The sequence below is a fragment of the Limanda limanda genome, chromosome 20 (genome assembly GCF_963576545.1).
Source record: "Limanda limanda chromosome 20, fLimLim1.1, whole genome shotgun sequence".
Taxonomy (NCBI): domain Eukaryota; kingdom Metazoa; phylum Chordata; class Actinopteri; order Pleuronectiformes; family Pleuronectidae; genus Limanda; species Limanda limanda.
In genome coordinates this window covers 14,156,890-14,278,542 of record NC_083655.1, presented here as the reverse complement: position 1 = coordinate 14,278,542, position 121,653 = coordinate 14,156,890, and the positions used below count along the sequence as shown (strand labels likewise).

The following is a 121,653-nucleotide window of genomic DNA, read 5'->3' as shown; positions in this document are numbered from 1 at the left end:
AAGCCACTGTCCCGCACCTGAATGTTCTGGCCACTGTCCCGTATTCATCAGACCCTTTGTGGACATTTTCACGTCTGAAATCAACTTAAAAATCTAAAATATGCTTTAAGATCCTGCAGGTTTGAACCAGCTCTGCCTGTGTCTGCTCTTCTTCTCTTCTTCTCTTCTTCCAAAGGACATGGGGCGTTTTGGGCGCTCCGTCACATTGCGATGCCGATAAACTGCATGACACACTGTTGTTCCACAACTGCCCTGCACTGACCCACAGCTGTAATCAAAGCTCCCAGCTGATGGGTGTTGCTGGCACATGTTTTCACGATATTAATTTCATTTTAATTTAATTCCTGCAACATTACAGAGGGAGGAGGATTTTTATGAGTCCCCGCCTGAGCCTGTGACATAGTGTTTGTCAGGCTCTTGGGCAATGCTGTAATTACCACATGAATTCAGTGGAAGGGGCTGTGGTCGGAGTATGTTTGTCTTGCATTAATGAGATTATTGTGCATCTGCATTTGTGATCTGCACATGCATGATGATGTGTGACGGTACATTGGATTTGGGCTCTTTAAGGGAAGAGAAGCTGCCAGCCAGCCCAGAGCAAGCTTCTGTCCAAATTGCAGCCCTCAGACTCCAGCTCAACTTGTTGTTTTTTACATCCTCATCATTTTCCCTTCCTCTCTGACTTTCCAACTGCTTTACTTTGTAATTTTGTGGTCTCCTCCAGGAGGAAATTTCTGTGCTGGTTATGATCTGACAGAGCTGGCCAATCACACAGCCTCCCTCAAATTGGAGCAAGATGTCACCAAGGGTCCCGGTCTGATCGTGAGTGCTGTTAGATCTGTGTGTGTGTGTGTGTGTGTGTGTGTGTGTGTGTGTGTGTGTGTGTGTGTGTGTGTGTGTGTGTGTGTGTGTGTGTGTGTGTGTGTGTGTGTGTGTGTGTGTGTGTGTGTGTGTGTGTGTGTGTGTGTGTGTGTGTGTGTGTGTGTGTGTGTGTGTGTGTGTGAGGGATATATCTATGCTGCCTTATGATGTTATTGGAGGCTCATGGTTTCCATAAAATGTAAAAATCAGGTAGGGGTTAAGATTCGGCTACAACTTGGATCATTTGTTTCTCTTTTGTTTGACACTTTTTATAAATGAGTCAGGAAATTGAATGTGGAACATTTTAGTGGATAAACCAAAGGAAATCAGAGAGGCACAGAAGTATGAAAAGTGTCGTCCAGTCGTGATTTCAGTGGCTTGTCCTCTTCCAATAGTCGTGCTGCTGCTGCTTGCTCTTTCTTTATTCTTTCTTTTAAGGAGACATTAGGTTTTTCACTTTTCCCCTTTACTTTAGCTTGTTGCATAGACTAAGGTAAAAGATACACAGATTTAAAAAGTTGTACGTCTGTGGTTAAGGGAACTGTTCTGTCCCCAAGCTCATGCAACAGCTCCTCAGTACTCCAGTGACCTACATTAACATTATGAACCAGGATTATGAATGTATGAAATTAGGAACCACATATGGATGCTCAAACCATCATCTCACTCTTTCTGTCCTGTCAATAAAGCCTCAAAATATATATATATAAAAAAATCATGAACCTGAATATAAAAATAATGAAAGTAATTGGCATTCTGTTTCTCTTTTAGTACCGTGACTGTTAATATTGCTATTACAAGCCTTCCGCTGTTGGCACTTGTCACACTGGTGCAGCAGAAGAGCCAGGAGCCTTTTTTTTAAACCATCTCTGATCCGCCTTATTTTCTGTTTTGCTGCTCCCTTTGCATGTCTGTATTTGCTTAGCCAGTTATATCTGTCCATGAAAGCACCCCTTGTGCTTTCCTTTGCGTCCGGACACAGATCATCTGTCTCCCGATGCCAGGAAGTCCACACTGTTTCTATTTTTCAGCTTTGTTAATCTGTCCTCCGTTATCTCCCCCCCATCCTCCTCCTGTTTGTGAGTGTAGGACGGAGTCGAGGCGAGATAACACCAGTGACCGTGACCTTTTGGCATCTCGGCGAGAGTCTGCTGGGCAGTCTTGATAAGTCCAAGAGGAAGCATCTAACTGCCAGGTTTCCACTGCAGGGCCAAACACAGCTTACATATTATTTATGTCACACAATATCCCTCATAAACAACATTTTCCCTTTTTGGCGTCTCGCAGCTCACTGGCATGGCTCGCTCGCTGACTCAGCTATAGTCTTCAGACGAACAAGTAGTACTTTGGATCTTCTGCTGTAAACATTTTAAGCTAATCCTGATCTCAGTGAGTCGTGCTTGGCCTCACTAGGGAAAAGTGGCTTGCACTGAACCATTGCATATAGCTGTCGCTGCTTCAGCCGTGCTGCTTGGGGGCTTAAGATATGACCATGTTGTTTATAAATACAGCTGTTGTATTATAGTTTACGGTCAGTACGCGATGTAGAGTGTAAACATGCAGGGCTTATCATCCCAGGCCTGTAATTTAACAGGAGAACATCCTGGCAGTGCCCTGGCAGTGTCTATCTGTCCATTCACCCAAAACTGTGTAGTGGCAAATCCTCACTGCTCGATGATGCTCCACTTCTCTCTTCAGTGCAAACGCCATTTTGTCATCATTATTCCGGACGCTACTCTGTTTTTACATATATTATAGTATATTTACATTGTCATTTATTTGTGCAATTAGAGCTTATGATGTTTTTCTAGATGTTCAATACTTTCACTTTCATTTTTAAGAATATCTTTTCCTGATGTTCCGGTTGGATGATCAAGGAGTATTGTTTACAATAAATAAAGAGTTTATGATACATCACTGGCAAAAACAAAATGATCAGAGGACGAATTTAAGAGAATCACACGATACAGCAGTCCACATTTAAATTTAAACACTACATCTGGATTCTTATTTGGATCTGCACCAAAGTGCAAACATGCATGAATATCAGTCCTTTACAAAATATCCAATATTTTTCTTTAAGGACCATGAACTATTCTATAAAAAAAATCGAAATGTTGAAACATGCCCTGTCACAATGTTGAGGAAGTGAATCCTGCATCCACCCCCTGATTTGGACCCTCACTGAAATTCAATGAGATCCTCCTTAGGTCATGCCCCTAAATAGAATTGCATGGAAATGGGTAGTTTTTGCGTGATCCTGCAAACTAACTAACAAACAAACACAGGCAGACAAAAGCTAAACAAGGTATCACTGGTTTATTGTGCACACGTCACAAACTGACAAACATCTTGCATCAGATGCAAACGTCTTAGTCTTCACTCTGCAGTCGATCCAATAGTTGCACTCAAACCTCCTCCATCGGATTGAAGCTATGTTTAGGAGGGAGAGATGGGCACCACCGTGGTTTCGACACATCAAGCTGCACATTTCCTCCCTCTAATTAATTCACAGCCTTTTGATTGCCTCACATCTTCAAGTGTTGTTTGTCAACACGTTTTAGCCATTTCCTTCAGCCCAGTCGAAACATCTGTAGCCTTTCATTCGAGTCTCAGTTGGCAGAGAGGTTACGACTTTGTAAACCCATAGGCTGAGAAGTTGTATGCTGCCCAACCAGCATCTTCACCTTTTCAAGCCTGTAGCCTATACAGACTGTATATAAAGATGGACGACATTTCTCCACTTCCTCCCACCGTCCAGAGATAGTGGGAATATCCTGGAAACGAACGCCACCATCGTGAGTCTTTGCAGAAGCTATTGGGAAATAGAGCGGAGTGAACTGTCAATCACAATGTCTACCCTGTGTATATGACATCAAATAACCAACTAGTTCCTTATCCCATCCACTAACATGGAGGAGGTAGGACTTATAACCTGGGTGACATGACGTCCATCTTTACAGACAGTCTATGTGCAAAACCTGGTATATATCTGGAGCATATTTATGGTCACCATGTGAAATCGAGGTTGTATTTGAAAGCTGTGGAAGCAGCTCTTTGTCTCAATCAGCTCAATGGGATGTTACACAGATTTGTGTGAGGGAGTAAAGTTGGTTTGGTGTCCGACCCAACTACTGTTAAACATTTTCCTTCTCACTCGCAGCTCCTCTGGAAACCTTCAGGGTTGCTGCGCCTGTGTGAAAGCGGCTTTGGTCTCTCACACTGCACTGTCTCTGTCTCTGTCTCTCTGCCACTCACTGAGCAGAGAGGACGCAGAGTGAGGTGTCACTGTCCTCTGTGGAAAGGAGATAAGGTTTGTCCAAAATGTCCCTCCGTCTGTTGCTAGGTGCTTTTTTCGAGTCCAATAATAGAAAAAGTTTGTGCCGAGTCATCATGAGCGAGCGATGGATAAAAAGGGAAACTCCCAAAACATGGCCAGCCAACAAAAGGTGGGATTTGGGGATGTATCACTGGACCATGACCATTAAAGCGGAAAAAGACACAGCATGGATTTAAATCTACTTAATCTTCCCAACATTTACACGGTTGCAGACCTGAATTCTCTCCCCTGTTTAACGCTGCTCTGCGGGACGCACCGTTTATATAAAGATTCTGTGTTTCTTACAGATTACTTCCTTTTTAATGGTTAAATCCTGGAACTGTTCTTGGGTTGGGCACAGATGGCAGCAGCCGGAGGGAATCCCTGGTGGAGTCAAAAAAAAAAACAACCCTCACAGGCTCGCTCCGCGCTGCGCTCTGATGTGGGCCAATGGCAACCACAAGGATCTGACAGCTTACTGACATGCGATTGGCTGCTGAACCTGCGGCTTCCTGTCTGGGGTCCCGCTGCCTCGCCAAGAAGGAAATGAGAAGGACCGGGATGGTTGCGTCACAGGAGACTGGTATTAGTGTCTAATACTTTTAGAATTTTGATCGAGGTGAATTGAAAACCACCATGTTTAACTAATTTCCTCATGTTATTGAAGTTTCTTTGGAACAAAAAAAGAAAGAGCTGGCAAAAGAGAGGCGAGCTCCAGTGATATTTCACAATGTTGCTCAGTTGTTAGGCCACTTCCTTCAATTACTTTCTCCAGTTTTCCTCTTGATATCATTTAGGAGGCCTGTCTCAAACCTGGTTGAGAGATAGATGAAGAAAAACGCACATATTCAATTGAAAATCTGAAGAGTCTCACTTGAGCTCATCCGGACATTTTTTGGAGTTTTCTTCTGGAGGGCCAGCAGGAAAAACTCTGAAGCAACAGAGTCGGATGTTGGCGTTCTCAATTTTTTCCTTCGGGAAAATTTAGGAGATTACCCGGAGTTCAGGGATGTCTGAGTTTTCCATAGAGATGCAGCATTTGAGTGAAATAGAAAGAATTGAACATTAAAAGTGGATGTTATAAAATAGCTTCATATAAAGATTCAGCATAACAACTTGAGTCTTTACCAAAAAACTGAACAATTTAAAAATGTTTGAGCTCAAAATGTAGTGACTCTGGTGCACATGTTTTAGCTCGATAGTCTCATCACGTTAAAACGACTCTGCCATTTTAAAGGGTTAAGGCTGTTAGCAACCCTGCTGGACTCATATATTATGGTTTCCTGCAAACACTAGAAGACACAGCCCTGTTATTACCTCAGTGAGCTAAATACACAAAATCACATTAACTGCGTGGCTCTCATCTCTGAACCATCTTCACTGAACTCATTTCCTTGATTTCCCCCCAGTTTCAAAGCGAGCTCCACACTGAGGGTTTGCTCATTTCCCTCTGTCCGTTTGGTCTGCAGTTGTCCGGAAACGGTTAATCCACATCAAACTAAATCACATTACCCTCATAGGGGGGGCGGGGGTCTCAGTGGGTCTCACTTTGATGTGGTGAGGATGCCAGCAGCACCAGCAGCACCAGCAGCAAACCACAACACCTCAGTGTGTGTCCTGTTTCACACTCTGTTCTCACATTATTAGACGCTGTAGATTGGTGATTCTCAACTGGCTCCCTATCAACGATAAAGGTCCATTACCACTCCCATCAAATACAATGTAGATGGTAAACGATTTGTTTTATAAAGCGCTTTCCTAATCTTGATGACCACTCTGAGTGCTTTACAGTTTTTTCATGCTTTTTGACACACACACAGACACGCAAACACACACAGTATCTTGCCTATGGACACTTCGGCACGGATATGAGGGAAACATGTAACTTTTTCAAATTAACTGCTTATTAAGGATCTTGAAACCGGACATTACAGATCGGGTGGACAAATGCAAATAGTTTTCTTTTTCTATTCCAGACTTCTCCTAACTTTCAGTCACATAAACTGTAATGGCATCATGATGCAGGAAGCATTGTCTCTTACATTGCATTAATAAACACTAGTCTTTGCTGCGTCACGTACATCCCTGTTAATAACACGCCTCCGTCCTGACAGTGAGCTCATCTGTCTGGAACAATGAGGCAGGGTTCCTCTCCACGTGTTGAGCTGATTACTGGAGACCAGAGGAGACAAACCCTCACTTTAGTTCTGCAGATGCTGACTGTTTATCTTGTTCCATTATTATAATTCTCAATCACTGCCAAATATTTCCCTCTGCAAGGAATCGGAAAACCACGGGTCTCTGCATCTCCGCCTGACTTTTCAGGCCAAACACGCCTCCTGAGTTAAAACTACTTCAAGGAGGTGCCCTCCAACCTTTCAGCTCCCGTTTATGTGGGCGCATGTCTGTGTAGATTCCTGCTAAAGGGACACATCAGAGACGGAGAGACAGAGAGAGAGAGAGAAGTGGAAGTAGAAGAGACGAGAGCTGTGGATAAGAGAGGAGATCTTTCTGGTAGCTGATAGCGGTGGTGCCAACAACAGCACCAAAGGCAGACTGGCGGGGGGTCGACCTGGCTCTTTATCTGTCACGGCTCTGTCTTTGTTTCTTCATTCCGGCTCTGTGTGCCTCTTACTGTCTCTACAGACAAACCTCCTCTCTCATCCTCGCTCTGCGTTTGGCTGCAATCAGGGGTTGATAGAGTTGGACACAACAGAGAGAAGCTCTTTGCACCAGTCAAAGCTCCAGTGCTGATTGATTTCCAACCAGGGATCTACATGCACACCAGGGGGATGGGTGGGGTTATCCTGCAACTGCCAGGGGTTATGTTGAAAGACTGTGGTAAAAAATTGAAATAAACTTTGGCAAACAAATTAATCCAGATACTGATTCAGTATTAGTGAGCATTAGAGTCTGACACATCTCCTGAATATTAAGTGTTTGATTGAGAGTGAGTGAAAAATCAACACGAGGGCGAAGACGTGTCTAAATAGTTTGCCAAGGGGCAAAAACTATAGATTATTAAAAACTTTCATTCCCATTATTCTTTCTTTGTTTCTTTTTTCAAAATTCATTAAATCATATTTTCTCCTATGGACTTTTAGTCTAAGATTTGTTAAATTTTGCCACTGACATTTTATTCTTTACAATTCTATTTTCAGTAACTTCATGGAATATATAATAAGCCAATGTGTTTTGAAACTTTTTATTCCTGTGTCTGAGGCCAACATAGATCCTGACAAATCGTAAATCTGAATGATAACCAGTGAATAATAGGATGTTGTTGACACAGTCACATCTTGTGCTCTTGTCTTCCTTTTAACATTTTAAGGTGAAGACACGATTTGAGGTTAGGTTAAGATCAGGCTTAGGTTAAGGTTAGGTTAAGGGTTAGGCGAGTGATAACTATGGTTAAGGTTAAAGTAAGTCTCCAGGAAATCAATGTAAGTCAATGTAATGTCCTCTGAAGCCATGACTGTGTGTGTGTGCGTGTGTGTGTGTGTGTCTTTGCTGAACAGACATCCTTGTAGTAACATGAGGTGCAAGACAAAGCTCCACAGAGCGCAACCGCAGCTGAAACACTCTCAGTTGTTGTCTCAGTCAATATTGAAAAGACCTTGAATCAGACACACATGTACACACATCTGCGCTACAAGTATCCCGCCTATTTTTTTTTTTTAGAACTGAACTACACCAAAAGCAATTAAAGTGTCATTTGTTTCACATTTCATCGGCTCGACGTGTAACAAGTAGTTCACATTTGGGCGCAGGATGCACTGCTGCAATGTGGGACAACTGAGAAATTGAGTGAAATCTAGTATTTTGCAGACGGCGTAACACCCCCACCCTCCCCTCCCCCACCTAATCACAGCGTTCTGTCCGTCATGGAGCCATCTGCGCCGACTGTCAGAGCCCAGACCAGGCCCCGGGTCGGCCGCACGCGCATTAACACTGGTATTCCACGTATCCCTATTGAATTTATTTGAGAGAAAGACTAACTTTGCAGATTATGAATAGAATCGCGGTAATTCCACGACTCCCGGCAGAATGAGAGAGGGCCGGGGTGGGGAGAAACAGAGAGTGAGTATGATGATTCGAGGTTATGAAAACATGTCTGACACATGTGCTCCCGAGGGGCGGTCAAACAGAATCAGCGACTTGGAGGAATTGGGGAGTTGGGATTGCGGCGTGGAACTTGGGAGCGCTGAACAGCAGAAAGTATGCCAGTCGGCAGCTGGTCCTCTTTAGAAATTAGGACAGATGCCAGAAGCTTTACCGTACTCTGCAGTGCGTTCTTTTTTTTCCTCGTGTAACCCTCCCCTCCGTCTTGCTCCCTGGTAGACACAATAATAATGCAAATATGTCCAGCGAGGCCGAGAGGAAGGAGGAGCTGCACAGATGGAAAGAAAGCAGAGGTAAAGCAAAGGGCTTGGCTCCCCGGGCAGCTGTAACCTTCATCAATGCAGGGAGCGTGTTATTGTGTTGCTTTAAACTGTTGTCACCCAGTTTAAGTGACCTGAACGCAACACGCTGGCACAGTGGCCTAAGTTTCCTCTGACCTTGCACTGTTAAGTAATCTAAGTAAGTCCCCCACCCCCATGGTCTGGTTATATTCTTCATTGGAGCAGGAATTTCCAAATGTGGTGGAGCAATAGTGCAGCAGGGGGGTGTAGAGAGTTTCAATGAGTGAGAACAGTAACTCAGACGGCTGTTCTGCAAGATGTGGCTGCAATTAAGAATTACTTTCATTTTTTTTCTTCGTTTTCAGCTGCAACAAAAAACATGAATGTCTCTGACCACATTTCCTGTTGCTCAAACGTGGCATTTTGTTTAATTTCCATCACTCCAAATATCCCAGATCATGGATCTATAATGATATAAATCAGCATTCAAGAAGTCAAATTAAATGATGTTTGAAACGGTCTTTAACTTTGAAGGTTATCACGCCCGTCTTGTTTGGTCTGGTCCTTCAGATGTTTCACTTTAGGCCGAACCAAAATAACAGGTGTGAAGGTGCCACGGTCCAAGGTCTGGACCAATGAACAGAAAGAGGTGAGCTCTGACTTTTGAGCCAATTGTCGAAAGTTGAGACAGCATTAAACAACAGAAGAAGAAAAGGAAGCAGCTCACAGGAGTGTTCGCTGTCTTCAACTCAAGATAATGTTTGAATGAGGTGGATTCTCACGGTGAATTCAAACTACTGTGGAGCCCCTGAAGAGGGTGTTGGTAGTTATACCATAATGATATGATATGACAGTGGCAACAACAGACGTGACAGAACAAATCCTGTTTGATCCATTTTGATTATTTAGGCAAGAATTTTCAAGTCTTATGGCAAAGACCAAAGTAAACAATTTTTATTCAGAGGTTTAGAGCACTCTGTAATTTGCACACTGTAATTGAGAGAGTCTTTCCCTCCCTTAGGCACAACTGGAATAATGGCTTCTCTCCATGAAACCAAAGTTTCCCCTGATGTCAGGATCCAGCTGAACGTCAGAGCAAAATAGGTGTTGAAACATTTCTCTGACTTTGGTGTTACTCTGTCAAGAATCAATCTGAGTCATGGGGTTTATGGCTATAGAAAAATGTGCGAGTGAAGAGTAAATTATTATTTTTTTGACTTTATTTTCAAAATTTCTGTTACATCAGTGCTGTATTTTTTATTAAATATAAGCTTTGGTAAGTCAAATTATTTAACTAGTTTCTCCATTTTGGTTCCCTGTCAATTTAAAGTTGTGAATATACAAATTGATAGTATTTATTAAAATATTCTTTTACGATTTTTCAAATTTTGCATTTTGAAATAAACTTTACATTTTAAGATTCAGGTCAATCTTCTAGCGTTAGCGCTTATGACTGCTTCAACAAAATGCAGTATGTTAATAACTTAGTGAAATTGTACTTCAGAATTGATTTTAGTAACAAGGGAATTATTACTCTTTTAGTGCATAAACACAGATTTATAAGATTTAGTCATATTCAAGCCAACAGAAGTAGCTGGTATTGGACAATTGCAAGGTTATTGATTGTTACACCATCTTTTCAAGGATTTAAGTACATAGCTCCCGTAACTGATTTGTTCTCCACTTTTCCTCTTGGATCATTTTCATGTCTCCATGCAAAAAACATACATTTGAATATCTGATTTTCTAAATTTGTGAATTATAAATACATTTAAATGATTTAAATAAATACATTTGATTTTATATTGTTTTTAAATTTTGTAACCAACTTTATTTATTAAATTTTCTTACAGTCAGACGCCCGTAGGGATTTTCCCTCCCATATCTTTATGCTCAGTATAATGCAGAGCTGTAGGAAAGACGCCGGCACAAAAGTAATTCATCCTAAAAGACTGCAGAGGCATCAAAAGCAGCAGAACCTGCAGCGGCCATTGTTCATCTGACTGAGTGCAAAACACTTGATAAGTGGGATAAGACGTATGGGCCTGTGTACATGTGCGTGCGTGCCCGTGTGTGAGTGTGATTTAGTAACCGTAGGAATATAATTATGGCAGAGGGTTCAGCACCTCCTGTCAGATCTGTGCCAGGTGGAGGAATTCCTATGGGTTTGGAGGACAATTACCCTTAATTTTGTGTGTTAGAGAGATGTGTATGTGTGTCATCCTACTTAAGCACATAAAACACACACACAAAGCGCACATGCACACACAGGACTGGGTTGTCTTCGTACAATTTTCCGTGGACTCCTCTGTGACCTTTCAAAGCTCTTTAAGAAAAATGTTTCTGAGGAAGAACTAAAACCAATATGTATAGTGAGTATTACGATTGAGCGTGTGTGTGTGTGTGTGTGTGTGTGTGTGTGTGTGTGTGTGTGTGTGTGTGTGTGTGTGTGTGTGTGTGTGTGTGTGTGTGTGTGTGTGTGTGTGTGTGTGCGTGTGCGTGTGCGTGTGCGTGTGCGTGATAGATACAGACAGACAAAGACCTCATTAGGTCTAGGAGGTGTCCTGTCTAGACAGTTTGATGACAGGACACAGAACCTCTGTTTAATGTTTCCTCCCCCTCCCTTTGCCTCCATTTCACCTAGCATGCACACACATCACCTGCTCAGCGTCCTGGGATACACAGACAGTTGCTTAATGTCAAGCGAAAATGTTAAGGACAAGTATAGGTATTAAAATGCTGCAAGTCTTTGCAACTTATGAAGAAAAGAATGCAAGATTTTAAGTGAAAGTCCAATAACATGTCATTTAGTTGATGGTATATGAATGTGAATGTGAATACAACAACTGCTAGTACTACTAGCACTATGACTACTACTACTTTGAATACTACTATTTAGAATAATAACTTTATTTGTTAAGTACTTTTCAAAACAAATAAAACAGGAATACAAAACATAAAATACAACACGTAAAAAAAACACAACAGCATCAAAGGTAGCAAAATGCACAACATAATTTAAAAGCAACATAAGCAAAAGTGAAGAACAATCAAGTAAAAGCTATTTGGTACAAAGAAGATGAAGAAGACGGGCCGACAGACCGAGCAAAGAAGGTGAAGGAGAAATATAGTTGGCTGTAATGCACATTGATGTTGTTTGCCAACCCGGAATAAACCGAACAAAGAAGAAGAAGCTATTTGGTAAAAGTCTATTTTCAGAGTTGATTAAAAAACCTAAATGAACTATTCCAGTGGGATAAGGCTCTGACAGCAAAGTCAGCTTTGGTCTTCAGTCTTGACTCAGGACTATCTAACAGGCCCTTATCAGAAGATCTCAGGCTATTAGGTGATTTAGAAACAAACCAAGCAGCTTGGTACCAAACCCTGCAGTGCCTTAAAGTGAACAGCAATATTTTGAAATCAATTCTAAAACGCACAGGCAGCCAATGAAGGGAAGCTAATATAAGGGAGATAAGATCATGCTGATGTGATTTGGTTGAGGAAACTGCATTTTGAACCCCCTGAAGCCGAGTAACCACATTTTGGTTAAGGAACATACATACAGCATCACAATAACCCAGTTGAAATGTAATAAAAGCATGAATCACTGTCTGAAGATCACTAATGGGGAAAAAAAAGCATTTGTTAAGTGAAAAAAACAGACAACACAAGAGTTGAGAGTAATGTTATGGTCCAAGATAAAGGATTTTAGCAGTGAGTACCACACACTGAGATACAGGAGACAGGAGTGTAATCGGGAAGCCACTCAGCCCTCTCTCTGCTTGAGTGTGTGTGTGTATGTGTGTACATGTGTGTGTTTGGTGGTGGTATGTGCTTCTTTGATGCTGCATCTCACTCGTCACATACAGACCCGATAGCAGCGGTGGCAGCGGTGGCAGAGAGACGGGGAGATACGAACACCTCAGGGGCCTTATCACCAGGACCATCGCAGTCTCTGGGCCGCATGAAGACATAACACATGTTGGGGTGAAAAGAATCCGCGGAGGAAGAGGAAGGAGAGAGAGGAATAAGGATTGTGAAGAATTCCTTTATCAGCATTCTTTTATCTATTAAAGTGTGCTCTGGTATTCCATCCTACCTGCAGAATCTAGGGGTTCTGTTTGATAGCCACTTGTGTTGTTGGGAGCAACATGTCACCGAGCTTGTCCAATCTTGTTTTGATCACTTTAGAAATTTGACCAAAATAAGACCCAGATGATGATGCAAAAAAACGTTGCGCACATACTTTCCATTCCTGCTCATGCTTTAACCAAAGAACCCTGGAACAACTTCAGATTGTCCAGAACTCAGCTGCTCGACTTCTAACTGGGACTATAAGCTTGATCATATTCAACTGTTTTACCCAAGTTACACTGGATCCCTGTCTGTTTAAGGATTTGATTTTAAGATATTATTGAAATGCACTTCATGGCCTAACACTTTCTTCTAACTATTATTATTATAAATTTAGACCTTGTAATCCCTTACGAAGAGACCCTCTCTCTTTTAAAGAGACCAATAACTTAATGGAATAAATATTTGCAGCCAGGAGCTCTGGAATGACCTGCCTGGTGAAACTGTCAGAGACAGCGCCATCTTTAAGTCACTTCTTAAATTATAAGTATCATTCTACATTTAGCAAAATTTCTGGTACCAAACTTCTAATAATGACTTCCTCATCCAACATCTTCTTCAGTTTTTAAGGGTTAAGTTCTTAGAAAAGCCTCTCCTAATTTGATCAAAGCTGTTTGTTTACTCAAATCATTTAAATTTACATTACTTAACTTGTTCTGGTAGAATTACCTCAGAATCTATCTCTACTAGAAAATCTTGATTTTAGTTATTTTCTCATTTTTAATCAACTCTTTTATTTCTTGCAGGCACAAATAGACATACCTCATTATTTAAAGAGAGTCTTTTTATTTCATCTTGAACGTTTATGCTATTTGTTGTCTTGCTATTTGTGAATCACTTTGTAACTGTGTTTTTAAAAGTGCTATTCAAATAAAGTTTATTATTATATTATATTATCACAATGTATGAAACATGTGTGCATTAAGAAGTGTGGTACATCCTACGTTACAAGGCATTTTACTCAGATTTACTAAGGAGAATGATAGCAGCATCATCATGTATCTTCTTCACTGTTTAGTCAAACACTTAATCTGATTCCCTGGGGCTATTTTCAGTGTATTCAGTCGGATCAGATCTCCTCTGGTTCTGTCACTGCTTGCTGTTTCCCACTCCATCGTCAGGGGTCGTGCCTCAACTGGACATTTATTCTGCATGAGAGGAGGACACACACCTCGATGATCCAGGACGAGTCAGAAAACCCAACTTCATGCGAGTGCTCGTTAATCTATATAGTCTGGTGATAAGTTAGAATATGAAGCACAGAGGTCCAAAAATTATTTGACTACATTTTTTAGAACTACACATCAACATTACTATTTGGATTTGGCCAAAATATCAAAACAGGGCTCCGATGGAGTCGTATCACATACAACGTGAGATAAATCAACATGCACATTATGTCCAATACAAATGCGAAGACTTAAACTGACGTGTTTATTAGAATAGACGGGAAATATGATGTTGAAGTCGCCCCTGAAGCCAAAGGAGCTCCACCTCTGGTTAAAGACGCGCGGAGGGGGCGGTGTATGTGCGCGCACCCGAGTGGAGGCGAACACAGACGCACACGCGCGCGCACACGCATATGAAGTGCAACCTGCTGATTCCTGTCAGACCTCCACACGCAGCCTGCAGGAGAAGGTGCCTGAGAGTGAGACCAGTTCAGCTTTCACAAGGCGGTGCGCAATTTTGGGATAATCGCTTCGCTTGGAGAGCTGTTTGCGTAAAATGGCCCATTTCAGAGGAGTCGTTATTCTTTTATTGGCGAACTTGGTATCAAACAGTGTCTTTTGACCGACTTCCCCCCCCCCCCCCCCCACGGGTGCTTTCCACACTTTCACATGGTGCACTTTATCCCGAAGCACCACGGCAGCGCGCTACGGGAATCCGAAATGAAAGCAGCCCCGAGCCTCCTGTGCGCATTTGGCTTTAGGAAGCTTTTCAAATGGCTTGACGCGCAGCTCGTTCCACACTTCTGATCTGTGGCTGGGACGGACAGCAGCTTTGGACGGACTTTTTTTTTCTCCATTCCCCTCATTTCGGGTTTGGGATCAGTCGAGTCGGACACACACTCGGGACTCCGGAGGAAAGGGGGACAGCAGGGGACAGCACCATGACCAGCTGCTGGCTCGCCCTGCTCGGATTGTGGTGGAGCGCGTATCACTGCATGTTCCCGGTGCTGGGGAGCAACTCTTCTCTGGACGGGAACAGCGAGGTGCACCCGGGCTTCATCCACCGGAGGCTGCGGACGCACGAAAAGCGGGAGATGCAGAAGGAGATCCTGTCCATCCTCGGGCTCCCGCAGCGACCCAGACCGCATCTGTCCCTCGGGAAGTACAACTCGGCTCCTCTCTTCATGCTGGACTTGTACAACACGATCTCCAGCGACGAGAAGAGCCAGGTGCAGGGCGTGCTGGAGCGGTACCAGTCCGCCCGGGCGACGCAGAGCCCTCATCTGGCCACGTACCAAGAAACGGCCTTTCTGAATGACGCGGATATGGTGATGAGCTTCGTCAATTTAGGTAAGAGATGGATTCTTCTGTGAGGTGGGTTCCACTTTCATGCGAAGTGGAAAAGCCCAGTTGTTGTGTTTGAGCCGAAACGTGAACAGGTGCTGGGAACAAGCGCGAAGTGGAAACTCCTCTAAACTTTGTCGAACTTATGTCAACTTTATCTGAGTATTATTATTCATATATATTGTTTATTTATGCATGAATAGGGCCTTGTGCTTATCTTGAAATGAGACCATTTCCCCCATCTGGATCCGTGTTTACGCACACACCAGACAACTAGCGCACAACAGGTCCATTACGCACATGTAGTGTTGGCTTTAGAAGTACCTCATTGTGAGAGGTCACATAACTTCCTTATCTGCTCCGTGGGTTAGAAAAACTGCGAGGTGGGTTTTGTTTCTGAGTTATTTATTGTCACACGTCCTCTCTGCGCGAATTGGCACAGCCCAGCTCATTTATAGGAGTGAAATTCATGTGGTCACTTTTTTTTTTGCAGCGCAATATGCTCCATGATTTATATCTTTAGTGTGAGAAAAATAGACTTATATCCTCAGCACAAACCATCAACCACCACCGCTGGTATTTATTTGGATATAAAAGCCTGCTATTCCTGCCGCTGACCTCTATGCGTCAAGCTGCGGTTCCTGTGCGTAAAAACTCTGCGTCGCATTGTTTGCGTTTCACCCGAGGAAGTGCCGTCTTTTAATTAGCTCCAGTGACGATGAAGAGCGGCACTTAAACGAGTTGGGAACATGAAAAGCAAAAAAAAAAAATAAGCCTCTTCCTTCCATTAGCAGCTCCGTGTGTTTACTGGGAGAGTCTAAACAGAGCGCCCGAAGATAAACAGAGTCAGGGGCTGCTGGACAAGGAGGCTTCAATCCAGATTGATAGTCATCCATCTTGGGAGCTGAGGCCATTGTCATGAGAACATGTGGGAATGTGTCATTGAAGTACGAGCTCTCATGTTTCTTCCTCTGCTCTTGAGACAGGAAGTCCTCTGATGTGTTTTACTCCTCACCTTTTTAAACCATTTAATAGTCACTCAGTGCCACATGTGAGAAGGAGAGTCCGGTTGGAGTGGCCGTGCTTCTCCAGTTATCGCTCCTCCGGGTGTCGGTGTTTCAACAGCGTAGTGATGAAAGCAGATATTCAGACAGAAGGTGCTTGAAGATCTGGCCCCATGCCTCTGAATCCCCTCTGTCGGCTTCCCTCTGGGGGGGGAGTGTGATGGCGATGGCGTGGTGTTTGTGTGCCTGTGGTTTTCTGTGTCAGTTTGCGGTTCATACTCCTGTGAAGTTGCACATCTGGCTCTCCACTTTGATTAATCACGTCCTGTGCATCTTTTGACGATTCCCTCAGATTTCCGTGGCGGCCGGGGGGATTAGGTTGCCATCTCTTCCAGCTGTACACGGAGTCCTAACCGCCTCCCCGCAGGAGGAATGGCTTCCTCCCCGAATGTGATTGTAATTAATGTAGGACCAGGCCAAGGCTTTCCATCTGCTTTGCGAATAAGGCCTTGTGCGACTACCGTGTGTCATCGCCGTCCAATTAGTTTTTAATGTGTCTCTTGCTCCATCACAGCAGTTTGTGTGCAGGAACCCAGGATGTTAAGAGTAGAAAGATGCCTGAAACACTCTTGGGTGGTCCTGCTTGTTTAGAAATGTGGATATCATGTGTGGCCAAAGTAGAAATCAGAATCAAGATGAATGAAGGGAGGCCAAACAAGATGTCTGAAGCAATTGGAAAAACATTGGGTAAGATTAACCGACAGACTTAGTCATGAGAAAGCACCTTCCCTGTTTGTCAAATCGAATCAGAGTGAAGAAGCCCACCGGTGATCTGGTTTAAAATGATTCACCTCTTTTGCACGAGCAGATTCTCCGTACATGTCGACGCAGGATCGCAAACTTTAAAGTGACCTATAGCAAATAAAGCGGTAACAGTGATTTAGACGTTGGCCCGAGCTGATGTCTTTCACAGCCAGCTGCAGCAGTAGCACAGATAGAGAGCTCATTTTCTCAGGGTGCTCCCTCGGGACTCGGACAGATTTAAGAGCCCCTGCGTTACATCCAGTCTCAAGTGCTCGCTCTCCCAACCTTGTGCCTCTTCACCCCCCTCACCCCATCCACCTATCTGCGTGATTCATGGAGACCTCTTGCTCAGTCATCTGTTCTGCTTTGCTTTCATCACTTGTTCAGAATCATCCAGCGAAAACCAGAAGCATACTTTCCAGCTCGTTTTTCATCTTCATTCCTAGAATAGCGCGTTCATCATCACGGCCTCGCGGACGTCCCGCTGCCCCTCTCCACAGAGGTGGAGTGTCACCGCGCTGCCGCATGACTCACGCTGTGTGACACGCTGCAGCTTCCAACATGTCCTGTAATGCACAGTGGTGAACTCCAGTAATGGCAACAGTTACTGTTAACTACAGTTTAGGGCTTGTTCCCACTTGTTGTATGTAGATTTTTGTTTTCCTTGTGGCTCAAAGAGACACACTGACCTTGAGCACAACATCCAGGAACTCAAATATTTTACTTTTAATATAGAAAACTAACATTAGTGATACTGGACACTTAAATGAGTATAAATCATACGACTGTACTGTAATGAAACACATTAATCCTGGTTTTAATATCACATTCTTTACCACATTTATGAAAAAGTGTATTTTTGGGGTTGAACATGACACATTCCCGAGAGTGCCCACCAACACACCTGGGTGTGTCTCTCTTGATCTATTGGACATTTTCTGTTATGTTATTATATAGTTTGACAACTTCAACAACAATCAAACGTGAGCTATAAGCATTCTAGCAAATAATCTTCCTCCCCTGCTCTCTCTCCCACTTGCATGGCCTCGGCTCTGAGAGATCCAGCTTTGAGCATAACTGATCTGGATCCAACGTCTCGAGCTGATGTGGCTCGGGACCACCATGGTCCTCCACCACAGTAATGCCCACTGCAGGGAATCCTGGAGGGGGAAAGTCCTCCACTTCTAAAGAGCTCTCTGCAGCAGAGGTGTCTTGAGATTCTGTGTCGCACTTTTTAATGGCCTGCAAATGTTTGTGTCACATCGAGCATCGCCTCCCTCACCTCCTCAGTCCCCTGCCCACTACTTTAGATAATGGGCTCAGAGCTGGAGGTGAAGTGACACTTTAAAAACAAACTTAAGCGAAACTTAACCTGAATAAAGTCCAGTTTTTTTTTTTTTTTTTATATTGAAAGTGACGTCATTTGTAGAAAAGGGAGAAGCTCATCTTTTTACTTTTCACTTCCTGATTTGTCCCTTTTTACAAGATCATATATTAAGTAGGGGAGATCCTAACCCCAATCGTAATCCAATATTTTAAAGGTGCATCCCGGTGGAAAACAAATCCAAGCGGTCAGTGATCTGTAAGTGAACAAGCAGAGACATTTTGCTGTACAAATATCCAAAGCTTCACTGTGAGAACTGTAATAGCCAGAGGGAGAAATTTCGCTATTCTGATCAGGTCTGGTTTTCTGTGGTTCGAGCTGTTAGCTTGTGGTTGCGGTGAGGGAAGGATGCACAGAAATGGTTTCGGTTTCACGGGTCACAGAACGGGATCTCCCCAATGTGTTACCTGTGTCATCTACATTTAACTGTGATGAGTTGGCTTTGCTATAGCTCCGCCGTGCCAGGCAGATCGACAGGTGTACAGGGGCCAACCAGGGGCCACTCAGGGGCTCAGAGCACTTGTTCGCTCTTCTATCCTTTACTGTTTATTTGCTGGGTTTTAGCAGAGGAAAGATCCCATAATAACCCAGGAAAATGTTTCTGTGGTTTTTGGAGTCATTCTTGTTTGACTTTAATAAATCTCTCACGATTAACAGGTGAGCTTGACCCTTAAATCCAGATGAGTTTCATTTGGTTACCACTGCCGCCTCACAGCTAGAAAGTTCCTGATTCAAATCCCAGTTCTTTCTCTGTGGAGTTTGCATTTTCTCCCCATGAGTTGATGGGTTTCTCCAGGTATGGGATTAGGTTAACTTGGTACGGTTTAAATTAAGATTTACTTAGATGGAATATAAGAGAATATGTTTTCCTTGTCCTCACAGGCGTTTGCATCCTTCTCTCACCAATGCACATGGTCGGACTGGCAATCTAGACCATCAGATAGTGACGCTTCTCTTTCCCTGCGAATGAGCTGATGTCAGGCGGTTCAAAATTGTCGTACCATAGCCGGTTGCATTTACACCTTGAATATTCTCTGGCTGTTTACGTTCATCATAGCACGTCATTTCAAAGCTGTTTCGGTGTCTGGAAACTTAAATCACGCCTGCCTCCTCTACCTCAAATATTATAAAGTCATCGTATGCTTTTGTCTACTTGTCTGCCACCGTGACTTTCCTCATTTTCTTTTTCTCATATGGCTCTAGCTGAGCTGTCACGAGCTCTCTTACCTCAACAGTCAACCTACCTCCCGCACTCTGAAGGCAAACAAGCCCGAAAGCGCTAAGAAGTGGGTTTTCAGGAGCTTAGTTGGGTTCAGTCGTCCCTGGGCTCCCTCTGAATCGAAGGGCCCTTTAAATGTATTTTTCTTGGTCTTAAGATGCCTGGTTGCATTTCTGAGTGCCTAAGCCTGGATAAGCCGCTTTCTTTTCAGCAAAACATGTCCCAAAGCCCCGGTATGATCAAGCAATGAGTCGTATTAAATCAAAGAGTCAATTGTTTGATGCAGGAGAGAGTTTCAGCATGAAATTTGGAAAAATAAATTCACGAATCCATCTTGAGATATTTCCTGTAAAGCCTCAGAAACCAGAACAGAAGACCACCCGTCACTCCACCTCAGAGTATACCATAAACAGCCTTAGCAAGCAGTTTAGCGAGGAATTCAAGATATGCTGAAGCTGAGTAAAGGATCTTTTCAGGGACAGAAACTTGGAGACTCGGGACGGTGAGAAAAAAAACGACATTAACAAACTACAAAGGACTGTTCTCGTCTGTTTACGGGATCAGATATTTCACCGCCGCAGCGAGTTCACCCGAACTTGCAACAACGTTCAAGAATGGCCCAAGATATACAAATAATTCAGCTTATTGAGTTACAGTGTTTTAAAGTGCTTCCTTTTTCTCATGTTTGGATTGTATTGGTTGTCAGGCTCCCTGGCAAAACATACAGCAGCCTGAGAAACAAACAGGGGTTGATGGGAAAAACATATCCGGTTAACCAGATTATGTCTTTTCCAGTCTTTAAGTCTGTCAAAAAAGACAAGGTGTTACTGGATGTCTCTATTGTCTGTCTGACTTCTATCCACAGGCCTTACAATTTGTATGAGTGCCTCCTAACTGTATTGTCCTCAATAAGGAGTAAAAGTGACGCAAATATGGGTGTTTGCATCGATGTAGATGTACACACACGCTTGGTCGGCGAATTACCATTTAAATCCACCCAATCCATTTACACCTCAGTCATCTCCGTCACACCCCCACACTCTAACATCCCACTACCCACACAATGTCATTCCTCCACCCATCAGCCCATCCACTCTGATCATATCTGGCCCTCTCGAGCCATAGCTGTCTGACTTGACGAGATGGCGGCTGAGATTGGAGCCTAAGTACAGAGATTACATTTCTTGACAGTTTTTTTTTCTTCTGATAAATCTCTGTCTTCGTTTGTTCTCCCGTCCAACGTCTTCATTCCTCTTCAGGAATCATAGTGGCGTGAGATGGATGAGTGTGACGATAAGTCGATAGGGGAGGCGATGGGCAGTGGACCATAACCCTGGAGGAACATCTGATTAGGACCCGATACTCCCACTTATCACCTCTGGGTGCAGGCGGGGGGGATTCGCTCCGATGGCTCTGCAGAGTGTCGGGGTTAGAACGGGGCAGAGCTGTCTCTGCACCTTTTTTTGTTTTGCCACACCACACACTGTTGCTCTATTTCATCTCACCGCATGATATCGATTTCAAAGTGCATCATAAACACCTCAGGAGTCCTGACTACATGCTGTGCAACAAGAGGCAGCTGATCAGAAACAGTCAATGACCTCCTGAAGGAGTATATACTGTATGTTTGGCCACGGACCCTGTTATAAACAAATTGATAATATTATTGTTTTAGACAGGTTCAAAACAACAGAGACATTGCCAGAACATCCAGGTGAGGGGTGGTGCCTTCAGGACATCACATTTAAACTCTGATATGTAGAGCACAGTGTTCTTGTTTACAGCAAATCGCTGGCGTTCGCCCTTATCACCACAAGCTCTCGAATCTCATTGTCAAGTTGACATCTTCGCTGGCGTAGTCTACGCACATGGCTTTTCTTTTTCATCAATATTAATAATTGCATTTTGGTGTTTCTGTCAGGTGGTTTGGGGTGAATATTAAATTGACCCCACTCATATAGCAGTTTTTTTTGTACAGTTTTAATGACAAATTCCAGTACAATACGAGACAAAACATAACAGTACTGATGGCCCAACTTTTTCAAGGTCAAGTATCTTGTCCAAGGACACGTGAAGGCAACACGCTCTCCCTCCTGAGCCACAGCCGCCCTAGGTGAAGTTTGATTGCCCACACACACACACACACACACACACACACACACACACACACACACACACACACACACCCACACCCACACCCACACACACACACACACACACACACACACACACACACACTCAGAGGAAGTAGGAATAATTAACTTAACATTTCCGATCTCCACCGTAAATTGTGTAATCCTTATAAGTACAGCGCTGGTTGATGTGCTGTCATGGTTACAGTGTTTCAGGTCTGCAGCCTTAGATGCTTTCATGATGATACATTTAGGTCAGGTTACACAGCGCAGGAGGCAAACCTTTTTGTAAACACTGGTCGGTATGTCTGTGGAATTTACGGCCTGCCCTGGTGTTAAAAGAGGTTGTGAACCTATGAACCGCTGAACTCGGACCCGGCATGTCCTTGTGTGCCCAGTAAACTCCATTAATTATCATAATGACCCGGTCATTTGCTCGCTCTGGTAATGGAGATGACCATGGCTGACTGGAATGGCGTAAAAGTCACGGTAAACATTCCTGCTGTCACATTCTTCTGCGATGCAATTGGCAAGCCTGCTGGGATTTATCTCTCTTCAAATAAAAAAGCAGAAGTGAGAGAAAGGAGGGAAGAAAAGAAAGACAAAAAGGCACAATCTGAGGAAGCTTGAGGGTTCCTGGATTCAGACCCTACCATGTACGTGCCTGAGGAGAAATGGAGATTCCTCAGGCCAGAATACAGAATAAATGTCACCTCTTTGTGTAAACGTCAATGAATAGATGTTTATTTAACAATGACAAGTGTGTTAGGGTGGAGTTTTCCTTTCAGGCCTGGGTCAAGGGTTAAGGAATGGATGTAGTCACTCATTCATGCCGTACACAAATACAGACGTGAGACTTGACTTATGCGTGTCTGCGCTGATAATCCGTGCATACTTGAAATATACTTGTCAGACAGCGAGGTACTCCCTCCTTGTTATACAAGAAGTCTCCATGGCGTCACGGAGAAAGCCGCCGACCCTCGGCCCCTCGAACTTTCCCCGGCTGGTCGTGTCTCCAAAGAGGACGTGCCTGAAACAACCAGAGGTCTCACGGTGAGAGAAAAGGCCCAGTGTGAGAGCCGATGCGCCCCTGACCCTCCCGAGCGAGTAGCCTCCCTTTCAACCGCGCTGCTGCTGACAAATTTACAAGCCCTCGGCTGACCCATGAGCTGACTTTCCAAACATGATACTCAGGAAAACAGTATGGGATGGGAGGGATGGAGGCAGGCACGGAGGAAGAGAGATGAGAAAAGTAAGACGAGGAGACGGAGGAAGAGACGCAAGATGCATTTTGTTTTCATCAGAGACCAATATATATGTCAGATTAAAATCATAAAAATATTTCATAATTCAACTAACAGTTATATTGGCTTGGACCATGTATTTAGATTTATATAACTGGATTTAAATTTCTACTATTTTCCTTCAATAAATCATTGTTTGGAAAAAAAGTTGTGGAACACAGAAAGAGACAATTTAGGCCTCAAACCAGAAAAAGAAATATAGGATGATGAAAGAAACACAAGGAGGAGATATCATCCGTAGAACTTAACAAGAAAATAAAGATGTAGCTGCCATTAAAATAAGATTGTGTCGCTCTCATCCCAGTTGGAACTACGTCACACTAATATGTCCAGAGGTTTCGGGGATGACTGCCAGTGAGACCACCCAAAACAAAAATGTCTCCACTCCTGGTGATGTGAGCTGCTCTGGATAAAAGGATCTTATCACTAAGGATGTGCAGGGGAAACTCTGCCCACTGCTTCCTTTCCACACCTCCAGGCAGACCAGTCTCCTAGATGCCTTATCTGAACGGGTGTTTCAGAGTCCAATATGAATCCTTTTCCTACAGGAAGCCTCATATCCCTCAGACTTGTGCATGCTTCTCTTTGCCAGTGTCTTTGTTATGCATGTTGTGTGATGGTTGGTATGAACAGAATTGATATTTATACACACAGATGTCCTGAATAAACTGTGTGAGAATAGCTGCTGTCTAAGATCAGCTGGTGTTGTGAACACTCTCAGAGGAATGTAACTCTGACAGTCATCCCATGAATAACTTCATTCAGGTTATAGGATCAATGAGAATAGTCTCTTTCATGGGTTTTCCCTGCAATCTGCTACATTAGCTCCACATGGAAAAACCACCTATTGGCCAGGTTGTGTTCCAGAGTTACTTGTTCACATCCAGCCAGTTAAAGTAAGTGATTTTTACTGTAATTGTTACATTGCATTGAAGATCTTGAACTATCGAAGTCTCCACCCCCCAGTCTGCTCTACGACTTCCTGGCCTGTGGACACCTTCCACCTGCCCTGCTTGGCTTGGCCATTTAAGTTTTATTTTCGAGGGACACCTGAAAACCGTCCCTTTTAGAGGCTGTGTGGTTATGTCCCGCCCTGCTCCTATGGGTATATCATTGAAACAAAAATTAGTTTCTTGTTTTATTTTGAAATCACCTATTGTCTTTTTTTTCTTCCTGGCCTGCATGACTGCCTCAGTTAGTTTCCTTCATTAGTTTGGCTTGAGTTTTGGGGAGCTGCCACGTCGTCCATCTTTATATACGCTTTTTGGCATAATCTGATGGAAGCAAAGGCAGTGTTAACTATTTAGGGCCCGAGCACAGACATCAAAGGTGTCTGGTGAGACCCTATTGAAATTGTAAGGATTATTATTCTTTCTTATTATTATTCAGGCAAATGAATTTGCTTTTTGAGGGCTTTAACATGCTCAACTTCTTACCAAAATTTACAGAAAGTTAGAAAGTGGTGAAAATTTACGTATTCTGAAGGAATTTTCAATGGGCGTCGCAAAATGGCTCAACGGTGCCCCCCGAGACAGCCCGAGACCCCCGGAAGGTGTTCCCATTGACCGATCTTCACAAAAATCAATACACAGGTGTATCATGACCAGACAAACAAAAAAGTCTTTAGATGCAATTGGAAAAACAAAACAGGAAGCCTGCTATTTTGTATTTAGTGGCCATTTTGGCCATATTCCACATTTTTTCTTTGATACACTTGTACCAGGGTTTTCATCGAATCAACATCAATTCTCTTTAATTATATTTGAATCTACAACACATTTAATTTAAAAGGACTGAATCCTTTTCTGAAGACGGCATGCTGACAAAGACATGTTAAAATCCCTAAATGAGAAAACAGTCTAATGGATTTCAACACCAATTTCCTCCGTTAATGCAGTGTTTTTGTAGGTTTAGGAAACAAGTTCCCACTCGAGGTCATAATACTGAAAAAAAACATTTTCAAGTTGTGGTTATTCTTGCTTTCAGCGAAAAACCCAACATGAAGAAAGCCAAATTCCTCTACGCTTTCATCTCAGCAGTACTGTGTTGACCTTACAGACAGATGTATTATTAGGAACATTGATTATTTTTCTTATGATTTTCCTCCACCTGTTTTTCAATATGCAGGTATCTGGTTACCGCCGCTATTGTTGGAGCTGTGCCTGTGTGTAAAACAAGCAGTGGGTCTAACATATATTTCAGCCCAGGGGGAAGATTGAAGCCGGGCCACACCGGATCGTATGCTCATACTCTAAGCCAGTGAAATGCATTGTGGTCACCGTCGACTTTCCAAAGGGAATCCCACTGAGGCTCAACTGTCTACATGTGAAGTCTGATGGAGAGGTGAGGATAATGAGGTAGAGCGGAAAGGATGTGCCGAGATGTGGAGATGGAAGAGAAACTGAGATGTTAATTGTGGGAACGAGGGGAAAATCGAGGCTCAAACAGCATCTCAGAGCGAGCTGGCCCACCTTGCCGCTGTGGAATGCAAAGCCACCAATATTTTGACTTCTCCTTTGGCAACAGCTGCGTTTCCCTTTTTCAAAGATATTTTTTCCTTATTTATCGGATCCCTCAGGAGAGATCCATCTCCTGGCCCTGACACCGGCTTCCTCCTCTAAATCTGGGACCAGACCAGCCGAGTCCAGACTAACACGTATACACACGCTGACATGCACACCTGCTGCCCGAAAGCAGACATTAACCACAGGGTTATTTTTTATTTAAAGACAATTTTGCCCATATTCATAGGACAGTGGGATCATTGAATGGGGCGGGAGAATGTAAAGCAAAGGGCTGGGTCTAAACCAAACCCGAGGCTACTGCGGGAGGACTCATGCAACCATAGAGTTCCAGCGCGCTGCAGGGATTTATATTTGTCCACCAACCTGGACTTTAGCATTTTCCCTGTTCCCTCAACAAACATCCAATGAAATTTTTCCACTGGGTTTGGGATTATTGCATAAATTAATCTGTGATAGACACAAGTTTATAGTACTTGATTTGACCCAAAAAAATGAACATGACTTTTATGATATTTGAAGACTAATCACAGTCACTGGAAGTCGAAAAATGATTTTAGCCGATGAACAAACAGCCTGTAACTTCTGATTTCGGCAAAAGCCTTTCCTCTGAGACAGTTTTAAGGAGCGTTTGTATAAAAATAACAAGGCTGTGAGTAAAAATTGAGTCTTTCTCGTAGACCAGAAAGTGAAGCCAAAGCAGAAGTACCTAAAACCTGCATTCTCTGAAATGACCAGCAGTTGCATTAAGAAGTACACATTTTCTTTTGAAGTCTATGATAAAACGACCCTACTTCTCATTCCTACGGAATTAACTGTCTCAATCGATAGTTAGCTATCTGTAAAGTAACCAGGAAATAGTGATACAGCAAATTATGTAGGTATGAGGAGTACGACACACTTGGTTTCCAACAAGGCTGAAAGGTCAATAAAACTATTTTTGATGGGTACTCATCCAACAACTCTGAGGATTTCATTTGTTGACTGACAGTTCAACACTTCTTTAGCAGAGTGACAGACCCAGACGAGTTCTCCTCTACTGGTCATCCAAAGGTTTCCCCCCCGTATCACATGAGAACCGTGGGACAGCAAATCCTGACAATCTGACCCGCTCTAAACAATGTACTGTATCTCTTAGTGAGCTGTGAGATTAATGACTCTGTCGTAGGATTGTTGACGCTAGCCACATACGTTATGCAGCAAGTGTGCGGTGTCATTGGTTTTGTTTATGGCCGCAGTGTTTGGTTGTGTTTATTTTCTTGTTTCATGTCTAAATGAAAAAGCCAGTCATTTTTTCTGCCAAAATCTGCAGCCCCCAAAGAGAACAAGATGTCGGAGGAGGAACAAAATGGACTCATGATCCAAAGCCAAACCTGCCATTCCAATTTAAAATTAAGTATAGTCGCTATTATGTGACCGACATAGCAGGACTCAATCTTAATTTTTGTTTGATGCTGAAGGATTGTAAAGAGTATTCTGTCCGCTGAGGATTTGAATCCATCCACAAGACCACTTCTTGTTTTAAGACCACTGACTTAATTCGAAGTGAAGTATTTATAATGTACGCCACTATTTGCCTGACCAGAGGCTGTTGTGACAGCTGCTTCTGCTACTCCAGAATCACATTTTTATGAACATCCCATAAAGTGGAAAAAGGGGAATGGCTGCGTTGCTTATTTTCCAGCTCATTTCCATCCTGATTTCATGGCATGTCCTAATAAATGTGAAAAAGACGTGTCACCGTCTTCTGTTGACAGCTCGCTGGCTCGAATGGTGTCCAATGAAACAAACAGTTGTTTTTAAAGGGGCCTTGGGTGAAATCACACCCAGAACTTCATGTAATTTAGATATGGAAGTGGCCAGGCAGACATGTGTTGTACATTTATTGGTTTGAAACATGGCTCTTCTCCTACACTCCTACAACTGACCCAGTTTGTTGCAGTTTTAACATGAAAGCGCGAAATCAAACAATGTTGTATTTGCTACCTAAGGATTAGAATACAAGAGTCTGCCGGATTGGCAATTAACTCAAGCGATGATTCCAATATCATTATTGGTAGCTGGTCACCTGATCCTTTACTCATATTCGGAACCTCAACTCATACACAAAATCTAATGCTGATTTTTATATTTCTTTAAAATGTAATTAGTACTTGTACTACTACCATTACTACTGTTCCATCCACTAACATAGAATATGCAAGGTTTAACTATCGTGAAGGCAGCCACCAGTAGGCGATCTATAATTTAGGCTGCATTACCTTATGCAACCTTACCTGTCCTTACCTCAACCTCACACAACATTTATTTATGCTGTGTTAATAAAATACACAATATGTTACCAACCCTTGTGTTATATTATGGTAACGTGCATTCCTGTATGGAAGAGAAAAGGGGCAAAACACGGACATTAACATACTTGGTGTTTAAATGTCTGAGCTGAGTTAGTGGGTCCAAATCTTAATCCTTAGAAACAGTAGCTAGAATAAAATCTCCTCTTGACACACAGGTATGACATATCCAGCTACCTGGAGGACAAGCTGATGACTGCTACCACTCAGCTGTCAGTTCATCGATGGCAAATACTGATACTGCACAGTACAACAGCCATTCCATGGGTATCTATCTGTTAGCAAAGCTTCAGTAGGGGTGCAATTACAGCAAATTATCCGCCCTCAAGGCTAGACACACACACACACACACTCAGAAACCCACACACATTGCACACTGGCTAAAAATCTGAAAATGACAAAAGATAGATGTGTATCCAGACCTCATTTTATCATCTGGTGTGGAATGCCGCTCAGTGGTGATGGAGCTCAGGGTGGTGGAAACAAAACTCCAATGCTCCACCTCTTTGGACTCGCCTGAGTTTGTGCGTGCTTGTGTGCGCCTGGGACAGTGCGTCTGACATTAACTGTCATGGTTTTGGAAGGGTATTTAGAAGAGGCCAAATGGTTTTTCAGGCATTATATGGAGGATGAAAAATGTGATTATATGGTTCAAATGGGGCCTTTGGTTGTGGGGATGCCTGTCCAGTGAGATCATTATGTATCGTAACCTGTGGGAGGTAGTGGAAGAAGAGCAGGCTGGATATCCAGGCCATTGATTCATGTGTGTCTGTGTGCAGAAGGAGAAAATACAGCCTGAATTCTACACTCTGAGGAAGTCCCTTGTTAAGCTGGGATCAGACTACAGGAGTTTTTAAAATCCTGACCGAGTTTGAAATCCGGTTGCATCACGCACAAGAGGAGAAACTTTGCAGATGTTCCAACTCATTCCAAACACGCACACACTATAAATATTTGAAAATAATGGCACATCACACACAACAGGATATTGTTGAGATTATCGACACGGCGCCTCACGTCACCTCTCTGACGTGATCTCGTGAGGATGAAGGTGCAAACAAAACAAACACGATGGAGTCTGGTGCAGTACGTGATACTGCTTGATACAACACCAAAGAGAAAGAGAAATGTTAACTAGACAGGATCTACATGGCCTGTGTATTCTTCACAAGAATTCAAGGTGAGATTTTAATCGTCAACACACAACAACAATCCTTTTCCTCCAACTCTTCTGTCCTTTGCACTTGGCTCCATCTTCTTCTCCCCAGTTCCGCTTGGAAAGTACTGATGGAATCATACCGTTTTTAATCTGAAATATCAAACATGGCCTAGACGACTCTGCGGCCACTATCAGATCATTTGGGCTGAACGTCAGCGCGGATCCAGGTTCCAGATCAGATTTCTCCTCAGATTCTCACGGAGGCTGTGGACTGAGCCCAGCTTTCGTGTGGTATTTGTTCTCAAACGGTGGTGGAGCAGCCCGTGTACTCTGACACCAATGTTTGGTCTATCTGTGCTAGTAAACGTGTTACCTGTTTGCATATTAAGAGCTCCTGTGATCTAGTTGCCACATCTGAAATACAAAGTGCTTGGATGCTTGGATCTTGAATTTCTACATAACTTATAAAGCTGAAGTCCTGTGGTGGAATGTGACAAAGTACAATTACTTCATTACTGTACATGAGTACATTTTTTTCATGTATCTTTACTTAAGTAGATTGATTTTCGGGTACTATTCACTTAAAAGTGGTCAATAATGAGAGAGGAAGTGGTAAACTTTGACTTTAAAAGCATATTTAAAAGCAAGTACTTAATTTTACTCTAGTATTAAAGTGAATGTGGTATTTTAACTGTTACTTGAGTACATATATATCCATTTATTTCTACTCTTAGTCAAGTAGATTGTTTGAGAGCTTCCTCAACCGCTGCTAAAGTTGCATTGCTGTATCTGCTAGACTAGGCGATGTCTGATGATGATGTTGTTTATTGTCACTATGTGGCGCTCTTTCTTACTCTTCATGCCAAGTACCAGGGTCTTCTTGTATTTATCATAATAAACCTGCTGGAAACATTAAACACACTTCCTGTGCACCAGAGGAATTTCCCCTGGAGAGATACCCTCTGAAGAGCCTACACATTAAATCACAGACATTTCGTTCTTATCTAAAACTGTTGTCCATTGTTACTTTAACGTGAATTATGAGTGTCTTTGGTAACTCGTGTTTTCCCAGCTGTGTGTCAGGGACACGTGAATAAAAAATAACTCTACTGATGTCTGCTGAACGCACACAGTAGAGCTGTCGGCTTCTGTTCTCTGTTTGCTAATGGGACCTGACAGTGAGCAAATTGACCGGTGTCGCTATGGACTGACGCTCCACTGACCTCTGGGACTGTGTTTGCATCAGGAAGCATCACCACGTGTGTGTGGGCCCTACTGTGCACATCTTCTCTCGTGTACGTGTGAAGTTGAATTCTTTGCTTTGACTTTTACATCTGTGCCTGTGGATATTTCGGTGTGTGTGTGTGTGTGTGTGTGTGTGTGTGTGTGTGTGTGTGTGTGTTTGTGTGTGTGTGTGTGTGTGTGTGTGTGTGTGTGTGTGTGTGTGTGTGCGCTGCTGACATGCACCGAACATAAACTGTCACTCCTGCCAGTGGCCCTTGGCTGGTCCTGTGGTGCTCAGTGTGTTGGCTTTGATGCTGGGTCAGGGGAGAAGATCAGAACACAGGATGACTCACACACACACACACACATACACACCACACACAAGCACACACACACACACACACACACACACACACACACACACACTGCTAATAATGACTCCCAGTTGACTACACAAGCACCTTCGTCTGTACCTTGACCCCAGGAGCTACCCTTCCAGCTGCCGGATTACAAAGAGCCAAAAAACACTAAGCAGAAGGCAGAAACAGCTCCTGGTAGCAGCTGAGCATAGTGGCAACACTTTATGTGTGTGTGTGTGTGTGTGTGTGTGTGTGTGTGTGTGTGTGTGTGTGTGTGTATGTTTGAGTACTATAACCTGCCAGTATCCATCTGTTTTGCCAAGATCAACAGCTGTGCCCATCTTTCTTCAGTACATCAATGCGAAAGGTTAAAAGGTTTGAAACATAGAATCTGTCTTGAGTCTTTTTACTAAAGACCGTTGATTACAGAATGAACATTTCCAGATGTTTTCCTCTTTTGATAAAATAGTGACAGTCGGTGAAGAATCGGGACCGACTGCAAAACCTTTAATGAGATGGGACTTCAGATGAATTAACAATAAATAAAAGACATGGACGTGTCTGACCTATCCTCAGAAAACCATCAAGAGAGAAAAACCAGACCGATTACAGACCGTAATTACATAAACACGGATTCTTCTCATGCCTTTCACATCCAGAGCAGTTTTTTTTTATTATCGCCATCTGCAAAGTCTTTAACAATGTTGACAGCTTCTTGGTGCGCAAAAGTTAAATTGAGAGGTGTTTGTGAAAATGTCTCCTTTCTTTTATTGCCATTTCCCTCATTCACTTTAATTTGTCTCCGTTTCATAGCGTCTAAATTACAGATTTAATTAGAAAGCAGAGAATTTTTTTACGAGGGTCTTTGGAATTCAGTTTTTGGCATGCTTTATGCATAAAACCCCCACGCAGAGTGGTTATAGAGAAGGTACAGGAATGTTTGCTGCACAGCAGAGAAAGCTCTTGTTTTTGCTTGCTGTCATGGTGGTTCAACAGGGTCACTGGTTCCTTTTCTCCAGTAGTGCAGCAATCATCCCATTTCTTCCAGGAGACACTGAAGGGAAAAAATGAAATGCCTGCTACGGTGACAGTAAACCCGAGCGCGGGCGTTTAACCCATCTCGCAAAACCAAATGTCAACATCCACTCTTTCCTGTTCGGATGAAGAGGAAGAGGCAGAGTAAACCCTGGGCTTGTGTGCATTATGAGATAGAGCAGGGAGGTAAAAAGATTGATGAGGATGTGGCTTCTGGAAAAATAGGGGCCGTGGAGATCGCGGTGGCGGGTGGGTCGGCTGTGTAAGCATGTCTGACTTTTCGTCCAGCGGCAGATTAGGGTTCACCTCCTGTCACAAACCTGCCTTTAACATTAGGGATTTTTTTTATTCAGCACACCCATGGTCTCTCCCTGATATTAACCTTGCTCTAGTTTCCATGAGCTCATACTGTCAAAAGAAAAATGTTGGCGATGAATTTGGACTTGGGTTTTGCAGGTGGTCATCAAATATTGATCTTTCATTCATATCAGTTTTATTTCTTTATTTTCGTTAGTTTGTTTGTTGGTTGGAGTTTTTCTTCTTTTTCATATGGGCTCTCTCTGCTGGTAACGTATCCAACTGGACCATTGATCTCGGAAATACACGAACAGGATCATTTCACAGCTCCTTGATCAGAAGATTAAATTCTTCTTGTTCCTGATATACCACAATATCATCCTCACTTCTGGACTGCAAATTTTCAGAAAGAATAAGTAATAAAAATAAATCAGACTCTGTTCGTGACCATTTTTGTTAGATGATGAATTTCAAAAAAAGCATATGAAAAATAAGGACCTGCTGTGCAAAGACCTTAACACAGAAAAATGCATTTATCAATCATTTTATCAATAAGATAGAAAGAAAGAATAAAATTCTTATAGAAAGAATAAAATTAATGAATTGAATATGCAATTTCTATTTGAAATCTAATTTTCGAATTTTGTGGAATGTGTCACACGACAACGCCACAAAGGAGAAGTTCATTTCCAAAAGTCCTCAATAACCGCTTTAAAATGGAAAGTATATGACGAAATCATTATTTTTGAGAAAACCATTCATAGCGATCCCTTAAGGTAATTTTAACAACTTAATGTTGATGAAGGGTGAAAAAGTATTTTGGCGAGGCGGTTGTTGGTTGTTTTGCTCTGCGGTTGTGGTGCTTGTGTCAGAAAGAAGGAGGGATTTGATGCGAGACGGCCGTTCGCCATGCAGCTGTCTCTCGGAGGGATTGGTTGGACGACATCAGGAGTGTGAGCGAAAGCACTGACCACTAACCACAGACCACATACAAGCCAGCCAGTCAACCACCGCCAGGCCTCTCCTGCTTTTTTTGCCTCACGTCCAAGATTTGAGTTTGTCTGTCTGTCTTCCTTCCTTCCTTCCTTCTTCTACTTATAGCTTTTCATCCCGCTCTCTGCTCTGGTCTTAATCTTACTTTTCCATCATACCTCCAAAGTCTGCCGTCGCATCCCCACAATTTATTTATCAATATCTCTTATTTTATCGGTAATCCAGAGATTGTGATTATCAATCACTGTCAGACTCCTCTTCTTCATCTTTCTTCTTCTTGCCTGTTTGTGCACTCATCCAGCCTCAGCACATGCAGCCTTCTGGCTCTAACTTTCACTCACTTATCTTTCTCTCAGCACCTTTCTCCTTGCTTTGCCTCTTAAAGGGGAATGTCTCTCAGTCAATGAAAAGCTTAAGTTTCATGTCTGCAGAATGGTTTGTCGTAGATTTAAATAGTTATTTTTTTTTCAAATAATGTAGTTGATTGAAAACGGGGTGCTGAATTTGTTTACCTTATATCATTGCCTTTTACTTTGAATATTGTTCAGCAAGTGTTTTATTTACTAAGATATGATGAAAAGGTTGAATGGTTTTACTGTTTTACTTATTTTACTTTTATGCAGAAAAAATATGTTTATATTGTGTGCTGGTACACAAATGTGTAATAGGGATAATGGCATCGCAGTCATTGGTTCACAGTGTTTCTGGAAAGCCTGGAATTGCAACTGTGTGACTCTGTGTGTCGTGCAGGAACACTTGGGACTTGCTCTACACTACAGGAGAAGGTGACTGAGTAAGAAAACAGATAAGAGCGATTATGGACCAGCTTTTACTCATTGGCAAAAGCAAAATGAGGCAAAAAGATGGAGGACCGATGCTGATCTGGTTAATGATCCGGAGGGGAGATGTCCAGGCATGCATACATACTCCTGCCAGAGGACGGTAAAAACTTTATGTATGTTTGAAAGGCCATTTGTCCTGGTGCTGCCAACAACTGTCACTTTAGTATAATTATGGAACAATGATGTGGCAATGATAGCTTATATAGTGTAAATATATAAGCATATATACAATGCATCCACAGGGTATGTACGGCACCCCCTATTCATGCTTTTTGTGTTAGTGTTTTCTATAAGTTTCTTTGATTTCTGTGGTTGCCGGTTCCTTTTCTTGTCAACATATGCACACATGACATACTGGGCATGTGGAGCAGTGATACAAATGTGAATATATTGAATGCTGGATTGTAAGTCATATCCACAAAACAATGTTATAAAGCAGGACTGTGTGTATAGACTAACAACCACTGCATGTACAGTCTGTGAATAAAAGGACCAAACGGACACATGTGAAAGCTTGTTTGGTGGCTGCAGGGACAGAACAGCATATGTTGTTCAGGTGGAATTGAGAGAATAACTCCTTTGAGAGCATAGATATCACTCTGTGTCTCCATCTCTCTATTTCTCATCATTACGTGTCTTTCCCTTTCTACCTCCAGTTCATTCTCTTCGGTGCCTCTATCTTCCTCTGTGACAGTTTTTTTTCATCTGCTCTGGTCATCTCAACCCATATTCGGGTTTGGTTTCAGGTCAGGGCTCCGTCTGGGCACTCAAAGACTTGAACAAACCGTCTGAACACACAGTAAAAACCCTTTCCCTTGTGGTTGTTCCTATCTCAAAGCTCACATCATGGTGGATTAGCACAGTGTTTATGCTCCCTGTGTAAAGACTTCCCTTTGATTAAAGATACTAAACCTTTCAATTGAACTTCAAGCTGATGATGCAGAGACGTAGCTTGAATCCTTGTTAGTGCGGCTCTCAGGCCTCAGACTGTCAGACTGTGGCTTTCTTCAGATTTCACAGTATTACAGTAATTGTTTGTCCTCATCTGGATGTTCGAAGCGACTCCCTTGTCAGAGATGATAAAAACTGGTTGATTTTTACTTGAACCGGCTCGTGAGTTGTAAAACAAGCTCTTATGTTGAAATAAATATTCTGTGGATTTCATTAAAAACCTGAGTGAATACATTTTTCACCTCAGTGAAAACATTTCTCTTCTCAGCCAGAATCTCTTTCGGTCCACTTGTATGACTCTATGAGGATTTGTAGCATTTCTTTTCAAGAAATGCAAAGTATTAGACGATGCCAGTTGAATTCTGGGACCAGGCTGTTTACAGCCTTGTTACCTCACTGGAACTGGAACAGGAAGACTGTGGTGACACTGGACAACTCCCAGATTTTGTGTATGTGAGTGTGTGTGTGTGTTTGAAACAGACACAGTTTTTACTTTGTGTGGTGGCTACACAAATAAAAACGTCTGTGACGAAGAGGAATGCACTGGCTGCATTTATAAAACATTATACAGACAGTACAGAAGTGTGACAAACTATTAGGGCAACTTAGAGAGAAAAGAGATTCTGAGAAAAACATTTGAGACTTTCATCTCATTAAAGTAGGACTTTGTGCTCGTAATGTTACAACTTTCCTCTCAATAACACTTAGTTCTCATTTAATTAAGACTTCTATGATGACATTATTATATATGTTCTTCAATATGACTTTATTGTTGTAGCATTATGAAATATTTTCCATTACGTAATGACTTAATTTTCAAGACAGTTTCTATAACATTTTGACTTTATCCTTATTAAATTATACCTTAACATATCATTTATTTTCAAGTAGGGCTTTATTTTTTATTAGATTATGACTTTATTCTTGTAAAGTTTCAATTACAGCTTGATTCTCGTATTATTATTTTCTTCTTAGTAACATGTTACTTGGAATACCATGACTTTTTATACTACTTAGATTATACAATCTCAATAATTGTTTTCATCACAATGGCCTTAATACTTAAAATGACTGTCACGTCAGCCTCATAGTTCTAGGCAAAGGTAAATCCAAAAGTCAGCATTTCAGCTTTATGTAATGGTCTCTGAGATTTTCTACAATGAACACACAACACAGTAAACGTAATAAATATTTGAAACATGTGGAACTCCTCCTGAAGTTTTTGTGCCAAAAAGTCAGTAGATTCCCATATAGGGAATATGTAATTTAAAGCTGTTGGTCTTTGAGCTCGGGGGTGTTGAAGGGAGCGTTGTAAAGTCATTTAGAGTTCCATGACCTCTGCCTCCACACAGACACACACACACACACACCGACTCACAGAAGCTTAGCTGATCGATCTACCCTTCAACACAAGACCAGACCAGTCACTACGACATCTGCGTGTGTGTGTGTGTGTGTCTGTGTGTGTGTGTGTGTGTGGGCGGCTCGTGGAGCGAGATGATGAAATGGTCACTGTCGCGTCTGATAGAAGTCCCAGTGAGGCTGATGTGAATAACATGTCCTCCGCTATAGGTGGTTTCCTCTGCTTCAGTGGAAAGTGTTTGAAGAACAAAGAGGAAGAACTGGCTGAGATCTGAGAACCTGTAATCATCACCAGTTGTTTTGACCAAGTCACAGCACACACACGCCCGCACGCGCACACACACACACACACATTTTGAATTCTCTCAGTAATGCGACGAATGTCTTGTCTTTCCCGGCCTCCTCCGCACAGCAGTCTTTGTTACATATAGGTTCAGTGTGTTTACAGTTTGGAAAGGTCTGGGGGATAAGGGCAGCTCTGACCTTCTTAAGTGTGGGTACAAGGTGGGGCCGGCACTTTTGGGAGAGACTGATTGGTTCTAGTGTTCCCACATCAACACAATTTTCTTTTCGGCTATGACTCAGGGAATAAAATGTGTCATTGGTCCATTTTGGGTTGGTCCCCACATCATAAAATTACCAGAGGTTTTTAACAAGCCTGGCTGAGGCACAAAACTCAATTTGAGTTACCTCAGGTTTGGGCTGAAAATGCATCTGAATAAATCTTCAAAATAATATGAAATGTTTCGAAAAAAATTATAAATATATTGTCCTGATAGATCACTACTTTACTTTTTGGAGTATCTCAGATATCTGCTCACTTCAATGTCTCACACTCTGTCCACATTGGTGCAAAAATTGCAAAATATTCTTTTTCGTCCGTGTTTTTCTCTAGTTTTTGATGGATTATTGGTGTTGACTTTATAGCCACCTACTGGTCTGGCATGCTTGTTGGGGGGTTTGCAGTTGTTTTGTGTTTGGATTTTGTTCTCGTTAGGACACACACTCACAGATTAACAGTCTGCTTATCTATAGGCGTATCCTATTTGTTGATTTAAGCTGTTCCAGACTAGTAAGACATTTGGTCATCATGTTTATCAGGAAGGATATTTAACCAGATAACAAAATACAAACAAGACTCTAGAAGGTGGCTCTGTGCACACCTCCACAAGGGCTAATGCGCTTTCCCGATATGTCAAAGATCTCAAAGTGTTTACTCCTGTGCAGTATTGTATAGCTGCATGCTCGCTTGTACTACCATCCATTAAGTTTTTACCCTCCACGCAGACAGTCACCCCTTATTGCGAGTGAGAGTGACCTTCCTGCACGTACTTTACATGTCCACCCTGGCTACTGCTTCACAGAACGTAAAACAATTTTTCTGGATCTGCTCATTTATCCAGATCTGCATCTCCATATTGCATCCTTCCACCAAGTCAGGTGGTAATCTGTTCTGTAGTTTGCATAATCCAGCTCGCTAATAGACAAACAAATAAAAGGGAAACATAACCTCATTGGCGGAGGTAAAACATTTTATGGTCTAATATATCAATTGGCTGAATTGGTGGATGGATATTTCTGCATGTGATCATTCAATTGCATTAAACATCGTTCTCGCTATTCGTTTCCCTCTCAGCGTTCTGTGTGTCCGTCGACACTCTGACTCTTCAGGCCCTTTGCCATGGGAGAAGAAACCTCCAGCCGGGACAGAACCCAATTCTCCGGAGAGCACAGTATCATTATGGTGCATATTGCACTTAAAAGCATAGAGGGGAACACTTCTGTTGGTTTTTGTCATTTCACTCTGTCAGAAGTGGTCGCACAGCGTCTCTTAAGTTCGCTGCCGCTGAAAAAATCAAGGGCTTTTGCTTTGGACTGATGATAACAGGGGTTTATTTAGGGAAACAGGAAGCCATGAAACCTATTAGACCTTAAGTATAAATCATGTGATCGTTTAGAAGGCTTCTTTGGTTGACCTCAGCGCAGTGTGTGAAAAGAATACCCACTCATCAATCACTACTGTCTATTTTTAGACTCAAGCCCTGTTTGTACATATGCAGTTTCATCCCTTTTGTAGTGAAGGAACCATGAATGGGAGAGGAGCCATTGGAAAAGCATCAGATTTAGATAACTTGTAGAGGAGCAAACTTGCATAACAGTTCATAACATCATGCAGAGAGAGTAGATGGGTAGTTTCTCTCTCTCTCACTCTCTCTGTCTGTGGATAGTATTGTGACGCTCAGTGTTTGTGTGTGTTCATCCCACAGTGGAGTACGACAGCGAGCTCTCCCCACAGCGGCGTCACCACAAGGAGTTCAAGTTCAACCTCTCGCAGATCCCCGAGGGCGAGGCCGTCACCGCGGCGGAGTTCCGTCTCTACAAGGAGTGTGTGAGCCGAACCTTCCGCAATGACACCTTCCTCCTCAAAGTCTACCAGGTGGTCAAAGAGCACCCTGACAGGTAAAATACAGACACACACACTTCTCAGTATCACAGTTTGTCATCATTTTATTTACGCTAAATCATTTTATACACATACTTGTACGTCACTGGAAACTGGGGTGAAATCATCAGGCTCTGTGGGCTTTGACGTAGCTTGGCCGTAGGCGACAACATGCGTGTGCATTAATCCACCCTTGGGTGGGTCCAGTAGGTTTGTACAAACAAGAAACAGGGAGTTAATGAAAACAAGCTCATGACTTTTGTCAGGACACAAGGCGTTTTGGATTATGATCACCTCCGCCAAGGAGGTGATGTTTTCTCCCCTGTCTGTTTTTGTTTTGTTTCGTAAGCAAGGTCACGCAAAAGCTACTGCACGTACTGTCACACATCTTGGGGGAAGGCCCAGGGAAAAACCCATTAAGGTTTGGTGTGGATGTTCATCAGGGGGCAGATCCAGGATATTGTGTGATATAGGGAGTTTTTCAACATTTTCCCAACTCTTTCAGGGAATAATTCATGGATCTTGATTTAAAAAAAACAAACAGGCACAATTAGGGGAACTGATATCTATGAGTATGTGAAAATTTGGTTTCTAAAGGTTGCCTCTCTGTGTGGGTTTCAATCTTTCTCTGTCCTTCTCCCTGTGTGTTACAGATGCTGTGCTCATGCTATGTTTATAATGTAAAATCAAGCATAACCACATCTTACAGAAATAGCACAGCTTCAAAAAATCCTCCCGCCCTCTAAATGAGCACAGCTAATACACACCAAACATTTACATTACATCCGCAGGGGTAGATAAACATCCGGCGAGGATTCTGTATGATATTTGTTTTGAATGGAGCAGATTGCCCAGTGAGAAGAAGTTTTTGATTTATATTTTTAGACTAACAGCTTATATATAACCCTGTGTAATTTGATGATCAATGGTTATTCACCAAGCGTTCTCCTTTAAAGCTGTTGATGTTTAGAGAGAGACCACCTAACACCTTAAGGTGGTCTCTCTAACACCAGCTGTGCACTCTGAAGATCCAGGTTCAAGCTGATGCACTTTTTGTCCTTTGAGAACCTCAGATCTAGATGTTAGCGAGATATATTTGGAGTATCAAGAGCTTTATATTTCTGCTGCGCTCCCTTATCCCTTCAATGTGTGGTTTGTGCTCCCCAGCCTGGAGGTAAAGCCTTTTATTTGTACAGATATTTGGAGATTAAAGGGCCCATATGTCTCCAATTTCTCTATTATTACAGGACACGTTTTTTTCTTACCTAAAAGAAAATTACAACGTGGATGGTGCTCTGTCAGGTGGGGGAAAAAATTGCCATGTTCTTATCTACATACTCCTGTGCGGTGAAAGCCCTGGTTTGACTGAGGTTGGGTTTGAGACAATACTATAAAATCTCTGTTGTTGTTTTTCCCCATTTTCCCGCCCTGTGCATCTCTGCTAATTAAGCAGCCAGCAGGGAGCCTGGTAACTTTCTCATTTCTCTTTCCCGTTAAAGGGCTGACTCCTGCTTTGACTCTAAGGCGTGATGATAGAGCACTAATTAGCCTGACACCCTTTGTACTTCTAATTAGACTGGGGAGGTTTTGCCAAATAGCTGACAAGGAATGTGAGAGAATACAATGTCAAAAATGTGGCGGGCCTGGGACATTTAGCCAGCGATGATGCTGTAGCTAACATTACGAGTTGATAATTTATGGTTGTAATAAAGTTATAAATGAGTTTCAATCTCCTGGTATGTAGAACTTCTGTAATCCTTCCTTCCTACATGCCTGACTTACATATTCGTTTAACAGTCTGACGAATAGGCTTTTCAAGCTCTTCAAAAAGATGAAAGCCTTCCCAATAACCAGGCCTGCTGTGAGCTCCGCTCTCCGGCCGCACATTTTAACAACAGCTGCAGACAAGTCTTATAAAGGAGATTTATTGTAGCAAAAAACACAACTGTGACCCCTGACCTCATTATTCCAGTTCATTTAAGCAGTCAGTCAATAAGAGGTTTTACAGTAGGCTGTAGGTAGTTTTCAATCTGTGCACGAGGCTCTTACCGTCCGGACTCCCTCAGCCCGGCTGTGTGTGTCTGTGTGTTTGTGTGTGTGTGTGTCTGTTTGGGTAAATGGTTCATGAACTACTCTTATTATTGTACTTATCTAGTCTAATTGACAATGCAAAGACCTTCACACTACATGCCATTCATGCACACGCACACGTCCACACGCACACAATGATGGTACAACTGTCATTGTCTATTTGGTGTTCAGTATCTTGACCAAGGACACTTAGATATGGGGTGTGTGTGCGTGTGTGTGTGTGATCCAGGTGTTACTCATGTTGTGCGGGCCTAAATCCTTTTACACCGTTGCATTATGGGGACTAAAAGCAAGTCAAGGTTAGACTAAGTCTCTAAATCAATGGTCAAGCCAAGGTAATTTCCTCTGAAGTCATGGAGACACAACTGTGTGTTTGTGTATGAGTGTGTGTGTGTGTGTACTTGTACAGTTATCTTTGTGCTATTCACAAATGACACAGCAGCACAAGAAAGTAGCTGCGCAAAGGGAAAATATAGTAAGAATAACAGTATGAATAAAAAAAGAAATATGATTTTTTTCTCTCTTTCTTTTATCTTCCCCTTTTCTTTCAGTTGTTCAAAAACAAAAAGAGGGTTGTTGAATGAACACTGTCTGTTGCCTGTGTCATTTCTGGCTGCCAATAAAAAGTTGAATTATGGAAATAGAAAAATTGAAATATGATTTACAAAAAAGTAGAAACACTGCTATACACACACAAGATTGTTAAGGGGCTAGGGAACATATCATAGCAGTCCCCATTTTTCTAAGATAGAAGTACAAGGTTTTGTTTGTGTGTGTCTGTGTGTGTGTGTGTGTCTGTGTTTGTGTGTGTGTATGTGTGTGTGTGTGTGTGTGTGTGTGTGTGGGTAGAGGCTCATGCGGAAGCCATGAGAAGCACTGTCATTAATGAGCAATAAGGAGAGGCTGCCGGTGCATCACTGCAGGGGCATTCTCCGAACACCTGGACGATGGCGAGGCTTTGATGTCGGCTGTGTAGGAGGGTCCGACAGAGGCGATGCTATGTTATTACTACTGTAATGGGACAGCCGAAGGACATGTCCTCTTATCACTCACACTCTGTCTTTTCCTTACACGTCCTCAGCTCTTTCTTCATTAAATACGGGGGGTCTTTGACTTACTCAGAGGCCCGGCTGTTCTGAGCTTTAAAGGTCACCTTAGATAACTCAACAACCTAGTCAACTGGTTCGAAGTGGCTCGCTCTTTTACATTGACTGTTTTCTTCTATCTTTGGGAAAATGCAATGGCGAGAAATGAATAACTAAACTAACATATTTTTAAAAATGTGCTTGTTTACAATGATACAGGACTTTCTGGGTTTCCAAACATTTAATTCTTTGTTCAGATTCATTATTTTTTACCTCCAAAATCTTTTGGTGTTTAAAATCTCAAAGACTTGAAATCTCAGAATTATAAACTACTAACTTGAAGATAACCTTAACTATAAGCTTAAACTCTAAACGTTAACAGAGTAATTGTTGTGCATTTCTTCACTTCAAATCCTTGGTTTGTTAAAATATGCTTATTTCTCTTCTATTCATCATATTTTACATCATATTTCTGTTTTACATTGCAGGAAGTAGCTATAGCTAATAAGCTCAGCGCAGTTTGACTTTTACTATTACATCATATAATATCATCCTACAAACTACTTGTTATGAGAAAAGTTCTTATAGATAAAAACGTTTTCAATGTGATATTTGTTTCTTTTGTTTCATCTCCCATGTTCTTCCAGAGAGCCAGACCTGTTCTTGCTGGAATCTCGTAACCTGTGGGCGGCTGAGGAGGGCTGGCTGGAGTTCGACATCACCGCCACCAGTAACCTGTGGGTGATGAGCCCAATGCACAACCTGGGCCTCCAGATCAGCCTGGAGACCAGCAGCGGTAAGAGAAATGGTTTCATACGTCCAGATGTGTTGTGAGGATCTTGAAAAACTGTTTACAAGTTATTTCTGAGTTACGTGGATATGCAGTCCCCTTCATAAATGATTGAAACAATAAGGTCAATTCCAATGCTTTTGTTGTACTGAAGGTCCCTCTTAGTTTGAACCCAGGGTTTCACCTGTGTAGACTGCAGTAGGATGAAACAGCGTGAAGACCAATGGGAGAAAAACGAGGAAAAAGACTATTTGAGCTTTGACACAAACATCGGGTGTGGTCAATACAATATGGAATGTTCTGAAAAAAGAAAGAAACTACTGGTGAACTGAGCAAGCAGCCATCGAGCAGGTCGGCCAAGGACAACAACAGCAGCTGATGACATAAAGAGAGCTGTGGAGAGAAACCAAAAACAGCCAGTGACATCACCACAAATCTCCACGGGGCAGGGGTGAGGGTGTCACAATCCATCGTTTGAAGAGGAGCGAGAGAGCAGGACTACAGAGGCCGCGCCGCAGGATCCAAACCACTCATCAGCAGAAAGTATCAGAGGGCCAGACTGGAATTTACATTTGAAAGCACAGAGACGAGCCGCGGGAGCTCTGGATGAGAGCAAGATAAACCGCAGAGAGGATGTGCGCATGAGCCAAAACATACAAGCTCATCTGTGGAGCACGGCGGAGGTGGTGTCATGGCTGCTCCTGGAACGTGCTCACTAATCTTTATTGATGATGTAACTGGTGATCGCCGCAGCAGAATGAATTCAGAGGTCCACAGAAACGGTTTTGCGTGCCAATTTACAGAGAGATGGATCCACGCTAACGGGAGATAAATTTAATCATACATCAAAACAATGACTCAAATCATCGAGAGGTAAAAGTGGAAGGTTTAAAACAACATGTCAGCTGCTGAAGAGGAGACTGAAGGGAGAAACCCCCTGAAAGAAACAAGAGCTGAGAGGAGCTGTGGTAAAAGCATCACAAAGCTCTTTATGTCAATGGGCCACAGGCTTAATGCAGGTTTCGCATGCAAGGGTTAGGGTTCCACCACATATATGTTATTTATTGAAAGTCTCTTTAGAACGGCATGTTCCTTTAGTTTTTCTTTTCTCTTCTTTTCTTTCAACGCACTGTGAGCACAATTTAATTAAATGAGAAAAACTATGCTCATATTTTGCTTCATCATTTTAATTTGAGTCATAACGTGAAAAGGATTAAATGCCCTTGTGTTCAGAAAAACCTTCTTCATAATGTCCATTGCTGCCACTCCTCTTTTCAGCCTCTGTCTGAAACACTTGGTTGAAGCTCCTGTCTCTTTAAGGCACCCCTATGATAAGTCCAAGTCTCCTCTGATTGGCCAGCTGAACCACTCTGATGTAATTGGTCAGTTGTTTTCAGCGTGTACATGAAAAGTCAGTCTCTCTCACTTTTTGCTGAGACTGGGGTTTTTTAACTATTCAGGACTTTTACAGACACAAAAAACCCTACAAAAAACGGAAAGGAAAGGAAAATTGAAAAGCATAATATGTCTCCTTTAACAAGTTTTTTGTAACCTAATTGTAACGTTGTTGTTCCTTTTTTAACAGGACAGAGCATCACTTCTAAAGAGGCGGGGCTCGTAGGACGCGATGGTGCCCTGGAGAAGCAGCCTTTCATGGTGGCGTTCTTCAAAGTCAGTGAAGTGTACATCCGCACCGCCCGCTCCACTGGCGGCAAACGTCGCCAGCAGCAACGCAACCGGTCCACGCAACCACAAGACGGTTCCCGAGGGCTCAGCCTCACAGGTCAGTCTGATGTCGACTAAACAAATCTTGAATTTAAGCAACCTGCTCTCAAAGTGCCTTAAACAGACAAGGATGGCAGTTCCCGTTTCAGGGATATTTTGCCTTCAGTTTTGCATAGTCCTCCCAATTTAGTTTTTATTGCGTTAATAATTGTTATTATCCATCAGCCCCCATTGGACAAAAAAAATGCAAGCCTAGGGGTTACATCCAAAATCTGTCTGTACTGTAGTGTGGGCTGAGTGTGTGTGGTTCCTGCAGTTCAACAGGAGAAAAATCCTACCTGTGATGCTGGTCCTATGCCATCCATAAAGATTTTACCATCTTCGGCAGGCGAATCATTTCACAGAATTTACATTTTGAGCACGAAATATAGTTTTTTCATTGCAATATATTCAAAATATGTGTACTATGAAGGGGATTGATAGATGGATAGGAGAGGAGGCTTCAAATTTGACCAGTAAACTTCAGTATAAAATAGATTGTGTCAGATTCAGTATAGTAGAGAGAAAATACCTAAGAATTAGGGTCAGGCAAAATGAAAAATAATTTATATGATAGGAAAAGAAGTAGATAATGCTTAAAAAAGCGTGAATATTATATCATTTGACATAAAGACTATCCTCCTCCCCCATTCTCTCGCTATATAGCAGTTGATACAAAGAGCAGGTTTAAGCCTGATGTTATGAGCTCTGCACACTTTTCAAATTAAATCAAACCTTAATCCACTCACCCATCACCTGCTGTGTAACTCTGGCCAGACTTTCCATCTCTTAAAGCCTCGACGCTGCTGTGAGGCTTCATTGTGTGACTCCCGCTGTACATAAAGCTGCTACTCAGTGGGCCTGCTGCTAATATGAAGTCTAATCCCTGGCTAACTTGACAGATGAAGCACAGTGTTAATATTAAGCCTTTGTATCAGAGCTGAGCCCTGTGTGGAGCAGTCAATAAAATGTCTCCTGCAGGCAACCACCTGTTTAGGTTAAATATCTGTATTATTCTACATGTTAATACATTCAAGCTTTTCACTGATTTCATTAAAACCCTTAAAAAGGTTTCAGTTTAATGAGAGAGTGGGTGTAACAAATAAAAGTCAAACTTTTCACCTTTCAATCTACATCCTGTGTTGGTAACATTTATACTGGATAAAAATGATGTGGTACAGAACTGTCCAACAAATACATAATTCCTACAGATACTGTACTCTAGGGTCATAATATCATATATAACTTATACTATAACTCAATCAACTTCACTTCACTTGCTGAGAAGACGCTTTTACAGTCAACATTTCACGAGATGGATTTATTGCTGAAATAAGATCTGAAGTACAGGTTATTGATATAGCATAAAAAAACCCACAGTTGGTCAAACTGTAAAAATATGTGTAAGATATACAACAAAGTATATATACAAGATAGAAAAAGCAATGAATACATTGATATTTTTTATGGATTCAAATATTGCACAGTACTCAAATTGAAGGCCAGTCAGAAGAAGTGGATCTTCAGCAATGAGTTAAATGTTTCTTGGGTCTAAGCCGTTCTTTTGTTAACAAAGTTCCATTTTATTTACCAGTTTATTAGTTGGCTTTTGAAAATCGTCTTTCACCAACAGATCGGTTCCTGTGTGTAAGTTTGCGTATGTGAAAACATATAAACAGAGAGGATGGGCATTTATATTTTATGTAAAATTATCTATATTTATTCACATATGGTTGTATTTCTGTTTTCCTTTAATTAATATTATAAAGTATAGTGTTGTACTTTCCAATATTAAGCCTTAATGACATTTCTGTGGGTTTGATAATTGATTCTTTGACACTGTTTGACCCAGCAGCAGCTTACGTTCAGCTCACCTGTTTTCTGGACCCATGTCAGAGTTACGATAAATTACCATAAACATACTTGTGTTTCTGTTGACCGGAGCTGATGCTTCGACCAAAGACACATACGTCTGCTCCCTCTGAACCCACAGCCAGATCTGGGTCATAGCTGGCTCAGTACACTGACACAGCCACGAACGGCCCGACTTGGCAGACTACCTGAGAAACGATTTACCTCCGCTCTGCTTCTTCTGCTACGTGTGTTTAATGGCTCCACCATCTGTGTGGCACACAGACGTATTTGTTGGACAAGTTGGGATTGTTTTCACTGCTGCTCCCTGAAAGTCCTCCGCTCGGATTTGTTGCCTCTATTTTCTGTTTGTTACGAGCATCTTTATTCCCGGTTGGTTACACTGCACTGCTGTAAAATGAATTCCCTGCCGGGATTTTGCAAGAAAGTGAACATCTACCCCATGAATCAAACTGTATCTGCTTGATGAGAGAGAAAACTTTCTGCAAAGTGAATCTGCCCCCCCCCCCATGAAAAAAAATCTGCTCTAACAAGGACAATCTGTTAAATATGCATCCTGGAGGACTGGACTTTACATAACCCAAAACATCAAGACCTCTCCACCTCGCCACTCGGGACGATGCGGAGTGTAAATATTTAGATCCGACACAGGAAGCGTGGAGGCCCCCCCTCACGGCGGCCGAGGGTCCGCGGCCAGCGAGAGGCTGCTGGGACTGGACGGGATGGGAGGATCCGCCAGGAATTCAGGAGGGCATATGGTTTCAATACCGCATCACTCACTCCAGAGACAGGGAGGAGGACAGGATGGATGGGGAGAGCATCCGTCTTGTGGAGCGCTCATGGGGGGAGAGGCAAAACGTGGACTGTGTGTCTCCCCCCACCCCCACCCCTTAGTTTCAGACCACCACAACTCCAGCTAAAAAGAGCGTGTCACTGATAATTCACTTTCTCCAAAAACACATGTAGATCTGAGGCGGAGAGGCAGCGATCTGTTTGTTTTTAATCACGGCAGCGTGCTAACTTCCACACAGTCAGCGTTCTGTTACTTGACTGTGTGTTTTCTAAAAATAATTTCTCTCCTCTGGCTAAATTGCACACTCCTGACCTGTGGTCAACCACTGCACTAAATTTAATGCAACTTTTCTACAGAGTTTGTTGCCATTTTGTCCGTCAGAGCTATTTTCGTGATTCTGATTTTTTATAAATTTGGCAATAGAGCTTTGCTTTGACATAGATAAGTGTCAGCTCAGCACCAACAGAGAAACCTTATTTCACCAACCCCACAGGAGGTTTTGTGTCTTGCTGTTTCCTCGATTTTGCAGTGTTAATGACTTAGATTAAATATGACGCGATATTAAATGTCTTCCAGATGTCATAAGAGGTAACATTCAGCCAAATAAGTTTCTGCAGCATTTGTCTTAATAATGTGATTATAGGGACAACAACTAGGGCATTAGAAGGGAACTGTGGGATATACCTGTGCCAAGGACCAACCGTCTCCTTATGAAACCACATTTAAATTCACTGGATCCACAGTTTTATTTTGGAGCTGCAACACATTTCACACACAGGCCGCTAAGCAAACCGGATTTTTGTCTCTGAGAAATCAAGGGAAATGTTGAAAAACATCCTATCTTGCAATGTTAAAGCAAGGAAAAGACTAATCCTGTTTCCGCTCCCTAATCCAGATCTGGATTAGAGGTTCTCTCCTCCCCTAAACCACATTTTTAGGCAGGTCAGTAGTTTTTGCATAATCCTACTAACTAACAAACGGAGACATAACCTCCCTGAAGGAGGTAATAAATCAACTGCGTGTCTCGTGTTTTACCCACTAAACAGACAAGTTTAAAAGGGGAACTTCTCCTTTTTTGTCTTTTATAAATTCCATTTTCTCTTTGGAGCTATGAGGAGAATGCAGGAATATTTTCATGGTGTCCAAAACCTCTGATTGTGATGCCGGGCAGTGATTTCTCCTGCGCGCACATCAGGCCCCTCTAAAAGAACAATGAAACACCTTTTAAAAGGTAATTTAGGGTTTTATGGGCAAAGCAGTCCGGGGAGGTACTGGGAGTCGGGCTGGGCTCTGGCTGCGGGGGAAGTTAACAACCATCCAGGGAAGGAATATCACGTCCCAGCGCAGCACAGGCTGCCTGCGAGGCCTGTAATTAGGCCTATCCAGTCATTAGCTGCACGGCTAAAAGACTGACCACGCTAACAATATCGCTTAAAGAATTATAATAACACAGCACTCCGCCAGCTGTGTTTTTTCATCTGTCTCTCCTCCCTCCTCCTCATTCTCCACGCTCCATCCCCGCCCGACCTCCTTTTGTTTACTGTTGGAGTAATTAGACGTAGTGGAGCTCCCTCGCAGGGTTTAATAACCTCTGTGATGAAAGACAGGAAGAAAGATAAAGCTTCAGTAGTATATAGTGGCTGGTGGGAGGGAGACGAGAGACAACAGTGACTTTCTGCTTTCATGTCCTCTTCGCCGACGGGACTCTCTCCTTCCTCCTTACGGGTGACGAGGACCCAGATTTTATTTTAAACGTCTGAACCCAAAGTTTTCTCTCGCCGCCACCAGCCCGATGGGAGTTCATGTAATTTCTACAGTAAAAGCTGCAATCTTTTCTCTAGAATGAGTAATGATATGAAAAATTTGTAGCGCAAACTATAGACTTACGGTAAAGTGGTTTGGGAGATTGTGGCCTGTCAGACGTCACACACACACACACCCATACACACACACACACACATATACTTCCTACGTGGAACACCCAGACCATAACGTCTGTGTTGGCGTCATCTGATTCCTGTGTTTTCCAAACGACGTGTGGTAGATTTCTACTTTTCCTCCCGTCAGTTCGGCTGCTGAAAGTGTTTCAGGTGTTTCATGAATGGCTGGTAGTGCAGCGAAGGGTTAATATCAGCCCGACACTCAAACCGTGCCGCACATCAAAAGTCTCAGTGTTAAAGAGCCACAGTGCTTACGCTCAGTAATGAGTAATGTTTCCCCTGCCATTGAATAGACAGGGTGGGAACAGGCCACCGGTGTCCCACCTCAATGAATTCAATGTGAATGGGTTCGAGTGCGACGTTTCTTTTTTAGTTTCACACGGCCAAGCGGATGTTTGCCCACTCGCAGGGAAACATTTCCAGGTAAAACACAGTTAGGTAAGCTGCTGCGGTGGGGGAGTGGAGCTCAGTGCCAACGCTGCTTTCTTTTCATTTAATAAACAAATATTTGGTCTGGACGTTAGTGTAAGAAAGGGGTGAAATGAGAGTTCATGGTTCTGATGATGCTTCATGAGTTGCTCAGTATTTTAGAAACAAGTATTTTATTGATCAAGTCCATGAAATTTTAACTTCTGCAGTTCCCCCTAGAGACCGAACGTCTCAAGACTGTGTGGCGACACAAGGACAAAGCAGCCGAACACAGACTTATCACAATTGCATCAAAAAATTAAGACTTTATATAAAATGTAACTTTAAGACACAGGTTTAAATATGTTTTATAATTTCAAAACAGATTTTCTTCTAAAGTCTTTTACTAACTTTTTGTCAACATTGTGATGTTTACCAGACTTGTGAGAACCAGGTGATTGGGTGAAGTTTAGACATTTTAATCCGCATCATCGTTAATATAAGTATTCACTTCACAATCAGTCCGTATTTCAAGTTCCTTCCCACCTTCGCTCTCTGTCAAGGAAAAAGAAACGAGTGATGTCCTGAGCTCAGCAGTAACCATGTGGCGTAACATTTCTACAGACAGGAAGGAGAGATGTGGTTTATGGGCACCGCAAATCTGAGCCTTTACACTCAATGAAAGCCCACAGTAAATATCAGCCTTACTCCTCTTAAAGAGACCGACAAACTGTGAACGCTGACGGCCTAGAAGGCTGAGAGGTGCATGGAGAATGAGATGAAAAGGGGATATATATTGCTAAATGTTATACCTTGTACTGTAAAGCGTAAAGTAAAACAAGATATTCCTATATAATACTGTTAGTAGAGATTCTAGTGACCCACCCAAAATGGCCACATGGGACGAGCAGGTGGTCAGGCAACAAAATCCTGAAGAAAGTGTGTTTGGGTCACAGGTTTAAAGAAAAAAATATTGTTTTAAAGTAATAAGAAAATAAAGATCTTCTTTTCCAGCCAGACCCATATAAACAATAAATGTGCACAAACCCTTTAGACTCAATAAAGCACGCAGATTAAACAGCACTAAATGAAGCAGTAATAAAGCCATGCACTCAATACAAAGCTTTATAAAAATGGAAAAAATAAAAACACTAATACTGTCATGCAAGTTTTAAGAAATGTAAAGTAAAACCGGTGTGTGTGTGTGTGTGTGTTTGTTTGCATGTCATGATGGAGTAGAAGCTCATAAATATTGAATATCAGTCCCTTTTACTGAAATTCCTGCAGCACAGTAGAAAAGAAAAGAAGTCGGAGGTGACATTATCTCAGAGCGTCATTTCCTCTCTCTATAAACATCACCTCAAGTTCATGTCAGGCCAAGTCGCACCGCCTTGTTCTTTCAATGTTTCCTGCTTCCTCCTATACAAACACTTTACAAACTGAAGAATGCACCTTACGCTGCAAGAGAAAAATATTTTTAGTGTAATAGCTATAGGAAAGATCAGTGGAATCCTGCAGCAGCTGGTCTGGGACCAGTCTGTTTCCTCATTGGTGAAGGTCTCAGTACAGTAAATCTGTTCATACGGCTCTTACAGCTGTTGAAGAGGCAGGTCAGTCAGTCCACAGGGAGGGAGGACGAAAACACGTGACCCAGTATCCATGTGCATCATTAGCACATGCACACATTTGACCATACACACTCTTGAAAATATAATCCCTGTGTTTCCACATTAGCACACGTCCAGGGAACTCTCTTTCCTTTCAGAAAGGAAGGAACCTGAAACTGGGGGAAACACCTGATTGCATGCGACAGTTATATACGACCCTTTGACCTCACCCCGCCACTCGTCTTGCATAATCAGACTCATCGCCATGGCAATGTGTCTGACGTGGACAGCGGTCAGTCTGTTCGCATTATGACTCGGCTACAGGGGGAATAAAAACTCTCCAGCTTGTTTGTAGGTCTTTAAACCATCAGAATCGTCTGTGGTGGCACTAAGGTCTGGATGAAGTGATGGTGCCCCTGCAAAATGGTGTCGAGGGAACATGTCGGGGGAAATACATGTGAGAAGGTGATTAAGGTCGCTAAAATAGCTAAATTGCTAATTTACAACAAAGAAAATTATACGAAAAAACTAATAAAGTCATATTACGAATGAAATGAATGAATAAAGTCATCATTTTAGGCTCAGATTAGATAATTTCCCCCTTTTTCAGGCCCTAATACTCTGTTGTACTTAACAGCCTAAGCAGTAGTCAGAAACCCATATTGTGACCCAAAGGTTTTCTGACAAAACATTATTTTTGGCTTTATGATTAACTTTGAACTTTGGGGACGTGTCGTCCAAAAAGCCAATGTTATAAAATCCCTTGTGTGCTCAAGGCTGAAGTATTATTTAAGGCATTGTAGGGCCACCAAGACACTTGGTTTGCTTCTGACTTTAGGTGGTCAAGGTTGTCAGAGGACAACTCCCTCCTGGATTACAGTCTTTCAACAATACACGACCTTAGTCGCTGCCATAAACTTAATTTTCTCTCTCTCTTTATTTTTCTCTGGGAGGTTTGTGAAGAAGAAAAAAAAGTTTTCAAAACTATAAAGGCCAGACAGCGAAAGTAAGTGAGAGAGAGAGAGTCCTTGGAGAGTCAGTGGAAAGTTGGTGTCACAGTCTAACAGTGTGTTGACTGATGCCAGCAATGACCTTCTCGACTGTAAAAACCAAACGTATACCTGGGACTGACCGCCCGGCTGCCGGGCAGCTGCAGAGTGGAACAGACATAATTGAGAAGAAAGTGCAGAGCGGGAGAGCCCATAAACACACACGTCACTGCGTCACTGCTTGTGCTTCTGCCATGCAACATTTAAATGCAGATTCTGAGTGTAATGTGGCACTTTCACATGGTTTAATTGGATTCTTTTTTTTAATTGCTGTGTGACCTCCCATTAGCAGTGTTTTAAGGGTCTTTGTGGGACCGAGGCAAAAGGGACTTGCAGGGCCCAACATCAAACTGAAGCAAAGTGCAAACCCAGACCATCATCCCAGGAGTAACAGAGCTGAAAAAATGCATTATATTAATTATCGTTTTAATTTGTATTTGTCATTTTATCATTTAATTATTATTATTTGCACTTTGCCCCTTCCGTACCACATGGGCTTCTGAAGCTCCTAACTAAACTGTTGCTGCTGTGGACAAACGTAGTCGGCCGTTCTCAGGGGCCCCCCACCAGCCGTGGGCCCCAGACAGTGGTCATGTAGAATCACACGTTCATACCTCCATTAAAAGATGCAGTTTCCTGAGGATGTCTGTTCTTTTGTTGCAGATTACAACAGCAGCGATCAGAAAACCGCCTGCAGACGGCACGAGCTCTACGTCAGCTTCCGGGAGCTGGGCTGGCAGGTAGCAAACATTTTCTTCACATCTCCATAGATTCAAACAAGTCCTAATGTATATGTGATGAACCAGTGATCCTCACAGTGACTCTCTTTATTTGTGTTTGCTCAAAGCTAAAACATTTCAGTTTTCAGTTTGGTATCTTGCTGATCCATAGGCACACGACACTGCATTATTTTTCTATATTCACACACACGTCTACAGTGCTATTTGACCAGACACATCAACCCCACAGTGTGTCCGGCTGATATGAAACTGGTACTAACAAACCAGGCTGTGCAAAGCTGGGAGAAAGTCTGTTAAAGTATCCTGAGTAGGAGGAGGGGGTAGATTTAGCATCAGGTACGTGTGTGTCATGAGGAAATGTACAGAGGAAGAAATAGAAGAGGACAAATTGGGAGGGGGGCAATGGGAGGGAGAAGTGCAGAAAGACGAGAAGCAGATGAGTGAGAAGAGAAAGAGCGACAGAGTAAGGGAGGAAGGAGGAGAGAAATATGGCTTTTCCGAGCGATTCCACAGACACTAGTGTTTGAACAGAAACGTGTCCTGAGGCATCGAGGTCAGGTAGACTCCTGAAGAAGATGTAAAATGCGGCAACCTCAATTTAAAGGTTAAAACTTTTACCAAGCCCATTCTACATGTTATCTATTATAATATTTAATTCAATCATCAAATCTTCATCATCTAATTTAATGTCACTGATTTGTTATAATATATATAAATAAATAAATAAATAAAAAGAGACAGCACTGGACCCAAAGGAAATTCAAAAGGATTGCATTGATACACACTCACTTTATCAATTTCTGAAGTTTATTTTAGATAAAACTGATGCACTTTAATAGATCCTCCCATATGAAGATTATAATATTCACTTTTTTTTATTCAGTTTAAAAAGAGACCATTTATTTTGGAGGCTGTAATTTGTGCTGCTGTTGAACTGCACTGGAAAACACTGATATGTGTTCCATCACATTCATATAAATGAAGGCCTTGAGTACTGCTGTGATTAGCCATTATTCAGAAAGAGTTTAGCTGAATGTGATTGATTTAATCTGCTTTTTTTTTTATCATCACATGTCTCAGGACTGGATCATTGCTCCGGAAGGCTACGCAGCCAACTACTGTGATGGAGAGTGCTCCTTCCCCCTGAACGCCCACATGAACGCCACCAACCACGCCATTGTGCAGACACTGGTAAGGCCAATACACAGGAGGTTACCACACAGCTTGTGGTATTTGGTTGAGCAAACAGGATTAGACAACCTAGTGAGGGAGGTTGTTCTATCCCGTTTTTTCAACCCAAGTTAATTTCAAAGAAAAAATATCTCCTAACATTTCATGACTTACACAGGGTTTTACATTCCTTCCTTAAACACTTAAAAAAGCTGGCATGTGTGAGTTTTAATTTGTTTCATGCTACTTACTTTTTATTTATTTCCATTGTTGTTTTAGCCTTTTGTGAAGCATTTCTTAACTTTGTTGCTGTAAAAACAAAGTTTAAAGCCTATTATTGTTATTATCACTTATTATGTTTGTTTGTTTGGTCTGGATTTTTTAAGGCTGGTAAAAACTTTATGGATTTTTGAAGAACTCCTGCTGTTAATGAATTTCTCCTGATGCCCAGTACGACTCTTACAGCGGTCAATGTCTACATTACTTAAAAACTAGAGCTCCAATATTATAACCCCAGTCCTGCAGTAATGCAATAAAATATTATTTTTAGATTAATTCAGATGTGGACTGCATGGACAGGAAAAGGCTTTAATTATTTCCTGTGTTTTTCAGGTGCACCTAATGAACCCCGAGAACGTACCGAAGCCGTGCTGTGCCCCCACCAAGCTGCACGCCATCTCGGTGCTCTACTTTGACGACAACTCCAACGTCATACTGAAGAAATACAAAAACATGGTGGTACGGGCCTGTGGCTGCCACTGACACCTTCAAGGACCAATAATATTTGAACTGATATAAAAAATAAGGGGGGTTGACAAAGGGCTGCAACTGCACCAGCGACTCCTGAGTGAGTTTGACCTCCAGTAGTTTCTGCACAAATCCTCAGCCTGCAAGGAAGGTCCGCCCTTTACGCGTTGTATTCCAAGAATCCTGGACAGCTCAAAAGCTCATTTGTCAACGAGGCATCAAACTAAGTAGGGACCATTGAGAAAACGTCCGACTTCCCCCTACTCCATTGCTGAGTCACCAAAGGGTCAATCGCCCTCTTTACTGGCTTCGGAGTGGAGTCTTTCCTCCAGGGGTCTGCAGGTGAATGAATGATCATGTGTGTGTGTTGCAAGGGGGTCAGTCTGTCTGCGTATTATGTGTTTATGGAAGAGTGTGTATGGATGCCGAAGAGGCTACTGCACCTTCTCCCTCACTGAGAGGGCGAGGGCAAACCTGAACTGTTGGGGGACCAGTCTAAGTGCTGCTTACTTTCCCTTCTCCCATACAAATATATATATACATTATATATATAGTTATATATATTTAAAACCAAGATGCTCAACTCAATGACATAAAATAAATGGTTTGAGTCAGATGGAAAAAAAACACGAGAGCAGTTTCCTCTTCAGATGCCGTCAACCCAAACAATCTAATACTGACTGAACGATTGGACTCGTTTGTTTCATATTTCCTTCCTCTTTTCCTGATGTATTTTCTTCTCAAGCCATATTTGCCTTCCTAGAATATAATATGGACCAAACCAAAGTAACCGCACACTATTTTAGCAGTGCACCGCTGCGAATATCCGCTCCGTGTCAATATTTGCCGGGCTCAAGCTGAGCTGCGACTCGCCGGGCTGGTTCAGCTCCCGATGCATGTTCTGGCTAAACTGGTGTTTTTCCTCCAAAGAACTGAAGACTAAAGCCTTATCCCTCCGACGTACCACAAATGGCCATTTCCACGTTGCTGCACTCGCAAAGTTAACAAACGTTCCAGCCCGGACAGCTCGGGAGACATCATGGAAAAACATTTAGCGAGGCGCACACCGGCCGACAGAACCGTTCCTGTGCCAGCTGTCTGAAATTAGCCCTTTGCTTTTTCACCCCGGAGGGTAAAATTATGTCGAGAAGTGTGTCCAGTAGCAAACACTCTCTCCATTTGAACATGTTACTGTGAGCTTTGAATGGCTTTTAGAGACCATATTATAATGAAAAACTAATACCAGTAAAGAATCAAATTACCTTACATGACTAACCAACTATAAAATTACAAAATATACCTCTGGTAAGCTGCTGTTTACATTTGTGATCATGTTTAGACTGTTTTATTGTAAATACTTGTACATTCTCAGCTTATTTATTGCACCTTTTATTAAAAAAGAAAAATCACATACCTTAATAACAAAGACAGATGCAAAAACACAATGAAAACTTATTTTTGAAAAAATTTATTATGAAATCTCATGTTACAACTTGCCATTATTTACCCTTTTTTGTACAAAATCCATGGGAAGAGCACAACCCATGACTCACAAGGAAAAAAAACTTCTCACTGGAGTTTTCTTTTTTAAGACCATGTGCTATCCATAAAAACTTTTACTGACAAAGAACTGCTGTGTCTTACTGTTTGTATACCTGGTTTGGACAATAAATGGCACCCTGCATTGTGCATTTGCATGGTGTGGGCACGGCCTTGTGGATGGATGCAGTTTGTTACATCGCTACATGTTTAAACACAGGAAAAGGAAATGAAAAGCCTCAAACTGTGAATCCTACTCAAACCTTGGCCTTTGACAGTTAAATACCTCAGTACATGTTGGATTTGAGGGTTCATGCTATGCCTCAGTATGCAGTAGACTAAACATACACCTAACCAATGCTTACAGTGAGAATAGGAAGTTAAAACCAGGCTAATAATGGTTTATTTTGGTTGTATATGGTGAATTAGCAGCCAAGATCAGACCCAATACCCATGTAGCAGAGTCATAGTCCCCTGTTTAGTCAAGATACTGGTCTCACAGCCACCGACAGAAAATATAACATCAGAATGATTATTAAGAACCATTCATCTATTATCTATACTGCTTATCCTTTGAGGGCAACGAGGCAGCAGGAGCCAATCCCATCTGACACTGGGCATTTACACTCAACTGATCACACCTACGTCCAATTCAGGGTCGTCGAGACACACAGAAAGTTCCAAGCATACCGGAAAACTAATGCAACAGGCTGCCCCTATTAGGGACAAATGATAAAGATGGTAGATGCAGCTGGATCAACCACACCAACTAAATCATCCTAAGAGAAGTGATGTGATGCTAGATAGCCTGGCTGGCTTTGAGCTTAAGTTCTTTCAGTACTAACATTGCTTTATAAAAATGTCTGACCGCAGAGGAAAACTCGTAAAAGCTGTCACGCTTTTTCTTGAAAAGATGACTTAGAAAACAGTGCCAGCGAAAAATTACATTCATAAATTTGGCGATATTTTGAAAGGAAAGTTCTACGGAAACATTTGACTGTCTGATGGATGTTTCTGAATGAACAGAAGAAGCAGTAAGTCTACAGATGTTCAGTAACAGAGATATGGAGCGACATGGTCCAGGCATGAGAGGCTGAACACTGGGAGGAGCAGAGAGGGCGGGAGGAGTCGGAAAAGAAGTCCGGTGCATGACTTCGATCTTTGCTAATTTTCTGTACTTTCCAACAAGTATGAATAATTAATCAGATCTTTTATTTTCTCTTAATCACAAAGAGAAAAATGAAGTCGCGTCCCTGTTCCATGTCCGACTCCCTTAACGCAGCCTTCGCTACAGCGCCCTCTAGCCTGGGTTTCCCTGAGTGTTAAGTCAGACGAGCCATTAGTGGAGTGGATATGAGTTTCCCGCAACTTAACTCAAAAATAATAACATTCGGATGACGCAAGCTTTTACCAAGTACCGTAACATTAATGGCTCATGATTTAACAACAGATCCCATGTATAAAAAAATTCATTTATTTAAAAAAAAAGTCAAATGGCAACAGAAGTTTAAGTCAGAAACAATTGATTTTTAACCAGGAACCTTTTCAGTGTTACCCTTTTAATAAACATTACCTGTCTGAGGAATTCTGGTTCCGATCAATTGAGCAGTGCTTGCAAAGTGAATGTCAGACACAGTATTACTTCATGTGCAGGCCCAACTGAAACAATATTCTCCCCATTAGGAGACTTGAGGTCGAATAACAGCAATGACAAATACAACAGATCCCAAACTGAATCATTCTCTCCTTGAACACTGGAGAAAGACCAGACCACCAAACCCGAGTGGAGAGAGATAAAGGGAGAGCTCGCTTCTGTATGAGAGCGAGCGAGAGAGAGAGTGGTGTCCTACTGGTCAGATATGAAGTGTGGGCGCGGTCTTCACAGTTTTTCTACAGCTCGTCTCTCGCCTGCCTCATGATGAAGCTGTGCAAGCTCTCCAGGTCCCGTCCTCCGTGGTGCTCGTCACCCTGGTTCCCTGCCCTGAAGATGATCAGCGTGGGGTAGCCTCGTACCTGGAAGAGAGGGAAAACAACAAAATGCTTCAATGTGCTTACTCAGATGGAGAAAAAAATGAAACGGGGACAAACTAGGGCAGGTCTTTCGGAAAGATCCATAAAAGTTTACGAAGTCTATTTTTAGTAAGGAGAGAGGTTGCACTTTAAAAGCATCCAGGGGGATTTTAATGAAAAAACGAATACCAATAAAAATCTAAATACCTCGCATGGCTATTGTACCTTTTACAAAAAAAAGAAAAATCCCATTCCTTAATGACAAAGACAGATGGAAAAACAAACTTGTTTTTTTGGTGGTTATTATGAAATGTAATGCAACTTCCATTGGTTCGGCACAACCATGACCCACAGGGGAAAAAAATTCCACCACGTGCTATCCATAAAAACTTTTACTGAGAAAAAACGGCTGTGTTTGTGTACCTGGTTTGGACAATAAACGATTCCCTGCATTGTGCACATGGAAGCAACTAGAGGCTTATTTAAAAACCCTGCACATGAAGATAGGGAATTTATAAAAGTTGAGAACCACTGATGGCAGTAATGTGATTTACACAGTGAGACGTCCGCATACTTACAGAATACTTGTTGCAGAGTGTGCGCTCAACGGTGCAGTCCACTTTGGCTATCTTGACATCAGTGAGGCCAGGATACTCCTTCTTGGAAAGATCCTCCCATGTTGGAGCAAGATTCTTACAGTGGCCGCACCTAGAGAGCAGGATAATAAAGCAATTACATCATTTGAACAGTCAGAAATACTTTGGAGAATTTAAGTCAAGGGTTTGACCCAATTTAAGATTCAGACTCTTGACGTTTGACTTAAATTCCTTTCAGACATTTAAAGAATCATATACAACCGAATTTAGGGCAACTCATCAAGTCCTATTACTACTTTGTTTTATTATGTTGAGCTATCGATACTTTGACTTTCACAAAACGTGAAGTTAATCTGCCCAAATCACACACTCTGGGCTTCACACTGTTGAGTGTTGGAGCTGAAGTATGCACAGGATATGACAACGTGAAAATAACAAATGTTAATACATACTCAAAGAGACAAGCCTATATAGGACTCATTATAAAAGGTTCACTAGGTTTCACTTGATAACAGGATGAAACTTGCCTTAATAATGTGAGAAGAATGACGCATCAATGCAGATACAGGCAAATAAAGTCTCTTAAAATGTGATCTCACCATGGAGCATAGAACTTGATAAAGGTGAAGCCCTTTGCCACTGACTCATCAAAGTTTGTCTCTGTCAGGTCCAACACGCTGGTCTGTGGGAAGGGAGAGATTCTCACATTAAACAGTGCTAAATTATAAGTTAGGTTGTTGCGTGAAGAATCTGCCAAGCACTTTAAATAACGCTTGTATATAACCTGGAATTGGTAGGAATGTTGGAATTATATTGATTGGACTCGGTAATCGGAAAAAATGGCAACAAGCTACTTTTTATTTAGAATGTATGGATTTCTGCTCAATCCTGCCTTGCAGATTTCTATAGATCCAGCTTCAAGATGCTTCACAAATAAACCACCACCAAAAACCAGTAGATACATAAACAGTGACATGAAAATAATCCTGTGTGTCATGTTTCCTGTTGTCACAGTCCAGCCTTACCTCCTCTTTGGCCGGCTCATCAGATGGGATCTCGTTTGCCATTTGTTCGATGCTTGGTTCCTGCTCTGGCTCCTCAGCAATGGCGGCCTTCAGCTGATTGTCCACAAAGTCTTTGAAAGAGTCCAAGTCTCTTTTTCCTTTGTACTGTTCCGTCTACAAAAAGACAGACACACAAGCATTTTAGGAAGAGATCAATCATAAAAATAATAATATCTTAAGCAGAAATATTTTGCTGGACAGATGGATGCATGATGTGGCAAAAACTTGAGCTGAATGTCATTGGATGCAGAGTTCATTTAAAAGTTAAAAACCTCTTCCTCACCTTCTGGCCATTGTTGAAGAAGATCAGTGTGGGATACCCCCGCACTCCGTTGTCAGAACACACCTCATAGTGCTGTGTACAGTCCACCTGTGACATGAATAACATGTGTTGTTAAAGTAGAATGGTACAAACAACCGATTCCAGGAAGTTGAGACGCTGTGTGAAATGTAAATAGATCAAAGTGGGATCACTTGTTAAACCTGTTTATCGTATATTCAACTGACAACAGTAACAAATATATTTACTGTTTAACCTATCGAATTCAGTGGTTTCTGTAAATAACGTATGTATATTCTGAATTTTACATCAGCAATATCAGGATATGGTAGAGGGTACGTGGCTATGGCAACATATGTTGCCATCCACGTGTACCGTTTTTATCCCTGATTATTCAAACAAGACGATGCCACATCACACTCTGCAAATGTTATGACAGTGTAGTTTTATGGTTGGAGCGCAAATACTAGATAAGACAAAGTATATCAGGCAAGAATAGGAAAAGGTTTCACTTTCCAAACCTTGATAATAAGTGTTGCTAAAAGAAAAGGTGATGTAACACAGTGGAAAATGTGACATTTTCGGGAATGTGCTGCAGACATCAAAGTTCTAATAAATGTATTTTTAAAACAAAAGTGTATCAGTTTGAACAAAACTTAGCAAATTATCTGTTGTATTTGTGCTTTAAGCAGTGTCCCAATTCTTCTGGATTTAACCCATGTCACATTGCAGCAAGATCCTGTGAACCTTTACACAATCTGCAGGACCCACCTTCCCGATCTTGACATCATCGGCGTGCTCTAAGGTGTTGGCCAGCTGTTCCCAGGTTGGTACCATGGCTTTGCAGTGGCCGCACCAAGGAGCAAAGAACTTAACGAAATGAGCACCTGCAGCAAGAGGAGAAAAGCCAGATAAGAAATTGCAGATAATAAACCAGAAATTTGAACACAAATAGAAATATATAAAAGGAATATAAAGTAACACATAAAATACCCTTTAGTGTGTACTGACCAATAAAAGTACTAAAATGAGGCTGAACAACTTTATGGGTTCATATTATTCATCTGATGGAGCAAGGCAAAAGGTTGATTCCACGACAAACTCCTTACAGCTGCCATAAATTAAATTATGCACCTCTTACACTGAGATTATACACAATCAGTTCCACGTTTATTGCAGCCGTTTCCAAAATATGTAAACGCTGTTTCAAACATGCAGATGCCATAATCAGCTTTTCTTTTTCATTTATTTTTCATAAAAAGTCCAAATATTCAACTTAGGCAGAGCTTCAGTGAGACAATTATTGCGAGCACTGTTTATTTCTGAAAATCCAGGAACCTGAGGTGACAGGAGACAGGTGTTACAGTTGGTAATGCATGACTGGTTGTGATTCAAGTATTTGTGTTGAACTGTCAGTTATGTAAATCATGGCAATGAAGAGTTTCCATTCCCTAACGAATGATCCACAAACACCGCACAGTGTGGCCAAGAACCGAAAGTAGGTTTCAAAATGAAGACAAAACAGAACAAGTTTATCTGTTGGAGGCAGGATACAGCTGTGTAAATACACAAGAAGAAGTTACCTATTCATTTGCCTAGTTCGCTGTTACAACAGTACTCAAGTGAAGCATTAAACAGCAGATTTTATACTGGATCTTTACCTTTGGCTATATGGGCCTTGAAGTTCAGAGCGGTGAGCTCATACATGCCCTGTTTGGGCTCTGGGGCTTTGGGGGGCTCCAGTTCAGTCTCTGGTTCCTGGAGAACACACAAAAACAACCACCTATGAACACCACTGTTCTCAACCACTGTTCAGGGTCACTATAGTTTATGAACTTAAGTTAAAGAAAACAATTCACCCCAGGCTGCTCCTGGAGTGTCTGCAGCATCCACGTCTCCATGGACTGCAGATCTCTGGACCCCTGGTATTTCACTGCCTCCTGGTCTGGCCTGAACAACTTAAGCCTACACAGAACACAAAATATTTCAATTTCTTGATTCCCATCTTAAGTTACATAAGATTTACTCCATGCATACACAAACCGGCTGTTTTGTAAATCATTACCCAGAGTCTGCTGTGTTTGCAGGTGTTGTATTGCAGTGAGCAATAGCCAAGATATAAGAGGATGTCATTAAGATACAAAGAGAATATTTAACTAAATGCAGGTCAATGTGTCACGTCTGTCAATAAGTGATGAAGACAATTGTTTACTTGTATGTAAGACATGTTTTTCCACTAAATATAACAGCTAGTGCCTTATTTTTCAGTGAGTTTTCAGTTTCTGTTCGTGAAGGAAAAATGCAAGTTGTCTAAACTGACTTCATCCATGCCAAATACTTACGTGGGGTAGCCTCTAATCCCATGTTCACTGGAGCAGAACTTGGTGTCTTGGACGCAGTCGACCTTCACCACGTACACCTGAGGATCATCCATGCTGTTGTATTTGTCTCCCAGTTCATTCCATGCTGGCTGTAATCTCTGGCAATGGCCGCACCTGGACACGACAGTGGTACACACTCTTAAAATATATTTTTCAACTGACCCCACTTCCTAAAGAATTACATGCATTACAGCCCTGTGATAACAATCATATATAATGGTTTGATTGGTTTATGGTAGCATATATGAGGCGTGGTATTCCTGGAAATATCCCAGTGCAGATGGTGGCCTACTGCACAAACATCTGCTTTCTCCACTCTCCTCTGAATGAAACAAAGGAATAAATAGACTTGCAGGCAAGTATAACAGGGTCCAAGCACCCTGATGCAATTTGTATTTTCGAGAAGCCAAGAGCATTAACCAACAGGGGCTTCACAGGTGGTCTCCTTCCCCTGTCATCTGCTACTGTGATTCGCTGCCTTAGTAATCCAGCTGTTGTTGATGTTAACTGGCTTTCTGGCCATGTTTTCCTGCCTGTTCACCAATTGATATTGTTTACATGGTGGTATTGTAGCTCCTGAGTAAGCCTGAGAGTCATGATCCTCCAGAATATCTCCGCATTCTGCGTCATCGTCCAATTAACTTAGGTTGCAGTGAGATCTATCAAAATCAGATCAGTCATCTGTGCAAAACATTAAACCGTATACATGTAAATCAATAATATCACTTCCATGTTTCTGGGTCTGAAGATACAGAAAAGTGTGATGCAATTCTCACGTTTACCAACATTCAATGTAAGACCATGCAAGGTGAGTCCTTATGGGGGTACATTGCTTTATACAGTGGGCAACACTGTGGTGGAACACAGACATAATTTTTTTTAAATCGATATTCAATTCCCATACACTCAGAGGATGCTTGAAGCATGTGGACAACTGACAATACATATATGATAGAGGTTGTTGCATTAGATCCAATATAACTGCTGAGAGAATCAAAGCCAATTGGATTAAATAATGGTAAAATAAGAGCGGTAATTAATCATAATGTGATAGGGGAAAAGCTTGCCTGACATACTGTGTATTTTCTCTATGCTAAATGTTTTGTAATTCTTAGCCTTTTTGAAAAGGAGCACAACAGATTCTACGTCTAATTAATTAAATATATTACATAAACTCTAAAGGTTACATAATCCATGTCAGGAACACCAGTCTTAGACAGTAGTATTGAGTTTTAAACAAAGGTTTGGTGGTGGAGCTACCTGATGCTTCACGTTGGAAACTCATGACCTGTATTCAGGGTTTGACAATAAAAGAACATGTCGATCAGCTGATCTTATCTCCATCTTCACTCTCTGTATTTATCACCATCTTCTTCCTCTCTCTCATTACAGAAGATGATCCCACTAAACCAGACCAAGGTCCTCATCCGGGACCTCTGGAGGATCCGTGGACCCCACTTCTGTTACCGCTGACACACCACTAGTCAATCAGTGCCTGCCACGTAAGCGCAGCTCCCCGAACTTGCAACTTTGCCCAGTGACTGACAGTAGCAACTCAAAGTGAATGAACTAATGACAACAAACACTTTGGGTTGTTTCAGTTTGCGGATCAAGACTCACTAGAAAGTTTCAATAAATTCGAGCAGAGAGAAAAGTTGAAGCACCGAGGCCCGACGTGTAGAAGTACCCGAACCCGGTGTGCTGCAGTCGGCTATGCAAACCGGCTCTGCTAGTTAGCAGCTGAGCTAACGACGCCGGTAGGGAAATGACTGTGTAGCCAAACTAGCTTGTGTGCTAACTAGCTTACATGCTAACAAGCCACTTAGCTGCAACTTCACAAGTCCCTCGCTTGCACATGTTCCGTGCACGCTACGGACACACAACTCGGAGTGCACGGCTGTTGTCAACACTTGAAGTCAACGTGTTAACGTCGTTGTGAAAAACTTGGTGACTGTTGACTTACCACGGGGCGTAAAACATGACAAAGTGCGGCGCGGTGGGCACCGCCTCGTTGAACATCTCCACCGTGTACGAGTGCTTGGCGTGTTCATCTTCCTCTGCCTCCGCGTCGCAGAACACACCGGAGAGAAGCAGCGAGGCTAGACAAACACACGACCACAACGCCGGTGTGCGGTTCAGTGCAGGAGCCATGGTGAGTGTGTGCGTGTGTGTCCCTGCTGGTGTACTGTACAAAAAAGAGTGACTGTCCACGTGAACGCCCCCTCCGGCAGCGTCAGTCTAGAGGGAGACACGCTGTGGATGAGGAGCAGACATGGAGATCAGTGCAGGAACAGCTGTGAGTTGCAGTCACGATGTTGTGTAGATCTGCGAATCCGAATCCAGGCTCACTCAAGTGCCGGCTTTCCCGAGAGTACGGAAGCCTGTTTGGTCAAACTTTATTGGAAGGGAGATAACGCGTGGCTTTTTTTTTTACTAAAAATAAAGATGATAATAATAGTTCTCCTCTGACATTTCATGATACAAAATATTTTTCCATTTGAAAAATGTACGGCGGTTTAGTGAGCTCAATGCACTGAAAAAAAAAATGCAAATAAAGAAAACAGCTTCATCTATTTGACGAAACATGTGCTGCAAAAATTCCCCACACATGCAAATACAGGAATGAGCTGCCAGTTGCGAAAATGACACCGAAAAATGATGAACCTGGGAATAGTTCAATGCTTTGTGAAGTAAATGGAGTCTGCTTCTCATCAGTTGTGATGAGAAATACAAAGACTGAGACAAAGACTTATCCAGTGAAAATACCCAGTCAAGGCAATTCTATGTGGCAAGTAATCATAAGCTGTTTTATGACATACACGGAACTCCGGATCATCTCCTGTTATTGTAACAGATGCAAAGATGTAAAAGTAAAGCCATTCTCAGACATGTCCCCCAGAAGAACCCAGAAGAAGGACTTTTTTTCTGTGGTTTTCCTTTCACACATGTTCAATGCAACAGGAGATTCTCTCCTCAGACACATTCACAACAGTAACAAATCCTCTAGGATAGATAGATAGAGTACTTTATTCATCCCCGAAGGGAAATTAAGTTGTCATAGCAGCCGGTATAATTGAATACAATAAAATACAATACAATACAATACAATAGAATAAAATTAAAAATAAAAGGTAGAAAGAATAAAAAAACAGAAGCACAAGATAAAAATACAATAAAATAGGTAGATAAGGTGCATTGGCAAGATGATGGTAAAAGTACTGATGATATGATGGTAATGGTATTGTTAGACAGTATATAAGAATAGTACAGTATATATAGTATACAATATAACATAATATATATTTATATATGATAGTAATTATACCAATATAAAAGCAGTATATGGTAATAATGGCAGCAACAGTATATATAATAATAATAGTAAGGGTGATATAATAATAGTAATTATAACATGTACACATAAATAAATATGTGTATATAGACTTATGTAAACAAGAATATACAGAGAGTATGATATGATATATAGTAGAAGTATGAATATGAATATAAGTATTTGACTATACAATAGGTAATATAATATACTATGAGTCTAAGAATATGTATACAGAGTGTGCAAAAGACAATATTACTGTATAAAATGATATATAATATCAATATGGTTTATATGCACACATATCACATATGATGTGAAGTAAGTGTATAAGGAGCGGTTGTACAGGTACACAGTGCAAGGAGACAGGTTTAGTGCAGTTCTGTGATGGTGGCTCTGACAGAGGTGGATGAGTTGAACAGTCTTATTGCAGTTGGGAGGAACGATTTCCTGTATCGTTCCTTAGAGCAGCGGGGTTGAATGAGTCTGTGGCTGAAGCTGCTCCTTAGCTTGTCCAGTGTTTTGTGGAGGGGGTGAGAGGGATTGTCCATGATTGCCAGCAGTTTTGCCAGCATCCTGTCCTCCACCACCTCCTCCAGGGTGACCAGCTTAGAGCCAACCACAGACTCTGCTTTCCTGATGAGTTTTTTCAGTCTGTTGGCGTCCTTTGCCTTGATGCCCGCACCCCAGGACACCACAGCAAAGAAGATGGTGCTCGCCACAACAGACTGATAGAACATCTGCAGCATCTTGTTGCAGACGTGGAAGGACCTGAGCCTCCTCAGGAAGTAAAGCCGGCTCAGGCCCTTCTTGTAGACGGCCTGTGTGTTGGTGGACCAGTCCAGTTTATTGTCCAGAGTGACACCCAGGTACTTGTATGCCGACACCACCTCCACATCCGTCCCACCGATGCAGACAGGAGAGGGCAGGGGCTTGTTCCTCCTGAAGTCCACCACCATCTCCCTCGTCTTCGCCACGTTGAGCTGCATGCAGTTCTCCCCACACCACTTCACAAAGCGGTCAACCAGGTCCCTGTACTCAGCCTCCCCCCCGCCCTCAACACACCCCACAATGGCCGTGTCATCAGAGAACTTCTGTAGATGACACGACTCAGTGCAGTGCTGAAAGTCAGCAGTGTATGTGGTGAAGAGGAAGGGGGACAGTACAGTTCCCTGGGGGGCCCCGATGTTACTGATCAGACGACCAGACACACAGTTCTGTAATCTCACAAACTGCGGTCTGCCCGTCAGATAGTCATCGACCCAAGTGATGAGGGGAGCACTCACCTGCGTGCCCTCCAGTTTGGCCTTCAGCAGTCTGGGCTGGATGGTGTTGAAGGCGCTGGAGAAGTCGAAGAACATGATCCGGACTGAGGTGTTGGGTCTGTCCAGGGAGGAATAAGCCTTCTGCAGCAGGTAGATGATTGCATCATCAACCCCAACATGGGGCTGATATGCAAACTGCAGGGGGTCTTGTGATGGGGACACCAGCGGCCTGAGGTGTGCCAGGACCAGTCTCTCCATGACCTTCATGATGTGAGAGGTCAGTGCCACCGGCCTGTAGTCCTCCAGTGCAGCAGGTGAGGGCCAGAGCAGTGGGTTGAGGCAGAAGAGCTGCTGAGATCACATGTTTTTGTATATAGCACATTGACACTCTCTGTACATCTTTGTCTGTATCGAGTGTGGCACGGCTTCCAGAGATACACTCCTGATCAAAATCTTAAGACCAGTTAAAAAATTGCATGAATTTGCATTTTGCACTGTTGAATCTTAGGAAGGTTCTAAGTAGAGTTTCTAAATGCAAAAAGAAGAAATGGGAACAAGAGCCCAAAAGTTGTGAGCAGGCAATTTATTAAAAACAACAATTTAACTGAATGAGGCTGTTCATCAGCTGATCAAAAGACCACAGCTAAAAAAAAAAAAACCCTCTTAAAACAGAAATTAAAGTGTCAAAAACTGACTCAGTAAGGAGTAGCTCCACCATTATTGTAGCCTGACGTTGTCATACTCATTATTCTAGTCAGAATATGAGTCTGAGACCGCTCCATTGGGCTGTGATTATGGGGCGTGTTTCTACAGAACCAGGAAACAAAATGCCTCTTCGCTCAATTGGATAGACCTACAACCAATCAGAGCAACGTAGTATGTGACGTATGTCAAGCGACGCATAGTTGTTGTCAGTTGTCTGTTTCACGAGTTTGTTCACTCTCTAAATAAATCAATGGAACTGCTGCTAATGCCGCTTGTATATCCACCGGAGGTAAAGCCCCCAGGAAGCAGCTGGAGACCAGGGCTGCTCGTGAGAGCCCCGGCCGGCGGCGGCGTGAAGAAGCCTCAGCGCTACCGGGACCCGGGAGCGTCCCGGTCGCGAGGCTCTGAGAGAGATCCGTCGCTACCAGAAATCCACGGAGCTGCTAATCCGCACAATGTGCTGCAGAGCTCCGCTGTCATGGCTCTGCAGGAGGACAGTGAGGAGGAGAAACGGCAGCTAATAATTTTACATTTTCTTGTTGCTCCAACATTAACTGCAACAGCGTCCCAACTTGTGTCTTTTTTGTCTCATATGTGCTGAGGAGCGTAGCGCCGCCCCCCCCCCCCCACTCTCTTTTTATTTATATGACTGCTTGTGTGGCTGCAGCATCGGGGCCAGCTGATAAATTAAACTTTTTATGAATCCCGTAGGAGGACGGCAAAAACATCTGTTCGATCTACAAATGCCTTGATCACGTTCCTCTGTTCGTCTTTCAAAATGAATGCGCTGTCGATGTCTCTGAAACAGACTCGATGGCAGCATTGACACATCTCAGCTCTGCAGGCAGCGCTCTCTGGTGACGTGGTTGATTACGTCACTGTAGATCATCTGTCAATCATCGTATAAAGCCCGCCCTGACGATTTGATTGGATCGACCAGCTTCGGGTCTATCATAGTTTCTCCCCAACGGAGCGATGCCAGACCGAACTTCCCGAACAACAAATGTTGTGGGCGGGGCTAAGTTCGTCTGGCACCCAGGCTACCATTATTGTTGATCACTTCAAAAATTCGTTTTGGCATGCTTCATGCAAGTGTTTCCAAAAGGCTAGTGCGAATGTTGCGCCAAGTGGTGAAGATGGCTTCACGAAGGGCATCCACTGTCTGGAACTGAAGTCCATTTTTGTAAACTTCCCTTGCCATCCATCCCCAAATGTTCTCAATTGGATTAAGATCAGGGGAACATGCAGGATGGTCCAAAAGAGTGATGTTATTCTCCTGGAAAAAGTCTTGGTCAGACGGGCATTGTGAATTGGAGCGTTGTCCTGCTGAAAAACCCAGTCGTTACCACACAGACGAGGGCCCTCAGTCATGAGGGATGCCCGCTGCAACATCTCCACATAGCCAGCTGCTGTTTGACGCCCCTGCACAACCTGGAGCTCCATTGTTCCATTGAAGGAAAAAGCACCCCAGATCATGATGGCGCCCCCTTCCACTGTGCCGCGTAGAAAACATCTCAGGTGGCATCTCCTTGTCATGCCAGTAACGTTGGAAGCCATCAGGACCATCAAGGTTACATTTCTTCTCATCAGAGAATAAAACTTTCTTCCACCTTTGAATGGCCCATGTTCGGTGCTCCCTTGCAAAGTCTAAACGGGCAATTTTGTGGCGTTGAAGGAGACGTGGCCTTTGAAGACGTTTCTTGTTTTTGAAGCCCTTCCTTCGCAGATGCCGTCTGATGGTTATTGGGTTGCAGTCAGCACCAGTAATGGCCTTAATTTGGGACGAGGATCGTCCCGTGTCTTGACGGACAGCCATTCGGATCCTCCGGCTCACCGCGGGTGAGATTTTTTTGGGTCTACCACTTAATTTTTTTGTTCCATAACCCTGAGGATCTTTTAAGAAATGCAAAATGACTGTCTTACTGCGTCCAACCTCAGCAGCGATGGCGCGTTGTGAGAGGCCTTGTTTATGCAGTTCAACAATCCTACCACGTTCAAAGACGGTGAGCTTTTTTGCCTTTGCCATCAAGAGATCTTCACAGTGTGATTATTTGACAAGAAATTACATGGAATCCAATTTTTTTTGGCTTTTAAAGGCTGTGTTCTTAAACTTTTGATCAGCTGATGAACAGCCTATTTGAGTTAAATTGTTGTTTTCAATAAATTGCCTGCTCACAACTTTTGGTCTCTTGTTCCCATTTCTTCTTTTTGCATTTTGAAGCTCTACTTAGAACCTTCCTAAGATCCAACAGTGCAAAATGCAAATTCATGCAATTTTTTAACTGGTCTTAAGATTTTGATCAGGAGTGTATGTTCTTCTCCCCACCTGTTGCAGTCAATCGATCAGAGGATCTCCCGCTGACTTGGTTGAGCGAGCGCACGAATATGCTAGTGAAATTTATAACGCTGGCAAGCGGAAGTGAGACGAGATGGTTACCACAGATGTATCCATGCAACCGTGACCATTTGTTTCACATCTGACATTGCACATTAACACATTGGCTTGTTATTGATTGCCGTGAAATATCAAATACAACCAGATTGCTAAGGTTTTAAGGCTGCAGGCTGTTTTCCATTGAAATGAAACTCAACTTTCCTCGATCACTGTCTTTTAACTGGTTTATTTGTGGAAACTGAGTAGATCTTGCCTGACCTTGTCAATGACCTCACTTGTCCTGCTTGATTTATAACAGGGACCCGACTCGACCTGCTTGATTCACAACTCATTAACACGAGACTTAATTAATTAAGACCATAATCAAGATTATGAATGTGAAGTTAACCAAACTTCAAATGTGAAATATTACTTGAAATCCTAAAGCAAAGCCAATGAGGTCATTCTCGGAAGGTTAGTGAGAAAAACATCATTGGGATGTAATGTGAGAGACATTTAGGAGCTTGTGGCAACACAAAGCCAAACTCGTTGATTATAAATGGTTCTGTAAATTCCAGCTGGCCGGGGCTCTTTGGCAGGCAGAGCAATTTTCCTTCACACCTAAAACTGTCTTTTTTTTTTTTTTTACAACAAATTGGCCTGTTATAGGTAATGTTATAAATTTATTAAGACATCCAGGAGAAAATGAAATATTATGAAAACATACTCTGGAGAGCACAAAGTTAACATTTTACAATAACTGTGAAAATATGGGCACTCAGGAGTCCCATTAGTGCCGGTTTACATGGCAGACGGACAGTTGCTTTTCTACACCGATGGTCAAGTATGAGTCACTTAACCTCATCACATCTGGAGAACATTTTTCGGCAAATGCAATCAATCCAATTTATTACATTGGATAAATAGTGCCTCTTGTGGGGGCTTTAGCCTTGTGCAATGGGGACAGTGAATATAAATCCTGTGTCTATTCCCACGATTAAGTGTGTTTGTGTGCGACGGTTCCCAGAGTTCCAAGTACCTGCCGTCTCAATAGATTCAAAGCTCTTTGGCAAGTCCTCACTTTTCCTTTCCTCTTTAATATAGACGTGATTTCATGAAACCAAATATGTACAGAATGTCTCTTTAATCATCCCCCTTTTCCTTTCATGTGGACAACAGGAAGAGTGGGAAGAGGGGCTGAGGAGGTTACGGCATGGAAACGGAGGTGTCACCCCCGAGCGGCACTATGGTAACACTTTCCAGACTGTGGAAGCTCTTTCATAAGAGCGGGTCTTGAATGTCTATATTCTAAAAGCGGGTGAAAATGATCCTACCATGCACACTCGGTGTAGCGAGTAACATATATATATATATGTGTGTTACAGGCCGAGGTGTTTATGTGCTCTGTGTGTAGATGAGTGTGTGTCTGAGGCACCTAGTGTCAGGAGATGTCCCGCATGTTCCCTAGACAACCATTCAAATTCCTCCGTTAAACACACACACATGGGCACACACACACGCACGCGCGCACACACACACACACACACACACACACACACACACACACACACACACACACACACACACACACACACACACACACACACACACACACACACACACACACACACACACACACACACACACACACACACACACACACACACACACACACACACACACACACACACACACACACACACACACACACACACACACACACACACACTTTTTTGTCCACAGGGAGTACAGGCATTCAGTCGAGAAGCAATATACTTGTAAGAGACTCCTTCACAGAGATAGATGATGCTACAATGACCCCAAGGCTGACATGCGACGATCTTTAACCTGTGGCTGTAAAAACTCAAATGTATTTTCTCTTTGAAGAACTTCATGAAATGTTCTACCCTTTGGATGTGACCGCAATTACAGAGAGCCAACGAGACAAATACAACCCTTAATCCCAATATTTTCTCAAGAACGCCACTGGGAGACAGGAAAAGGTTGACGTTTCGGGAAAATAGAGAAATGTAAATGTTATTTAAAGAGAGTTACAGAATAAGATTGATGGCTCTAATCGGACCCAGGCTGGATGTGCTGCTTCATATGCTTCACATATGAATAGGACCTGAAACAGAGCTTGACTAGATCCAGAAACCCTATCCATTCTGGATCCATCCCGCAGTGCAAGTGGAATATGGGTGAACATTTTATTTGAGATTATTTCCCCCCACATGACAAAAGGTATCCCACAGACCAGAGTCTTTCAGGGGGGGGGCTTTATAGTTGCCATGGCAAGTTAATAACCACACATCACTATTTAATCTCAACATGTCATATAGCTGTGATGAATATGACCAAATTGCCACGGACATGTTTTACATTTGTCCCGGTGAAGTGGAGGTTGCATAGTTGTGGGCGTCTACTGGTTACCCATTGTTGATGGATAGGCACCTCGCCAGGTCTGCTGTACTGTGGTGTAAAAGGAAAAAAGAAAGATTTATGGACCCCGGGGAACTGAGGGCATTCTGAATATTTTCATAATTGTCTGAAGTGACAGGTGAGGAGCTCTTTGTGCATGTGTGGGAATTTTAAAAAACAGCCCATGCTGTAGTTTCCATCATGTTGTGGAACTTTGAGTGTTGAAAGAAAATGTGTCAATGACCTAGTCCACAACTGAGGAATCAATGGAAAATGCATTTTTTTCTGACTGGTCAGGTACAAAACATAGAGAAGAAAAAATTGTCCAAATTCTTTCTGATTTATTTCCATATTTTGCCCCTTTTTTTGTGTAGTGAGAACCTCATAAAGTATATATTTTTGTTGTTTAGAACATTGATATCACTTCCTCATCCACCCATTAAATATTATGCTACAGCAGCAGTGGGTTGTAAAGGTTTGCGGCATCCACCTACAGGCTACTCTATAGATCTGTATCTAATGTATTATGTTGTAATTTGAATCTGCTTTTCAACACTGCCAAATAAACCACAGAAAAACCTCAAGGGCAACTTTCTGGAATATTTCTGAGGGAATATTTCTCACCAAATCTAATTGTGTCATCTAGACATATGGGAATTACCTTGTTAGAAATTCTACTTTCAATACCAGGGGTGGAGCTGCAAAGGTGAGGGGGTTATAGGGAGGGACCTGAGCACAGCAAACCACAGCCTTCAACCCACAACATACCATTTCATCAAGGTGAATTCCATGTATTTGTACATTTTCTTCACTGTATGCAAATAATACTCAATTTAAAATGTACATTGAAGGACCACTCTTCACTCCAAGATACTTTTCTCACAATCATTCACATACATTAGTGTGACGCAGTGACTTCCAGTGTCCCTGCTGGGATCAGATTGCTCTGTCCTCACACCTCATCCTGCAGAAGATAGCAACAATAGATGGTTGCCATTAGCGAAGCTTGTAGATTGGTCTAATCATCACTCCGTCTACAGGTGTGTTGAATAATATGAGGACAATTTGTCCCTGAAGACCCTGATTGGATCACAATCTGTCCTTGTGTGTTCATATGTGCATTTACACCTCAATAACACATTTTAATAACATGTGCAGATATACTTGAAGAAGGAATCAATATTCTTCTGCCTTTGCCTTTCCAGAACAAAAGGAAAAATTGAGAATATCTTCTTGAACAATGTCATTGCATGTCAGTTGTGTTGAAGGGTAGGGTGTGGATTCCAGTTTCCGTTAAAGTGCGGGTGTTACAACAACCTTGACACCCACGGGTGCAAAGCTCCTGTTCAGAGCAGCCTCCATGCAACTGGATGTCATCAAATCCAAAGCCAGACTTGTTTCCATTAGGAAAACATAGACGAGTCATGGCCGCCAGTATCATATCCGGGACACAGGATGTGACCAACAGAGGAGAACCAATGTCATTTGCAGACAGCTTTCTGGATCCACTTCAGCCGGCACCTGTGCCGGGAAACGACAGCGGAGAAAGGACTCTCCCACATATTTGGAGAAATCCCAGAAAAAAAAAATTCAAAGGATGGAAATCGGGACGCACCTTGTCTTTTCATCTGGCTGGCTAAAAGAGGGCGAGATGAAGTTAGACAGTGTCAGAGTGGAATGAAAGAAGGGAAGAGTGTGAGGTTAAGAGGGAAAGAAAGAAACAGTGGTCATGTTTAATAAAAGTAAAGAAAGCTTTGGGATATTTAGAGAGTGGACAAAAGCAGAAGGAGGCGGATTGATATGAGCTGCATTGGCTGTGGATACCTTGACAGCTTTTGCTGGATCCCAAGTGTTATGTTCTACCACGTTCTGCTGGATTCAGCCAGATGACTAAGTCTGTGCCATTTGTCCTGAGGTATCCACACAATTGGAATGACCATGATTTTCCACAAGGCCCCTGTGCTCAGAGGGTCAGCCGCGTCCCACTGCAGGGAACCCCTCACAGAAGCTGTACACAAGTTGCATATTGAAAGACAAAGCATGTTCCCTCAAAAATGACCCTGTGGCACATTTGTTTTGTCACAAAATAGAAAGATTTACAGTAAATATTTTGACTAGTCATGAAGTTAAATATAAAAAACTAAATCATGGATAAAAGCACCTGCGATGAAATGGTTTTGAAATAGAAGGAGGAGGTAAGATTAATGAGTTTTGAGCTTTAAGGGAGCTGTCACATCATCAATCTTCGTGTACAGTCTATTGTGCTAACACATGTTTAAAGACTCTGCATTAAATGCTGACTTTGGTGTGAAAAGGGTTCGAGGGACAATCAGACACATTGGAAACAGAGAGGAGGAAATGCTGGAATCACATGGAAACAAAATGGAAAAAGGACAAAAACAGAAGAACAACTGGAACAGCACAGCTGTTATAGTTACCTTCCCCGGAGAAGCAAAACAGTCAATATGAATCAGAGATGAGGTCTTCCTGAAACCGTTTTCTGTCTTTGGAGACTTGGCTTGTTTGCTTCCATTAGTCTTGTGTCTCTTTGGTCCTGTTTTCACCATAAATCTCTGATGTGCAATAAACTGGTCCTCTCTATGAAGATTTTGATTTCTCTGAGACATTTGACGTAATTTAGCCACGAGTAAAATAGATTAGATGGAAAAGAGCAAGGGTGAGATGTTAGATCTTTTTTTTTATATTTGTCAAATATCAAAGTACAATATACCCCAATGAATATTCTTGAGCCATTACGTTTTGTCCTTTGTCATACGTTATTTTCCCAAGAAGTTATAGCCATGATCAAAGCCATGAGTAAAGTTGATATGACGCAAATAAAAGGCGACAAAAATGAAGTGTCCCATAACCTTGAATGAAATAGGGATTTCTTTTAGTTTGAACATTGTTGGGAACATTCTGGATAATGTAAGAAACAAAATACATCACTTAATCCAGTATATAGTTCTAGTCGATTTTACACATTTTAATAAGGACTTATCACATATTATATCTTAAATAGATATCCTGTTAATGTTTACATAAGGCTATTACTGATCATAATACAGTTGTAAGAAGCCCTGTCATGTGACTGCGGCTATCACTTGCCGTCTGGTGTCTGGACTGAGCCAAAAAGTAGCAGAGCCCTGCACTTTGTTGAACATTCAAACATGTGAGACTTCACAGGTGGTGACAGGACCCAACTCGACTCGGAGGCCGCCTTTCACAGATGCTTCTTGGGCCGGTGCCATCGCTGTAAAAGCCCCACTTCCTGCTGGTAAAACCATCAGGATGTAGTGGCCAGAGTGTGAGGGGGTTGATGTGGGGCAGAGAGAGAGGGAGAGAGGGGGAGAATAGTGTGGATGGAGGAGAGGAAAGTAGAGAGAACAAGGGAGTATGAGAAAAGGTGATGTGAACGTATGAATATCCTGGTGTTTCCAAATGACATGCCTTCAGTCTCTTGGCACGGCAGTGGTAACATTTTCTGAGAAAAACCTGCAAATGAGTCATTTAAATTTGATGACTTTGGAACCTCATCATGATATATATTTAATAAGCTTTTATGCAACATCTTAATTTATAATCATTTAAAGGACTGTTTGTATGTTTGAGATCTTGTAGGTCTCACACAGTCCAGTTATAAGGAACGTTTAGAGAACTATCCATCCATTGGTATTAATAATAATAGAGAACTCTTACAAAGGAGAGCATCCACTCTGCTGAAGTGTCCTTGAGCAAGTCATGGACATGGTCCATCTCCTCCTTGTACATGAAAAGAAGCAGCATTTCCCAACATAGATCAATAGAGAATGACAAACAGTTTGTGTCCAAGAAAAGTTTTCTCTCACATGCAGCGTCCATCTGCAGGCGTCACGCTACAAGGAAAGTAGGAGACTAAAGGGATATTTCAGCAGGACTGTATTTTATATGAGGCAAGCCATAAATGCCATCAATAACCAATGAGGCCTTACTTTTCCTTAGCAAAATACATACACCCCAGTACCTGCTGCCTTCATTGTGTCAAGGCTTGTTTTTATTTTCTCATTTTGAGACAGATGCTGTCACCCACTTACTGGCACTTGTGCTGGCTCTCATGGAAAATGTAAAAGAGGCCCAGCCTCGTTGAGGTCAGGCTGACATTGCCAGTGAGAGGTGGCCAAGTCACAAAACAGATGTTTGCTGTTTTTCTAAGGATGATTGGTTCTCTGCGCAACATTGGTCCAAGCATAACGCGGGTCCCTTTAACGGAGTCCTGAGTTGCAGTGGGAAGACTGGAGTAAAATATGTGCAATCGGGTGTTTTATCGTGAACTTGGGTCTTATTGTATGCATGCTCCCGAGGTCCTCGGGTCCTTTAGCTGAGTTTATGATTCTGACAGGTGTCTGGATTTGTCTGTACTGAAGCAGGTGTGTAATAAAATTATCTGATGGATCACACGTAGGAAAGTTGTGCTTATGTATGCGCTCTCCCGAATGTGTCATCCTGTGTAAGCACTGAGCATAAACAAGCTTCAGGAGGCCTGTGTGTGTGTGTGTGTGTCACTGCAGGCTGCACCTCAGAGCGTCTGCAAAGGCAGTCAGGCTCCTGGTACAGGTCTCTCCACAGAAGCCATTAAGTGGTGCGTCTGTTGGAATAATGTGTTTGAATTGGCTGCAGGGCCGCAGCAGGTGCTGGGAGGACCGGCCGGGAGCTGCTGCTCACTGCCGGCATCTGCAGACCCGGGAGCAGTCAACCCTTCTCTGTGTCTTTACTTCTCATCAAGGCTCTGTCTTCCTCCTCTCTTGTTTTTCTTTCCTTCTTTCATTTCCTTCCAATTTTTCTGGTGTAATTGCTGCCATTTGCTACGTCTCTTTTTGTGTCTCTCTCTGCAGATGTTTCTGTCATGATTTCTTATTTTCCTCCTTTATCCTTCTTTCCTATCTTTCCCCTTCTCCTCTTTCTGACCTAGTTGTTAAAGAGCTTTGTTGTACTCTAAACACATCTGTCTGTTGGACAATGACACTACTTAGTGCTGCTGAGGTTATAAGTAAACAAAAAATCCATTTAGTGAGTTCATAAATGAGAGTCAAGAAAATATTCGGATTCCGTTCAAGTGGAAAAGCCAGAAGTGAAACAACACCACAGGTTTCAATCTAAGGAACATTTTACATGATTTTATAAGCGATATTCCCAAAATATTAAGCTGACCTTTAAGACCATATCTGTTCCCTTTAAACCTTTGGAAGACTTTGATTTACTTGGACCTTTCAGTTTTATCAGATTGATTTATGTTTATCTCCAGTATCCCAAACCTGAACCCAAATATCATCCCAAAGTCCTGGCGGGCTCTGGCTGGGTATCCACACTAGCAGAGTGGTAGTTAAACCTTTGTCATTAACCAATCAAAACAAAATTCGTACCATGTAAACAACAACCCTGATTCATTTATACGTGTCATCTTTGTGCTCTGTGCATTGTATGTTTCCCTAATCATAATTATCATAAACTACTGTGTTGGCTTCAGACATCGGTTTTCAGGGAGCTGAACAAACACGTGTCAAAGAGATTACGTAGCTGGTGAGAAAGATGAATACATGACACGTTGTTAACATGTAAACACCAGACCTGATAAATCAAATCCCGGGTAAACAGTTGACCGCAAATCATCAATCGGAATAATTTAAATCTGATTGAAAAAAACATGCGTGTGCACCTGCAAACGACTGAGTGCTAACAAGATGAAAGGACTTAATATGGGCATTCAGTGGGTGAGTCACACATTTAGCTCGGGACCACTCACTCCCTCTGACTCTTCCTCTCTCTCAGCCTCAAGGTGAAGCCATTATGTTTGAAACGAAGCAGCAGCAGCAGCAGCAGAGGCAGCAGCAGCAGCAGCAGCAGCAGCAGCAGCAGCAGCAGCAGCAGCCCACTTGAGTTCAGAGACACACGGGAGGGGAACAATGAAAAGCGAAGCCCAGGGCCGTCCCGGGCCCTGAAAGACAGAGAGTTGCCTTTATTGAACGGAGTCCACTCCCATGCATTCATCTGCCAAGAGCGTGTCTCCATGGAAAGACTCCCCTGCTCCAACCAATCACACAGAGACACAAAAATCCCAAGTCTATCTCCTGAAAGTTACGTTTATACACCGATCAGGCACAACAATAAAACCGGTAACTGGTTTTAATGTTGTAGCAGATTGATGTGTATCCATGACCTGTGCTGAAAGAGCAACTTCTGAATATCAGTGAGGTGATTTAAAACCTCTTCTGTTCTTTCACTATTTTCCATGGCTTCTGGATCTTGTCAGAAATACACATCCGACAGTGAAATCAACTGGTTAGCTACACCAAGGAAGTTGTGTTTTCATTGGCGTTTGTTTGGTTGTTAGTTTGGAGCATTACACATAAACTGAGAGGAGTACCCATAATGCATATTGGTCAGGGAAGACACCCATTAAAGTTAGGTGCAGATCAATATCATGGGAGGATCCAGGGAGATTTTCTGAGTGTCTTTATCACTATGAGATAAGTTGTGTGTGTTTTTTGACTTATTTGAAATAAGTACTCTCCCTGCACAGCACCAAAACATTAGAAACAAAGTTGGCAAATAGCTTGTGATTATATATCCATATTATCCATAGCAACTGAAGGTGTTATCCTGTTTTTGAAGGGGCCAGACATCAGTGGCATCAATAAAACAGCCATCAAAATCTGTTCACTAGATTTTGGGTAAGTTACCTGATGTATATTTAACTTTTAATACTAGCAGTTATTTAAAAAAAATTGTTCTCAACAAGGTTAGAAATTGCTTTACAAGGAAAGAAGGAAACAAAAAAATCAACATGAAACATAAAACAATAAAATCGACTCACTCAGGTTGAACTCATTTAACTGTGTAATACTCATTCTATCAGTGCAATTCAATGGCTAATGTGTAATCCTGTTACACTGTCTAGATTTTGCTCTCACTGTAAATATTCTGTTTACAATAATATTCCCAGCTGTGGCACTAATAAATTATTATTTTATTATATCTTGCATTAGAAAATAAGAATATAACAAAAGACAAATTATGTTCCAACGAAGGCTGGTCTTGCGACATTGAAACCACAACAGGAGATAAGATCAGGAAAATACCTGTCTGGTACAGAAAACAGGGAGAATCAAAGCCGGTGAGAAGGTATGTGTTGGAAGTGACGCCACACATTCCTCTAAAGTAAGGAATCTAGACAACAACAAGTCCTGCTGCTGCTGGTGGCCACCGGCCCCTGTCAGGCCATTCTCTGCGTCGTCTCTGGCTATTGTTCCCCTCATGATTGACTGAGGAAGGTCCTTGTTGATGCTGGACTCTGACTTGTGTTTCTTGGACCTGGCAGGAACACGGAGCTGGTGTGTGGAGGCTGTCTAATGAAACCGAACAGATGCAAAACATCACAGACAGCTTGGCTAATTAGACCGTGCGCCTCCTCCGCAGCACAAAAGATGGCGACAGAGTGTGTGTGTGCGTCCAACGGAGAAGGAAGAACCTGGCCTGAGTCGATACAGACTAAAAACAGACTCCAGTGGGAGCCTTCCCTGAAGAGCTTGTTAATAAAGGGGTGCTGGCATTTATAGTGAAAGTTGGGACATTTCATTTTGAACTCCTTTCTTTCCAGTGATTTGCTTTTATATGCCAACAAGTGCATTCTCTAAAGCTGCCAGGGGCCTGAGAATATCCAGCATGCCTTTCAACCTTCCCTCAGAAAAATATAAATGCATTCAGTTCTTTCGCGCTCCCGCTCTTACTTAGCAATCCTCTCGGTGAACGGTTGCCACTGCCAAAGAATTCATATTTTGCATCACCAACCAGCACCCATCACCGACCCTGCACCCATGCTGTGCAGTTAAGCCAAGTTATTAACTTAGCAGCGCAGCGCTTTTGTTCAGTGGCATTTTCATTTGCACCCCTCTGTAATTGAGTAACAGGGACCCATCACATTGCACAAAAGAAAAAGAGAGTTGAGCTCGCAGAGGCTGGAAATTCTCACATAAGCCGTCTGCAGAGCGAGTGGGTGAGTGAAAAGCTCCAAGCTTTCTAATGATCCGACACAAAAATACTGAACCAGTGTTGCTGTTGCCTGCTTTTTCTCACCCGTCCACCGAACTGAAAGGTGATCGGGCCAAAGAGAAAACGCTTGGAGATGCCAAGTTTGCTGTCAGCCTCGTAGAAACTGCAGCAGTCGCATGACGTCAAGAGTAATTAATTTTTTTTTTCTAGTAAGAGAGTGAATGGACACATTATTAAGCTGCATTTGTCCCATGTAAAGTGAACTGACTTTCTCATAGCCATGTTATATAGGAATCATCATGAACACCAAAGTAACTCTGTAAAAAAGTATTTTAATGATAGTTATTTGTACATTTATGAAGCGTATTAAAGACTAATGTGTGATGAGATCATACAGCTGCCGATTCAAATTAGATTCTAAAGCGTTATTATATATATTTATTTATATTATTAACAACTCAATATATTTACAAGGGTTATAATTAAATATTAAGTGGATCTTTTATAGATGACCTGCAGTATATTATTTATAATGATGATTTAAAAAAACCTAAATTCAAAGGAATTAAAACAGGACTTTTACTGTGGTGGAAGAAAAAAAAGCCATATTTATGTATAATGCATCCATTTGTCCTATTTATTATTTTATATATTATTATATATAAATGAGGAATGCAGAGACATCACCGAGGAAGAAGAATGATGTGTGAGCAGAAGGTTACATTATCTTTATCTGTCTTTGTGGAGGGGGGCAGAGGTGACCTGCAGTGAACTAAGGATACATCATAAGGGTATATCCTTTTTATGATTGGTATGTAGTACATATGGCACATAGTAAAATGTATTTGAGGCATTTAAAATAGTTATAGATGTATTCAACTCTGAAATTAATCCTGGACACCCTGTGTAGACACTTTGGACATTAGGAGTAGGACAGATATGTATCCTTACACACACAATGTAGTTTTTATTGTCTTATAATAACACAGCTCTCATGGTTAAAGGACTTTTTGCAGTCTTATCATCTCAAAGCACTTTACAATACATGTCCCATTGACCCATATTTACTAAGTGCTTATTCTATCACAAACCATTCATACACTGTGCACAGACTTGCAATTTGGGGTTCAGTATCTTGCCCAAGGACACTTAGGAGAGTAGACTGGAGGCGCTCGGGATGGAACCACCAACCTTCTAGTAGACGACTTTTGGTCTGTCCCAAGCCACAGCCACCTCTATGAACCTTATGTGTTCTTAATTAATAAGCAATGTCCATTGTTATTGGTGTAACTGTTTTCCCCATTCACTTCCCATCTCGCTGACATCATTCACCACACGCCTGAACCTGTCACTCGAGCAGAGCCTCGCCGGTTCTCACAGTCTCTCATCAGTAAAGTGTCAATGACAAAGATCAGATCCTGTTTTTTAAGTGAATGTCCTCATTACACGTTATCTGCACATTTCATCCCTGTGATCCATTTCACTCTGTTCCAGTGGAGATGGAAAGCTTTCTGCAGACAGAACATCAGATTGCATGAACCAACACACCCCTTATCTCCATGGCTTGCCCAGTGGGGCTCCAGCTGGGTGCTGCTGTTTCCTTCACCATTTATGTTGGCACGGGGAATGGCATCTCCATGGCCCGAGAGCATTGCTCCGCTTGCAAAACAGGAAGAGCACACTGCTCTCTGATGGACACAGGAGACAAAACACAAGCCAACTCCGGTCCAGAGACATGAGGCAGCGGAGCGAGAATGATAACAGGGGGTTTCAGTCCCAGCGCGAGCCCCTTATTCTGCACATGGAGTCGTTTTACAGGGTTGTATGCTCTACTCAGTGCAGGGAAGGGTTTTGTACCAGCAGCACCTGAGTACACTTAGATGTCCTTGATGATATCTGCCTGGATAAACCAGCGTCTCAGCCGTTAATCTCGCAGGTCGACTTTTTCTGGTTTGTATCTCTACATAGAGGATGAATTAGATTGATCAACACACCAGAGACTCAAACATTCAATACACCAGGTTCTGATATTTTCAGCTTTTTCTTTGTTACCCCATCTACCTTGAAAACCTTTGATTTCAAATGAATGTTTAATGGTAATTCAGTTTGGTGAAGAACCTGGTCTTGTTGACAGCATTGGTCCTATTTCCATTAGTTTGTAAAAGTACTTTTAACTTAAGTACTGTACTATATCCTTGCAGTTTTCCCACACTGCATCAGCCTCATCACTACAGGCATTTTTTTTTTATGGTGTGTGTATGAGAGCCAGTAAACAGCAGGCCACGCAACGGCCAGAAAAGTTACACGTGGACTAACATCCTTTATTCTAAACTTTATCTGATGTGAAGTGTTTAGTGTTGGATCCTTGGAATTTTTATTTATGCTCCAGTACTAAGTTCTAGAAATGATCCAAAATTCTTCTGACTTATTTCTTAATCGGATATTTCACGGCAATGTCCAAATGGATTATGTCTGAACCGAAGCCTGTACTTTGTAATATTAAGTCCAACATACGCTTCAGCACGACTTTAACGGTGACCTTTTATGTACTCTTTTCCTCTTTATTTCAAACCTTAGAGTAAAAAGTAAAATAAACAAGGGCAGATGAAAAGGGACCTCGCTGGGCAGAGGCTCGCCATGTTTCCGTATTGTCACTCCTCATTAGGTGATGATGGGCTGTCTCCGTGATGGACAGCTACCTCCCAAGGCGGAGGTTTAAGGGCTGCACACACACACACATACAGAAACCAGGGCAGCACCCACGGGGCAGCATGTTTCCTCCAAACATCTGATGGCATGTCTGTGCCCGCTCTGATCCACTGACAACACTCACACACTGGCACAAGCGGAGCGACCAGAGAGTGGCCTTGCAGGGTCACTGCGAGCGAAATGGAAAATACACCAGTGCATTCACTCACTTCACTATTGGTTTATTTTATTATTCCGCTCTTACAGATATTTTGTACTTTGGCTGACGGATGACGAGAACTCTAAACCTGCCTCTTCTGATGACGTGACTTTTGACAGTTAAAGGTGTCTGGGCTGTTTGAAATGAGTGTGTGGCAGGGATGTAAAGGGAATTATGTGAAAATATTTGTTCTATTTGCTTGTCTGAGATGAACTCCTTTCTCAGCCATGCCAAGAATGTCCCCAGTGTGCCCACCCACCCATTAACCTGTCCAACAGGCCACCATTGTCTGGGGCAAAAAACAACAACACTTGATTTAAAGTGTGCAGGGTTCTCAGCTCAAGGGTCACGACACATGGAGATGATTTTGCTTCTTTTGTAGTTCATATTACAGTTTTTTTTACAGTGTATTTACTCTGTGCTAAACAACACAAAAGTCAGTATTTAAACTGCACATAAACACAAACCATGAATGAACTCTCGGAAAGTTGATCATCCCGGGCCTTTTAAACACTCTAAGCACAAAGCATGACAACCACTGAAAACTTGAGGATATTGTTTTATGCATACATGACCAGCAGGAAATTGAAACCAGAATATGATTGATGTTTTTTTTCTGTTTAACCAGCAATGCAAACATTGGATTTGTGACTCATTAAAATCAGCTTTGAGGTGGCAAAGCAAACCAAAAGCAGCTGCTTCTGATCATTCAAACTGGTTTCAGTAGAGACCTTTTATAACGTAAGCGACTTGAAGTCAGCGTCAGGCGTTGAGCGTTCCAAACACGGCCGAGCCGGTGAGGGATGAGTTGTCCTGCAGTTCTGTTTGAGCTCGTTTCTCCAGCACTTGGAGCCGGGATCCTTTTCAACTGGAGGTGGATGCATATTTATCATCAGCGCCCTTCAGGCAGGCATCCATTAAACATCCTGAAATGCAGAGAGTGTCACGGCCTTCCACGATTGCTTGTTTAAAAGTGACATATTGCAGAGGTCTTTTGCAGCACTTGCGTGCCACGCGAGCTCCATGTGGTATAAACAGACGAGTTTGATGGCCTGTGAAATTGCCACATTGTTAATCATACATTTATTTATGAATTGGGAAATGCTGACTCTTGTGCAGGAGCAAAACCTCTGAGGCTCTTTTTCTTAAGTACATCAATCACAGCCGATACCTCCGCTGTGCCCACGCAGAGCAGACTACCCAGGTCAGTGATAAAGTTCCTATAATAAGGGGAGAGCGTGTTGACCCGAGCCCCTCGCAGACCTCATCTGGTTAGAGGGGTGAAAGCTTTGCCAGATCCATCTTTTTCTCACTGTAGTGGGTGCTGAGTTGTCCCACAGCCTTGGCGTGCTCCTCGTCCACCTCCTCCTTCAGTCTCTGCTGCTCCTTCAGGAAGTCGGCCCATTCCTCTTTCAGACGCTCCATGTTCAGCTGCATTTGGTTGCTCTGGAAGGAAAGTGAAAATGAGAGCAGAGAGAAAAGTGATGAAAAGTCTTGAGCGTGATCCGGTGTTTTAGGTGATAATCACAGTAAATATATAGTTTATAATATACATTTTTTTATAGTGTGACTTTCAACAAGACAACTTTACAAATCCATGTGCGATGCCTCAAATTCTCACACCTCCTCCTCCATACACTCACACTCACACACTACAGTGACGATGCTGATGATGTAAGGCAGAGCTCATTGTGGACTCTGGATGCTGGCACTCTGCCTTGAATACATGCTGAAGACACAATATTATAAATGCCTGTGTTATCTGTAATGCAATCCAGTTTTATGAGGCTATGACGCTGTAGCCAACCCAGTTGTTTTTACCTGCTGGGCCTCTAGCTCTCTCTGCTGGACTCGGTCTGCCATATGTTTAGCAGCCTCCACTGTGGGAGAAAGGCACACAAAGATATAAAAAGCAAAATTCAGGCAAAACAATGATATTTAAAGCTTCTAAGAGCAAAAATCTGACACTATCATAAAGCGGAGAGAGGAGACTTACAACGTTTGGTGAGGTTGGACATCAGATCCTGGTTCACAGCCTCTAAATTCTCGGGCTGCATTTGTTCATTTGCTTCCACCACCATTTTATTGAGACTCTCCAGCAGTCTGCTCTCCCTGTGTCCACGTTTCTCCTGGAAAACAGAGCGTTTAGTGTCCTCTCACACAGACAGACACAAACTCAATCCACCAAACACATTTCTCTTCAGTGATAGTGGGTCCTCACGTGCTGCTTCGATTAAAACAAGTGCTGACAAATGAGCAGATATCTGGTTTCAACAACAAGAAACCGTAGTGAGTCTTTAAATATATAGATTACTTCGAATTGCACCTAATAAACAAATGTAACTAATTACTTTATGACATTTTAGATGTGACAAATATGGTATATTGACATTTACAGAAAATATAATTGGCTTAAAGGTCAATATTGTGATGGAAAGTACAAAATTAGTTTTTTGTTTATCTGTGACCCTAAATATGGTGAGATGTGGATTATGCTAATGTGGCAGGTGAGGTTCCAAACTTATCTGTGAATGTTTTTTCTGTTAAACCATTTCTCTGTGTGTATTCATAGCTCACAATGTGAGGTGACTCTTATAACAAGTGTGTATTTACAGTATAAATTCTTCAATTACCGACTTGAAGACATTGAAATTACTGTGGCTCTTAATTGATGTAGATTATTTGTGTCAAATGTACTATTTTAAGAGTATCAGCAGACTGAAATGGTTGAATAAAACTGAATCTGTTACCACTAGCAACTGTGATTTAGGTTTATAAGATGGTGTACAGCATTAAATAGCAGTATGTAACAAGAAAATCCTGAATAACTGAAACAAAGGGTTGAGGGCTTAAGTTACCGATAATTAACTGCAAGTCTCTACTGTTATCTGTCAAAATTAATAATCATAAAAATCGTACTCGCTCACTCCCTGATGCCCTAAAATAGAATTTGTTTTATGATGATTCCCCAGTTTGCTCTGCACTTCAGCTGACGACCAAAGAACAGAACTTTTGTAGAACTCGTTCAAGTTTAGGCCCAGAACCAGCTCTGCCTTGTGGGAAAAGGGGAATGAGGTTTAGTGACTGACTCTGGGACAGTTCAGCAGGTGGACACACACACAGTCTCATTCCTTTGGATGAGGGACAGTCTTCATCACTGGGCCCCAGCTCGGCTCCTGACCTCCTAACACAATGTGTGTGTTTAAGTCTCTGCACAGATCAACCACAACATTCAAACCAGTCACTGGTTCTAATGTTGTGACCGATCAGGGCTTGTATGTGTGTGATTACCTCAAACTCTCTGACGAAGTAGCGGATCTCTGCGTTGACGATGGGTCTGTGGTGCAACAGACGGGACTGGATATCACCGACATCTGCAGGAACAACACACATCACCTTAGGTTTCCGTTCGCTAGTCTGCATGATATAATATTTCACTTCATGTTTCTACAGATAAGCTAACTCCACTGCTAAACTCAGTCATGTGACACTTCATTAGCCTCGTATCATATCGCAGCCTGAGACAGGAGCTAGCTACCATGCTAACAAAGAAAGACCTTTCTCTACTGTGTTTTTCACTCACCTTTAGCGATCTTGTCCATGTTGTTCAACCTCAGTGGATCTGTCGGTGTGAGCAGCTAAAGCAAAGTGTCCCTACCTGCAGAGCAGCTAGCTAAACCTGCTGCTTACTGCTAATTCACCGGCTAAATGCTCCGAGATGCTAAGCTAACTGGCAGTGAATTGACTGTGATTTGTTATTAACGTTCACGTGTTATTTAGACAAGTAGTGAAACATCCCAGCTTCAGTGTGAAGGAGTGAATGGAAGCCAGCTGACTGAGATGTAAACAATTACAACTACTTCCGGGTACGGACTGAACCAAGCGGCTGAAGCAGGGGGGTCTGAGTCAGATTTGACCTTGTTTTATATCCATTTAAAATACGATAAATTAAATAAAAGGATGCTAAGGTATTCAATTGAGGTTTTGATGTTTTATTTAAATTGGATGCGACACTGTGAGCTCTCTGTAGCGTTTGTGTGACTGTGTGAGAATGAGGGGAGACAGTGGTGCAGACTGTAGTTCTGTGTGAGGACAGCAGGTGTCAGTGTTGCTCCACTAAATGAACCACTGATCCATCACTGTGTCCCTTTACCCTAAATAATAACCATAACAATAGCTTCATTCATGACATCAATCTAATACTTATGCATCAATTATGAAAATTGTTTTGTTATGATTTATTGATAATAATAACGATGAGGTTGCCAGATTGTGAGGGATCCCTCTAGTTTACGTTTATCAAACGCTTCATAGTGTCTTCATATCTTCATAGTTCATAGTGTAGAGTTGTACTGGATCTCTCACCCTGTGAAAACCTGCTGTGCATATTATATGGATTAAAATACATTTTTAATCTTACCTATATCTTTGTTCATGTCAGTAACAGTTAGAAAGGACACCTATCAGGGACTTTCACAACCTGGCAACCCTAAAGATCTGATGATGCTACATTCAATATATATGTAATGTATTTTTATACATTTATTACTGCTTTATTTTCCATTCCAATTTAGGAAATATTAATTATGGATTTATTATGAAGAAATTAATAAGTTGCAACTTGCAAGGGTGCCTTATTAGAAGTGATATATTTTAATGTTGTAAAAGAGATCCTTCTTTTTTTATATTAGTATTCTTTAACACAAGTTAAATCTGTAAATATCCTGTGATAATGTGGTTATTCAATCTTTGTATCCTCCTATGAGCATAACAGAATATGTATTGTGTGAAACACCACATGGGATGCATCTACTAAATGTGTTTTCTGCATATTAGTACTCTCTCTAAATAGTATTTGTTTGAATACTAGGAAAACCAATTATTTTCTACTGAGTTACATTTCTTCTGAATTTATATTCTCTTTATACAACATTCATCAAGATAAAAATATAAAGATACTGCGATAAAATCCAGAGCAGAAAGTTTATTTGGGAAACTGTGTTCACCGATGACCACAAGATGGCACTAAATCTCTCACAGTAGTTTTGAAAATCCAGTGCAAGAACCCTGGATTATCAACTTCTTTTATCAGGCTTCATGAAATGCAAATAAATTGGCATGAATGTTTTAATGAACAAGTCACTTGTGGCAAGAGCAAAGTACATTCAGATATTCATTCAGAGCAGGACGAGGCAACGTTTGGGGGCAAATGCTGCAAATTAGTCGACAAAAGTTTGTTTGTGAGTTTTCAATTCATTCAGGACTGTCACAGTCAGTTAAGAGAATAATCACAGAGGCCCAGTTTAGTCCCAGCGATGTGCAGCTAAACACTGATTTCATCCTCCATTAGTTTTGATTAGGTTACATGATTGGAGGTTAAAAACATGTAGGATCAGTGAAACATATGAGGATGACCTCGAGTTAAATCCATTAATTACCATATAGTAGAGAATCACAACATGTTTTAAATTTTTTATCATATAAAATAATACATTTCATATTAATATTTAAGAGGTATTTACATTATCATAGGTACCACTTTATAAATGTTGCATAATTAATGTATATATTGCAAATCAAATTAAAAATTGCTATTTTTTGTGGTAGGCTAGATAAAGCTTTTGAAAGCAAGATAATTCTTCTACTTTTATTGCTCAACAATACATTTTCTATTGGAAATTAATTAAATTAATAATAATTTTAGGTTTGGAGTCAGTCAAATTACCTATTACATTTTAAATATAAAGCAAAACCTTAAATACTGTTTAAATTATGTTTATATATAAAATTGTTATAATAAATAAATGATTATATAGATAAAGTTATATACCGCTCCAAAAGATTTCCACAGCGTTAAAGAGTTTGGTGAGAGAAGCAAACATCAATATAACGAGGAAATATCCGTCCCGCTGCATCGTTACATGTACTTTTATGTATTTTGATGTCCGGCTGCAGTTTGCATGCGAGAGCGTCTTTCTGCCTCAGAGCACATGATGAGTTTCTCTGTTTCACTCCCACAGGTCTATTAAATAAATCCAGATTTTTATGTGACACCTCTGCACCAAACACAAAGACCTTCTGTGTTTTTTTAAAACTTAAACTAAAAGTATCAGAATCAGAACACACTTTTCACTATGTCTATGTTACTTTTTTACATATTTATATAAGATTCTCACTAATTCATTTTAGTTATTTGTTGTTCTGCACCAGTTGAATTCAGTTTACATCAGTTTATTTTATTAATCACATTTTTATATGGAGGGACAAACCATGAATTATCATATTTTTTCTTTTTACTGTGTTTAAATTAAATAGTTTCATCAAGTACTTGTACTGTAAACGACACAATGTGTAAATGTCACATTAAAGGACACCGCTGGTCCCACGTAAGATTCAGGACCATTATAATAATTTAAATAAATAACTGAAGAGCTCATACAATGAGTAAATCAAGAACCATCTATTGACATGTAATAGTGTTTTTACATGAACTATTTAAAGATAAAAACAAATGGACAGAATGAAAAAAATTGGACACTATGAATATAAAATGTAATCATTGAAATGATCAGGTTATGGTTACATATCCAGTAGAATTTTGATGTATTTGATAAAAACAATACAATTGAATATGCTCAACAAATTTTGTTTCAATTTATCATTTCATTGTCTTATTTTATTTTTGTCTTTATTTTCCTTTTATCCTCAGTCAAGAAAATATGGTTTAACAACTCCTGAAGTAAATTAATAAAAATATTTATCTATATAGTGTGTGAATATATTCCATCCACTGTTTATTATTATTATCAGCAGGCATCTTTTTCCCCTTGTCGTATAAGAGACACTTTTCCTCTCACACACACACACGTAGGATCCGTGCACTCGCAGTCTGCAGGACCAGAGCAGCAGAGCTCGGCTCCAGCATCCAGATGATGTCCTGCAGCACTTCCACAAACGCTGCCTCAGTGGGAGGTCTGTGAGTGTGGTTTACTAAACATGCCCAATGGCCTCGGCGAGCTCGCCCTGGTGACACTCCTTCCTCTGTGTGTCTCCACCTCCCCGGCCCTGACCACGCCGCCCCCCCACTCCGCACAACGCCGGTGCTCACATTACCCAGTGGATGCAATTATTCTGCGTTCTGCTGCTCTCTTACTCTCTCTCTCTCTCTCTGTCTCTCTCTCTCTCTCTCTCTCTCTCTCTCTCTCTCTCTCTCTCTCTCTCTCTCTCTCTCTCTCTCTCTCTCTCTCTATCTCTTTGTGTCTCTCTCTCCTGGCTTGGTCTTGACACCGAGGTCCAGGCGGAGGCTGCAGGGCTGTTGCTTTGTGTGCACAACACCCTGACCTCCACTCGCTGCACCGTGGCTCTGAACAGGTGGGGGGGTGGGGAGGGCTGAGGGGACGGGCAAGGAGGGGGCGAAACTCCACGGACGCCAAGGCCTCTGGGCTGGATGTGAAGTGGGAAGGGTTCATGGGAGAAGACCTTTCGCCCAGCGAGCCACCTATATGCCTTCTTCTACCCTACTCTCTCTCTCTCTTTACATCCAGTTCCTTCTTTCATTTACCCTCCCTCTCTCAGTTCTTGGGCAGCGAGCAGGTCGCTCGTCCCTGACACCGTCCACGTCTTGTCCCCCCCGCCTGCAGGGGGCCGGGATGACTCAGTGCTCTCCGCCATATTGCTGTGGAGGTGAAAGCAGGAAGTAGAAGTGTAGCAGGAAGGTAGAGGCCCGGATAAACAGACTTGATGCCCCTGTGAAGCGGGACTTCACTGGATTGCATGACACTGTCCCGCTGTCACTCTCTCCCGAGGCCTGATGGGAAGACAGAGGACAGGTACATGGCTCACAGCCAGAAAAACAAAGTACATACTCATCATCCTTTGCTTTTCAGGGAAGATTCGGCTACAAAAACCGAAAAAAAACCTTGTCAGATGCTTCTTGCAATGACAGTGAACTCCCCCCTTCTCCTTCCAGCTTGAGATTGACACTCAGGCATTGAGGAAGGACTGGAAGTGCGTATGTGTGTGTGTGCGTGTTTGTGTGAGTGTGTGTAGGAGGAGACTACTGTGTCAGCAGCGATCAGCGTACGTAGCGGGTCCCCGCCGCCATTTCGGAACTCGTCCCAAAGATGAACGGGAGCCGCCTTGTCATTTCTCCCATCGGGGGACTGTCCCCTTTGTCCTCTCCCGTCCTGGCACGAGGGGAGCAGTGGCGTCTCCCCCTGAGAGGCTGTTGACTGAGGGCAACAGGCTGCGGAGCCTCCAAACCTGTTGAGGCAGAGTGTCTGGCAAAGTACCCAAAATCAAAGTGACGGATGGTGGAGCAGGGAACGGGGAGATCTCTCCGTTTGTGGTGCATGGAAACAGAAATGCAAACGCACACACACACACACACACGCACTTGAATAATACACAAACGTGCATTTGCACACATACGACAACTCCAACAGAGGAGGAGTTGAGACTGTGAGGTGGAGGAGAAGCATCAGCTCGGCTCCCCTTTATGGTTTCTGATGTTCTTCTTCTTCTTTGTGCATGTATGAGTGGGTGTGTCAGGTGAGACTGGACATGGGACAGAACAGAAGAGAAAGGCAAGGAGTAGGGAAAAGGGGGTCTGCCCTGGGGTTACACACACACACACACACACACATGCTTGCACGCACACGCACACACACGCACACTTCTCGGGCTGTTGTGGCATGTTTGGAGCAGTGCCTTGTCAGATTAGGGCCATGCTGGCTGTGTTTGATGGCCAACCTGGACAGACAAGGCCTGCCAGGCACAAACTACTCAGGCACATGATGTCAGGGGCGGACACACACACACACACACACGCACACACACACACACAAAAATTATCCCGCGCAAGACCAAAGAGACAGATGACACCCAGCATGAAGCTAAAGCCAAATCTGTAAGCGTCCACTGCGATCCAGCTGGCTAGCCCTAGGGTACCTGTCTCTGTGAAGGGGAATCAGCGTCACCCCCGTGAGCTGTCAAATTAGCTCACAGGGCTGGAAATGCTGAGGAGATTTGGCCCCTCGTCGTGGAGCGGCGAAAAAAAAAAGAGAAAAGTGGGGGGAAGGGGAGGGTGGTTTTAAAAAATTGTTATTAATTCATCTTCCTGTTGGGAGAAAGCTTGACTCCCAGCAACATACGACAGGAGGGGTGGACGTTATTAGTGTGAACCTGTGGAGGTGGTGGGGTCAGGACACGTGTGTGTGTGTGTGTGTACGCGCACACGGCTGCAACACCAACACACACAGGCACACATGCATGCTGATACAAGCAAATGCACATTATCAGACACAGGGAAAAAAGTATTATTGCATGGGTGCTCCTTCACACACGCGCGTGCGCGCACACACACACACACACACACACACACACACACACACACACACACACACACACACACACACACACACACACACACACACACACACACACACTAACACACACACACAGTGCCAGGGGCAAGCTTTCAATTACTGCCAGTGCTAAGCAGTCACCTGGGAGAGATGTACCATGTTGGAGTGGAAAGGCTTTTCCACCAAGGTTTTATTTTTGTGTTAAACCCCGACTTGTCCCAGTTGTACGACAGCTGTGAATGTCAGGCACATTATCTGAAATGACATGAAACTAAACAGTGAGTGTTTCCTCTGTGAACATTTTTATCAGAGGAAATTATGAAGGAAAGTTTGTTGTTGTAGGTTCGTTTCAACTGCGGAATGTGTGGAAAGGTGCACGACGGAAAGCATCACGGGTTAAAAGGGATTTGTGAGAAGTATAGGCAACATAGTTGTTTTAGTTTGAATGTCTTCCAGGAACATAAAGAGCACACTACACTTAAGATATAAGCATTTAAAGTATTTTACAAGTATCTTAGGAGTTATTTCTGTTTGAGTTATTATTAATGTGCTTTAGGTTTTGAAAATATTATGGAGACGGACTGGACAAAAGTTGTGGTGTGAGGTTAATGTTAAATTAATAATAAACAAAAAACTAAACCTGCATTAGGAATTTGAGATAAATCTTAATTAAGGAGTAATTTTGACACTCCCACAAAATGATAAACTGTGACCCTTTTTTTCCCTTATTTAAAGTAAGATTGGTATGAAACAACACGCAAATATGGGATGATAAAAATAAATAATTTGATCCTCCTCTAGCATAAACAAAATATAAAAAACCTTCCTCTTTTATGATACCCATTATAAACCATTTTTATACAGTCCCTTACTCAAATCTTTTTTTTAAATAAATTAAATTACTTAAACAAAGGTCAAGTGAACATTTAAAATGTAAAATTTGTCTAACTTTGTAAACACACATCTCAATATATATGCAAAATAAACTTTTCAAAAAGAAAAGCATGATTAAAATTTAATTTGGTTTTAATTGAACTCTCTTCCACAAATAAAATTCTCTTTACACAATAAATTGCACCAAAACAAATAGTTCTTATTCGTAAATGCCACAAAGAATTATGAACCCGGACTGAAAGATAATTCCAAATTAATATAATTAATTGTGATGTTCATTTTGCCTGTTTTGTTTTCTTTCTCTTTTAAGAAAATAATTGTTTAAAATCTTTGCCTCATTCTTTTTTTCCCCTGCAGTTGATTTGCTCACTCTAACACACAATAGAAAAAAGGAAAAAAAGTTGGCTGCCATGTTGGAGCCACAGTAAAGTCCTCCTGGGGTCGAGGTGTCCCCCCCCACCCGCTCACTAACAGCCACAGCAGGTCTCCTATGGGCGGGTGGACACTGACACTTGTGAAGGAGTAAGAACTGCCAACAACAACACTGCTCCCTGATGTATGTGGCAACATGTTGACCCCTTTGTGTGTGTGTGTGTGTGTGTGTGTGTGTGTGTGTGTGTGTGTGTGTGTGTGTGTGTGTGTGTGTGTGTGTGTGTGTGTGTCTGTGTGTGTGTGTGTGTAGGAGATGGAACCTGACAGGAGTTTAGTGCTGATCACCACCCTGGAGAGAGATGGCAGCTGTCTTCCTTGGGGGAGACACTGTCACTCCTCTGTGTTTGAGTCTGGGTGTGTGATTGTTCTCTCTTGCTGAGTATCTCCAGGCTTAAATCATTTGTTTAAAGTAACACATTTAACTATAAGGCCATAGTTTCAGATAACACCCCCAACAACCATTTGAGATAGACGCAGGGGAACTTATGGACCTTATGGACTTTTATATAGTGGTCACTTCAACTTCCATCCATCCATCCATCCATCCAAACTGCTTATCCTTTAAGTGATGCAGTGGCCAGTCCCTGCTTAGAATGGGAGAGAGGTATATAGTCTGCATTTCAACTCAACCCAATCTGCATGTATACAGCCGGAGAAATCCCACACAGACATCGGGAAAACATGCAAACTCCACACAGAAAGGCTGCTGTCGGACAAGGAATCGAACAAAGAACCTTCTTGCTGTGAGGCGACATTGCAAATTGAGGATTTAACAATAACTGCAAGTTATCTACTGAGAAGGAAAGTGAGCGTGTGGTAGAAAAACCCAGTGAAATGAAAGTGAGTCTGGATTCTTGGCCTTGATGGCAGCGTGACTCTAGGAGCGATAATAATGTTTGATTTTCACTCAGGCTTCATTTAACAGGTTATTCCCACTGAGGAATCCTAATGTGCACGAGCCATCTGGCCAATGGAAAAAATTCCAGAATTGAAGATTTAAAAAATAATTTTCTAATAAGGTTGAAATGAGAACAAACATGCTCAAAGTAACCGCAACACAACATTCACTTCATTCCTGTCTCTTCTTCCTCTCGTCAGTTTAAGATGCTACGTGGACGTGTAATAATGTGACAGCAGCTTTAGATTACAGTGAGAGTGAATGAGGGGTGGTGCCGATGTAAGAAATGTGGGTGTGAAGTCAGAAACCATTCCAACACTTTGACTCATAACTTTTAGTGAAGTTTGAACACAGTTCGGTCTTTCAATTTCACTTTTTACACTCGTGCTTCAGGCATCAACTCAGGAAGATGTTTGGAAAACTGGCTCCAGACATTATCTGCAGTTTGTCTTTCACGTATGAAGAACATGGCAGGAGATGCATTAACTGGAAGATATCTGGAACATGGGTAGAGCGTGAAGGACACTGGACAAGAAAAACTCAGCTGAGGAAAATCACGTCCCTCCTTATTATCAAAAGCTCATGCATATTGTCTTTCCAAGTTTTTTATGTACGACACATTTTTTCCTCCTGAGATGTTTTATTTCTATTAAATTTTGTAAATTTTGTGTTGTTTGTGCGTTCTCCACTCTTTGGAAGCTGTTTGGATTTTAGTGAGACAAACATGTGTGTTCACATGACCTGGTGATATTTTTCATAGCAAACCAACAACATGTTAAAATTCACAAACACCACACGGGATGCTCTGTCATCTTGGAACACACCGAAAAAATTCTGTATTATTATGGACCGCTGCTTTGAGGCACTTCTGCATGGCCTTCATGGTTCTTTTCTACTCTCCTCCTCCTCCTCTTCCTCCTCCTCCTCCCCTCTGCTGATGCTTGTCCCTGGAGGTGCTCCCTTAATGTCTTTGACTAAACTTCAGCCAGTCTTGACAGTGACAGTGCCCCATAGGAACACAGTTGAGAGGGGACCAATATGATTGTAATGGAGGGTTTGCGGGCAGAGTCTATCACACTGTGTCACCTATAAAAAGCACAACAACCGACTGGCAGGGTGCGAGGCACTTCTGGCTACAGGGAGGGAAAAAAAAGAAGAGAAATCGAATGAGCTACTCAACTATTCTATAGACTTAAAAAAAAAGATGCTGTAGAGAGAGAGAGGGGACATTTTCAATTTTGTCCTCCTGTTGTGTCACAGTCACGGCTGAAGCGTCGCAGACTGTGGCGTCACATTAGCTGAACAAGGGAGTCCTGCAGAATAAAAGCCTTGTGGAAAAGTGACATTATCTTATTTTGATGTCACAATGAGTAATGTCTCCAGGGATTATTTCATTTGACGAAATTCACTCTCGTCTGAAGTGTCTTTATTTACAGGTACTAACATTTCAGTTGTAAATGGCGGACTTAGTTCAGGTCAAACCGCATCATTTATCTTGTTATTAATGGTTTATAGGGACAGATATGATGCATGTGGACAAACTGAGAGCAGCTGTCCAATGAGAATATTATGGGTTATAGCATCAAGGGCTTTTGTGAAAATAAAAGAAATAATAACCAATAACCAGAGCCCAACCTACTTATCAGTTTATATATTTATTTAAGTCAAAATGAGATATAGTAAGTTTTATTTTACAGAATTATCAATGCAGAGATGATTCACATTCTTATAAATATTTTACATTAAAAAAAAGTTCCTTTTCCTAATTAAAGTTCTGAATGTTGGTTGTATTTTCTTATTTATATATAGCTATTTATAAAAAAGATTATGTTAACCTATTAAAATGACAAGCCTCAATTAAATTTTGAGCACAAGAGTTTGATAATGAACATTTTTGAACTCGCTGACACTTACATAAGCAGATCTGTCGTCTCTTTATGTATTTGCAGAAAGGCTGCGGAGCAAGTTCATAATAAAGCTCATATTAAATATTGAATGAGTGATAATTAAATTAACTCACTTTTTGTCAATAATTGTCAATGCCAATAATTTACCTTACGTGCAGATCACGACAAACAACAATGCTAACGACACTCGTTATATCATCATCCCTCACACAGATCAACTATTTGATAACAGCCCATATAATTAGCATTGCAATGGTGGAACATGACATTTGGACAAATAACACACCACATTAACAGCATGTCAGCACTTGGTTAAGCTCTCAACTTTTTCCCTTTCGACTTGTATCTCTGCATCTGTGTACATTATGTGTGCGTGTGTGACTGTGTGTGTTTGTGTGTGTGTGTGTGTGTGCATGTTTGAGGCACCGTCACATGCTCCTGTCCCTGAGGTCAGCTCATGAATGAAGGCTGTAAAGAGGAGCATGACAGCTGTGAAAGTCACAAGGGGAGTCCACCAGTGCCGTAAAGAAGCCGAAGTTTCCCTCCCTCTGGCCATGACCTGAGTGACTGTGGGTTTTTCTCTGTAAATGTGTGTGTGTGTGTGTGGACATGTGTGTTTGTGTGAGGGAATATAGGGGTGGTAGTGTATGTCTTGATGTGTAGACGACTGTGCGGGCGAATGCAAAAGTCAGATGGAATCTTCCTGTTTGTTTGTCTGTTTTGCTAAGTACCAGACACTGGAGTCCATTGTGGAGTGTATCTATCAGTGGCCCACATCCTCTGTCCCCTCACTCATCCCTCCGTTGCATCAACGGCATCTTTCATTGCCGCTTCACCCTCCCACCTTCATCCCCGAGGCATGTGTGTGTGTGTGTGTGTGTGTGTCTTTGTACTTCAAAGACTGGTGGTTTTGGGATGGGTCAAAGTTTGTCAAATGCTGAGGCATTTCAGATGGAGAGATAATTCCCTCTGTGTGTGTGTGTGTGTCTGTAACACTCGGCAGCAGCACAACATCCAGGATCAGGAGATACAGAGATGACTTTGTGTTTTCCTGTCCAGAAGTCGATTTCACGCCGCCCCCGTTTACGGGCGCTTTTCAAAGAGGCCACTGATCAGCTGTGTGTCATGTGCTGTTAAATTTAGCCCCGAAAGAGCAGAGTTTTTCTGGTCTTCCCTTGAGATCAAATATTGTTAACCGCTGCACTAAAACACACTGTGCGCACAAACACACACATCAGCAGCTGTCAGTGTACTCCTCACTCCTTGTGACTTCAGGCAGGAGCGTATATCTTTGGGTCTTTATGACATTATAACTCAAAGAGCGATGAATATCTATCCAACTTTGATGCTGTTCGCTGACCACCCGCTGTATGGATGGGAATGGAGGGTGTGAATCGAGGCCTCTGGCCCTTTACCCAACATCAACAAGGCCCACTGTCTATTGTGCCGCACAGAGAGGCTGTAATTCATTTAATGGGACACTGTCAGGGAAAATAAAAGTGTCCCTCAACACAGCACTCAGCAATTTAGTCAATTAGCGTGCTTGTAACCTTTCAGCGCTCTGTTTGTCTTCTGCTTATCCATGCCTGTCACTGCTTGATACACCACTAGTCTAGCGATACGTCTTTCTCAGTGATTACAGTTTGGATTATGGCTAAATGAGCTTGAGTTTCACTTCTGGAACTAATAGAATATCTAATATCAAATAAAAAAAAGAAGAACAAGTATTTTCTCTATCGGCAACACGACTTAGAAGTTTCAGTGAAGCCCCTTTTCCAAAGGTCACAAAACTCAATAACACTAACTCCCACTAACTTCATGGATTTTATATATATAATATTTGATATTCGCTCCAGGATCACATGACTCCTTAGTAGATGTAGATTTCGATCAGCTCCGGCTCCAATTGATGGATCAATAAAAGAGTGCCTCAGCTTTTGATTTGTTTGAGATCAGCAAAGGCCAAACTCCGATACTGACAATGTGAAACCAGTCGAAAGCCTTCTTTAGCAGGTTTATCTGTATTAAAGTTTTTCAACAACTCTGGAAAGACTTCACAATATAAGCCTGATAATGTCTTCACGTGCTGTTGCTAGGCTGCTACTTAAAAACAGGGTAACATGGGTGTTATCACCTGTAAGTTATGATGCCTGAATCACTGATGTGATAACTCTTTGCCAATGAACAATAAAAAAAAAGTGGGAAAAAAGGATAAGCTACTGAGAAGGTGAGGGTGTAAGAATGTATTTATCTTTAAAATGTTGGATAACAGAGCAGATAAACCAATTGTACAGAAGTGACCTCATGCTGTGCATGATTTATAGATCCATGTTCCATCATTTCTTCTTCTTGTTTACTGAGTATTGATCATAAAAACTCCTCTTCTCCACAAAGTGGTTCCACAAACACATAAATTACAAGAGCACATGGTCACAGAGTTCAGTTTTCACTCTTCATCCTCCTCCTCCTCCTCACACATGTTTTCTTCTCTCTGTGCTGTACGTTGTAATGAGTCAGCTCTGTGTCTCTGTAGGTGAATGTGTGCACTGTGCATGTGTGTGTCACCATTGCAGCCTTATGCTGTCGTTACAGTATATAACCAGTCAGCAGTTAAGCCTCCCTCCCTCCTGACACACACACCACACACACACACACACACACACACACACACACACACACACACACACACACACACACACACACACACACACACACTCATATTCATAACATTATACACAAGATCACACACACATTATATATCACAGTATATAATCATACATTATCTAAGTGCAAACTGTTTGCTAGTTTAATGCTGTATAAAAAGGCACCTGGCACAGTTCATATGGGTTCCTAAGTGTGTGTTGAGTTAAAAAAAGCAATTCAAGAAAAGGATAACTAAACCCAATACAATATGTTTGCCCCTTTTTTTATTATATCTTTATATAAGTATTTTCAACTTTTCGAATGTCTGTAAAAGTCATTGTTGTTGATGGGTACAACTTCCAATACTTGCATATTTGTGGAATTTTCATTTCTTTCCGCCTCACCATTGAGTTAAGATGATTCGGCTGATTTGTTTTGTACGACATGGAAAGTGGTTTAAAGAGAAAGAGGAGGTACAAAGTTACACAAGAAATAGTGATATGATTAATGGGTAAAATGGACACAGAAAAACTGACAGGATGTTTAAGAGAAATGTTTTTTATTTGAATGTGAATCTTAATATTTGCAGAGAGGAAACCAGGGACTCTTGAGGGAGATTTAAATCATTAGAATCTAAGCTCTTTTTTTAATTTTCTGTGGATGGAATAAAGTATTTTGTTTTAATGGTTAAAGAATGAAATATATAACAATGTTCTTTTCCCTGCACCACATCTATGTCGTGATAAGAACCGTGTTTATCTTTATGAAACTGTCATGAGCCCCAGTTTTTTTTTTCAAGCATTAGGGAAATGAGACACGCCACACAGAGAAAGTCTGCATTTAACTCCAGGTTTAAATAAATTAGTCATCTCTAATTAAAACCAGAGTGTTATACTTAAAAAAAATGCACTGTCCCGGTGACGTATGCAGATGAGCTGGAGAAATATGCAAAGCAGGAGACTGCTGCTGCTTATTTTTCCCATGGAGGTCAAATGACGGGAATAGCTGAGGGCAGTGCTCTCTGCTCCCTGCCCACCCAGGAGTCTGTCTGCTACCCTCTCCCCCTTAAAAAAACATCCACCATGCTTATTTTAAATGCCATCCTCCCCTGTGCTGCGCTCCCTCATTTTGTTATAAGTACACCCCCCCGTCACATGGTTTCAGCTGCAATTACTGTTGGTATCACTTCTCAGTGAGAAGTTCAGTGAGTGAACCAGCCTGGAGGCCTCCTTTCAGAACCTATTACAGCAGGGGGACAGGCTGGATGACCTGTGGGCTGAGGGTGGGTGCACCGGAGGGAGGGGGGGTGTGGAACATTTAAAAAAAGGCATGAAGACTTTGACAAGTCCTTGAATTAACCAAGGCCAAAATTAACTTTATCGATATAATTATGAAGTTAAAATGTCTACGATTGTTTAAACATTTTTTGCACTTGTGTAACTGAGAAAAATTCTATTTTACACACTTTACATTCTGCTACAGGCCCGTTTCCCTCCACTCATTCACCTGGCTGGGTTCACACTCCTTTGCTTCTTTTTTTTTTGCCTCCTTCACCCTTAATTCTTACCCCCTCAGGCCAGAAGCATAACCCCATGAATGGGTGCATGGGTGCACACACACATCCATGTACACACACATACACACACAGAAAAATGTGAAGAGACTGCAGCTGAGGTAGATCACCAGAATGGGTGAGGAACGATTGAGGCGGCTAATTCAGCAGTCGTCTGTGAGTGTGTGTGCGTGTGTGTGTGTGTGTCTGTGTGTTAGAGTGCGTGTGTGTGAGACTTGAGGTGCAATCTTGTGCAATCTCCTTGCCCCGGGTCACACATATGTACTTTAGCACCTACGTGCCGAATCAGCCACCCATCTCTCTGATTGATGAGCTGAGCGGTTGCATCTCGTAAAACTCTCGTCTCGCTGCACACCTGGGATCCTTATGCAATCCGAGGTGAGTTCAAGTCCTGCAGGAGAATAAAAACAACTTGTGAAGTTCTGTTTGCATGAATACGTACATATGGTGAAGGGATGTTTGCCTATTTACAACAGCTATAAAACCATGATCAAGATATCCATCTGTCAGTTCACTTCAGGGGACTTTGACGCCTCACAACAGGCCAGGACAGCTCTCTATATATAGTTCACACTATATATTAAATAGCCTATATGCCTATTTGTAGATGTCAAAAATATATTTATATGAGATAAACAACTCTGAAACATGAATGGATATCAATGTATTGTTTGTTATTCTCATGTAACTTTCTAAGGTAACAGTAATCACATTTTCCCTGTGCATGAGTGTGACATTAATGAACGTCTGAGCAGTGCCATGTTCTCTAAAACATTAAATAATATTGTCAAAATTTGTGTTTTGATTATCTTTGACAAATATCTTTAAGGAAACAATCCCACCTGCCAACTCTGGAGGCAGCAAACTGGTCGACTGGCTGCTGCGGCTTAAAAGCTGCAACAGGCATCAAAGTGTCACAGTTTGCACTTAATAAGGCAAGTTTTAGCCGTGTATGTTTTGTGCGAAACGTTGTTGGTATACATACCTGTGTCATCACCATCAACCATAGGGGGAGTGCAGGTATGCTAAGTGAAGAGGAGCAGGCACAGCTGCCAGAGCTTCATTCTTTTTCAAGGGTTCATGGTTGAATCAGAGCTGAAAGGCTGTTAAGAGTCCACTGATGTGGTCAAACAATGAACTGTATATAAAGATGGATGATGCATCTCCAAAGGATACAGGTGTCGCCATCTTGCACTTTTAAGGCATTTGTAGAGAGAGTATGCAATAGGGATTGTAGTGTGGAGCCACCCTAACAAGGTCCTACCGAGGGACCTGACCAAATGACACAAGTATATTTGTAATTATCTGCAGCTAAGTGACTTCCTAAGTGACTCCAAAGGGACAGTTGCTCTGCAGGGCTTACACTCAGCATCACAGGTAAGAGGAGGAGGAGGAGGAGGAGGAAGGTCATCTACTATAACACAATGGCTGCTGGAAAAGCCTGCAGGTGCCTCTGGATAAATCGAGCAGATTTGAAGGAGAGTGCTGCTACGGGACAAGCTGAGGCTTGATCAACCTGAGAGAAGACGTCTGATGTCTGAAAGACCCAAACCAGCACATGTGCATCTTAGAATGATGACAACTGCAAAAATAAACCAAGAGATTTCTTAAAAATTTTCACTATTGAGTCAACAACTAATACTGTACTTGTTGTCAGCTCATCTGTGTCCTTCTTCACCTTCACATCTACAGCAATAGCTTCACTCCTCCATCTGTCACTCAGCTGAATCCTCACTCACACGCACATGTAAGTGCAACAGACAATCAGATGCCATCATTATAGTCGCATGGTTCAACTGTCACAACGTGTAAGAGCCCGATGAAGCGTGGCTGATCAGTCCCGTCCAAAGAGATCACCACATGGTGTTGAGTGTTCCTCTGAATCAGTCAGAGAGACGACGCTAACATCGTATGAGCAAATGTGGGGAAGATGTTTTTCTCTCCCCTGCCTGATGTTAAGAGTTAATGAAGGGTGGGGGTTTGGGTGGGGTGAGGGTTGTAGTCCAATATGGTCGATAGAGCCGAGGGGACAAATGTTTACATGAGTGAATCCAAACATTTTCACTGTTATCTTAATCTTTTTAAAGACGTGATCTTGGGGCCAGAAGCCTCTGGTTTCTGTTGCTAGTTCGACCAATCAGGTTTGAGCAGGCTTTGGTTGCGTCAAATTTGCAAAAATCGACTTAATTCAACATTTTCACAATCAAATCCACTATGACTATTTTGCATTGATGATGTGAGATTGTAGCCAAGATGATTAATCACTTGATTGTCAACATTTGGGTGGGTCAAGCCAACAAAGTGGCTCCGTGCATTGGTGCTTTAAGACCACTTAAAGAATCCCATCAGAATGAGTGGGTCTGCCGAAGTCTGCACTGGAGGAGCTGACAATAATGCTTCCATGGACACGTGACATATCAACTTTTGCAGTTTAGTTGAACCCACAAGTGAAAAGGCTAAAACACTTCAGTGCCTCACATCTCTTATTGAATTCTGTTCAAAGACAGAGAGCACCACTCTGTGCCACAGCTCCACGGTGAGAGAAGAAGTCACGGGTAAATCTTGATGATAACCCTACCTCGTTGACCTTTGCCCTCTCCCTCACCAGGTGGCGGGCTAAATTGCACCTTTATTTGGTGGCCGTGGGGTGGGACCACCGTGAGCAAAGTGAGCGGGTCTTGAGCGTGAGGACACGGGGCCACGACAGACGCTCGCTCCTGTGGAGGGGCAGCTCCCTTTGCCTTCAGAAGTCGGCGGGAAGGTCGCCTCTAATTGGGGCCTCTGAGGCGGCCGCCTGCTGGGACCACCTCACTGTGGCAGAGGAACCTGACTGTGAGAGCGGACCACTCAGGCACTTTGAGACCCTGCCGACAGCCAGCACGGACCCATACAAGAAAACAAGTCTCTAAAACTGACTAATCATCGCTGTGAATTAAAGAGCCGGAGTCGTTTTTTCTGAACACTTTGAAGAATATCTTGGTGGAATACATTATAAAGTTTGGAGTTTCGAAAAAAAAGGTGCTGACAACCTGAGTTTTGAATCACTGGTGGAAAATAAAGTTGAAGAAGTTCAAACTTGTTAAGAAAATGTTGACAATGTAATATAAATATGGTAAATTTAAAAACTACAACACTCAAGAGAGCACACACCTTTGCCAAGGCCCAACAGTCTCCTTATGAAATCACATTTAAATTCACTAAATCCAGATTTCTATTAAATCTGCACTAAATTGAACACACTCGTAAATATCAGTCCTCTCAATATGCTTGTAATTTTTCACCCAAATCCAATAATTAATTTCTGACATAATTCCCTCCTCTGGATCTATGAAAAAAAAATGTATGGTGTCTTCCTTGGGTCATGTTCTATTTGTCAATCAAGTTTTCATTCTTAATTAAAAAAAAAATGTGGCTAACAGAGGACATTTTAACTGTACAATGGGTGGGGAAATCTGGTCGACATGTGACACCGAACATATGAATGTATTCAATATTTAATGAAACAGCAAATTCAAAGCAGAAGGGTCTCAGAACTTGTGACAAAAGTCAATAAATGAATAATAAAGCTATGTACAGCCTGTATTTTATTGTGTTTTATTTAAGTTTTACTATGGATTTTATAATTTTTATTGTAATGTTAAGTCACTTTTTAGAAGTTTTTATTATAAATGTTGCTGTTTTCACCTCACATCTAAAAATCCTAGACTCATTTGTCCAGATTCCCAACAAAATGTTAACACTTCTTTCTTAACCCAAGTCCCATCATTCCCATGAGTTTCGGGGAAATCCATTCATAACCAAAACCTTCTTGGTGAAGTTAATAAAAAGATTCTCATCGGTTTTTAACATAGCTAACAGTATTTTCAACCGTGAATGGTCCGTCACCATGGCATCCTCACACAACACCAGGGAATTTAGAACAACTTGTCCAAGTGCAGCGATTACGAGTAAAACTCAATTATTTACACCTCCGAAACAAGGACGAGCGTCTGATGCTGCACATTCGAAACAGCATTCCAGCTGAGTGTTAACATAACCAAGTGCACAAAGGCTCCTTTAATGGCCGACCTCAACATAAACGGCCTCATCTGGTCACAAGGCTCTCACAAACGACTGCGAGTTGATTTTTATCTTTAGCATCTTCATAACACTTCGCCACAAACAGACACACAAACACGCACACACAGAGCCGCCTCATGGAGAACCACCGGACAATAGATCTGTTTACACAAAATTAAATGTTAGGAGGAAACAAGAAAAGCATTGAAAAAGAAGAAGAGGTCAGGGGTCAGGGAGCTGCAGATGCCTTTTGATTTATTGGTGCAGGATGAGCTTCATACATCAGATCATGAATCGCTGCAGACACAGATCGGTTGAGTGTCTTCACATGGAGGGAATGAAAACATGGCTGGAGTGGGAGCATTTGAAAAGAGGTAGACGGTAACGAAACACAGGAGCATTGATGCAAAGAGAAAATGGTTTGATATGGCTGCAAGAGCATGTTGGCAATTGATAATAACTCACTATCCTAACACGACCTCCGTGATGTCAGTTTACAGGTTCTCCCTCCACCGCCACGACTTGGCCTGTTAACGATTCTAATAGCAAATATCCAGTCGGCAACAGTAAGGCTTTCGGAGGCTCAGGTCATTGTTCACATGTCACAAAAAGATCCCTGTGCCTCTGGGTGCTCTTTTTTTTCTCTCTCTGCGGCCTCCCTCCCTCCCTCTCTCCTGCTCTCTCCAGTATCCCCGTGGGAGCGCAAAGGGTTGAAATGACACACAGTGGCTGACTGTCGCCCAGGGGCCCGCGTTCTGGCCTTGGCTGGCTGGATCTGTGTGGCAGCTGGTAAGCCCGCTGCCCTCTCTCTGGCCTGCAGCATCAACAGTGGTGGTAGTGGGACTGATTGGAGCCTCACTCTGATCTCTGACTCCGCGGCTGACGCTCTCAACTGCTCACTGCTGCCCACACAACTGGTGAGACAGTGGAACGGGGAGGCGGGATGTAATCAGGAGCACACACATAAAAACCTAAGTGTCCAGTGAAGTGGCTGGGAGTGGGACGTGACAGACGCAGTCCTGTTAGGGGATGAAAGCTGAGACACCCGGTTCTTTGGGGCAGAAAGTTGTAGACACTGCAGGTACTGAACCAGCAGCCACATTTATTTGAACAAATTGCTGAGAGGAAATGCATTGATCTGGTATGAAATAAGACGTATTCCCTTAAAAACACAAAAACCATACGTAACATCCTATTGATTCTCCTTATCACATGCTCACAACGTTCCCTATTTAGCCACATTATATAAATAGAAACACCTTTTTAACAAGCTTGCATCATTTATTCCTCACTTCACCATGACCTGCACAGCCTTGCAACAAATACACAACAGTATGTTGAAACAAAATTCTCCCACAAAACTGAGTACGGGTTAAGACAGCAAATTTCTCATAAATAATGTAAGTGTGATTAAAGCGAAAGAAAAGGCCTTCTTGTTTCCACTTCTAAGTCTTCATACGTTATTAAAAACACTGACATTTTTGTAGAATATGAACTGAACTCTATTTTTATGAGCAAGAATTCCCTTCATAGAGTTTTTGTAACGCTGAACTGTTGGTTCAGTTTTAGATCTTTCCTGATTTAACATGTTTTGAAAGAACACGAGAACATAAAGGCAGGAATCACAATCAAAAGAAAAATGATGTGAAGGGATAAACTCTTGGATATTTGAACATGTTATGTGAAGATCTGGTCCAGGAGACAGAAGAGTTGTGATGAGTCGTACTGAACTGGGTCTGATCGGGTCTCAGTGGTGCCTGCTGGTGTAAATTCTGTTTCTGAGCACGACTACTGGAGGGAGGTGGCGCCGGACGCCGGGGTAGTGCTGCATGTGGTCGAACCACCGCGTCAGGTTCACGTACTGCTCCTTCTCCTGGATGGCCAGGTCCACCTGAGAGATAGGAGACTGATTAGCCACTGAACATGAAGCTTAGTGAGGATGCAGTGTTTAAATGTTGCCTTTGTGGATGATGGATTTATGGATGTAAACAGAGTAAACAGAACTAGGGCTGAGAAAGAAGCAGAAAGAAATGGAGCAAATTATCTATGTTGCCCTGTTACGTGATTAAATCCAGGCTTGGCCGATTCTGGACTTCCCCCTGACAACTTCTAAAATCTGACCAAACATTTAGATTAACATCAGGCTGCTGTCCCAGTGTAACATAAAGTACAGATACTGCACATCTGTCCAGGCTCAATTCACATCTGGATCGATGACATTGACATTCTCTCTCTCCCTGTGGATTTACTTCTTATTATAATATAACTTTGTGATTCACAAGCTATTTTTTTCTGTAAACATTTTCAAGAGCATTATTTTCTTATGAAATTAATCAGTTTCAGGGAATCGTCCAGTTTATATTTACTTATTTGGTGGTAAATATTATTTAAAAAAAAAAAACGATTGTTGAAATCAACTCATTTGACATTTTGACTTCATCTGTTCTATACAAACTAGAATCTATAAGGTGAATTCCAATTGATCAAATTCAAACTGTATCCAACCAAAACAGCATCAAGACGTCCTTGGAAATTTCATTAAACGCGTGTTTATTCAAGATGTAATTATCAGTAACGTGTAAACTCCAGACACAGACAACAGTCCAGCCTGGAACCATCCTCTCATCCGTCAGGTTGAATGCTCGTGTCGTGTTGTTTTCCATGAATTGAACATCGGGAGTGGCTGCGGTTGAGGGCTGGGCTCGCTGACCCCTTGTCCCCGAGGTTAAAAGCACACTGATCGCTAACCAAAGTGACGCTCCTCTGCCTGGTGGCGGGGGGGGGGGGGGGGGGGGGCGATCTTCCATCTCCGCCACAACCTCTGACATCTCTCAACATGTGATGTCTCCCTCCCTCCATCTCATTCTGTCTCTCCCATTTCTGAACTCACTTCCTTTTTTCTTTTAATCCTGGAAGGCATAACAAACTTACTTGTGCCTGGTATCAGGCTAAAGACATCACTTTGTGCCACATCACTTTATTTCTCTGAAGAGAAGTGAGAACGTGTTTATAATACGTGTGTTTATTTCCAACTTGCTCTCCATGCCCTTTGGCCATGTGACTGGTCCAATTGTGTGTTACGCACTGTGACAAATTGCTTATTAAAGTTGTGGTTTGAGTGAAGTGAGCACAGATAGGAGGGAATGGATGTATGAAGGGTTGACTTCTCGGTAAATGGTGGTGTGAAAGCAACAGGGACACAACTAATCAATTCGATTTATTCCCGAAAATAAAGTCCTGCAGCTCTTTGGGAAATTTCTGACATTACATTTGTCCTTCATTAGTATTTGCTAAAATAATTAATCTACCCTAGTGATAAGGATTAATGAGTAACACTATCTGAATCTGAAAAATCGAACCAGTCCAGACCACTGACCAACTCTAGATTTCTTTACATAGAGTTGTATCAGTTGGAGAATGTTTTTTAATCCAATATGTTAAAGATTTGTTCCTATCAACAGAAACTGTAGTAAACCTGTATGTAAGAATAAGTGCTGACTACAGACCAAGGGGCAAAAAAGAAAAGAAAAGAAAACGAACGTTCACACGAAACAAACAAAAAGGAATAAAACCCAAAGGCGGTACAGAGGCCAAAACGACTAGAATAACTTTTTACAGTGGCCTGACTCAATGGAAAAGGACATGTTACAAATACACCACAGAGCCACAGACCCATCTGGATACTCAGATGTATCAGTGACAGATCGCAGATTAACTGATACCTCGGAAATCTGAATTGTACACGAGAATGAAATCAGTGAGAGAAAAGGTTACTTACTATGAGTGGTTGGATTCCATAGTACATGAGAATATCGGCTAAGGTGAACTGGTTTTCAGCCAGGTAAGCTTTGTCCTGCAGGTAGAGGTTCAGCTCCTGGAGAAGAGATAAACAGATACAGGTAGATTAGCTTGGAATATAATAAGGTCAATAGTTAGAATACTGCTGAACTTTTCTGAATTTCCTTCAAGGAGATATACATCATTCTTCCCCCTGCACATGTAATGACAGTTTTACGTCCTCATGTTTTCACTTCAAACTCAAATTTGACCATCTATCATTTGTGATGGGAAGTTAGAGATGTCAGCACAGTCAGGAAAAGTAACTTCTTGGTGAGAGCTATAAAATTCTACCACACTGAAGGGTGAAAATGACCAGGAAATTCATAACAAATAAGTAAATGTTTTGATGATATTTCTATCACACAACATCAATGAAACTGTGAGAACGCAAATATTTAAGGATGAGAAAGAGGAGCCAGAAATGCCACGAACAGACGAAGATGTTAACTTGGAAGGACAATGAGATCTGAGAGCTGTTGCTGATGGAAAAACACGCAGAGGATTATGGACTTTTTCCTGTTGTAAACACCTGTAATCCAGAGAATCTTCTGCTGCGTTCTTAAAAAGGCAAACTCTAGAAAATGTCTAGAAAAGTCTGGGTCTGTGTTCCATGTCTAAAAATAGCTTCAGTTTTGTGGTTTCAGCCATTTTAAGACAGGACTCAGAATATAGATATCAGCCTGACACTTTTGGCCCTGCATTGCTCTGTATATTGTGAGGCACCAAAAAGCAAGTTGACTCACAAACATGAGTCGAGTCCGGGTTTTCTCAACTGATGCATCGACTAATCGACTTTTAGCGGACTGCCCTAGATCCAAGCTTGCATGTGTCTGTGTTATCTGCTATGTGAAAAGGAATGAAATGTAACCCGAGGGGCTGTAGCTTCTCTCCCCATGACTGGCAACTTGGTGCAGATGCGCACAAGAAAGCCTCTTTGTTTACTCAGCGACAACTCTCGCTTACACATCCAGTCAAGCTGTCCTAAACTTGGACAGCTTGATGTGTGTATGTGTGTGTTTCCGTCGGATGTCTGTGTGCTCAGAGTCGTGTGTGGAAGTGCTGGTCCCAGGGGACGGGACCATCTTTAGCACTTGTACATTGTGCGAAGGAAACACTCCACGCACACAGAACATCTCGGGGGCAAATGGGGTTATTGTGCGGCAAGAGTGGGTGATGCCAAACAAGGCATGAAGACTGCAGACTTCCTCCCCGTCCACAATCAGATCCTTGCTTTTCTTAGCCTACAGCCATGGAGCTGAAGCCCAGTCAAGCATCAGAGGAGAGGTCGCTCCGCTGCCATCCCCCCCACCCAGCGCAAGGAGATCCAAACCTGGGTTCTCCTCCACCTGCCCCCGCCTCAAATGTGCACTCTTATCATTAAACATTCACATTTAATAATGTTGGCAAAGTTTGAAGCAGAGTTACTCTCAGAAATGTTTGAAAAATGAAAAGAAGAGTACAAGAATTATTCTGGGAATTTTGCCCTCTGCACAGAAATCTCACCCACTTGAAAACTACTTCAACTTTTATTACAACTGAAGTACATTGCTGTTTTGTGCCCATTTCTTTCTCATGTTGTCTGCTATTATGAAACTCCTGAGACATTACACAAGTTTACTTTTTATTTTATTCCTTTGAACTCTGATTTGGAAATAATCGTTTCTATCTTTCATAGTGGGGCTTTATATAAAAAATGTGAACATTCATTCAGACGTGGGGAAAGGTTTGTATTCGTCTTTGATGACCCGTTGGAATTTTAAATATTGGGTTTTAAATATTGGGTCTCAAAGTGCCTCAGACAATCTAAAGTAGTGTGTCTCCTGATCCAGCAGAGGGCGCTTCCTTTGAGCTTGACCTATAACTAAAGCAGGTCAGTAATGTTACATTGTCTTTGCTCCAAAAATGGAGGACGCTAGCAAGCAAAGTCGTGCAGACGCACAATCATGACACCAGAGCATCTGAGAAGCTGCTTGTGGAAATATTTTGGGTTCTACACCATAGACGGTTAAGTAACGACACAAGGAGAAGCCGTTTATCATCTTTGTATCATGCAACTTGCTTTTAACAGATCAGTGGGCTCAGCTGTTCGTAGCATTAGAGGAGGCACCACAGACGAGTGGAGCAACGTCAACTTTGTCTGACTTACTATGCGCAGGGGGATGGTTTGACAAATTGTGTGTCATGCCAAATTCGTTTGAACTTGTTTAATGGAAAACTGACTGCCATGTTTCATAGTGATGGTGCACATATTTCCTTCAAAGAGACAAGACACAGCAATTAAATTCCAAAATTTACGAAGGTTGTGAAGAAATTTAATATGTTTCATAAATTGGCATAAACCCAAGAACAGTCATTGTCCCGTACAGCAGAAAGACACCCTCTAGTCTTTACCAGCCTAATTGGTTTAAGGCGGAATGACGGACTTCCTCCAACATTCAGCTGACTTTGGGTTCAAGGCCAGAGAGGCTTGGGCTTGTTTACAGTGGCAGTACGTGAGTGACAAGATGTTTACTCTTGAAACACGTCTTAACTTGAAAACTGCAAATTTCTTATTCTCATCCTGGGGTGAGAAAGTTTAAGGACTCATGCAGCTGACAGTTTCTGTCTCTGGATAATTTAATGGGAGATGACTGGTGTGCTTGAAAGAAGGATGGAGCTAAAGCAGCAGGACAGGACGGAGAGCCGACGGGCACCGGAGCTGAGCTGCTCGGGCCACTTCCTTTTGTAAGTGGCACCATTAAAATATTTAAGAGGCCTGTCCAGATAACATGCTGCTGCACAGCATGGCTCCTCACCCATGCCACAACAGTGTGTTACGCTGACACACAAATACACACACACACTTCATGCTGACAGAACTGTGCCAAGAGGCGCCTAGCATCCAATGGCTGATGATCCATTTCATGCTGACTGGTGTCAGGCATATTAAAACATTTTTCTCTGTCTTGTGGGGCCATGTCACTGAAAGGCAACATATCAGTGTGTATCCCTGTCGCTGGTGCCTTAACAAGACCAACAGACACACACACACATGGTGGTTTGGCTGGTGGACAGAGAAACGGGGAATGTGAGAGAAGTTCAATTCGGAGCAAGCATTGAATTAACTACTTTAATATCTGAGAGAATCATACGTGAAGATAAATTCAAGTCCACAGAAGCAACACGACAGACAGATTTCCTCCATACCTTCAGGATGGTCTTGGCCTCCTCCTTCGTGCAGTTGCTCAGCCTGGTGACTCTGTACTCCAGCCACTGCTGCACCACGGCCCGGCTCTCTGCAGAGTCGCCGAGCAGCTCGGAGCGCTTGGCCTCTTTCGCCAGGTGACAGGCGATGGTCACTAGCCCCACGAGCGGAGGAGCATTGTTATTCTGTAACACAGGGACCTGGAGGGACAGGTGAGGCGGAGAGAGAGGGCAGAGAGAAAGGGGATGAAAGAAAAAGTGAGTTGGATTTTCTATTTCATTTAAGTACAAACACAAGTAGACATGTACTGTAACATATCTGACATCAGATATTGTAAATAAGTCAAGTTTATTTGTTTAGTATTTTTCAGAGACAAGTCACAAAGTGCTTAGAGGGCCAACGATGTTAAAAACAGTTAAACCATACACACGTAAAACTGACAAAAAACACACACAATAAAAAGAACTATAGAGTCCAGTAAATTGCATAGAGACAGACCCAGTACATGAATCACCTGAATGCCTGATTAATTTCTCATCCTATCCACCGTGATCCTTATGACTGCATACTATGTACTATGCTTTGAGTACTCTTTATCTTGCGTACTTATATGTTTTGTCTGCTGCTATATGTTTACACTGTGAATCAGGGGGCAAAAAATCATTCAACCTGAGTGTGTTATCCACAGAATCGGCAAATCTGAAAGACATATGTTGAACAACTTTTTTGCTCGACGCCACCACAAGTCTTTAGATTATCTTAAACATCTTTAAACACCAGCTTCCTCGGCTGGTAACTTTACACATTCATGAATAAAACTGTCTCATAAGCAGAGTGATTATTAGCAATTCAAGACAATGGATCGATTAAATTCGCTAGCATGTGTTCACATCTAGGTGAGATCGCCCATTATTGGGATGCAGGAATAATTGTGTTCAATATTTTCCCATTAAGGTCAGTCAATCAAAACAACAGACAGCTGACTCCGCCCCTCACTCCTGTGTTTGAGCATGCGCAGAACACAGAGCTACTTCCATTGTGCTAACTCATGTAGATACTCCAGCTGCCACTGGGTCCAGCTTCCTGTATTTACTCTGAACGTCTCCTCAGCTGATGAATGAACCCACCGGGTACAAAGTGTGAACACGAGGTAGCCATGACAACACAACTGCCTCTGTTTTCAACACACACATGGCTAGCCGGTTAGCATTCCCAAGCTAGCCACCGTGTCATGTTACAGCAGCTCCCAAAGCTTCCTGTCAAATACAACAACGTTCAAAAGCTCACGACGGAAGCCACAACAACGAGCCGCCATGTCACCTTTCTCTCCCCCTGAGTGCTGTACTTGTTCGGCTTCTTCAGCCCTAAATACTTCTCCAGCGACGACAGCTCCCGTAGCGCCATGTTTAGACTGACAGAGGTGGAGGAAGACCCAGCTCTACTCTGCCCCTGATTGGCTCATCGAGAGACTGTCCCCTGACTCTGACCAATCATCACTCTCTCTGTGTTAATACAACCCAATCACAGCCGAGGCAGGGGCGGGCCTTTTACTACAGTGTGCGTGTGTGTGAGTGACTGACTGATGACTTAACCAATGAAAACATAGAACGTAAGTCACTCATCACATTGCATCAGTGAAGAAGCTAAAATATTATAAAATAACATTAAATATAGGTTGACAAGTGAAACTAATCAATTACAAATTTTGAAATTATACATTGTAATATTACTTTTCACACTTTATTTGATTGCCTATCCACAAGGAGTCTGAGTTAATGTTAAAAAAAATTGTATATATCAAAGAAAAAGAGGACCCCAGTGGAAATTCCCATTGTAGTTCAATATTCTCTTTAATTTATGGTAAATCTAATAATAATAATTAATGAATGCAGATATAAATTAATTTGTGTTGACATTATCTGTGAGATTGATTTGACAATATGCCCACATAACTAAATGCCTAATTTATAAGGATTCACATACACAAGCCTGCATTGCACCGCAGTGTCTGACATTGTGTGTGTTGTGTTTGTTTGGATTTATTCTGTACGATTTCTCCATAATGACATGTCAAAACTGAGCTTGTTATCTACTATATGTGTATGTGTTAATATGTACTGGTTTGTGTATGTGTGACACAAGGGAGAATGACACCACAAACTTTCTTTTGCGTACACTTCCAATATTGACAGACAGATCCTTTACTTGAGTGAAAGTGGCAGAACCATAATATTAGTTATTACCACTATAAATCCTGCATTCAAATAACCCAAATATTCCAGATACAAACCCTGACATCTTGCGCGTTTGGAGCTAGAGTCTGTTTAGTAGTGATCAGGGGAATTGAGCCGTGATACACACACTCCACCAACTGTGAGTCAGTCTCAGCAGTGAATAATAACAATTTATCCGTTTTTTATGGCATCAAATAACAAATTGAAAGCAAATTTAGCCAAAAAATGTGACAAGAAATAAATGACAAACCATCTCTGAGAAAAATGTATTTACAATGTTTACTTTTACTTTTTAGTTTGTTCCATGTCCTATCCACTAACATGGAGGGGGCTGGTTTTATGACCTGTACTGTAGCCTACCACCAGGGGGTGATCAAGATGCTTTGTCTTCACTTTTCAGGAGCAGTCTTCGACCTTAATATACAGTGTATGGTATTCACTCAGGTGAAATAATTAATATGAATTATTTTAAGTATTGCAGTCAGTTTTTTATTAGTTTTTACTACGTACGACGTACGTGCAACAATATTATATCATGTGAATCAATCAATATATATATATATATATTGATCCTTAAATGAACAGTATGAAGTAAAAACAAATTGAAAATCTGCTTAGTTGGAAGAAATAATTCTCATCCTTAAGGGTTAAAAGAAAAAACTGACCCTCGGCCAAAGACTACAAACCTTCACTGTTCTCACTCAGCTTGCAATCATGAGAAAGCCACAGAAAAGTATTTCACCAAGGCGTCACTGAAATGCTCTTCTGTGCTATGGTGTTCCAGATTATACCCAAAGCCTTTCCAGTGCTGTTATACTGTGATATGTACTTAAATAAAAATAGTGGCATTTTCATTTATATATATAAAGCATTGCTACTATTTTCCCAACCTAGTTCCTGTTTGATTGACATGGCATAACAGCCTGATTGTTGGTGCATTGACTTGTGAATACTCAACATCTCTATTTTAAGTTTTGATCAATTTAACTGTTTTACCAAGTGTTTGTTAATGTTTTCAAAAATCTCGATCAGCTAAATAACTGTAAAATGAATGGACAAGAGTAAAAAACACAGTATTTGCCCCTGAAATGTCTCTGCAATAGAAGAGCAAAGTAGCATGAAATGAAAATACTCAAGCAAAGTAAACATATGTCAGCATTGTAGCTGATCACAGCACTGGGGTTGATTAAATCAACAGTCTGAAGTGAAAACAAATTGAAAATCTGCTTAGTTGGAATAAATCATTTTCATCCTTAAAGGGAGAAGAGAAAACTGACCCTCGGCCAAAGACTACAGACCTTCAGTGTTCTCACTCAGCTTGCAATCATGAGAAAGCCACAGAAAAGTATTTCACCAAGTCGTCACCGAAATGCTCTACGGCCCTATGGTGTTCCAGATTATACCCAAAGCCTTTCCAGTGCTGTCAGACTTAGAGCCACACTGGGACATGTACTTTAACAAAGCATCACATTTCACACAACAAGTCACATATGAATATCCAGCCCACAGAATAGGACATTATAATATCTAAAATTTCTTTATTGAATATCTAAGGCCTTTAGATTCTCATAGGGACAGCACTTCTGCTTCATGTGAACTGCTTCAATTGACGCATATTCCCTTGCAAATCCACATCATCCCTTTCGACGCATGCACTTAATATAATAGAACAGATGATATTTTTAAACCCACTTTGTTGAGAGAAATCTGTCCCAGAAAACAAATTAATTATAAGAATGAGTGCACAGACTATCACAAATGATTAGATGCCACGAAACAAGGTAAAGCTAATTCTCTGCTTTTTTTTCCATCTAACCTTCAATTTTTTTTTTTTTTGCTTTTTGTTCATAGGCTCCAGCACGTCATCCACTTTTACCCCAGTCGGCCCTCCATAAATGCACGCTCGCAGCGATAAAGTGTGTCTCCTTTAACTAAATGCCTCCAAGCTGCCACATCCTGTCTGTACTCAGGCGGGCTGAAGACAACGATCCCCAGTGCCCAGGACTAACTGTAGCCTGTGGGAGTTTTCTCATGCCGATTGTGATACACAATCTGGGGTCACATTATTAAGGAAATCTACAGTGGGGGTCACCGATAGTGCCGTGGGGCTTCCCAAGGCAGGCACAGCCATAAACACAGCCCCAGTCCTGGTACATATATCCTCCTCTGCCCAGTCTGTAGCTTACAATATGCTGTTATACTGATTTGTCTAGCTGGGCTGCAGGGTCACAGCCCCGCCTGTCTTCTCCGCTACCTTTCATGACCTGTGAGAGCTGACGGAGGGCTGGATTCTAACCACACAGATGCTCGCAGAGGGAGATGGGGAAGGATCGGTTGTGAGCAGTCGACATGAACGCTGTCAGCACAGATTGGTGAAATTGCATATTGGTGCTAGGTCGGATCCCCAGCGTAGGGTGAACGTGGAGGGGAGGGGTGGGGGTGGTGGGGGGTGCAGGCGGCTGGGTGACAGATTTGGAAGACGCTGGGAGTTGTGAGATGACGACAGACAGATGTACTGTAGACGTGTGCTGTCTGTACCTTTGGCTCCCGTCAGGGTTTCATTTCTGATTAGATCTCGTCCAAAGAGGTTGAATTTCGAAGAAACGTAAAGGGAAAAAAACACCACATTGTTAAATAGAACAAAAAATGGTATAATACAGAGTTGTTATTGAAAGACTGTGAAAGAATAGATTTGTGTTAAAGTTGAAAAAATGGCCATAAAACATAACATTTTGTGTAGATTCAAACAATTCTTCTTGATTCTAAAATTACCAAAGTGAAAAACTCCTAACCAAATCCTCAAATAGCAGTTTCTAGGAATTTGATTTACATTTTTTTGTCTTATTTAATTTCTAGTTTAAATTATGGCAAAACATAATCTCTACAGTATTCAACATTTTGCTCAACAAAATGTCAAAAACTGAAAAAGAAACCATTAAAATAACAGCAAAAAATCCACAAACCTCAAGGAATTTCTTATATTTCTACCAAAATATATCAATTTATTACAACAAAGAAAAAACAGTAAATCTGCAAATCAAATTATGAAGAAAAAATGTGATACATTTTCTATTGATCAACTATAATCGATGATGGATTCACCTCTAGTTTTCCTGCGTCTGTTCTTAAATCTCGGGGTGAAAAAAAGCCTCAGACACATTAATTTCCAAGGCAGAGCCACTACACAGTGAGTCACTTGCAGCGAGTATAGTGTATGAGTCGTGTCAGTCCTGCACAGTGTGTCTTTTGGCTCGGCAGATGTTGGCTCTCGCAGTAGTGGGGAGTCAGACGATGCCAGAAATGTCGGACCTCCAGGTGGGGCCTTTGGGCCTCCACCACCACAATGGTGATGGGATTATAGGAACCACCCTGCCGCTCCGCGCAGAAACACGCAGCCGAGGGCTAAGAACTACACTCCACAACACACAAACACACACATGCAAATTAGTGTATGTTCAAATTTCTTTACAGGCAGGGGGGGTGGTGGCAGGGTTGGATGAGCCAGTGACAGGGGTGGAGGGATGACACTGACATCGTGGCACTTCATGTCTTTCCCTTAACATTTATACACGTGATTTGCATTGGAAGGCACGCTCATGTGTGTGTGTCTGTGTGTGTGTGTGTGTTTGTTGGGAAAGAGAGAGTGGTTGGGTCTGATCAGGAGAGGCCCCGGAGACAAACGAATGAGTAATAAAGGCAGTTTTCTCCATTTCCTCCTCCTCTGCTTACATGCCAAGCCACACGGCTGTGGGACATGCTGGGGGACACGGTACCAGCTCACAACAAACCCTGTCCCTGCCTCCCATCCAGCAGCAGTCACTTAGGACTATTAATTACCGCTCTGAATTTCCTCCTCCTTACCCGTAGTCATCCGTGTCCCCCTCAGACAAACAAGCTCGGTGGGAGGATCATGATTATTATAGCTTCTGAAAAGTCAGATTGTCTTTTTATTGAAGTTGCCCACTGGCCTTGCAGGTTTCTCTCCATCTCCCTCTGTCTCACTTTTCTTTTTTCTGCATCTCTCCTCCGTGATTCAGGCAAAATCTTGGAGGAAGCCGTCGTGCCGTGGCCGGGAGGTTGATGAGGGAGACTCCCATGTTGTTGGTGGTTTGAATTCAAGCTGCTCATGTGAGGTTAAAAGCATGCAAAAACACACACACGCACACACACACACTAACATGCTAAACTCTGGCTGTGGGCAGCCAGGAGATCTGCTGTTTTGTCGCTCACCAGCAGGGTGCACTGTGGGTCTTTGAAAAATCCCATTTTCTGCACAGTTGTGCAGGGATGCCTGGTGAAACATGAACTTTTTAACTGAGATAAGAAAGTGATTATTAAAAAGAGATTGAATCATAGGGAAAATTTAGGAGAAGAGAAATCACTAAATGTGTATCTTGGATTTTTTTTTAACTAATATGTTTTATAAGTTTTTTAAGAAAGGAATCAAGCACTTTATTTTACCAATTTATACAAATATTATAATTTAATATGAACATTATTTTATGTTATAGTTTGAAAACTTACAGATGGTAAGAGAATATGCATGTTCTGCACACAGTAGTTTAGAATAATTTCAAACAATATCGGGATCAGATGTGGTGTTCAGCACCTTGCACTGGCCTGTTTTGTGAATATACTTCTGCTCTGGAGCTCATTCAAGATTTTTTTTCTTGTCGTTTTCAAAACTCCGACCTTTTTGATTGCAGAAATGCTACAAGAATGGCAGGCCCACGAGAACACGTCTGGGAAAACTCTAGCCAGCTCCTAATCCTCCCTGCTCATCCGTCTTCATGTCTTTAACCCATTAGTTTGATTCACTACCGCTGGAGTGGGAAAGTGAAAGCTCAGGCCGCCACTTGTCTCCCCTACGACTGTGTCCACTATATCCCTTTCATGTGGCACTTTATGGCCTGCTGGAGAGGGGTAGAAGGGGCAAGTGTGTGTGTGTGTGTGTGTGTGTGAGAGAAAGAAGACGGACAGTAGGGGGGGGGCAGAGATAGATATAGGGAGATTCAGAGGGTTATTTGTCCCTCTTCCCCACTCTGAGAGCCAGGAATCATGGTCTGCATGACAGGTCGGCAGCCCCCATCGGGGGTGATCTATATGAGACCCTCTTTATTGGCAATTTCAACCAAGGGACAGATGAGACTGCAGCCAGCCAGCCGGACAGCAGGGCTATGATGAAAGCGCCCGGGACTCACCTGTGACTCTCGCACTGAAGGCTAGAGAAATAATACATCAGAGGTTATATGTGGAGATATGTGCGCTGTGGTGTGGATGTTTGAGCCGTGTGTGTGTGTGTGTGTGTGTGTGTGTGTGTGGTAGAAATAATGTATGGCCGCTGTCATGCCCAGAGGTCTCTGTTTAGTATGGAGAGAACCACTGAGCTGTGTTGCAGGCAGATTTGGAATGAGATGCTTTGGTTACTTTACATATTGTTGGAATGTAGGGTAAATAATTCAACTCAGAGCAACAGTCGAGAATCTGTCCACGACTTATTGCTTTTGGCTTCTTTGGAGTAACAAGGCTGTTGAACATACGTACTCCATAACAAAGCTCTCGCTGCACTGCATGTGAACCATAGAGAACTGCTTCTGTGCCGTATGAGTCGAGTATTGTTCTGCCTGGGCACTGGGAAAACATTAAAAAGCATGCTAAAACCTTGATGTAATGCTGATTGTAATAAAACATTACAGCCACCATAAGTACTAACACATCGCTCTCGGATTCCGATTGAAATACAACAGAACTCTATTCTCCCACAGACTTTTCTTAACATCCTGCACTGGGTTACACTGATATCACATTCAGCCCTTCTCTCCCAAGTACGCGAAACACATTTCCCATTTTTCAAAGTGTTGAATCGCACGAGGCAAATCACTGGGAACTAGCATGACAACATTCAAGCTCTGAGCAGACAATATATCCCGGGGCCATTCCTCCATCCAACGCTCCGCTGAATGAAAGACAGAAGCCTGCAAAGTGATGAACACCATGAAATAGCCCTGTAATGAACAACTGCTCTCATATGAGAAGGCCCGTTCAGTTAGGACCAGCCATTAGACCCACGTCTCTCTGTTCACTCCAAATTGATTAGTACAGTCTGCGAAGCATTGATCAGCGGTTTGCTTTCAAGTGTGGGGATGGCGGAGGGGTTTGGAAAATAGAGATTTTTAAGAGCAGCGAGCAGGTTGAGAAGGAAGCAAGCTAAAGGCTCCATTTTGGTTCCTGTCGCACCAAGAGCGTGACACTACCACTGCAGCTGTATGATTCCGGGAGGAGCTGAAATGAGGAATGTGGTGTAAATGCTCACTTCCCTTCCTGCTTGTGTCTTTGCAAATCATTTTAAGATTGTGTTACCCCAACTCAAATATTCTCTTTGGATAGACACCAGCCCTCGGTGATGAGCTGAAATACAATAAAATAAAAGTAAATAAATAAACACACCACACCAGCATAGATGAATGGATGGAGTGATGGATACTTGGCAATATTTTATCACCTTGATACTTTATGACCCTCTGAGATCTCAAATGTTCATAAGAGGCCTTACAAAGATACAGAGAGTGATGTCACTAATCTACTACATATTTTCCTTTCCCAAGATGAACAGAAGGAATACATAAAGTAGGTTATGTTCATGCATATCCCATATAGCACATAAAACTTGCAGGATTTCCATATTTGGTGTTATTTTATGAGTGCTTGCATTTCAAATGTACAAACACAGTTTTGTGGCAGTTAGATGTGTTACCACTCTATACTTTCTGGATTATATTAAGGGCAAACTAAAATATAGAAATATGAGAAATGTAAAACTAAAACAGCTAGCTGTGTTTTTGATAAGGCAGTGACGTCTACTTGAACCAAAACAATAGAGAAAATGAGGCTAATTTGAACAAAAGTCAAGATTAAAACATGTCATGTATTTACATCCTCACTCGTTATATTTATGTACTGAGTTCTCCAGCTGGTTAAATGTAATCTTAAAAGTAAAGATATAAAGGTCAGTCTATGATGATGGTGAGCTATCTATATCCTGTTTGTATACATA

At 42.1% G+C, this 121,653-nt stretch overlaps 4 protein-coding genes across 5 annotated transcripts; 1 reads left to right on the top strand and 3 right to left on the bottom strand.

The window, feature by feature from the left end:
- Positions 1-14,553: 14,553 nt before the first annotated feature.
- Positions 14,554-56,413, top strand: bmp6 (bone morphogenetic protein 6). The gene is made up of 7 exons (XM_061093573.1): positions 14,554-15,236; positions 38,440-38,632; positions 42,439-42,587; positions 44,167-44,364; positions 52,678-52,754; positions 53,835-53,945; positions 54,537-56,413. The coding sequence occupies exons 1-7, from the start codon at positions 14,828-14,830 to the stop codon at positions 54,684-54,686; spliced, it is 1,287 nt and encodes a 428-aa protein (XP_060949556.1). The 5' UTR covers positions 14,554-14,827; the 3' UTR covers positions 54,687-56,413.
- txndc5 (thioredoxin domain containing 5) lies at positions 56,124-64,721 on the bottom strand. Its single transcript, XM_061093574.1, has 10 exons — positions 64,505-64,721; positions 62,503-62,655; positions 62,020-62,125; positions 61,822-61,918; positions 60,932-61,047; positions 60,164-60,250; positions 59,842-59,994; positions 59,416-59,498; positions 58,799-58,928; positions 56,124-58,223 (listed from the first exon to the last, which is right to left on the bottom strand). The coding sequence occupies exons 1-10, from the start codon at positions 64,690-64,692 to the stop codon at positions 58,101-58,103; spliced, it is 1,236 nt and encodes a 411-aa protein (XP_060949557.1). The 5' UTR covers positions 64,693-64,721; the 3' UTR covers positions 56,124-58,100.
- Positions 64,722-84,116: 19,395 nt separating this feature from the next.
- Positions 84,117-87,406, bottom strand: bloc1s5 (biogenesis of lysosomal organelles complex-1, subunit 5, muted). Of its 2 annotated transcripts, XR_009683236.1 has the most exons (6): positions 87,154-87,406; positions 86,862-86,944; positions 85,567-85,699; positions 85,392-85,450; positions 84,724-85,016; positions 84,117-84,678 (listed from the first exon to the last, which is right to left on the bottom strand). XR_009683236.1 is itself a non-coding variant. In XM_061093859.1 (5 exons), the coding sequence occupies exons 1-5, from the start codon at positions 87,170-87,172 to the stop codon at positions 84,843-84,845; spliced, it is 468 nt and encodes a 155-aa protein (XP_060949842.1). In that variant the 5' UTR covers positions 87,173-87,406; the 3' UTR covers positions 84,117-84,842. The 2 variants fall into 2 exon arrangements, 1 of the variants encoding a protein (XP_060949842.1); XM_061093859.1 differs by having other exon boundaries at positions 84,117-85,016.
- Positions 87,407-105,578: 18,172 nt separating this feature from the next.
- Positions 105,579-113,780, bottom strand: eef1e1 (eukaryotic translation elongation factor 1 epsilon 1). The gene is made up of 4 exons (XM_061093782.1): positions 113,686-113,780; positions 112,368-112,565; positions 109,120-109,215; positions 105,579-107,232 (listed from the first exon to the last, which is right to left on the bottom strand). Exons 1-4 carry the CDS (start codon positions 113,767-113,769, stop codon positions 107,089-107,091), a joined length of 522 nt encoding a protein of 173 aa, XP_060949765.1. The 5' UTR covers positions 113,770-113,780; the 3' UTR covers positions 105,579-107,088.
- Between the last annotated feature and the right edge of the window lie 7,873 nt (positions 113,781-121,653).

What these genes read in the sequence shown, in the direction of transcription:
- bmp6 (XM_061093573.1), top strand. Translation starts at nt 14,828, where the DNA reads ATGACCAGCTGCTGGCTCGCCCTGCTCGGATTGTGGTGGAGCGCGTAT. An exon ending in CAGCCTGGAGACCAGCAGCG is followed by an intron (nt 42,588 to 44,166) that starts GTAAGAGAAATG and finishes CTTTTTTAACAG; the next exon opens with GACAGAGCATCACTTCTAAA. An exon ending in CCGAGGGCTCAGCCTCACAG is followed by an intron (nt 44,365 to 52,677) that starts GTCAGTCTGATG and finishes CTTTTGTTGCAG; the next exon opens with ATTACAACAGCAGCGATCAG.
- txndc5 (XM_061093574.1), bottom strand. Translation starts at nt 64,692, where the DNA reads ATGGCTCCTGCACTGAACCGCACACCGGCGTTGTGGTCGTGTGTTTGT. An exon ending in GTCATGTTTTACGCCCCGTG is followed by an intron (nt 62,656 to 64,504) that starts GTAAGTCAACAG and finishes TGTCGTGTCCAG; the next exon opens with GTGCGGCCATTGCCAGAGAT. An exon ending in CACTCCAGGAGCAGCCTGGG is followed by an intron (nt 61,919 to 62,019) that starts GTGAATTGTTTT and finishes TGTGTTCTCCAG; the next exon opens with GAACCAGAGACTGAACTGGA.
- bloc1s5 (XM_061093859.1), bottom strand. An exon ending in ACTTCGTCAGAGAGTTTGAG is followed by an intron (nt 85,700 to 86,861) that starts GTAATCACACAC and finishes TCTGTTTTCCAG; the next exon opens with GAGAAACGTGGACACAGGGA. An exon ending in GAGAGCTAGAGGCCCAGCAG is followed by an intron (nt 85,017 to 85,391) that starts GTAAAAACAACT and finishes CTTTCCTTCCAG; the next exon opens with AGCAACCAAATGCAGCTGAA.
- eef1e1 (XM_061093782.1), bottom strand. Translation starts at nt 113,769, where the DNA reads ATGGCGCTACGGGAGCTGTCGTCGCTGGAGAAGTATTTAGGGCTGAAG. An exon ending in GCACTCAGGGGGAGAGAAAG is followed by an intron (nt 112,566 to 113,685) that starts GTGACATGGCGG and finishes CTGTCCCTCCAG; the next exon opens with GTCCCTGTGTTACAGAATAA. An exon ending in AGGCCAAGACCATCCTGAAG is followed by an intron (nt 109,216 to 112,367) that starts GTATGGAGGAAA and finishes TCTCTTCTCCAG; the next exon opens with GAGCTGAACCTCTACCTGCA.